The sequence below is a fragment of the Eschrichtius robustus genome, chromosome 15 (assembly GCF_028021215.1).
Source record: "Eschrichtius robustus isolate mEscRob2 chromosome 15, mEscRob2.pri, whole genome shotgun sequence".
NCBI classification, from domain to species: Eukaryota; Metazoa; Chordata; class Mammalia; order Artiodactyla; family Eschrichtiidae; genus Eschrichtius; species Eschrichtius robustus.
This window is the reverse complement of record NC_090838.1, coordinates 86,476,394-86,617,528: the sequence shown is the minus strand read 5'-3', so window position 1 is coordinate 86,617,528 and position 141,135 is coordinate 86,476,394. Positions and strand designations below refer to the sequence as shown.

Here is a 141,135-nt window from a genome sequence, read left to right as displayed (position 1 = left end):
AAGGGTATCCTGGTTGCTGGATCCAAAGGACATGATGCCAGCCTCTCTCCTGATCACTCTCCTTCCCTTAGTTTCCAGGGCATTCCAGGGTCTGGCTCTCCTCAGCAGCCCCTCCTCTCTGCCCTCCACCCCTTCCCTGCTGTGCCCCTCTTTAGGCTCCGCTTCCTAGGACCACTTCAACACAGACGTCCAGATCCTTCCCTCCTGCTTGCGACTTTCACTTGCATTTCACTGCACATCAACTAATCCTAGGAGCCTGCCTCTCGGGCCACTGCACAGCCACAAATTCCAATGTCCAGAACGAACTCGTCTGCCTGCCACCCACCACCGCCCCCAAGCCCTCTCTTCCCTGCGTGTGCTCTGCCTCAGGGAAGGTCAAGGCCACCACCAAGCCCAAATCCACATTCGTCCTCAGCGCCTCTTCTTGCCCCACAGTCCCTGAGCGAACCACAAAATCCTCCTATGCCCACCTTCAAATGCCCTCTTGGGTTACTCCTCTCCAGCCCGCTGTGCACCCCTGTTCAGGCTACCATCACCTCTCACTGGACCCCCCAACCACTGGGACCCCCCAACTGTGGTCTCCACACCAGCCAGTGACCTGTGCAAACCACTCAGATGGTGTTGCACGCTACTCACAGCCACTGCCCTGGTGGTCAAGCCCGGCCTCCCCAGGGCCTCAAGCTGGAAGGTGGCAGGGGCAGGATGGCACCCTCCCTTGCTGACCCCAGGGCCTGCACGGCTGGCCAACAGGCCACGAGAACCCCCCTGCCTCAGAGACTACAGCACTACTCGGAGACAGAGTACTTGCTACTGGGGGGCTCTGCCTGGCCCCCGACCCAGGCTCCTCTCCCCAGTGAAGGGCTGCATGGTTACTCTCTGAGGAAACAGCCGAGAGCTTATCAGAGATTCTCTAGCAGAGCAGCCAGGGCTGCCCATCAGAGTCTCCCACCGAGATCCCCAGATACAGTAATAACAGTTACTGCCTAACTTCAACACCCAAGCATCTCGCAAGGATTATAGGAGATGGTGTACGAGAGCGCCCACTAGTGGCCGCCATACAGCAGTGCTAATGCAGGAGTAACATGGTCACTACCGCAGAGCTTGGCCTCCCTGCCCTGACAGTCAAGGGGCTCACAGGGGCCTGGAGACTTCACAGCTGCCAGGAAGATGAGGGGGAGCTGCTCACTTCTCCACCTCAATTATGCAGTCTTTAGGGTGAAGCTCATCCAGAGTCTTGAGATGTCCCCAAACCCATCCTGCAGTTCAGGTGTGAAAAGCATGGCTAGTGGCCAACACATGGCCAAGCTCTGGGGAGGACACCCAAGCCCAACAACGGAGAGGGAGACGGCAGGGGAATCCAAACCTTCACAATGCGAGGGTCTCAGTTTTTACCAGGGTGAAAGGAGAGGGTGAAAATGTGGAGTTACGAGAGAACTTGAGACCTTACTCAAGGTTTAAAAAAAAGTAACGGGAGACTAATTGGTATCCATCAAGTTGCTTCTGGTGAAATTACAGTGGAAGTTTCTTCCACACCTGTAGAAACACATTTACCAATCATTCCCTTTCCCTTCCTTTTACCAATCAGGAAGGTAGCAGCCCATCAGTGACCTTAACAATGATGCCCTGGAAACATCACAGGACCAGCTAATTTTATATCATATGTGTGCAGACAGCGGCGTCCAGGTATCTGAAGACTATACTCTTCTATGTTCTTTCAGTTTCTATCAAAGAGTTTGGACCTGCTACAAAGCCAAAGCCCACAGAAATGACCTGGTAAAGAGCTGGAGAGCTACAGCCAAGTAGACATACCTCCCCAAACTGGGGGCCTGCCAGGAGAAGGGGATTTCTGCTGTCTATAGCACTGTCAGTTTCGGAGCCACAGCCTTAAAATGATATTTCGAAGGGTCATTCGGAGCTGCAAAGCCACCCTCTTCATTAAAAAGGCCCTTAGAGGCTTCCCTGCCCTCCACGGGGGTGGGACCCTTCCCCAGAAGCTTCCCTAAACCCCCACTCCTTCTCTAGGGCGCTGACATGCGAGTCCCCTCCGCGATTCCCCGGCCGTTACCTCGTTTGAACTCCTCCAGGACGGCGTCTAGCTTGGTGTCGTTGAATACAAAGTGGAGTGGGTGGCTGTAGAAGCGGGTGATTGTGCTGAGCGGCGTGCAGTCTTCGGGGTCCACGAAGGCCAAGTCCTTGAGGTAGAGCATGTCCACGATGTTGGAACGCTCGTCCTCGTACACGGGGATGCGCGTGTGGCCGCTCTGCATGATGCTGGCCAGGACGCCGAAGTCCAGCACGGTGCTGGCGTCCAGCATGAAGCAGTCCTCGAGGGGCGTGAGCACGTCCTCCACGGTCCGGCAGGGCAGCACGCCCTTGCTGAGATCGCTGTAGGGGTCGCCGCCGCCGCGCGCCAGTTCCAGCACGCGCTCGCGCAGCCGCCCTGGCCGCGCCGCCAGCTCCAGCAGCTGACCCACAGGCAGCGCCACGGGCAAGGTGAGCAGCACTGCCAGGCGGCTGAGGATCAGCGCGCGCGGAGCCAGCGCCAACGTCCAGCGCCCGCTCACGGCGGCCGGCACCACCTCGCCCACCAGGAACACGAGCCCCGCGCTGCCGAGTACGGCGGGCACGGCGCGCTGGCCGGCCGCGCGGTACAGCAGCACCGCCAGCGCCGCCTGCGCCAAGCTGGCCAGCAGCAGCAGCGCGCCCAGGGCGCAGCCGGCCCAGCGCCGCGCGGGCTCCAGGCGCCGCGCCGCCGCACGCTCCGCCTCCGAGCCGCTCTCGCGCAGCACCTGCACCTCGGCCGGCGCCAGCGCCAGCGCGCTCAGCTGCAGGCCCCGCGCCAGCGCCGCCAGCGCCAGCAGCCCCGCCGCCCCCAGGCCCAGAGCCCAGGGCGGCGCCGCCTCCTCGGCTGCCCCGCCGCCCGGCTCCACACGCACGGCCAGCAGCGCCGAATGCGGGCGCACAGCCTCGGCGCGCAGGCGCAGGAGCGCGCGCCACTCGCCCGTGGGGGCCGCCGCCTCTTCTGCCGCCGCGCCGCTCGGCTCCCCGCGCACCGCCAGCAGCGCCGAGTGCGGGCGCACAGCCTCAGCGCGCAGGCGCAGGAGCGCGCGCCACTCGCCCGTGGGGGCCGCCGCCTCGTCGGACGCCGCGGCCGGCCCGCCCTCGGGGCAACCCGCCCCCTCAGGGGCCACCCAGGACCAGGAGCTGTTGGCGAAGCCCGAGCCGAAGAGGCGCAGGCGGAAGGTGGCCTCCGGAGCGGCCCGCATCTCCCCTCCGCGCGCCCACCCCGCGCCCGCCGCTCCGTCCTCCTCCAGACAGACACCCAGCACTCGCGGGCCCGACGCCGCCTCCCCGGCAGCGTTGCCCAGGCAGAGCGCGGCGAGCAACCAGCCTAGCCGACCTGCCGCCGCCGCCGCCGCCATCGCCTGCTGCCCCCTCTCGGCCTCCCGCGCAGCCTACCCCTCCGCCTCCCCCGGGCCAATCGTCGCCAGCCCTGGCGCCCTCTTCCGCCAATAGGCGGCGGGCGGGGGCGGGCACCAGGGTCGGACTAGGCTGCGCCGGGGAGTAAACAAGCCGCGGCGCGATCCCGGGGCGGGCCGGGGGCGTGGGGCTTTCGCCCCCGCGGGGCTCGGACACGATTCTCGGGGCTGGCTGGCGTCCGGAGGGCGCGGAGCGGCGAACTGGCCCCCACTCCACGGGCGTCTGGTTCTCACCGGTAGTCCCCCCTCTCCGGGAGGCCGGGCCCGTGCTTTGGGAAGTCCCTGGTTCGGGACTCGGGCCGCAGAGCGGAGCGGCGCTCCTGAAATTGCAGGCAGAGAATTCAGCCAAGGGAGATGGGACGTTTTCTCAGAAAGGGCCCCCCTGAACCACCGACCTAAAGGGCGAGGAGGGCTGAAAGAACCGGTGACTGGGCATCGGAAGCTAAGGTTTATTGAAAGTGTTTCTTGATCGCGCCCGATTCTGCTATAGGTCTGGGACGTGACACACAGCCCCTGCCTTAAAGGAACTTGCATTCCTGCCTGGGAGAACGATGGTAAATACGTACACGCACGAAATCACTACCTCATTGGATCCTCACAGCTACTACATGTTATGAATATATTTTACCGGAGAAAAGTGAAGCACGACTCAGGCACGGATGTTGGGTTTCAACGCGACCAGCCTAATAACCTGTTCGCCATCCCAGCCACATTAGGAGATGGCAGCTCTGTCAGGAATTACTGTACAGTATCTGGTCACTCCACTTCTAGCAGATCATCCTTGGGAAAATAATTCCTAAAGACCAACAAGAACTACTCAAGAGAATCCTCCCAAAGACTGTGTGGTCCTTAACAGTGTGGAATGTTCTTCAACCTATTATATGTGAACTTAACCTGCTAACAAGACCTCTCTATAGGTGTCCAGATGAAATGGGTTTTTTAATATTTTCTTTACATTTTTATGTATTTTCAAATCTCCTAACATACGTAGACTTTCGTAAGGCCGTCCATGTACATGTCATTTAAAATGGTCTTTACAAGGATTCTATAGAAATTCATGTGCTGTGTCATGAAAACACTATAAACAACAGTTAAGACACTGTGGCCTCAATTAAGTAAAATATGTTTGTGTGGAAGGTAATGTGCAAGAATGAATAAACCCGTGGCGAGTGACCGGCAGAAATATTGTGTGAAAAGTTCCAGAATAAGCCGCCAGCAGAAGCAATAATGACTACTGAGCCTTTCCACTGGGCTGGCAGGCCTCTTTTGAAAGAAAAAAATAATAATAGTAGACTCAACCCCTTTGGTTCACACTTCTGTCTCCAAGTCCAGATAAAATGCTGACACTGAGATAGAATGGACAACAGGCTTGAAATGAGTCATGTGCCTGAAAAGTTAACTAGCGAAGACCAGTTCCAGAGGCAAGATGGGGAGAACACTCGGTATATCCAGACAGGGCTCTGACCTTTGACAAGTTACTTTTCCCCTGGTCTCGGGATCCCTTGGAAAACAACCTGTAACTTATTTGGGAGGGGGGAAACCTTTTTGAGTAGAAGAACAGTTGGATCACGCTTGGAAAACACAAATAGTGATTTAAACTGTGAGACCCAAAGACAAAGGATCCGGTACAGAGCAAACAAAGCTGCTCACGAGTGACTTTCTGTGAACAATAGAGGCCCCAACACTACTTTGCCAGCTTCTTTCTTCCTTGGCTCTGCGTCACTCTTTGGCCCATCATCACAGCGTCAGTGGAGACACTTGTCACTGGGCATTCAGTTACCCCATGGGCGATTTTTCCTTTCTGATCATTTGGTTCAAGACATTTCCATGTTTTATCTAGTATTCTTGAGTTTCAAACCCATAACTATTGTGTGTGACCCCTGGCTAATTCCTTCTTCTCTCTCAAGTCTGCAGACGTCACTTCCTCCAGCTGGTTTTCCTCAACCATCTTGACTAGATTGGGTCAAGGTTATGGGAGCATTGTGCTCCCCTGCAATAGCATCCAGTACTCACCTTCTTGTAAGACCCACTCATTCATTCAACAAGTATTTCCCGCATCCAGTGCCTGCAATGTACCAGGTACTGTCCTAGTGCTGGGACTGCAGTGGAAATAAGAAAGACCCTGACCTGCTGGAGGTTAAGTTCTAGTGTGAGGACAACAGAAAATATACAAATCCGTATTTTAATATCTGACAATAAGTGCTATGGAGAAAAACATGGCAATACAAGGAGACGGACAGAGGGACTGGGGCCAAGCTCTTTTGGATGGGGTGATGGGGGAAGGCTTCTTCAAGGAAGTAGCATTTGAACAGAGGCTTAGATGAAGCAAGGGGGTGAGCCTCAACAAAGACCTGGGAGGAAGTTCCAGGCGGAGAAGACAGCCTGAGGGGTTGGTGGCACCTGGCATGTAGCAAGGGCTTAAACGTGTGGAACAGATGGATGAATGAAATTTATTTCTGCCCACCTATGCCCAAGACTTTGTATTTGTTATTCCTTTTATCTGAAATGTCCTCTTTCCTTTCTGCCTACCCAGTGCCTCCCTTTCCTTAAACATTTCCCCCCCAGTTTGCCCTGTCAAGCCAGGCTTGCTTGAGGCCCTGGCCTGGGTGCACTCAACTGCACACACAGGCCGAGGCACCTGTGGGCAGGAGTCTGCCTGGCTGAAGCCTCGGGAGCACATCCAGTGAGGTCCCTCTCAGGCGGGCTCTCCAGCGGTGAGCGCTCCAACTGTGAAACCACAGCCAGCCCCTGAGTATGGACTGAGAGGCTCCTGCTGCTATAAGACAATGCAATCATACTTTTGGATCAAGCTCCTTTCTCCTTCAGCCCCCAGGGGAGAGAGGAGGGGCAATCTGCCCATCCCAGCTGCCCCCAACCCTCTGGTGTCCATTTTACTGGATTCCTAATGGTGGCAGTTGAGCACACTTGCCCTGTCTTATCTAGCAGCAGCTGGCACTCTCTAGCTCCTGTGACAACAGCCTTGATTATATATATTTGTGTAAGTTACATTTCTGCTTCCTTTTTACTGCTGAACAGAACCAGAATGCTTGCCCCGTGCCCTGTCATAGGTGACAGCCAAGCACAGCCACTTCTAGCTCTATGACCGGTACCGAGTATCGACAGAACTCAAACAGGCCAACTGTAAACTCACCAAGATTTATACATATTTCTTTTTTTATTACCAATCAAAAATAAATTCCGTATATCGTTTAGCAAATATTATCATTGTTTTGTGACAAAAGACACAAGAGTCATAACAACAAAACTCCCCGAGAGTCAAACTCATAACAATGCCAAAATAAATCACAAAAATATACAAATTAAAATCTTATGCAAAATAAATATGAGTTATTTGCTACGGCGGCTGTAACTCGCCTACCCAATCCAGAGGCCGTTTGCGAAGGTCTCCCTTCCACGGGAAGACAGGCAGGGCTGGGCCAGGTCAGGGTACTGCTCAGCCCAGGAACCAGAGATTGGAATAGGAGGTGAAAAATTGCACTGGGAGGAGGAAGTCATCGGACCAGTAATATGTGGAAATAATCATGACCCTCTGCAAAAAGTGATTATAAATGGGGACGGGAAGAGGAGGGGAGGCGGGACCATCTCTTGAAAGTAACTGTGCGTGCAAAGAGGTAGCCGTGGAAGTGTGTGCACCTGCTCCTTTGGCTTCACACACACTCGGTTCAGGCCGTGAGTCTGCTCCACCTGGCACTCAGGTCCCAGGAACACAGCTCTGCGAGCCCCTGTGTGGACTCGGAAAGCAAGCTGCTCCTGGAGAAAACTAAGGGGTTTTCAGGCCCCAACGGGGGACAAAGGTCTGGTATCTTTTTTCCTTATGGCTTGAGAACCCATGGCTGTCACCACCTTCTCTGCAGACTTGTAGGAATCAATTCTGTGTCTGGAAGGACTTTAAAATGACCAGGGGCCAGTATACTTGGTGCAAGACATTTCCTGGTCCCCAACAGAGCACTTGGGGTAACAAGACTCACAGGCTGAGGAAAGGAGTGAATAAATAACACTCAGGAAGGCCTGTGGAGTCTCCCTCGCCTGATCTTGGGCCCCCCCCCCCCAGCAACTGTTCCACCCAATCAAAGGGCCACCGTAGACCTTGGTCCTACAGCCTCCCCGATGGCGGGAAGCCTGCAGCACAGGGAAAAGGTGCTGGGGCAGGACTGCACGTGGGGCTGGGGCTCTGAGCGCCCAGGACCACGAGCTTCAGCAAAGGCCAGGACGACATCTCACACTAGGATAACACGCACGTGGGGAAGACGGGGCTGCCAGCTGTATGCCTTTTAGGTGGATCTGTAAGTGCGTGAACAAAGCCAGGGGAGCCTCAGCCACAGAGGAAAGGGCATGAAGAACCTGCTTAGGTTGGCTTCCTACAACGTCCTCTTGTCCTCAATCCCCAAGAGGCACTGGGGTTTTGGATTAGAAACCGGGAGTCCGGAAAGAAGGGCTTGGTGGGTCGGTGACTGAGACCTGACTTTCGCTGTGGGGTGGGAAGGGGAATGGAATGAATTGCTAATGACGTAGATGCCCATGACCAGGTTCCCTCCTGGCCCCGAAAGGAGCATCGCAGACAAGTCCCCTCTAACGCAGTCGCTCCCCCAACCTGGGGAAAACCTTTGGTGAAAGTGAGGTCAGGGCCTGGGGAGCAGGGGTTAGCAATCTTAAAGGTGTGAGACCCTGCCTAACACTTGGACTCAGCCCCATTACAAGGGGAGAGTTGTCCGGAGGAGCAGATATGAGGGACGGGGCGAGAGTCCTCAGCGGAGCCCAACTCACCAGGAGAGCCCGTCAGCAGAGTTCTAGGAGATTCCTGGGTCCAGCGATTACCAGGAGGAGGTGTGCTCCTCTCCGCAGTTGCGAGTGTCACGTCCCTGATCACAGTTCCCAGAATCCCTCGGCCTCGGCGACACCAGGCGAGCCTCAGCGCGTGTCCGGGCAATTGTTCTCAGCGCTATTTGGTTCTTTGCTTCCTGGGAAGAACTGTCTTCCTTCCCAAGAGAAAAACTTCCTCCAGCAGGCCCCTGGGATGCCATCTCTGGAGGAGGCAGAGGAGATGCAGAAAGAGTAGGCTTCCTGAGTCAGGGACATAGCCAAAAAGGTCACGGCTGGGAGCAGGTTATGGCTATTGCTTCCCGGGGTGAGAAACCCTACCCCTTTTAAAGTTTTTGTGGAAAAAAAAAAAAAAAATTGTTTTTAAATAAAGTTCCTTAACCCTGTCTTCCCTTCCCCATATGGTATTAAAAAGAGGTGAGATGAGCCTAGTTTAGAAGCGCTCCTGGTCGCCGGCCCATTGCCCCACAGTCCAGGGTGGGCCGCCGCCAGCTCGCAGCTGTTCAGAGGTCCCTGTCGGAGGCCAGATCCCCCTCGGGTCGGGGGCCATCTGGCTGCTCAGTCAGACAGGCTATCTGTACCCCTTCCGGCCTAACAGGCTCCCTGTCTTCGTGTGGGCCCACTGGGGAGGCCCCCGCGGGGCTGGCGGGGGACCCCGGGCCCTCCCGTCAGATGGCGCCCTCGAGGGAGGCTCTGTGCAGCAAGGAGTTGCGCTCGTTCAGGAGAGTCGTGGTCTCGTCCACCAGGGGCAGCTCGGACTTGTCGGTCAAGTTCTCGGTACAGATGGTGCACCCATCCGGGGGGAACTGGGGGCAGTTCTCCATGCGTGAGGCCAGCAGCCCATTCTGGTACTGTTGCCGGGTGATCTGCAGGGGGAAGCGGGAGGGACTGGTTCACTGACAGCAGGGCTTGGGGGGGGCCAACCCTACAGGAGACCCGGAGAAACGGGCGGCCAGGAGGGAGGCTGCGAGTCCAGGAGAGAGGGCGTGACCCAGGGGGCGGGGCGGGGGGGTGAGGAGCTAGAGTAGGAGGGACACGCATCCCGGGCCGCCCTCCGTGCTGGGTGTGGTGGATCAAAGAAAGAAGCTGCCGGTCAGAGGCAGAGTGATCCAGACGCCCAGGATGAGGAGGATGGTGCTGCCTGGGAAGAGGGCCATGGGGAGCGCTCACCTTAATGTACTGGAGGTCCATGAGCGCCCGGACGCTGAAGTCGGAGGTGTACTGGCCCAGGATGGAGCTGCCGAACTGGTGGCTGCTGCCCGCCAAGGGGGCTGTGCTCGACGCCGTTTCCGAGCGGTCCGGGTAGCTGAGGGAGGCCGAGCGGCTGAGGGGTGCGGGGTGGGACGGGGAGCGGTCTGTGGAGGGAGAGAGGCTGTCAGGCCGGGGGCCAGCCTGGTGTCCCTCACAGCCTCCCGTCCAACCTTGTCCACGGACACCCGGGCAGTGGTGCCCCCACCGGCAGCGGGAAGTAGTTCTCGGGCACAAACGAACGGAAGCTCTGCCTGCAGGTCTGACCTCATCAACGCCAATGAGTTAGTTTGTTTAGGACTGTGGTGCAGTAAGTATTAAAAAGTCTACCCAAACAGATGAACAAAACAGAAAACAAAAACCAGAGACACAGAAAGTTTATGGCTACAAAACCCCTCATTTCCCCAACAGCTGATCAGGCAAGGGTGACACAACGATGACCCGAGCATGGCAGAGGAGCCACTGGACAGCTTCTGTCAAGGGACATAAACTGCATAGTTTTAAATTATATGAAAAGGAAGAACCTACAGTTTGCACTCTCTCACCACACGTCATACACCCCCCAACACGACACACTGTTCACATCTCAAAATGCTCGTAAGAGCTCAAAAGTGTGTTCTGCACGTAACCTGTTGTGTGTGGAACAGTCCTGCCCTGTGTCTGCTGAGCCCAGCCAGTCTGGCAGGGGGATGGGGGTGCAGCAGGTTCCTCTCAGAGGAACCTAGAGGCCCCAGAGCTCCAGGCTTCCCACTCTGGGGTGTCTGGGGGCTGGGTCCCAGTCCGCCTCCCATGAGGCAGAGCCTGGGCTAGCGGTGGCAGTGCCTCTTCCCGCCACTAGGGGAAGCACAGGCCTCCATTCGGTCGACTGTAACCAGGAAAGGGGAATGACTCAACCTCCAACGAGGAAGGAACCAGCTCCCTATTTTGGAAAAGGAAGGGCACACACATTATTGTACATCATTAGCTCGTATTTTTGGGAACACGCAGAAAACAATGAAATGCACCAAGAAGTTAATTGTGGAGGCATACTGGCTTGTTTTAAACAAACAGGAAGTGGACTAAGCTGATTTGCTTAGTTAACTAGTAAGTTACTAACTGCTGAGTTAGCTATTCTAACAGACCAGTGAAAAGAGCAACCATTGAATCTGGGTGGCTGAACCAAGTGCGACTGAACTGAGTAATACTCTACGTTTGCGTTTCATTCATAAAACTAGGAAAATACAGTCTGGATATTCTATGATTAGGTGATATACAACCACTAGAGGACCATGTGCATGTATCACTCATTCTAACTCAGGCAACACCTCTGATTAAGTTCTAGCAAAGAACAGAAACACTAGGGATATTGCTTAATATTTAACATTAATTATTTGGATGATAGAATGATTTTAATTAATGCTTATTAACACTCCAGGAACAGGAACTGAATTTAAACCAACATAAATTAGTCACATGTTGGTAATTGCAATCATTGTTGCTTTTGTTGTGGTCATCCATGTACAATGCTTGGTGTCAGTCTATTTATCTCTTGTAAAAATAAAATACAGTGTGTGTGTGTGTGTGTGTGTGTGAAAAAAAATAATAATAATAAATTAGTCACATGGCCTATTAAAAACAGAGGTCTAGAAATATAACAAAATATGAAGTGTTTGTTTCTGAATAATGAAATTATGATGCTTCTTAATTTTCTTAAGATTTTTTTCCACCTTCCCAATTTTCTAAATAAGCTATGTTACTTTTATGATTAAAACAAAACAAAACAAAAAAACAGGGGGTTTGACTTGGTAAGTCCATTTCTGGAAGAATATTCTAAGGACATAATCTTAAATACAGAAGAAGTTTTTCCGTAAAGAGGTTTACATCATGCTGTTATACTTAGAATATAGACCCCCATGAATATGCATAAGGGGGAAAAAAACAAATGAAGGCACGCCTGCTTGGTGAAACCCTGTGTAGCTCTAACTAGAAAGCTTATGGAAAAGTGTCTCGGTTCCCATATTAGGTAAAGACATCAGGATTCAAACCATGTATGCATCAACTCCCGGCCATCTATGAGACAGAAGCAAGAGCAGAAGAGGAGAGTGACGCTGAGGGGTTGGCCAGTGAGGGCTGACATGGCCCATTCTGTTCTCATCAGACAGCCCCCTGCTCAAAGACCATTAATTGCTTTGTACTTCCCATCACTGCCAAAAGTTGGCTGTGTTTGAACGGGACAAGTGACTTCTAAATCACCTTTTTACTTTTTTTTTTTTTTAAAGAGGATCAATTAAAAAAAGTGTGTGGGGCTTCCCTGGTGGCGCAGTGGTTGAGAATCTGCCTGCCAATGCAGGGGACACGGGTTCGAGCCCTGGTCTGGGAAGATCCCACATGCCGCGGAGCAACTGGGCCCGTGAGCCACAACTACTGAGCCTGAGCGCCTGGAGCCTCTGCTCCTCAACAAGAGAGGCCGCGATAGTGAGAGGCCCGCACACCGCGATGAAGAGTGGCCCCCACTCGCCGCAACTGGAGAAAGCCCTCACACAGAAACGAAGCCCCAACACAGCCAAAAATTAAAATAATAAATAAATAATAAATAAATAATTTTTAAAAAAAAAGTGTGTGTTTGTACATTTAAGATGGAAAAAAACCCAGCTGTACAAACATAATAGGGGAAACAGTTGACTGAAGTGACAGGTTTTTAGCACTGCTGGGGCCCCGGGACCTTCTCTAAGTTACGCACTGAGACCGGAGCTCAAAGGCACTCGTAATGCTCTTCTCCTCCAGCCTCAGCAGCCCGGGCCAGAATCCTGACATCCGGACCTCTGCTGCAGCAGTATACATGGGATAGGAATCCCTCGAACTGAGTGATTCTGGGGCCAACACAGTTCCCACCGACCCTGGGACAAGGCTCGGGAGTGTGACATATCAAAGGCCAGAAATAGCATGTTTCTGTGGCTTTTGGAATTTTCCTAAACACTTTCTGATTGGAATGTCACATTTTGGTTGTAATAGAGAAAAAACAAATAGTAACTGAGCTCTAACTAAACATTTTGTATCAATTCTCTCACTGCTGCCAACAATTCTAAGAAGAGGGCACATGTATTGTTCCCATTTCACAGGAGGAAACTAAGACTTAGAAAAGGTAAGTCAGCTCCCGGAATCATTTAGCTGCTGTCTACGGAGACCCCATTCAACCAGGGCAGTATGACTGCGGCCACACTTCTAACCACCCAGCTGCTGCCTCCCCCTGGCAGGTGGAACCAGCAGCCAAAGAGTGAAAACCAAAGCCTGCGAGGAAAGCTGGAAAGTTTTTTAGAGAAAGCTGATGGGGTGACAAGTCATCCTGCTGAGGCCCGTGAGTGGCCCTGAGCAGCTGGGCTCCCTTGGCCTGGCCGGGAGCCACCCTCCACTCCCAGCCTGTCACCTGCAGGCGTGTGTGTCTCTTCTCAAAGACCGAAGGACCTTTGGGGAAACCCTTCCAGGACCTGGGCAAAGGCACATAGTAATTGGGCCCCAGGCCAAGCAGAGCCAGCACTGGCCAGGCTGGCCCACAAGTGTGAGCAGGTGGGATGGCACAGGTGCTGGGTGGGGGCGGGGCCCCCAGTGCCTGCTGGGAGCGGTTAATGCAGCTGCAGTGTGCGGGCTCGGGCGGCAGGTGGCAGTGCAAATTCTCCAGCCATGCCATGTTACCTGAGAGCCAGGAGAGCAGGGAGTTCCGCTTGCCAGGCGGACACCTGACCAGGGTGGAAGGCACTGGAGCAAAAGAGGAAAAGGTCAGTGATGGGTGGGGTGGACGTGGAGCCGTAGGTACAGGATGGAGAAGCAGACTTGCTGGGGGCCAGGTTCCCTCGAGCAGAGAGGGAGGCACAACAGTAGAGGGGACCCGGCTCTGACGGGGAGGGTGCTCAGAGCTGACCAGAGCCCTGATCAGAGAAGGGCAGAAGCTGGTGGGGTGCGCCCAGAGCCCCCGGAAGTCGTCTCCCCTCCCTTCCAGCCACTGCAAGTGGGAACCAGGGGCCTCCACATCAAAAGACAGAGCCCAGGACCCTAACCAGGCTCTGAGGCGTGGCTGCAGAGAAAGGGTGCTTGGAGGAACGTCCCGTGACTGTGTGCCCTGCTGCACAAGATTTCCCCAAGCTGGACCGCAAGAGGTGCTCTCAGGAGGGGCAGAGAAGTCCTCCCCAGGCCTGGGGCACCTGGGCAGGGGCCACCTGTTCCAAAACCCAGCTCTGCAGCCTTGTTTCCCACTCCCCTCCCCCAGGAGCCTGCTCACGCTGGTGGAGGAGCTGAGCTGAGTCAGTATGCACGAGTGCCCAGCCCCCCGCACGGGGGTCCTCGTTGTCAAAGGACAGTAGCAGGCACAGCACGGAGGCTCCCCAGGAGCTGCAGCAGTCCCCTCACCATGTGCCTGTCCCCGGCACCAAAGCAGACTTTCACCCCCCAGCCCGCAGCAACCTGGGGCCGGAGGGGTCATACAACTGGCAAGGAGCCGAGCCGGGCGAGACTTGGGCCTCGTCTGCAGGGCACCCCCTCCAGCAAGGGGAGCCTGAGCCACCCAGGACTGGAGAAGCAGAGGGCGCCGGGGTGGCCAGAGTGGCCCTTCTCAGAGGCGGTCCAGTCCTTTCTTTGCCCCCAGGTCCCTTTATTCCATCAGAACGGCCCCTTAACCAAAAGGCAGTGGCTCAGCCCCCTGAAAAGCCGAAGGCATCTGCAAACTGCGCGGCCAGAAAACAGGCCCTGGCCTGGCCTCCAAACGTGGGAGCTGTGGGTCCCCTTCCCCCACCCTGACTCCCCTGGCCCAGTCTTCACAAGTGAGGCCCTGCAGCCTCCCTCCACCTGCCTCCCTCTCAACTGGCCTCCCACCGTCACGGCTAAGGAGGGCCACTGTGGCCCGCTTGCCCAGTTGGCCCACTCTGCTGTCATAGGTCCTCCCGCTCAAGGGCCACTAATGGCCTCCTGCTTCATATCGCAAGCAAATACCATCAACTTCCTGCAGCTCCCTGACTCATATCCACCCTTTTCCTCATCTCCTGGTGGGCTGGTCTCCCCACCTCAGAACACGTTTCTCAGCTCCCTCCGGGCTTTCGTCAGAATCCCCTTCTCATCTCTTCTCTCCACCCTCTGAACCCTGTCCCAAGGGGCGAGTCACTGCTCTTCCAGGCCACTTCCCCGAGGCCCTGGCAGCTCTGGCCCTCGCTGGCCTCCTCTCCCCCGAGCCACCTGGGTTATGACCCTTCTAGGCGGCCCTAGGTTCTGGGGAGCCAGTCCGAGTCTCTCCCCCTCCAGGAGTGCTGGAGGGCGGCCCAGACATGGCCCAGAGACTCACCAGAGGGGAACGAGGACAGGGCCATGGTCCCGTAGTAGGAGAAGGCGCCCGTCTCAAACTTCATGTTCTCCTTCCCGGCCTCCACCTCTACCTTCCCCTGAAAGAACGCAGGTCAGGGTTACAAACAGAGTTGAGAAGGAAAAAACACCCGGGAAGAAAAAGCCTGAGGCACGAGGGAGAAGCGAGGAGTGCACAGGGCTGTGTGCCCCATGGAGGAGCTAGTTCCAGAGCCCTGGAGACCCGGGGGCGCAACAGTGGCCTTGCAGGAGGAGGACGGGCAACGGGGAGCAGAGGCTCAAGGGCAGGAAAGCAGGTGAGAGGGCAGCGCGGGCACGGAGGGCGGGGCGGGGCAGGCGCACCTGCAGGATGAGGATAAAGTAGTCAGCCGGCTTGTTGCGGGTGTACAGGTAATGGCGGACGTAGTACTTGTTGTGTTCATCGAACTTGAGCTCCTGAATGACATCCGGGTACTTGAGCAGCCGCAGCAGGATCTTCTCTGATATCAGAGCGGGGCTGAACTGGGGAACCTCTGGAGGAGGAGAGAGGAGGATTTCACATGAGGCCAGGCTGGGCCGGGCAGTGCCTGGAAGATGGTCACTGCTGTGCTGGACGGCTCCTCACTGCCTGGCCCTGCCTCCCCAGAGGACGTGACCTTGGCTCCGGCCTCAGTACACGCAAGTCTGTCACCGGTTGGGCCTGAACAGTGGCTCCTGCACTAATAGAACATGACCTCAGGCAAACTCCTTCACCCGTGCCTCAGTTTTCTCATCTGTAAAATGGGGATTTAAAACTTCATGGGGTCGCTGTTTGGTGAAATGGGATAACCGATGTAGGACACTTAGACACACGCTTGCCACATGCGAAGTGCCTAATAAACGTGACTATCACTACTGTCAGTATCCACATCATCAACAGCCCGGCAGGAAAAGCACAGGAGAGGGAAGGATCACAGCTTTAGCAAGTGAGGGCTGGGAAGGAAGTCAGACCGAGGGGAGAGGACAGAGCAGGCGGGCGTTTTCCTAATCAATCACCCGGGTCTCCAAGGGAGCTTTGAGTCAGGGGTGAGAAGAGAGAAAAGTCACTGACCTAGAAGTCAGGTCCCGAGGGGCCCAGCAGATGCAGGCGGAGGGGAGGCAGAGAGACGAGAAGGGAGCTGGATCCAGACGCTCAGAGAGGATGAGCAGGCAGGGCTGTGGGCTGTACCCAGGGGGAGGGGGCATATGGAAGGGCCTCCTTCTCCCTCCTCAACGGGGAGCCCGGTGCCCACCTCAGGTCCTCCCAGCACATAACAGCCCAAACAAACCCAGACGGTTCCTGGAAGTTTGTAGCAGCAACCCATTAACGGGGAAAACAAACCGCAGGGATCGTCAGTGGGGATGGAAGGAAAACACCTCGCCCCCTTCCAGAGGCAGCGGCGCGTGCCCCAGGCCCTTCATCTGCTGTAGCCCTTGTCCCCTGGGGAGGAGTAACCAGAGGCCCAGTGCGTCTCCCTCCGGGGCTGTATCCCACCGACACCCGAAGGCCCCCCTCTTGCTCTTACCCGTGGACAGGAAGCGGTGAGCAGCCAGAAGCAGCTGAGGTGAAATTTTCACCTTGAGTTCATTGTCAGCATCCTTGAAGGCTGAGAAGTCACGTTTGTTCTTCTCAGATACCCGTTTCCGGCTTCGGTTGTCAGCTGCAAGAGAGGGAATGTGGAACTGAGAACAGAATCCCCCAAGGACTGGGGAACAGACTGGTACCCACCCGCCGGCTCCCAGCTCCGCGGGCCCTTCTTCCACCAGAAGCAGAAGCAGCAGTGTCTGGGCTGAGACACAAATGCTGGGAGGAAGGAAGGTGGCTCCTGTGGATGCTCCGAGCAGCCCTGGCTGGTGCCCAGCCTCCCGTCCCCACAGCGGCCTTCCCCCCTGGGGACAGCAGGTGCCAGTCTGAGCAGAGCAGGGCAGGGAAGGGTGGGAAGGGGACTCACTGTACATATCAGACTCGTCCAGGATCTCGGACTTGATGATCTCCTCGATGACGTCCTCCAGGGTGACCAGGCCCAGCACCTCGTAGAAGGGGTCACCTTCGCCCTCGTTGTTCACCTTCTGCACGATGGCCAGGTGGGACTTCCCTGCGGGGACAATATAATGAGTCAAACAAGAGCAGAGGGACCAGTCATGAGACTCCTCGACCAAAAGTTAACGCATTTGGGGTCATGAGTCACTGGGGTGGGGTCATGAACGGCCTTTTTTCCCCTTTCTGCATTTCCTGAAGCTCCTACTGCAAACAGACATTGCTTTTATGGAAAGGAAAACCAAAAGTATTTTTCAATGTAAAGGCATTTAATTAAGGACCATTTGTTTAAATAGAATGAAAATGGCAAGGCCCTGCCTGGTGCCGCGCATCAGGGGCTCCTGGGACCCCTGGGAAGGGGAGAGACCCACCCTGACAACTCGTGGACAGAGGCAGCATTGGTCAGAGCCCTGCGTGCACCAGCTGGACATGGGGCTCCCCAGGGGGCCCACGCCACCCCCCATGGGCCTCAGAGGCCACTCACGTTCCTTCACCTGGTGCTCCCTGGCAAAACTTGCCTGCGTGTACCCAGGGGCCGTGATCCTGCCCAAGGCAAGGGCTCTCAGTTCCCAAAGCCATTAACAAATTAGCCCAGGCTATAATTAGGCCAGGCAGGTACTATAATTAGAGGAGGGTCACCCTTAGAAGCAAGAAAGAAAGTTAGGAGGCAGAGGGTGGGGAGGAAGGACCCTCCACAGAAGCTCTGCGGGGTGGCAGGGCTTCCCAGGCCCTCCTTTGGGGTCCCACACTGCTCTCGTGCCCCTCGCCCCAGCGCGTGACAATGACACGGTGACAGCCAAGAAGGGCCCGGCCCCCACTCTGGGTTGAACGGGACTGTGTGACCCACACACGAGGACACGGGTCTAGAGCAGCCTAAGGGGAGAAGGCCCGGAGAGCTGTGAAGGTCAAGTCAGGGTCTCCTGCTCAGCTTCCCCTGCATGACCCCGTCTCAGCCCTGACTCTAGCGCACGGTCCGCAGAGGATGTTCTCCAGGTCTCTAAGGCCTCAGGGAATCCCAGCCCCAGGATGCATCTTCATAACTCCTAGGGGCCTCTGAGGGAGAACAGAGACATGCCAGTTCTCGGGACCAGCATTTCTAAAAATAAAGTGAAAAATCGCAGAGTACACCACATGGGGGGAAGTACTGTTTTTCGTTTGTGTGGTTGGTTTTTTTGTGTGTGAAACTTTTCCACAATGTGCCGGTCACTGTGGTATCCTTATTTCCAGTCGTGGTCAAAAAACTTTCAGCACTTTGTCAGGCAGAGCCATGGACTCGATTAAAACTTTCCAGTGTCTTCCAGAGCTGAGCCGGCAAGACCCAGAGCTCGGCCAAGGTCCTGAGCAGGCAGCAGCCAGTCAGGGCCAGAACCCTGGTGTCCGGCCCCCCGGCCTCTTCACCTGCCACTGCTGCCCATCCCGGAGCGCTCTCTGGAGACAGAAACGATGCTCTGAGGGGCCTGGGGCAGCCAGTTAAGCTGTGTCATCAGGCGGGAACCAGACTTAGAGCAAGGTAGCTTTTGCTGCTTCCAGACAGCACACCCTAATGAGCCTGGGAGTGCCCAGTGCTGGGGAGACACGCAGGCCCCCACAGGCACTCTGGTGGGTGGGCAGGTAAACGGGCACTCATTTCAGGAGGCCAAGTTGGAGGCATGTCTCAGAATTCAGGGTCCCTAAGCTTGGACTTGGAAATTCCACAGGTAGGAACTTACTCTACGGATATAATTTTCAAAATGTAGAAAGACAGAAAAAGCAAAGGGGTTCATCAGAACATTCTTTTTAACAACCTCAAACCTCGAGAGCAATGGAGCAGGAGTCCTTAACAGGAGCCACTGCTGTTCTGGGGAGAATGCGGCACAGCCGGATGAACCACATTGTGGAAGGAAGCCCTGGAGAGGCTATAACGGGACAGAATGCGTGCTGCCATCTGCCTGCGAGGGGCGGTGAGCTGTAAACTACCCTGTTAGTGTCTGGAGGAGATAACCATGGCCACCTTCGAGGATATTTGGAGTTTGAGGGAGGGGCCTTGTTATCCCTTACTTTATACCCTTCTATATTGTTCTAGGCATGTTTTACTTCTACAGTTTTTTTTTTTAATTGAGAAAAAATGAAGGGGGAAAAACAAAATTAAAGGGAACAAAGGGAAACTGGTGAGAGGGGGTGAGCAAGGACCCTCCCTGCCTAACCTGCCACAGACTGAGCCCCGGAGAACAGGGTGGGTGAGGCTCAGTCCCCAGGTCCTTGCTCACAGCCCAGAAGTCAGAGCCCCTGCGGAGAAGACACAGCTCCAGTAATCTGAGAAAACCTCCCCCTCCCCACTGAACCCTCTAATTAACCCACAGACTCAGAACAAGTCCTGACCCACAAAACAGTCACGGGTCACACTGGGCCTCACAGGGAAAGGTGGGTGGCTTCTCTGAAGGACCATAATGCCCCTCCTGTGGATGAAACGAGCAGATTCCTTGAGCCCCTCTCAGCCCTCCTCGCTCCTCTCTGGGGCACCTTGGTTTGTGGAATCCACTGGTGGGTGTGGGTGCCCTCTAGTGGCAGCACCTTGCAGACAGGTACCCCGTAGGTAAGGCAACCCGGGGCACTGCCCACGGCCAGCCCTGCTCTGCGGCTAAGAGCTTGGAACACTGCACTGACTGTGGCTGGCCAGTTGGGCCCCATGCAAAGGTGCTGGGCTGGGGGCCAGTCAGTCATCCTCTGCTGGCCCGGGCACAGGACCCTGGGCCGTGTCTGCCTTCTTCTAATTTATCTGCCCAGAGGAGCCATTCTTGGGTCGTAGCAGAACCATCTCCCCACCTGGTCAGAGAACCTCTCTTGCCAAGGTCACCAATGACCTCCAACGGTGGGGTCTCATTCTCAGATGACCTGCCCAGGCCACAGTCTCTGACAAGGGGCCAACTCTCTCCCTCCCCCTGGAAATCCTGCCTCTCCTCGGCTTCCAGGACACGGCTCTCCTGGTGTTCCTCTGACCTCAGGGCTGCTTCTTCTCCTTGAGAAGAGAGGGTCCCAGGGCTCAGTCCTTGCACCTGGTCCCTTGCCTCTGGACTTTAAATACAAACTATACGTCAAGGCGTCTCAAATAACTATGAGCAGCCCAGCCCTCTCCTGTGCCCTCCAGACTCACATATCTAGCTGCTCGCTGACAGCTAGCTCCACGTGGATGTCTAACATCTTGAACTTAACTCGGCCAAAACCTAGCTCCTGCCCTTCCCCCAGACCTCCCCAATCTCCATCCATCCAGTGGATGGGGCCCTGGAGGAATAAACTTTGCCACCTCTATTTCTTTTTTTCTTTGGCCACGCTGTGCGGCATGCGGGATCTTAGTTCCCCAACCAGGGTTCGAACCCGAGCCCCCTGCAGTGGAAGCGCAGAGTCCTAACCACTGGATCGCCAGGGAAGTCCCTGATTCCTCTGTTTCTCTACCCTTCTACATCCAGCCCACTCAGCGGATCCCGTCAGCTCTGCCTGCAATGGACACCCAGAATCCAACCTCTTCTGGGAGCCTCCACTGCTACTGCCGCGTGCTGAGCCACGTGCACCTCCTCTCACCCAGAGGGTGAGAACCCAAGTCTTCATCCTGGACCCGAGTCTACTCTCAACACAGCAGCAAGGGGGACCCTCTTACAGGAGAAGTTATAACGCCACCTCATGCTGTGCCCCACACCCTCCAGGGGCTCTGTCTCACTCCAGGTAGACTGCATACTCCTCGCAGCGGCCTGGGGCCCAAAGCCCTCCTGCTGCCCTGCTCCCTCACACTTGTGCCGCTCGGCCTCCTGGCTCTTCCTCAAACTCCTAAGGCTGCTCCCTCAGCCTGGCCTGTTCCTTGCCCACATACCTGCCCAACTCAGCCTGCTTCGGGTCTTCCTTCACTGCTCAAATGTCACCTTGGCCTACCCAGAGGGCCTCACTGAGTACTGCAACCCTTCCTCCAGCCCCGCAACCCTGGTCTTTAGTTTATCACCTACAATAAACAATAGAGGGCTTCCCTGGTGGCGGAGTGGTTAAGAATCCGGCTGCTGATGCAGGGGACACAGGTTCGAGCCCTGGCCCGGGAAACTCCCACATGCCGCGGAGCAGCTAAGCCCGTGCACCACAACTACTGAGCCTGCGCTGTAGAGCCCGCGAGCCACAACTACTGAGCCCGCGAGCCACAACTACTGAAGCCTGCGCACCTAGAGCCTGTGCTCCGCAACAAGAGAAGCCACCGCAGTGAGAAGCCCACGCACCGCAATGAAGAGTAGCCCCCGCTCACCACAACTAGAGAAAGCCCGCATGCAGCAACGAAGACCCAACGCAGCCAAAAATAAATAAATTAAAAAAAAAAAAAGAACATTCTTGTTCATTGTGTTTATCGTTTTATGGCCCATCTTCTCCCACTAGATTGACAGCTCCATCATATCAGAGGCTGTCGTCTGTGTTCCCGAAACTCAAAACAGCAAGCAGCACACAGTAGGTGTTCAAAGAATATTTGTGGAATGGATAATACAGTTCATGTGGATGTGCCTTAGGAAAAGAAACATAACCAATGGGGGAAGGGGGAGAGGGACGGAGACTAGGCAAAGAATTATTCTGAATTTTAGTAATCAAGAAGTTTCTGTATGGACTTCCCTGGTGGCGCAGTGGTTAAAACTCCATGCTCCCAAAGCAGGGGGCCCAGGTTCGATCCCTGGTCAGGGAACTAGATCCCACATGCATGCCGCAACTAAGAGTCTGTATGCCACAACTAAGGAGCCCATGTGCCACAACTAAGGAGCCGGCAAGCCGCAACTAAGACCCGGTGCAACCAAATAAATAAATAAATATTAAAAAAAAAAAAAAAGCAACAGGGGGTGATGACTTAAAAAAAAAAAAAGCAGCTTCGAACAGTAATTCAGAAATTACTATTAACTGATTTACCATTTAGAATAAGAGGATCAACTTAGGACTTACATTTATGATTCTCATTGTATGGAATTTAAATCTAATATAGAATTTCATTTTAATGAGTTACCTCATTTGATTATTAGTATCCATTCAACTGGATAATTGGATTTTGCGGGGAGAAGTGGGGTGAGAAATGAAACATGAAAATTGACGTAATACATCTACTCCAAAAGCTGAGAATCCCACATTTTCCAAGGCAGTCCTTATTCAAAGAAAAAAAGGCTGAGAAAATGTAGCAAAATGATTATATTTGGCTGACCCATATGAAATTGCTGATATTTGACTATTTTTGACCAAAAAAAAAAAAAAAGACAATTTCAATTCATATGGTTTAACCTAACAGTATGGGGGGTTCAGTATGGTTTCTGTTTTCTTTTTTATACTTTCCTAAATAGAAATTCTAAAATTTCCATAATCGATGGTAGAATTAGAAAGAAACACATAAGAAAGAAAGAAACTCTTAAAAATACTCTCACACTGCTTTGCTAGGGCTTGGGGCTTCCTCAGCCTTCTAAATTCAAGCACTGCTAGGAAGGGGCAACCTGGCTGTGGGGAAGGGAAGGAGGCACCTTGAAATTGCTGTCCTGAGGTCACCTCTGGGCCACATCTGGCTGCAAGCTTGCCCTCTCCGCCCTTGTCAGCCTTTGCCCAGGTCAGAAAGCTGCACGAGGCCTCTAGAAACCCCCGCCGGATCGGCAGATGCAGACAGCAAGCCTGGGCCTCTTTCACTGCCCTCTCCCACCTGGAAGAGGGGGCAAGCAGAGGGAGGACCTGCCTGAGTCCCTCAACAACCCTCCCCCACCTCTTTACCCTTCCACCGGGCCCGTTAGCACTCACTGCCCCTGCGCCACCCCACCCCAGTTCTTCCTTTCCCAGCACTTGGAAGGCTGCGGACTGTGCCATCGGCTGCCTGGCATCCAGCTCCCTACGGACCAGGACCAGGACGCAGCTAGCCTGGCCTGCACCGTGATTCACTTCTCTCCACGAGCCCCCCATCCCTCGCCCGGTGCACAGCAGATGCTCCAAACTCTGCTAGAAACATACAGGGAGGTCTCCAGGGGCCCTGGAAAGCCCAGCCCTCCACCGCCCACAAGGCCCATTTTAGCAAACAGCTGTGGCCTCCTCCGCCCACCCCCCCCACCCCCCCCCACCCCCGGTAAAAAACCTTTATAGTCTCTCAAAGATCATAAGAAAAAAACATTACTAGGTGCTGGGTTTCAAAGTCCACAAGGGCTCGGAGAGGCCCTACTGGCCAGCTCCAGTTGCCTTTTCTCATGGGGAAGATCCAGGGGCCCCAGATCAGACGTGGGATTACTGCCACCCAAGGTGGTGTCCTCGGCATCTCTCGCTGGCCTCCCTCGCTGGCCTCCCGGCAGGTCCCACCTCCTGCCATCCCAGGTTCCAAGACTGGCCCTGAGCGCTCAGGCCCCCCCCATGGGGAGAGGAGCTGGCCAGGCAGCCAGCTGCCAAGTGCAGACCCATGGCCCAAGACATAGCCTTGGGCCATGGGTCTGCACTTGCAGACAACAGGCACCCTGATTTCCTGGGAATCCCCCTCCTCCGCCTCCCTCCACCTGGCCAGGGCAGGATTAGGCTGATGATTAATCGCGCTGACCTCAGCCAGCAGGAGGAGCCGTGGCCCATCCCAGAAAGAAGCCAGAGGCCAGGGTGACAGAGGAACCAGAGGGGCACAGCACAGCCCTCCCAACTCAGCTCCAAGGGGGTGGGAGAGTTACATGCAAAAAGAATACTGCAGAGCATCCAGAGCAGAGGGGGGCCGGCCGGACTGGGGAGGGCCGGGTGGAAGTTGTTTAATCAATAAGCAATTTAAAAGAACAGTGAGAAAAAAATTTTTAATTTTTTTAATTAAAAAAAAAACACTGAGGAGGTCCTTAATTTTAATACAAATTAAAATATAAGACTTTGGTGACTAAAAGAGTGCAGTACTGGAGAGAACAATGACATTTTTCCGTCATGACCTGGCAGTATGCGTCAAGATGTAAAATGTATGACCTTGGACTCTGTTTCTTTCACTTCTAGGAAAGACCTTAACACAAAGGAAGTGCCCAGGCCATGTGCAAGGTGTGCCCAGGAGGGTCCACCCAGTGTGGTTTATGACACAGTATTGCAGCCACTAAAAAGGCTGATGTAGATATAGATTTATTTTAAAAGACAGTGGTTCACTGTTTGTGTAAAGCAGAAAGTTACAAAACAGGACAGTAAGAGCGATACTGGTTTCTTTTGCTTTTGCTTGATGCATTTTAAAGTCAATATGTATTACTTTTTAATTTTTACATTTATAATCAGAAAAGAGAAGAAGGATGTCTCATTTTGAGGGAGAGAAGCAATACAGTTCATTGCTGACTCACTAGAAGAAAACGCAACAAAAACATTTGGGGTGGTAGGATGAGGGTGACTTTGACTTTTATTTCTTAATCATTTTCCACTTTTCTAAAAGTTTCTACAGTAAATATATTACTTTTATTTTTATTTTAATTAAAAATACAAGGTACACTTTTCTGCACCTAGCGTGTTGCCCTCAGAGAGGTCACTGGAGCGCAGAGCTGCTCCCCACTCCGCGGCCCGAGAGCTCTGATTGTGGGCACCAGGATGGATCTGGATCTGACCCTCTCCCTTCTGCTGATGGACACATTATTGTTGCCAGGTTTTTTTCTACTGCAAATAATGCTGTAAAGATAATCCCTGTACGTCCACTATTTTCGACCCACGTGAGATACATCTATAGTTGTGGAGTCACAGGTTAAAGGGCAAATTTGATAGAAAACTCCCAATTGCCCTCCCCAGTGTGGGTCCCTGTTTACACTCTCACCCACAGAAATTATATTGGGCGGTTCTTGACTCACGCCTCCTTGTCCAGATGAGGCTCAATATACAGCAGGTGCCCGACAGGCAAGCTAGCCAATGAATATCACCAATGAAAATACCGCATTATAGCGGGCTATGTTTTTGTTTGGTTTTGATAAATTTATGTATTTTATTTTTATTTATTTTTGGCTGCATTGGGTCCTCGCTGCTGTGCGCCGGCCCTCTCCAGTTGCGGCGAGCGGGGGCTACACCTCGCTGCGGCGAGCGGGGGCTACTCCTCGCTGCGGTGCGCGGGCTTCTCATTGCGGTGGCCTCTCCCGTTGCGGAGCACAGGCTCTAGGCGCACGGGCTCAGTAGTTGTGGCTCGCGGGCTCAGTAGTTGTGGCTCGTGGGCCCTAGAGCGCAGGCTCAGTAGTTGTGGCGCACGGGCTTAGCTGCTCCATGGCATGTGGGATCTTCCCGGACCAGGGCTCGAACCCGTGTTCCCTGCGTTGGCAGGCGGATTCTTAACCACTGCGCCACCAGGGAAGCCCCAACGGGTTATGTTTTTAAAAGGAAAGAATGAAAATGTAAGGCAAGACAAAAGGTAAAACAGAGTAAAGCAGGAAAAAAAAAAAAAAGACAGTGATAGGAGGACAGCTGCATGGAAAGAAATGGAAATGGAGACACTGGGGCCCACTTGACAAAATAGACAGGGGTCTGCAGGTAAAAGGGGTTCTAGAGACTGACCAGGAGATCGACCAGCCGAGCCACCCCGAGCAAGACAACAACGCAGCACGGCCCATCCGGGACCTTTCAGAACAGGGTCTCCCAAGGGGGTACTCATCCCTTACACAGTTTCTGTTTATTTTTAATCCAAGATAAATAAGCAACTTTAGCTTTTGTTTCTACACAGACTGACCACGGGTGGGCCTGGACCAGGCCTGCAAGCCAGCCAGTCACCAGTCACCGCAGGTGACCACGGGGCTCCGGATGTCCTGCGCACACACACTCACTCATACTCCAGCAGACTGGGAGCAAGTGCAGACAGGGATTTACACACGATGTGGAGTACGCGGGACCAAAGCAAAGCTCGCAAAATGGACAGCTGCTTAACAAGACCCGGGCAAGGAAATCCCAGAATGAAGAGCACAGATGCCAACAAAGGCCAGAGCTGCCCCTCTCACCACCCGCCGCCTCAACCAGCATCGGGGGAAAATCAGTAAGGATGGAGTCAGCGCTGAGTGATTGGCCAAAATGATTCAAAACAAAGAAAACTATGTGAAACACAGACGTCCAGCCACTGTCAGTAATGATGAATCCCAGCGCAAGGGCATTTTGTGCCTTGAGAAAGTATATAAAGTATGTGCTAGAGATAATAGGAAGTGATAACTATTAGCAAGACATTTAAAAATAACAGTTATTCCATTTTTACTTCTTTAAAATTGTTTTTCTTTGTTTCATAATATATGTATTAGAAAAACAGTACATGTATATAATTTTCGAATGAATGGAGATACAAATTAAAAAAAATTTTTTTCCTAATAGGGTCCACAATCAAAAAAGTTTAAAGAGCTCTGTTTAGAACAGCCTTGGAAAGGTGGCCACACCTTCGCTGTCCCTTTGCACCGTAGACGCTTGGGTGTCCCCCCTCAGGGTCTACTTCCCCCCAGGCACTGAGCAGGCAGGCCGAGCACTTCTGGGGGAGGAGGGCAGGGTGCTGTCCCGCCCCTCCCCTCCCCCCATCAGAGCATCTCCTACGACCAACCCCGCTCTTCACAGGAGGAAACCCCAGCTCAGAAAGGTCCTGCCCAGAATAGCACTGTGAGGAGGTGAGCAAGCTGGGATTCAGAAATGGGACTTCTCCAAATAGCCTTCTTTTAACCCAAGCGCCCCAGGGGTCAAGCTGTTGATAAATGGATGTCAGGGAACCCTAAGACTGTTCTCTAATTCTCAGGACAGGTCTTCATGGCTTTGATTTTTCAGTTAACTAGTAGTCTCTAATTTTTAACCTTTTATGATGGAAAATAAACGCATATACAAAAGTAGAGGAAATAATATCATTACACCCTTCACCTACCTTAAACAATTAACAACTCTTCTGGCCAGTCCTGTTTCCTCTTTCGCCCCACCCGCTCCACTAGTTTATTATGAAGGAAATCCCAGATCTTATCTGTAAACATCTGTAACTTTTACCCAAGCACTTTGGTGAGTATCTCTAAAAGTTAAGGACCCTTTAAAAAAACAAAACCACAATAGTATCATCACACACATCACACAAACATATAATTCCTTAAGACCATCAACAGTCAGCGCTCTAACTTCCCCAGTTTTCTTGTAATTTTTTTTTACATCTAACTAATTTTTACATGGTTTTTTTTTCTGATTGTGGTAACAAAAGTAGAAAGAAGGAAATTAAGATCACTTTTAATCCTACCTTCCAAAGATAAGTACTGGTAACTGCTTGTTTGCTTTGGTCTTTTAAAATTAACATATATAGATAAAATATTATAATATATATTTTCTCCACAAATTGGATCATAATGTAAATAGTTTTGTACTCCGTTTTTTAAATACTTTGCATTCTTTGTATTTGCCCATGTCATAGAAATATTTGTAAAAATTGAATGGCCTGATAATATTTCATTGCACACATGTGTACATAATCTCAAGCCCCATTAGGCTCTTAAACTGTGTCCTTCCCCTTTTTTTGCCAATATGAAAATCCTCATAATAAATATATTTGGATCTATCTCCATGTCCTTAAGATAGATTTCTAGAAGGGGAATACCTGGGTCAAAGGAGAGGGTTGGTTTTTTTTTTTTAAGTTTCTTAAGTTATCTCAGGAGTGAGTTCAGACCAAGTGCTGGTGTCTTGGTCCTCAGTGATGTGGAAACCTCTCCTGGAGGACACAGCCAGGGATGGTGCAGAGGGTGGGGAGGAACACAGAGAACTAGAGCTACATTACACAGTGGAAAGAAATAAAGTGGAGAGAAGATGCTGGCCCGGCTGACATGCCGGTGAGGGGAGGAAGGCACCACCAGCCTCCTTTTGACTTTGGACCCTTCCAGCAAACTGCTTCTCTCTCTTTCCACCAGTCCTCTGGTCTCAGGAGCCCCCCTGGCCTTTCCCCATGGACTCCCAGCTCCTGGCCATCTGGCCTCCCGCCCCAGCCCCCTGCCCCCAAGGAGAAGCCCCTTCCTCACCACTCCCCGCAGGACCGCTCACAGACTCAGCACACTTACTGCCTTTAGAGGCACCTGCTCTTTTGGATCTGTTTGTGCAACCAGCTAATAATCTACGGGCAAATCAACCTAAAAACCGGACCACTGTTAATGAGCCCATATGTTGCATGTTATTCATGAAGAGATAATAGGAAATTCTCTTAAATGTTAACATCAAGATAACATTAATTCTGGGACTAGTTTTCTCCTGAACTAACCTAGTAATCCTATCCCCCGTCACAAAAAAAAAGGTTTTTTGTTTTGTTTCCATTGGTGAAGCCCAGTTGGTTCCTGGTAATCATACACGTTTCCAAATAATTCGTAAACTATTAAAATCATTCTAGACCTTGATATCAAAATCTGAGGGAGGAAAAAAAAAAAAAAAAACCCTAAAGAAGGAGAAAAACTGCAGCAACATTTCCCGTGATTTAAGAGGCTTATACTGGTTGTCTGAAGGAGAAGCAGGAAACGGGGAGGGAGAGGGTGAGATAATTACTTGCTATGTTCAAATCTGCTCGCCTAAACTGAAATATTAGTTAAAAGAAGGAAAAAGACTCAATTATTAAGCAATTACTTTTCCTGCCACAACAAACAAACAAAAACCTAACGGGGACACCTTGTAATAATATCTTCCTCAATTGCTTCTTTAATGGCAGAACAAATACTTACAGGCCAATCTCTCTTATGAACGTAGATGCCGAAATTCTAAACAAAGATATTGGCAAATCAAATCCAATGACGCGTAAAAAGAATACATCACGACTAAGTCAGGTTTATTCCAGTTATACAACAAATGTTTAAGGATTAACGTTCAAAAATCAATCAGGGGGCTTCCCTGGTGGCGCAGTGGTTGAGAATCTGCCTGCCAATGCAGGGGACACGGGTTCGAGCCCTGGTCTGGGAAGATCCCACATGCCACGGAGCAACTGGGCCCGTGAGCCACAATTACTGAGCCTGCGCGTCTGGAGCCTGTGCTCCGCAACGAGAGAGGCCGCGATAGTGAGAGGCCCGCGCACCGCGATGAAGAGTGGCCCCCGCTTGCCACAGCTGGAGAAAGCCCTGGTACAGAAACGAAGACCCAACACAGCCATAAATAAAATAAATAAATAAAATTAAAAAAAAAATCAATCAGTATAATTCAGAAAAAGGGAGATTAATCATTCAGTCATCTCAGCAGATATTTAAATAAGAATGCCCACTGTCACCAGGTCAACATGATCCTATATGTCCTAGGCAGTGAAATAAGGCAAGAACAAGATATAAAATATATAAAGTTTAGCAGTAAATAAATAAAATTGCCATTATTCATAGGCAACATAATTATACGTGTAAAAAAGCCAAAAGAATCTAAAATAAACTATTTGAATTAAATAGTGAGTTTGGCAAGGTCAATGAATTCAGAGTCACTATACAAAAATTAACTACATTTCTCTATACTTGTGAAGTATAATAAAGCATATATCTGGTCTCTGACCCTAGTTCCTGGCACGGAGCTTCAAAAACCCTTGGATTTCCTGAGTGACAGGAGTGTCTCTGTGATGTTAATAAGATGACTCTAGGGAATTCCCTGGCGGTCCAGTGGTTAGGACTCCGTGCCCTCACTGCTGAGGGCCCGGATTCGCTCCCTGGTCGGAGAACTAAGATCCCACAAGTTTCGGGGAGCAGCCAAAAAATAATAATAATAATTTTGATGACTCTAGGTGGGACCCTAGAGAGAGACTGGAGATGGTCACCAGTTAAACTAAAGAGGGCACAAAAGGCCCTACCTCCAGGGAAGGCCAATGACTTAAGCATGCTAAGGAAGTCCTGATGATAAAAACTCTGGATCCCAAAGCTCAGTGGGGCGTCCAGGTTGGTGAACACACCGATGTACCAGGAGGGTGACACACTCTGGCTCCAGAGGGAGAGGGCATGGAAGCTCCCTGTCCCTCAGACAGACCCCATCCTAGGTACATTCTTTAAAATAAAACTGTAATCGTAAGTGTAGCACTTTCCTGAGTCCTGTGAGCCGTTCTAGCAAATTATCAAACCTGAGGGGGAGTCAGGAAAACCCCTGAGTGTATACCAGTTGGTCAGATGTACACAAGTGGAGGGGTCCCCACTTGAGGCTGGCATCTGAGGTGAGAGCCGTCTCTGGAGGACTGAGCCCTTACACCCATGGGGACTGATGCTAACGCCAGGTGGTTGGCACCAGAACTGAACTGCAATACACCCTGGCTGGAACAATCTGCAACAAACAAATGAAAAATAAAATTTTAAAGACACTGCTTAAAATCACCAAATACCTAGCGATAAATCAAGAAAAGAAGTGTAAGACTTCTACACAGAAAATGACTATATTATTGAAAGAAATTAAGACAGCATGAACTAATGGAGGGGTAACCATGTTTGTAGATTGGAAGATTCATTACTATAAAGATGTCAAGTCTTTAAGTTATCTATGGTCAATACAATTCCATAAAATTCCCAGGCAAAAAAGGTTAAGAATAGTCAAGACAATCCTGAAGAACAAAGAACAAAGTATCGGACATTATCAGGTACCAAAGCTTACTGTAAAAGTACTGCAATTATGTCAATGCAGTATTGGAACAAGGAAAAATAAAGAGACCAATGGAAGAGGGCCCAGACCTACATATATACCACGGTTCAGTGAGGAAAGGACAGTCCTTTCAATGAGTTCTACTGAAGTAGTTGGACATCCATATGGATTTTTTAAAAAAAGAATCTTGACCTGTAACACATCAAAAACAAAAGTAAATTCCCGAAGGATTATAGATCTCTAAGGTAAACAATACAGCTTCCAGAAGATAACACAGGATTCTAGCTTCCTGACTTTCATATAGGCAAAGAATCTTAAATGGGGAATCAAAAGCACTAACCACCACGATGGATGATAAGCATATGAGAATGTGCTCAGCATCATTAGTCACGAGGGAAATCTATATTAAAATCACAATGAGATACCAGCACACACCTACCTGACAGGTTAACTAAAATAAAATAAAGAGCCAACAATACCAGAGTTGTGAGCATAGGAGTGGAAACAGATACAAGCACTTTGGAAAACTGTCTCCTCTATGCCTATACGATGCCCTAGCATTTCTACTCCCAGGCATATTCCCAACAGAACTGGCTACATGTAGTCACCAGAAGACATGCCAAGAGTGTTCTTCGTGGCATTATTTGTAAGACTCTCAAACTGGAAACAATCCAAACATCCACCAACAGTACCGTGGTGGTGTGTTTCTATCATGGAATACTATACAGCAACGAAAAGAGAATGAACTACAGCTACAAGCAACATGCATGAAGTTCATAACCTTAATGTTGGGCAGAAGGACCCGGACATAAGAGTATATACTATACGATTCACTTATAAAAGTTCAGAAACAGAAAAAATTGACCCATGATGATTTGGGGGGCAGGGGCAGTAACTGGGAGGGTGTGCGGGGGGCTTCTAGGATATTGATAATGTTCTATTTCTTGAGCTCAGAGGTATTTACACAAGGGTGTTCCTTTGCGAGAAACTAGCAAGCTGAATACTTATGATTTAAGCACTTTGCTTCAACAGAAAGTTTACTTTAAAACAAATCTAGGAGTTTCCCTGGTGGCGCAGTGGTTAAGAATCCGCCTGCCAATGCAGTGGACACAGGTTCAAGCCCTGGTCTTGGAAGGTCCCACATGCCGCGGAGCAACTAAGCCCATGTGCCACAACTACTGAGCCGGCGCTCTAGAGCCCGCGAGCCACAACTACTGAGCCCGTGTGCCACAACTACTGAAATCCACGCTCCTAGAGCCCGTGCTCTGCAACACGAGAAGCCACCGTAATGAGAAGCCCATGCACCGCAACGAAGAGTAGCCCCCGCTCGCCGCAACTAGAGAAAGTCCACGCACAGCAACGAAGACCCAATGCAGCCAAAAACAAATAAATAAAATTAATAAATTTTAAAAAATAAAAAATAAAATAAATCTAGGTGGTTGCTGAAAGTGAGAGGTTGGGCAGAACAGGTGAAGGTGGTCAAAAGGTACAAATTTCCAGTTATAAGTCCTTAAAATGGGGGATGGGGATGGGGGTGGGGGGGGTGCGGGAGATAAATAAGTCCTGGGGATGTAATGTACAGCATGAGCACTATAGTTAATAGTTAATAAATAATATGTACTGTCTATTTGGAAGTTGCTAAGAGAGTAGACCTTAAAAGTTCTCATCACAAGAAAAAAATTTTTGTAACTATGTGTGGTGACGGATGTTAACTAGACTTACCGCAATGACCGCTTCACAACATATACATACAGCAAATCATTTTGTTTTATACCTGAAACTGATATAATGTAATCTGTCAATTATATCTCAATGTTTTAAAATGTAGAACTGACAGTAAATTTTCTAGCCTGGGGTTACTGGAATAGCCCAATCTTCTGGTCTCTTTCTCAGTACGTACAACCCCCCTGAGAAGTGACACAGAACAGCAGTCAAGGGCTTGGACCGTGGAGGGGAGCAGTCTGGGGAGGCCACTTAGCTGTCATGTGGCTGAGAAAGAAAGATTCTCAGCCTCTCTGAGCCTCAGTTCCCTGTCTACAGCGCTTGGAGGATTAATTCAGTATTCAACAAAGGCTAACCATTCATGAAGGCACTTCTTCCTTCTTTAACGATCCCTGCTCTACCCTCTTCCAGAGCTTGGGTCTGGGGCATTTCTGGGAGACTGGGCCTCTTGGGGAGCCTCAGTCCCTTGGATCCCCCTCTTGTTCCTGCTGCTTTTCTATCACAGCCTCTTGCCTCCTTAACTGGGGCACCAGGGAGGACAGGTGACTGGTGGATCCTGAGATGAAAGAACCCACACAGGGGTGCAGCTGGTAAATGTGGCCACGCTCCTTTCCCAGACATCTCCCCAGAGCAGCGACCCCCAGACTGTGCTTCTGCAGTGAGACCACAAAGGCGCTGGCCATCAGGACGGCTGCCTGAACTTTTCCCAATTTGCGGGAAACAAATAACTGAATGAGGAGCATCTCCTCAGTTTTAAGTTACTCTTCTGGACATTTTTTTTCTTAACTTCTGGCTTCTGTTACCCTTAACATACACGCTAGGGTCCAGATAAGATGCCATCTGAATTAGCGTGCAATTATATACCAGGCTCTTTTGACCTCAATGTATTCATAATTCCAAGAAAGACACCACGCCCAGACAGTGGGGCAGCTGCCACCCAAGCCAGTATGTAAGAACCACCGTGGCCCAAGTGGGTGTCAACACCAACGGGGGTATCTTTTGGATAGTAGTAACAGTAATTTTTAAAACAGCTGACATTTATTGCACGACAACATGGTGCCAGGCGCTGAGCTGAGCCCTGTACGTGCCCTACCTCATTCTGTCCTCCCCACAACCTCCGGGTTGGGTGCTGTCATTCATGTGGATGACCAAATCACCAGCCACCAAAGAGAAATTTCTCTGAGCCCAAAAGTCAGTCACTATTTTAAGCCTTTTACAAAATAAACTCCACTGCACAAGCGTTTGCTCCCTTTTTAAACTTACTCTTGAGAAAGTTTGATGAGAGACGGACGTACATTTAAAGCAGGACTCTAGGTGATGGTGCATATGTGCGTGTGTGTGTGTGTGTGTGTGTGTGTGTGTGTGTGTGAGAGAAAGAGAGAGAGGGAGGGAGGGAGAGGGAGCGCCTGCCTGGAGTGGATAAATGTGTGTGTCTGTCTGCCGGTGGGTGTGGTTAAGAGTGTAAAACGATGCCTGAGTGTGTGTGGGATTGAGCCTGCCTGTGTGTGAGTGGGTAGGTGGGTACGTATGTGTGCATGTATGTGTGTGTGTGTGTGGACGTGGGTGTGTGTGGGTGTGGATGTAGGTGTGGGGTCGTGTGTGTGCGTGTGTGGATGTGGGCGTTTGTGTGTGTGGATGCAGGTGTGGGAGTGAGCCTGCCTGTGTGTGAGTGGGTAGGTGGGTGCGTATGTGTGCATGTATGTGTGTGCGTGTGTGGACGTAGGTGTGTGTGAGTATGGATGTAGCTGTGGGGTCGTGTGTGTGAGTGTGTGGACATGGATGTGTGTGGGTGTAGGTGTGGGGTTGTGTGTGTGAGTGTGTGGACGTGGGTGTGTGTGGGTGTGGATGTAGGTGTGGGGTCGTGTGAGTGTGTGGACATGGGTGTGTGTGGGTGTGGATGTAGGTGTGGGGTCGTGTGTGTGCGTGTGTGGACGTGGGTGTTTGTGGGTGTGGATATGTGTGTGCATGTATGTGTGTGCGTGTGTAGACGTGGATGTGTGTGGGTGTAGATGTAGGTGTGGGGTCGTGTGTGTGTGTGGACGTGGGTGTTTGTGGGTGTGGATGTAGGTGTGGGGTCGTGTGTGTGAGAGTGTGGACGTGGGTGGGTGTGGGTGTGGATGCAGGTGTGGGGTCGTGTGTGTGAATGTGTGGACGTGGGTGTGTGTGGGTGTGGATGCAGGTGTGGGGTCGTGTGTGTGTGTGTGAGTGTGTGGACGTGGGTGTGTGTGGGTGTGGATGTAGGTGTGGGAGTGAGCCTGCCTGGGGCGGGGCAGGGGGTGGGGGTGGAAGGCTTCCTTCCAACCAAGGCTCCTGGCTGCCAGCTGGCCAGAGACCAGGCGTTCCAGAGAGCCCAGCGAAACCAGTCTTTCGAGAACCCTGCCCAGGTCACGGTAAATAGGCCCTGCAGCAGGGAAGAGACTCTGGCTGTAACCTCTGGGGAATGCTCCAGCAATCCTACGTTTAACCCCCAACGAAATAGGCTGGCGGCCGCACACCCCAGCCCTCTGGGCTCATCTTGTCAGCCACAGAACGCAGCCCAGCCCTCAGTCTGTGGAAATCCTCCTAGACGCTCCTCCTAAGAATCCCAGGGGTAAAAAGGGATTTCACTTCTTATCAGAGGAGAAATCTGAAGAACCCATCTAAACTGTGTTCCGAAAAGCAGAGCACAAAATTATACATAGACAGTGACTTCAACGTGAAAACACGTAAGGGCAGCTAATGAGAGAGAGCATGGCTGTAAAAATGAAAATGATTTTGAGCCTGTTGTCTTGCTACAAGATTTTTTAAACTTTAAAAAAAAAAAGATTAAATTTCTAAAAAGTGGACTTCCCTGGTGGCGCAGTGGTTAAGAATCCGCCTGCCAATGCAGGAGAGACGGGTTCGAGCCCTGGTCTGGGAGGATCCCACATGCCGCGGAGCAACTGGGCCCGTGCGCCACAGCTACTGAGCCTGCGCTCTAGAGCCCGCAAGCCACAACTACTGAGCCCACGAGCCACAACTACTGAAGCCCACACGCCTGGAGCCCGTGCTCCGCAACAAAGAAAAGCCCCCGCGATGAGAAACCCACGCACTGCAACGAAGGGCAGCCCCCGCTCGCCGCAACTGGAGAGGGCCTGCATGCAGCAACGAAGACCCAATGCAGCCAAAAATAAAATAAATAAATAAATTTTAAAAAAAAATTTCTAAAAAGTTATCAAAGTAAATTAAAATAGTAAAAGTGCTTCTAAGTCACTGGCTTCTGGATTGTTTGGTTTTGATTTTTGCCTGTTTTCAAAGGCTCTGATAATGATATGTAGGTCTCTTTAATTAACATTAAGGAAAAGAAATTCCATAATGAATGGGACAGGAATAGAGTAAGTAGTCCAGAATCCAGGCTATGAAATGAGCCAGGTGTCCTTTCTGTAGCCACAAAGCCTTTTACAGCTGGATGTCCTGGGACGCTCAGGTGTGATGAGAGGGGTAACCCGAGGTTCAGGACAGGAGAGCAGCCTGTCATAGGGCAGCTGTGCCCAATGGCAGATGGAGGGGCTCGGAGAACAAGGGGAGGGCACTGGATCAGCCAGCAGCAACAGCACCAGGAAGCTCCCCGTCCTCTTAGCTGAGGGCCACCTTGGGCACCTCTAGGAAATTCCATAACCCTCACATCCTCCTGGCAAGTTCTGCTGAGAAGCTCAAAACTCCCTAAGGCCAAAGGAAGGCAGAAAGAGAGAGCCAGCCCTAGGACAGGCAAGGCAAGCTGTCCCTCCCCGCAGGCTGGGCTGAAGGAACCAGGGGGCTCCGCTGAAATCAATCACCAAGTCAGCGACAGAAAGGTCCGGTCCACCCTCCCCCTCTAGGCACACTCCCCTCTTAGAGAGTGTCTGATAAACAGGCTTGCGGCCCCTGCCCTCGAGGAGACAGACTGGCAGGAAAACGTCATGCGAGGCACCATTCCCTTCCCTCAAGGATGTCCTAGCTGTTCAGTGACCTGGCTCATCAGCATGACAGCACTACCTCGGGGGACGGGCACACAGCGGTGGCACCTCCCAGCCCCTCTGGAAAGGGCTGAGAGGCGGTCACAATATGCAGAAGCAGTTTCCCCCATAGTTGGCACCAAGGACTGAGAAGCTCATTTCTCACCCTGTGGTCTCGTCCAAGTGCTCCCAGAACGAGACACAGACATGAAAAGTGCTGTGTCTATTCCCCCTCGAAGATAGAGCTGAAATGTCAGCTTTCTACTGACAAGACAAGCAAGGCTCCGGCTTCCGGAGGGTCCCCTGCCCCTTATCCACTTCTCCTGCAGGACACAGGAGAAGTGTGGTTTTGTGTTTCTGTGCACTGTTTTCGATATTAAACATCTGTCCAATACCTCCTGCCCAGACCAGAGGAGTCCAGGAAAACTCTAGAGCTGGTCTTTTGAATTAGAAATACAAGACTTTTGACAAGTAAAGATCTAAGAAGCTCTTATTAGGGCCTGGCCATAAGGCAGAGCCTTCCAGTACACAAATAAGAGCTTGAGGAAGAGATCTGTAAATAGAAGATGGGTGAGGTGCTCTCAGCTCTGGCTCCCCTACGGAAGCCGGCCCACGGGCTGCACATGCACCGCACTGAAGAGAAAGTGAGCAGCAAGCTGGCCAGTGCTTTGTCAGTTGCCCCGCTGGCATCTCTGCCCCGACAGGCAGCTCCTGTCACTCACTCAGATACACTTGCCCCCGGGGAAGCTTCTTGAGATCAGATCACCAGCTCAGTTCAAGAGTGTTTCCAGGTGGAGCTGTCCGAGATCAGGTGTAGAGCTGCCTTCGCTCTCCACTCTGGAGGCCGCCCTCTCCCAGAACCTCGGGACCACTGTCCCATCCCACAGCTGGGCTCAGCACTCGCCCTATGCGACCTCCCCAGGAGGCTCCCCAAACCAGGCCTGCGTGGCTCTTTCTCATCTCGCCAGGGAGCCGCTTCGGCTGGCCGGGCTTCTCCACGCCTCACACGCTCTGCCTGCTCTCAGTTGGCTCCCGAACCTTTCAGCCGGGTCCCCGCCTCACTCCCGAGCCCCACGTGGCACTTCCCCTGCATACCTGCCTGGATGGACTGCACCCTCGTGCTGCTTGGGGTGGCCCAGGGCCAGCAGCACGGGCATCATCTGAGAGCTTGTCAGAAAGGCAGACCCTTGGGCCGCACCCCAAACCCACTGAGTTCTCATCTGCGTTTGAACAGAATACCTAGGCGGTCGGACATTCGTTGAAGCGCCAGACGCTCCGGTGCACACAATGCTGGGCACAGAAGTCTGATAACGGGTCACACCCGTTATTATTTAGCACCACCCCTCCCTCCGCCCTCACCAAACTGGCTCTGCTCCCTCCTCTGCCCACTCCCGTCAAATGACAACATCATCAACTTGAATCCCAGGCAAAAACCTCAGATGTTCACAACTACTTCCCACCCCGACTCCAACATCTCCGTAGTAATCACTGGGCCCTGTCATTCTGACTGCAGAAGCGTCTGGAGGCCTAGGCCTACCCGGGTCCCACCGTGCCTACCTGTCTCCCTGGCAGACAGCGGCTGCTGTGAACAGGGCTGTGTTAGTCCTCTAACTCCCAATAGCTAGCACACCATCTGACACACAGGCTTCCAAAAGTTAGATGTTTGTTGAACAAATGAAAAGAACAAGCAGGTGGAGGGAAATAAGATACTTAAGGTGCGCCAGATGGTAGGAACCCAAAGCAAATGCAAAAATTATGCAGTGTTCTTTCCAGCCTGTATAAAGTTGTTTCAGGAATAATATTAAGCAGGTGGGGAAAATGTGATGTGACATAGCTGGAAATATGGGAGGAGTTTTCGATGAAATTATTTCTAGCTTTTTCCCTCCAAAGTATAACTCGCTAACTGTCTATGAGGAGCAGTAATAGGTGCAAGGTTACCCCAGGGGTCAGTGACCAATGACTAAAGAAGAGCTGAATGCCTGGGAGGGGCAGGAATGCCCCGGAGGGAGGGGGAGGGAGGGGCACAGCGGAATCTGGAGGGTGGGTTTCAATGAGGGGCGGGGCTTCCAAACTCTCAAGTGGAGAGTTCATTCATTACTGTGCTTCCAGAGTCTGGGGGAGCAACTGTGGTGAAGGAAAAACACAGCAGGGCCAGGAGCAGCCCAGGGAAGCTTCGTTTTAAGATTTTGAGCTGTAGCCAAACTCAACCAAAACGCCCAGTACTGCGAACATTCTAGGCGAGGTTTAAGTGGAAGGACCAAGGGTCAAATTGCAGGAGCCTCTCAGTGGCCTCACAGCTCTCACCAATTAGCGAGTCTTACTCCTGAGGGCCTGCAGCACCAGGCATCCTGTCTGGCACATAGCACGGGGTTCAGTAAACGGTGACAGCTGCCTTGAGTTGGAAGGCAGAAGCGGCTGGGAAGCTGTCACCTCGTTGCTTTGGTCCCTAGGCGAAGCTCAGCGCCCCCAGGCCTGCAATGACTCTGAGCCTGTCTCTAAGTGTGTAGGAGCATATTCATGACTCTCACTAATGAGTGAAGCCATGTCAGCTCTTGATGGTCAAAGACCGCTTATTCACCGAGAAACTGAGGCACAGGGAAGGAGAACCAAGACTCCACACTCTGCTTCTCAGTCCCTGACCTGAACCTCTGATACATGTGTCACTGCAGGAGCACCTCCTGGCTTTCTTGGGGCAGCTGGAAATGTCAAGTCCCTGGATAACAGCACAACACACCCATTTTTCTTTATCCCTTATCAGCTCGTCAAAATTCTAAGACTTCTGGAATGTGGATAATTCTCTCTCAAACCTGACAGGCCATTCGTTCATTCAGTGACTTTTTATTGAGGTCTTACTATGTGCCAAGAACCATGTTACGTGCCAGGGATATATTGGTGAACAGAACTTAGAGCCCTGCCCTTTGGAACTTACATTCTAGTGGGAGGAGACAGACAATAAAAAACAAAGTAAACTCGTAAATTGTACAGTTGTTAGAATGAGCACAGAATGATATGAGAAAAAGAAAAATGAGCACAGGGTAGGTCTGGGTAGATCAGGAAGGTCAGGGTGGGAAGGGGGTTACAGTTTTAACTAGAGTGACAGGAAGGCCTCACTGAGAACGTGAAGTTGAAGCAGACCTGAGGGAGGGGAGAGTAAGCCATGCAAAGTCTGGGAAGAACATTCCAGCCTGAGGGAACAGCCAGGGCAAAGGCTCTAGGGTGGGAGTGTCCTCAAGGCCAGCAAGGCCAGCAGGGCTTGCCAGAGAGAGCCATTCGCTTGTAGCTCATTCATTGTTTAACAAACATTTACTGTTAATTTCTTCCCTAGCAACTGAGTGGAGAAAACACTAATAAGGCATGATCCCAACCCTCAAGGAGCTTATAATGCTGGTGGGTAAGGTGGAGATAAAATGACCTTAAAAGAGGATTACACCCGCAGCGGAAAGACTCTGGCAGAATTCAGGACCCTCACCCAACTTGGAGGTGCCAAAGGGGCCCCTGAAGCACAGAAAAGACCCTTGGCTAGACTAGGCAGGCACCCTGGCCCCGATTTTGGTGCTGCTGACGATGCTGGCTGTGTTAACCTGGCTTGTTGGTTTTTCTTAGCTAAAAAAGAAGCCTTCCAAACACCAGATTTGTAAAGAAAATCCTTTAAGTTGCAGATGTACACTAAGCGTTTGCCGCGTCCTGGAGGGCCTTAGACTAAAAAGGTAGATGCCAGATGGAAAGATCTGGCAGAGGTCACACTGCGGGGAGCCCAGCATGGCAACGAGGTAAGACTGGGAACCAGGAAGTGATGGTGTAACACCCCGGGTACGTTCACTCGGGGTGACCATCCATCACACTCGCATCTCCAGGGCCTCACACTGCGCAGGGCAGACTGAGCCTGTGTTTCCATGGAATTACCAGCACCCCCTCTAGGCCTCAGTCTCAAGCTGCAAGCCTGTTAAGGAGGAGAGTCCAGTGGACTAAAATGTGCATCTGCAAAGCCCCACTCAGCAGCGCTCTGGCCTGAGAGATGCTAGCTCTGTTTCCTCAGCTTCACGAAACGGTACTTTTTTTTTTTTTTTTTTAAGATGAGTCCAAAGGTGGCCCTGCCAAGACCCAGGACGCTCCCACCCTGCTGATCAGGGTGGGAAGAAGCCTGACCAAGCCAATCCATACAGGTTGGACCCAGATGCGGGCTGAATGATGCAAACGCGCTGGTCGGGTGTGTCACCAGCAACAGTCCAAAAGACCATCGAGGTGGTGAGGAGGAAGCTGCCCTGGTGAGTCCTAACCCGGTTCCTGACCAAGCAACATGGGAGAGGTCCTCTGGGCCTAGAGGCTGCAGGGTGGGGTGGGGCACAAATCCTCGGTGCTCTTCCGTTCAGACTCTGAAGCTCCCCCCAGGCTGTGCCGTCACCACCGGTCCCTCTGCAGTGAGACGAACCTTACTGGGCTGTCTCCCACTCAAGTCCTCCTCAGCTCTGACGCTGAGATTCAGTCTGTCAAACTGAAAAAGGGAAGGTACCTGGCCCTGACCCTGACCCCAGCATCCTTGCCAGGCCAGCTCCTCCCAAACCCACTCCATCACCCACTGACCCAAGCCAGTTCAAGCTCTCCTCCACTCTTGGTTCCAGAAATGACTGAAAAGGGTCTGGGCTCTTGCTCCCAGCTAGAAGCTAGAAGGCCTCAGCCAGAGGGAGTTCCACCTACGGGAAACAAAGCAAAGTCCCCAGGTTTAGGATAAGGTCCCTCTCCCTCTTCCCCCATTCATTTATAGAGAGCTTCCCTTTCTGCCTCCTCTCTCCCTTTGGCCGAGGAGGGTTTTACTCCATAATTGGTTTGTTTACTGTCACTCTGAAGGCTTCGGACTGGCAGAGGTAGGAGAAAAGTTTTGTTGGAAGTAAGGAAAGGGGTGTGCGCCCTGAGCTCTGAGGCTGGTGAGTAAACCCGCCGAGTGTCTCTCTAACTACCTGAAAATTGGCCAAGAACCCGTGTGAGAAAAAAACACAAGGCAATGCAAGGCCCGCTGAAGATTCCCAGCACACCACAGGAGGGAAGCTTATGTTTGGCGCCTGGGAAAGACAGAACAATAACCGAAACTTAATCGGCTTGCTTCTGCTGAATAGTCGAAAGGTTACTTGGCATTATTCTGAGCGGGGAGCCAACTAGAGCCCTCCCAATTCGGCTTCTGTGGGCCAGGAGCTCCAGTGACACTGTTCCCCTGCTCCAAAACCTTCCATAGCTCCAAGCTTCCAGCAGGCTGACTGCCCTGACTTTCAGGCTGTTCCTGAGGCCCCAGATGACTCAGTCTCTCCCCCACTGACCAGTGATCAGCAGAGCCTGTACCCATAGGAACAGGACCACCTGCTGGGCCACAAGCACATCCTTTGCTCCCCAACTCAGCTTCTCTGCTCGAGGTGTTCCCTCTGCCTCAAGTACCAAGTCTCCCCACCTTTCAAGGCTCTCCTCAAATGTTCCCTCCCCTGTGAAGGTTTTCCCAGTTCCCCGGCCCCTTCCCCACCCGACCCCTTCCCCACCCGACCCCAGTGCGACGTGCTGGCGCCGGTTCCTTGCCCTCATCTCCATGCCCTGGTGTTGGCCTCTTCTGAGGCATTAGCTTCCCTCTGTCTGGCTCCCATGTGGGTGAGTGTGTCTTGCTCTGCTTTGATTCACTTGAAGCACAAAGCACAGCTCCTGGCAGACAGCAGATGCTTAAGAACTGTTTCTGCTGCCCTGAGTACCGTTCACCTCAGAGGCATAGGAGGCGCTGAGCAAAGGGACACAGAGTCACGCGAATGGAACGCTAAGATCAGCAGACACAAACCAGGCAAGGATACGCACGACACCACAAAGAGTGAAGCGGGAGCTGCATCAGGCCTTACCCTTCTTGAACTCCTCCAGCATGGCATCCAGCTTGGTATCGTGGAAGACGAAGTGCACCGGGTGGTTGTAGAAGCGGGTGATGGTCTTGAGGGGGGTGCAGTCATCGGGGTCCACGAAGGCCAAGTCTTTGACGTAGAGAATATCTACGATGTTGGACTGCTCATCTTCATACACGGGGATGCGCGTGTAGCCGCTTTCCATAATCTCCGACATGGTGTTGAAGTCCAGGATGGCATCGCTACGGATCATGAAGCAGTCCTGGAGCTGGGTCATGATATCCTCCACAGTTTTGGTCCGGAGTTCCAGGGCACCCTGAATCATGTTCAGCTCCTCTTTCACGAGGTCATTATAGGGCTCCGTCACCTTCAACATCTCCATCAGCTTCTCCCGATTGTAAACGGTGCGGATCTCCTGACCCAGGAAAAAGTCCAGGAGCTTGCTGATGGGGAAACTGAGGGGGAAGGTGAGTAGCATAAAGAATTTGGTGAGAATGATGGTGTTGGCGCCCACAGCCAGCCCATGTCGGGAGCACAGGGCCTGAGGCACAATCTCCCCAAAGATGACAATGCCAATGGTGGAGAAGACCACGGCCACCAGCCCAGAGCCGATGAGGTTATCTACAAGGATGGTGAGGGAGGTGTTGACCAGCACGTTTCCCAGGAGCAGGGAGCAGAGCAAGTAGTTGCCCTTGCGTCGGATGGGCTCGATCTTGCGAGCATAGCGCCTCTCCTTCTGAGTGCCACAGTTCTGCACGATGCGCAGCTCCATGGGGTCCAGGGCCATAAGCCCCAGATTGAGGCCAGAAAATATGCCCGACAGCACCATCAGCACCAAAATGAGGAGGATGTGCAGCCAGAGGGGCAGGAACCTCCCAGCCTCCTCCACCATGAAGAGCAGCGAGTCCTTGTCCGTCCACTTCTGCCAGGGTCCGTCCACGCCGGCCCGGGTGCACAGCGCATACAGCTTCATGTTCTCGCTCCTCCGGAGGAACTTAGTGAGCACCACCAGCATCCCGGACGTGTCCCCGCGGCTCACGTTGACCAGCTTCTGGACGACCAGGTCCTTGGTGAGCTCGGGGCAGCTGGTGGAGTTGTGGATGGTCTCGGCGTTGTCCACCTCGGTGAAGGAGATCAGGTTGCTGGAGAAGGAGCCCAGCCTCTGGCCGTACAGCCTCAGGTTCACCGTGCTGCCCTCGGACACGAAGATGATGCCATCCGAGTTTATCCCACACGATTTGTTGCAGCTCGCCAGCCTCATGCCCAGGATCGCGCTCCTCTGGGGGTCGCCCTGGCCGCGGGCCCCCCGCGCCCACAGCAGCACCAGCAGCACCGGCGCCACCAGGAGGAGGCGCCCTCGGGCCGGCCCGCCGCCCGGGCGCCCGCCCCCGCCCACCGGCGCCATGTTGCTCCGGCTCGGCCGCCGCCTCTCCCCGCGCCCCTCCGCGCAACCCCTCTCACGCCGTCGCTCCTGCCGCTCCGCCGCCGCCGAGCCAACTGCCCGGGCCGCCGGCCTGACGTCAGGTCAGCGACCCGCCCGCCCACGACCCGCCCGCCCCTCATTTGCATAGGAGGCCCCGCCCCCTGGCGCGCGGCTCCAGCGCCCTCCCTTAAGGAGGTCCGGCATTTAAGGTGGCGCGGCGAGGGAGCGCGGGAGCCTCGGGCGAGCGCAGGCCCCGCCCTTCTCCTCGCACGCCTTTCCGCTCTCTCGACCGGTCCGTCTTTCCTCCTCCCCGACCTGCTCTCTCGACCACGTAGTTCCTCTTCCGCAGCCCAGCCTGGGCTCGGTTGCTGGGCTCCTTCCTCTTCCCCAGAAATCTGCAGCTCGGGGCGGTGGCCCTTCTCTGCAAGAACCTCTCGGAAGCTGCACCGCGTTGTGCTCGGGCGAGAAAATTGATTTTCTGCTATGAAAAAAGAAAAGGAGAACCTGAGGGCATAGACCTGAGGGAGGTCTTCAAGTTCACCGGCATTGTTCTGGCACTCCCGGGGGTTTTGCCCACCTTGTCCCAAGACCAGAAGTGGGTTCCCCAGGCCCAGGCCCGGGGTCTCCTTCGGGGGCCAGTGGAGGGAATATCTGGGGAACTGGAGCTGTAGGATGTACCCGCGGATAGAAGGGCCAGGGTCTGACCTGGGCTTATCTCCTGTCGTTTCCATTTAGGACACAAATATTGAGCACCTACTACGGTCACTTGTTCCAGGCTCAAACAGTACAGCAGTGAATGAGTCAAAGTTCCTGCCCCCTGGAGTTTGCAGTCTAGGATAGAAAACCGGCAATAAACAAACGCGTACATAATATTTTTTTAATCTTCCCAACAACCCTAAGAGGTAGTGTTATTATTTCCATATTACAGATGAAGAAATTGAGTCTAGGCACAAATCAGAGCCCACCCAGACTGTTATCTTAAGAGCAGGCCTGTGTGACTTTGGGTAAGGCAAGTTGGAATGTCTCTCAGCCCCATTTTCTTCATCTGTAAAATGGGGATAAGAATGATAACACAGCACCATTTCACTAAGCTTGTGGGAACAGCTGGCCTAGGCATTGAACAGGACAGAACAACTCTGTGAATGTTCTTCGACTATGCAGCTGTTGTTGTTATTGTTGTTGCTGTTATTATCTGCCCTGCTGGGACCAAACCCCTAACCCCAAATTGTGGTGACTGACCCTGGCGCAGCTGCATGTAGAAACAAGCTGAGACGCTCAGCGCCAGGCCCAGCCCTGAAATGACTGCTTCCTGGGCGGCCCTACCTCGATGTCAGTCGGCAACTATGAATTGAGCACCAAGCACTCAGGATGTGGGGGGAAAGACCAACCGCAGCTGCCATCCAGTTAGGGAGAAGGAGAGAGACAGACAAACATCCTTATAATTGCAGAGGTGTGCTGACAGGAGGATCAGGTACCAGGTTGACCACTGGGTGTTGGAGCAAGTTTTTTCCCAGCCCTGGAGACACAGAATCCATTTCACTCTCTCCCTGCACAAACACTTGTGTTTATTTTTATTACGGTATACTGTTTGCCAATAAAAGCAACAATCGATACCAGCCGGAAGGAGACTAAACAGAGAGGAACAATAATATAGTGTTTTAGGAGGAGGCGTGGTGGCAGAGGCCTGATGCAACTAAGCCCTGTTAGCAGGGGTAGAGGGTGCTGTGTGCTAGGCCAGCCTGAAGCGACCCCTTGCAGGTGCCTCACTTCATATTCCATAGTGAGTGTCCAGCCTGCCAGTTTTCCAGAAAACAGGAGCCTCAGATGGGCACTGGCCGACACAGAATAAAAGCAGAGGGCTTTCCTGGTGGCGCAGTGTTTAAGAATCTGCTTGCCAATGCAAGGGACACAGGTTCATCCCCTGGCCCGGGAAGACCCCACATGCCGCGGGGCAACTAAGCCCGTGCACCACAACCACTGAGCCCACATGCCACAACTACTGAAGCCTGCGCGCCTAGAGCCCGTGCTCTACAACAAGAGAAGCCACGACAATGAGAAGCCCGTGCACTGCAACGAAGAGTAGCCCCTGCTTGCCACAACTAGAGAAAGCCCGTGCACAGCAACGAAGACCCAACACAGGCAAAAAGAAAGAAAGAAAAGTAGAAAGCAGAACTTTTGACCAGCTGTTCCCTCCCATGTCCACTGACCAGCATGAGCCACCTACATCACCTCGGAGCAAGCCCAGCTCTCAGGGATGCTTCTGCCCTCATCTCTTTCCAGCCAGCTTTAGGACCAGTGCCCTCCCCCACGGTACTTAGAGACTTTCCCATTCTATTATCGACCCACTGGCTATTTTTATTTTGCCCTTTTCAGACTATCTGTACTCAGAAACATTCTATGCATGCACTGAGCCCAATGACAGAAGCCAGCAAAGGGAAGGAAAAAATAAATTTTCAAGATACTTGGGTTAAAAATGCCAGGGGTGGTGAAGATTTGGTAGGAAAAATCAGTCTCTGCTAAAGTTCATTTAATTACACCCATCCTGGGCTTCCCTGGTGGCACAGTGGTTAAGAATCTGCCTGACAATGCAGGGGACACAGGTTCGAGCCCTGGTCTGGGAAGATCCCACATGCCGCGGAGCAACTAAGCCCGTGTGCCACAACTACTGAGCCTGCGCTCTAGAACCCGCAAACTGCAACTACTGACCCCACGTGCCACAACTAGTGAAGCCTGCGTGCCTAGAGCCCGTGGTCCACAACAAGAGAAGCCACCGCAATGAGAAGTTCGTTACCGCAACAAAGAGTAGCCCCTGCTCTCCGCAACTAGAGAAAGCCTGCGTGCAGCAACGAAGACCCAATGCAGTCAAAAATAAATTAATTAATTAATTTTAAAAAATTACACCCATCCATGATTATATTCACACCCGTGATTAGGTAAATAGAGCAGATGCAATGAAGTAAAGAAAAGAAATTCCCCTTTCCATGCTACCCAGGCAGAGGTCCATACGGCCTTGTTCTGGGTGCCCATTATAACTTACAGGGAAGCTTTCACAATGTCCAGAACGCTTGATGCCCTGCCAATGAAGGAGGAGGCGTCATCTGCTATTAAATAGTTTATACAGTTAAGGAAGGAAGGGAGGGAGGGAGGAGGGAAGAGAAAGAAAAAGAAAGAAAGAAAGAATGAAAGGAAGGAAGAAAGAAAAAGAAAGAAAGAAAGGGAGAAAGAAGGAAAAAATGAAATTCTTCTTTGCCCTCCCAGGGCCTTCAATCTGCAGGGGAGACAAGACTCCCTGGGTAATAGTTAAATGATACAACCCAGAAAGTGTCAGAGGAGGTATTTGAGATGCAGACTGGAGTCCACGTTCATTCTCTGCCTGGCATTTGTCCCTGGTTAGGGCATTAAACCTTTCCTCATCTGCAGAGTTGAGACCCACAGCATGGTGGGGACAATGTGGAGATGGAGGTGTATTAATGTGCAAAGCAGGAAGCCTGGACCATGTTTGGCTCCTGTGAACAAGGCTGTGAGAACAGCAGAAAGTGATGTGCATGTGAGAAGCCTCCTTCCTTTAGGGGGCAGACCTGTTCCTCTGCCTGGAGTAGAAGTCTTTACTCACCTGAGTTGCCTCCATTTGAAAGTAAGGAGTTTGGAGAAGGTCCTTCCCCAAGGGGTCCTGATACCTGACACCCAAGCATCCTAAAGCACTCCATTCACGACATTTGGGCCTGATGGGTTCTTTCCGGGACCTATGGCAGCACGTCTACACCTCCCGTGGTTGAGCCCACTCCTTTCTGGTCCTGTGTAGGGAGACAGCCTAAAAGGTTTATTGCCCCTTCTGTACCTGGCATTGAGCTGACACCGAGGATCCAGTGCTGAACAAGGTCCTGAATTAGTAACCTGGGATCTCCTTTCCCACTTCCTAGGCTGGGATCCTCCCAGGCTGGATTCTTAGCCCTTTTCAATCTCTGGGTCTCCACAATGGGGAGCTGTGGGCAGAGAAGCTGCCCATCTACTGGTGGAGCTCAGAGCCTGAGGTCTGCCATGGCCCCAGGCTGGGCAGAGCCCTCGGGGGATGCCGTGGGCCTGGGCTGTGAGAGCCTGGCTGGCAGCAGTGGGACACCTTTTCAGAGTGAGACATGGACCATCCTCAATACCTACCGTGGTCTGTTTCACCACTGTCTACAAGTCTATAGTAACCCTGAGCATTTGCAGGATACCTCTGTGCCATTTAATTGTCTCAGAAGGGGGCTTCCCTGGTAGCGCAGTGGTTAAGAATCCACCTGCCAATGCAGGGGACACAGGTTCGAGCCCTTGTCCGGGAAGATCCCACACACTGCGGAGCAACTAAGCCCGTGCACCATAACTACTGAGCCCGCGTGCCTAGAGCCTGTGCTCCGCAACAAAAGAAGCCACCACAATGAGAAGCCCGTGCACCGCAACAAGGAGTAGTCCCCCTCACCGCAACTAGAGAAAACCCGCACGCAGTAACGAAGACCCAACGCAGCCAAAAGTAAATAAAAATTTAAAAAAATTTTTCTCAGGAGGGAAGGAGCAAGCATGGGGTTAGCTGGATGCTGCCTTTGTTTTTTTTCCTTTGGCTGCACTGCGCAGCATGCAAGATCATCTTAGTTCCCTGAACCCATGCCCCCTGCATTGGACGCGCAGAATCCTAACCACTGAACCACCAGGGAAGTCCTTGGATGCTGCCTTGACTCACATCCCAACTCAGGGCATCCCAGTGAGTGGGGACAGGAGGACCCGGTGTGTGAGACAGATACTTCATTGAGCCAGAGAAGGGGATGAAAACATCAGGTCAGCAGATCCAGGCCAATAAAAGGATGTGCCTCTGAGAAGCGGTCAAATGCCAAAGCGGCAAGGGGAAGGAAGCATTTGTATTCACTGGGTAGGCTTCAAGGCTCCCACGGCCATAGGACAGGTTGCTCTCCTTTGGGACAGACCCACGGGAGGCAGGATGCCCCACCATGAGGGTTCAGGCACAGCTCTGGAGGCACGATGGGGGGGCTGGCTTGGCCACAGATTGCCTGTGTGACCTGAGACTCCGGGACATTCTTGAGTGCGGAGTGAGAGGATGTCTGGCCCATGGTAAGAGCTCAATACCATGAGGATGATGGGAACAATGCAGCCAGGATTTTTAGAGGACACACAGATGTCCTTAGCTCTGCTGTGTCTCTCCATCCAACTTCAGCCAGTCTTCTTGTCCTTTCCCTTCCCTTTCCTGAGGAGGGAGAAATCAATAGAGGATGGTGGGGAAAACCAGAGGCTGAGGGGGAGATCACCGAGGACTGAACAGGACCACATGTGGCCCCCTTGGGCCTCCGTGCGGAGGGAAGAAAGGAGGCTGAGGTTAGGGGAGGTTGAGCTGGTGGGGGGCAGAGGGGCTGGGGGTTACACACAAGCTCTTAGGCTGCTGGGAGGGAGAGAAGCCTCTCACTCGGGATCAGAGAGACCTGACACCCCACAAGCCCAGGCCTAGGGAAGCCTCTGCTGTTCCAGGGCCCCTGTGGGGAGCCCTGGGCAGCACTGGGTGTGAGAGGGGCCTCCCGGACCTAGGACTCTGCCCGCTCTCCTTCCCTCCTGCTTCCCTCCCTGTCGGGTGCACTGGAGCACCCTCTGTCCCCAGGACTGGCTACCTCAGCAAGTTTTTCCTTCTGCCTCCCCCCAAAAAAAGACCCTTTTCTATTTTTTTAAATAAATTTATTAATTTACTTATTTATTTGTTTATTTACTTTTGGCTGCATTGGGTCTTCTTTGCTGTACGTGGGCTCTCTCTAGTTGCGGTGAGGGGGGCACTCTTCCTTGCGGTGCATGGGCTTCTCATTGCGGTGGCTTCTCTTGTTGCAGAGCACAGGCTCTAGGTGTGTGGGCTTCAGTAGTTGTGGTGCACGGGCTCTAGAGCACAGGCTCAGTAGTTGTGGCACACGGGCTTAGCTGCTCCACAGCATGTGGGATCTTGCCTGACCAGGGCTCGAACCCGTGTCCCCTGCATTGGCAGGCAGATTCTTAACCACTGCGCCACTAGGAAAATCTGACCCTTTTCTATTTTAACAGATTAAATGCTCATCGCTAGAAAAAAACTAGGAAGAGCAAGCTAACAAACGCTGAGTATTTATAGAGGCTTAAGAACAAAGTTTTCGGAGTCATTGTCCCTAGTTTCTGACCCTTTTTCTTAGTTGGCAGAAACGTCACGGGCTCTGACCCTTACCATCTGGTGAATTGGGGCAAAGTGCTTGGCCTCTTAGGGCCTCGATTTCTCCACTTTAAAGATGAAGATCAAGAGACCCTTCTCGCTGTATTGAAAGGACCAAATGAGCCCTGGTTTGAAAGCACTGCTCTGTAAACACTGGTTTCTTTCCCTTCCCCCAGATTTGATTTTGATTCCCAAATCTTATTGGCTCCTAGCCCGACCCAGAAAGGGAGACTGCCTTTCAGATCTTCATTCCCAAGTGCCCAAACAACTGCCAAGTCACCAAATACCTGTAGAGCCTTCAGCAACCAGCTCATCTTGCTAGCCTCAGGGCCTTTATCTTTAACCTGAGGGAACTGGATCCGATAATTAGGTTCTATCCTAATTTAAATTCTTTGATCTACGATTCTTCCTGGACAACCAAGGGAGGAAGGTAAAGGCAAGACCAGCAAGATCAGAGGTAGTGGGCATCTGTTGTTCTGGTCTGTTCAGCTTCCTTCCCCTCCTTCTGCAAACGGTACCTCCCTTTCCTCTGCGAACGTGTCCCACATCCATTTTCATGGGTTCTAGTGGGGATGGGCAACTGACCAGGCCTGGACAAAAGTACCCCAGGCCACAGCAATTGACCTAGGGTGGGTAGGACACCAAGAAGGGCCAATCAGGAGCCTGGGTTTTTATATAGGGGGAGGGTCCCTAAATGGAGGTAATAGAAGCCTCAAGCTGTCTGTTACTAGGTCCCCTCCCCCTGCTGAGGGCAGTACTTCTATTCAGCTTCACCACAGCCCTAAAAAAGGGGTACCGTTAGTCACCTCCTTTCACAGATGAGAAAAGGGAGATTTGGAAAGCTGAAGAAACCTGCTCGGGGACTTCCCTGGCAGTCCAGTGGTTAGGACACCGCACTTCCACTGCGGGGAGCACGGGTTTGATCCCTGGTCAGGGAACTAAGATTCCCGCATGCTGCACAGCACAGCACCCCCTAAAAAATAAAGAAACCTGCTCAGGATCACACAAAAATGGATTTCGATACTGTTCCAACCTGTCTGGACTCCAAACCTTCTTAGCCCTCCTGCATGTGCTACCCATCTGAGGACTAGGGTTCCAGGAACAGAACTGTAATTGGTTGACTGAGGAATTTCAATTCAGTGGGGACTTAACATGACATGGTTTTATTTCTTTTCTAATCAAGGCTTTTAACCAATCTCTGTCAAATTTCCCCTTTCCGGCCTTCCTTGAGGTCTCTGGTGGGTCCACCATCTTTAGTGTGACTTTTAGTATCAGGAATCCAGTCAGGTCCATTAACAACTGCCATCTCATTTCTGACTTACATCACCTGTGCCCCCTCCCTGTCATCCTTCTCCAGGCATGGGGTCCAGGTTCTGCTCCAAGGACTTGGAGCGGGGAAGGGCCTTGGTCAGCCTTTCAATCCTCCAATCACTGCAGCCAGTTTGGGGTGAGTGTGTATGTGTGTATCTGGTGTCAAGTGGAGGGGGTTACTTCATTCTTCCTTTTCAGGGTCAAACTTCTCCAGCATTGGGGCCTGGTAGGGCAAGGGGGCAAGGGGAAGGGCAATTTCTCTTTACTTAACCTCCCACAGATTAGACCCCCCCCTCCCCTTTATGGCTGTTGCTGCTTGACTGAGTGTGGCTTGTGTCCAGTTATTGGTTTCTTATGGGGGAGGTTCAGCTCAGCTTCTTGCTGTTGGGGTAACCTTTGCCTGGCAGACAGCCCCTCTTTAGTCCACCCAATGGATGCTGTAGAGACCACTCCACTGATGACCCCTCTCTCTGCCTCAGGTCTTCAGTTCTCTCCTCCCTTTGCTCTAGGAGTCACAGGGCAGAACAGCAAGTCTGGTGCTTATGGTGGTATAAGATGCCAGTCCCTCTTCTTGCAGGAGCCCCCAAGTTTTCTTAGAGCACCCCCTTCACCTGACTTTGAGAAGTATGTTAGTTACCTATTGCTGCATAGCAAATTATCCCCAGAAGTTAGTTGCTTAGAATAGTAAACATTTATTATGCCATAGATTTTTGGGGTCAGGAATTAGGAAGCACTTTATTTTATTTTTTTAAATAAATTTATTTATTTTATTTATTTATTTTTGGCTGCACTGGGTCTTCGTTGCTGCGCGTGGGCTTTCTCTAGTTGCGGCGAGCAGGGGCTACTCTTCGTTGCGATGGGCGGGCTTCTCATTTCTGTGGCTTCTATTGTTGTGGAGCACAGGCTCTAGGCGCATGGGCTACAGTAGCTGCAGCGCACAGGCTTAGTAGTTGTGGCTCGCTGGCTCGAGAGCACAGGCTCAGTAGTTGTGACGCACAGGCTTAGTTGCTCCATGGCATGTGGGATCTTCCCAGACCAGGGGTCAAACCCATGTCCCCTGCATTGGCAGGCAGATTCTCAACCACTGCACCACCAGGGAAGCCCCTAGGAAGCACTTTAGCTGGGTGGGTCTGGCTCAGAGTCTCATGAGTTGAAATCAAGACATTAGCTGGGGCCTCAGTCATCTGAAGGCTTGACTGGGGATGGAAGTTCCAAACTCACTCACATGGCTGTTGGCAGGAGGCTTCAGTTCTTTTTCATGTGCCCTTGTCCACAGCGCTGCTCACAACATGGCAGCTGGCTTTCCCCAGAGTAAGTAATTCAAGAGAGAGCAAGACAATGTAGAAACCATGATGTCTTTTATGATCTAGCCTTAGAAGTAACATACCACCAGTTCTTTCCAATTCTATTGGCTATATGTACCAAAACTGACACACTATGGGAGGGGGTTATCCAAGGCATGAATAGCAGGTGTCACAGACTACTGGGGGCCATTTGGAGGCTGGCTGTCACAGGAGGTGAGGGACAATCCTCTACTGAATACTGATCAACTAACAAACGTCCCCCAACCCTGACCCCCAATAGCTTCTCTTAAAAATTGGGAATACGGTCTTACTGGGTTAATGGTTAGGGCTGGAGGGTCTGTTCTCTGCTTAGAAGTCCAATAGACACATAAAGCCATCATCACCAAAATTAAAATATTGATTTCTCCTCCAAAATATATATCTCCCATAATTTCCCTTCTATCAGTATATGGCAATTTCATCTTTCCAGTTGCTGTGGCCAAAAATCCAGAGTCATCCTACTCATCTTTTTCTCATATGCCTCTGTCTGATCCATCAGCAAATCCTGTTTGCTCTACCTTGAAAATACATCTAGAATCTAGGTACCTCTCCTACTTCAGCTGCCACCACCCAGACTCCAGGCACCTTCCTTTAGCACCGATATAGCCTCCTACCTGGCCTCCTTATTCCTACCCTTTCCCTCCCACATTCTGTTCTCAAGGCAACAGCCAGAGTGATTTTATTTTTCTTTTTTTTTCTGGCCGCACCACGTGGCTTGTGGGATCTCAGTTCCCCTGACCAGGGATTGAACCCCTGCCACAGCAGTGAAAGCCTGGAATCCTAACCACTAGGCCAACGGGGAACTCCCCAGAGTGATCTTTTAAAAACATAAATTATAAACCTCTTCTGATCCAAGCCTTCCAGAAGCTCAGTTTCTTTTAAAGTAAGAGCTAAACTCCTGACATTGGCCTATACACTAAAGAGTTTTGTCTTAATCCTATCAGGGAGGAACAAAGATTCTTATTGGGGAAATGATGTAATGGAAACTAAAATTTGGTCAGTGTGTTGGGGAAATGGGGTAGGAGGGAGTCCAGCAAAGAAGCTGCCATTGTAATTCAGATGTGAAGGGACAGGTAACAATTAATAAAAATTACCTCCCATTTATTCAGTGCTATGTGCCAGACACTGTGCTTTCCACACCTTTCCTCATTTAAATATTTATAGCAATTTTGTGAGGTAGGTGTTATTATTATTCTCCTTTTACAGGTAGAAAAACCAGGTCCCAAAGAGGTTACATAACTTGCCCAAGGTCATACAACTAGGCAAGGTCAACAGAGCCATGTATTGAAACCCAAACCTGTGTACTACCAATGCTTTCCAAGCTGTCATTTTCATTGACAAATGTTGAAACCAAGGGACATCATAAGAGTTTTCATTACAGAAAATAGAAATCTTTATTATAAAACAGCCATGCATGAGTCTAGTTGTTTAAAGAAATTCCAAGTGGAATATGATTTAAAGAAATAAAGCCATGTCTTTATAATTGGGCTTCTTACACATCAATCTTCAGTTTTTGTCTTTTAGTCTGTAGTCTAACCTTGACTTCTTGGCTCTCTCCCAGAGCCAACAACCCTCCATCTGACTTTGGAAATAGCCATCATCAGGCTGGCTTAAGACTTCGGGCCAGGTTAATTTCCGAAGCCACAGGATGGCTTCCCTTGTCTCCATGGCATCCACTCATCCTGAAGAGCCTGCCGTTCTTGGCAGAGATGGGCTCTGAATTCTCTGCACAGAATGAGAATTTCCATCCTCATCCACCCCCTCCCATGGCTTCTGTCATAGCTGTAGCTCAGCTGTATCCATGCACTTCCCTACACATCTAATTCCTGGAGAGCTCAGGGCTCCTCCATCTGTTCATCTTCCACAGGAAGAAGGAGAGTGAGGAAAATTATACCCAACAAAGCCTTTACTTAGCTGTTTGACCTTCAAAGCTATAGCTTGTTGTATTTCTAATTAGAAACCCCAGTGATAAGATTTGCACATTACACACTTCCACTCTGCACCCCAGATCCCTGAACAATATCCTCAAATAAGCCAGTGGTTTCTACTTCATTTATAAACCTACTTCTAACAGAGGGACTTTCTTTCAAAGGGACCAAACCCACTTTCCCAGAACACAGTCCAGAACACAAGTGAGCAAGCCATAGCAAAGCTTTACAAACAATACTAATCTGTATACTTATAGAACTCTTTAGAGTCAGCAAGGTGCATGTGCATCCTTTATACATTCTTTAGTTTAATGCTGTCAACAATCAAGTGTGGTAGGTTTCATCACACCGAATTTACAGGTAGAGAATTTGAGGTTCAGAGAGATTATGTAATTTGCCCAAGGTCATACAGTAGAGCTGGGTTCAAAAGGGCAGATGTTTTCATCCCAACTCAAACATGCCAGAGTTCTCCTCCCCCCCACCCCCATTCTCTAATTCTTGGTGACGCTTATATCCCAACTCTGTGACAAGCAGGCATCTGGATGCCTAGAGGCAGTCCCTAATTCGTAAGAGTTCTCCTACTTCATCGAGCCATCACAGATCTAAGATCTGGTCCTTAGGATATTGGTTTTTATTAATTCACTGATGGATTAACAGATTGGAGAGGGTAAGTCACACTAACTAAGCAAGTAACTGAGTGATAAACCCAAATATGAATTTCTTAACTAATACTGTGGCTTGTTGGGAGGTCAGAATTTGTAAGTTGCCACTGGAAAATAGTTGGCCAGTTAGTGTTGGAGCTACTGTCCCCTTCTATGCTCCAGGGTCTGCTGGGAGAACTGGAAATGCAGGGGGGTGGGACCAGATCAGCTGCAACTTTAGGGCTGAAGATGGGCCCAACCCCAAGGCTCAACCTGGATCTCTGAGGAAGGAGGAATGGTCTTCCTGGTTTTGGGAAGGCTATGTTAGGCCCTGCTTTGTGTCCTAGGTTTGGGTGAGGGTAGATTTAAATGGAATATCAAGGTTTAGAATTGAAGGGTGGTACTAACACAATATTGTAAATCAACTATACTTCAATTAAAAAAAAAAAAGGGGGGAATTGCAGGGTGGAAGGGAGGGAAAGGATGGGGCCAAGATTCTACCTTGGAACCTCTTTCATGAGGTGGGGAGCATCAGGCTTTAAGGTGCTCCTGTTTGACTTTGAAGACAGGAAAGTAGGAATCAACCAGAACTCTAGAGTTCCCAGCTCACTTTGCACATGAATGGCCCCCACCTTGGAGCTATGCAGCCCTAGATTGTGATTCCGTGGAGAAAAAGAGGGATATTAGGCAGCTGAAAGGGTGGTCGGTCCAGACCTGACCCAGCTTTCAGAAGGTGCCTCTATGTGTGTGTAGGGCAGTGCTGGAGGGGGGCAGGGCTCCTTTTTCTCTTTCTTCCACCTCCCCTCAACACCTTGACATGTTGAACTTTATCTGAACCTTGTACTTCTGGAAAGCAGATACAGTCAAGAAATGCTTCCTCTGCTTTGTGTCCCCCCTCACTCCATTTTGAGTTCTGAAAATAGCCAACTTCAAAGGACTATCCTGTTCTAGAATATTCCAAGATAAGACCTCCTTCCACCCTTCCTCACTGACTCAGATAAGACCCTCTCTAGCCTTCCTCATGATGACTCCTTGTTTACCTGCCTCTATAAAACCCCAGTTCCCTCCTTTTCTTTGATGCATTCCTCATTAGTGAGCATTCTCCCTTTTGCAACAGTCTGATTTATTGTCCTGTGCATTTTGTCTTTCACACCCTTCTCTTTTATTCCCTTTTTATTCATTGTAATGAGTTTCATAATGAGACATCTCCTGACATAATCTACCAAAAATCAAGCTCACAGGCTGCACAACAATATGAATGTACTTAATGCCTCTGAACTGTATACTTAAAATGGTAAACTTTATGTTATGTATATTTTACCACAGTAAAAAAATTCCAGCTGATAGAGAAATACAATGAAGATAATTTTATTCAAAACAATGAGAATCCCTACTATGTGCTGGGTGATGGGTTAGGGAGTGGGGAAGTGGGTGGGGCCTGGGATAGGAAATGAGTAAGATCTGCTCCCTGTGGTCCAGGAGCTCTCAGACTTGCTGGGGAAACAAACACATAATCTGCTAATTGAGCACCATAATTCAGAATGACACACATTGTAATAGACATGTGTACAGCCTGATTTGACTCAGGCTGAACAGGGCCTTGAATGTTACACTAAGGAGTTCGGATTTTATCCTTAGTGTAACATTAGTGGGAGGCATGCATGGTTTTAAAGCCAAGGTATGACACGGATAGATGTATTCAATTCCTAATGTCTTATCACCAGTCATCTGCTTTGTGTAGAGTGTGTAAAAGGTCAATAGCTGTGACAGCTTTAATTTTAAAAAGTTGACCCCCCATAAAACAGGCTCATAGTCATATATCTCCTATTAAATATATTTATGCTCAGGAAAGAAGGGTTTAACTTTGGTCAAGTCTATTGGGAAGACAGACACACAGAGCTGGCAAGTACTGTGTAAGAAATGTGCTTGGGAACACTGAGAACTCAGAGTGGGGCACTGCCCGCTGGCTGAGGGAGTCAGGGAAGGCCTCCAGGAGAAAGTGGGCTGGGGCAAAGGAGAGGGAACAGGGGAAACTGGAGCATATAGGCAAGGAAGGGGGCTGTGGGCCAGATGGCAGATGGCTTTGTGTGCTAGGTTGAAGGGCCTGAACCTCTTCCCCACAGGTGATGGTGAACCATGCTGGGCTCTGTTAATAATGATGGTGATGCCGCTGATACTGTCGTGCTTACTACATGGCAGACACTACTCTAAGAGGTAAGAGCTTTACCAATATGCACTCATTTAACCCCGACACTCAGAAAAGTGCATGGGTAGACGGTTTAGATCACTTGGATAGCCATGTTGATAATGGTGGCCAGAACAACATTTGGGACACTTGTTGTGGTTCAGGGGAAAGACAAAGGGAGGGATGGAAAGGATGTGATGGCTTTGAGAAATAATTAGGAATAAAACCATCAAGACATGATTATTTACTGTTTCGGTGGTGGAATTGCTGAGAAAGAGAATGGAAGCCGGGATGAATCTCACTTTTTTGGCTTCGGGGCCCGGATGTATTATTGCACCAACAGTTAAAGGATTGATTACTCTGTTCCATTTCTCAGAGGACTCGCTGAAGTCGCCCAGTGCCTCCTACTCCCTCACGAGTAATTTAGAAGTTAGTTTAATTTCCAAACATTTGGAGATTTCTCAGAAATCTTTCTGTTATTGATTTCTAGTCTAATACTGTAATGATAGGAGAACATCCTTTATGTGCTTTCAATTCTTTTAAATTTGTGCAGGTTTGGGGTTTTTTGGTTCAGATTATCTTGGGAAATGTTTCTTTTGCGCCCGAAGAAAATGTCTCTTCTGCTGTTGTTGGCTGGAATTTCTATAAATGTCACCAGGTCAAGTTGTTTGATAGTGCTCTTCAAGTCTTTTATAAATTTGATAATTTTCCTGATAATTTTCCAACTACTTGAGTTGTGAAGTTGTCTATTTCTCCCTTCAGTTCTATAGATCAGTTGATAGATCCGCACAGTCAGGAGGGTACTATGGCAGAGAGGCTAGATCGTTTGCGTGGAACTGGAAGAAACATTTTATCTCTTTAAATTTACTCTAGAATGCATGGACGAAATGGAAATCACTACGTATCCCAGCAGGCCTAGTGGCACTCAGGACAAATGCAAATAAGGGAATCCAGGCATTCGGCCGCGCCCCTTTCCTGAGTTGGCAAGGCAAACTGGTGCTCAAGCCAGCCAATCGGTGAAATGCTCACCTGCGGGGGCGGGGACTCGACGAGAGCCAATAGGACGTGAAGCAGGTGGTTCCATGGGCCAATGGCTTGGAGGACGGGGCGGGCTTTCGATGAAGGGAAGGCAGTGGGAAAGATGGCGGTGGCCTTGGAACCCTCTGGGTGGTGGCAGCGGTGGCGGCGGCGTTTGTCGGCTCGGGATGGGTCCAGGATGTTGCTCCTTCTCCTTTTGTTGGGGTCTGGGCAGGGGCCACGGCAAGTCAGGGCGGGTCAAACGTTCGAGTACTTGAAACGGGAGCACTCGCTATCGAAGCCCTACCAGGGTGAGGCGCCGGGGGCGAGGTGGTCGTGCATGGGGAGAGCTTCGGGACCTGAGCTTGTCCGTAGAGGCGGGGGCGGTGAAGGGCTTCATGGCCCCCACGATGCTGCCGGCTGTGGGTGGGGGCACCGGGGGCTCTCGCTGTGTTTGGGAGCCACGGGTACGAAGGGCAGGGGCCCGTTTACCCTCCTCCCACCCCGGAGTTAGCCCTGGAAGTTTCCAGCAGGTCGAAGCGGGCTCTCGGATGCCACTAGCGCCGGGCCTGGAGGAAGGGGCGCTTAGAGTTGGACAGGAGGAATGTGGGAAGGGGAGAGAACTGCGACCGATGGGAGTGATTGAGGGCCACTAGCAATGAGCCGGGCTCCGGATGGAGCTGTGGATGTGCTAGAAATAAAGCAGGCGGCAGAGCTAGGGTAGAACTTGGCCGGACTGAGAAGATAAAATTCTGCTGTCAGTTAAGACACGTGTTCTTCTCCAGTCCAGGAGCCCTATTGATGAAAGAGGCTGGTTAGCTTTGCTCTGTGTAGTGTTCGTAGGCCGCTAGGCACAGCTTATCAACCAGAAAATTTACATGGTTAGCTACAAAGAAGACCAAATCAGTGTAGATGGCTTAATTAACACAAGTCTGTTTCCCCACTGGAGGATATGGGGACGGCAAACAAACAAAATCACAAAGTGCAAGAGTATATACACTGCTGCTAAGGGTGATTATTTACTTAGCAGATGCATCCAGTGCCTTCTCGTTGCTAATACTGTGGGTTATACAGACACAAAGTTCTCACTCGCAAGGGGCTGATAGTCTGAGGTAAGGGGAAAAGTAGCTTCACGCTTGGATTGTTCAAAGAAAGAATGTGATTAAGCCACAGAGCCCCAAAGGGTCAAGCTCTTTTGGTGTAACTGGGGAAATTTTTTTATTTCATGGTGCTAAAATTTACTCACATACAAAATGGGGAAGAATGGATCTGAGCTATGGCTACTGTGGCATGGATAAAGTGACAGCTCTGATGTGCTCTGGGGTCTTCACCTGAGAAAGTCTTTGTGAAAGGAAACTGTAAAGATGGTAAGGAGTTGAGATGTAATGAGTGACAGAAGATGGGAGATCGAGTGACATGAAAGGGGAAAAAAAGGTGATGACACCAGCTTTCGGAGGGTCCATGATGGCTTTCCGAACGGGTTGGTGTTGAAGAGAATGAACTGATCTACTTCCTCTCCGTAGGTGTAGGCACAAGCAGTTCCTCCCTGTGGAATCTGATGGGCAATGCCATGGTGATGACCCAGTATATCCGCCTTACCCCAGATATGCAAAGTAAACAGGGTGCCCTGTGGAACCGGGTGGTAAGAATCTTTCTCCCTCCTGTGTTGCTGACCCAGAAAGTACTAAAAAGTTCACCAGTGGCATACTGACTTAATTTCACTGTCTATCCCACTATTCTGTCTTCTGTGGATATCAAGGATTTTCATTTCAGAGATTATCATGACCTTCATAATGAAATCAGATATTTAGGGAGATGCTCTGTTGCCCTAAGTATAGCAAATAATCAATTTTGATTCTATTTTCTGAAAATAGAAAAATAGCAGTCTTTAATTCCTGATTGACCTGATAGTGTTATTTTGGAGGTTAATAAGTTAACTCATGTTTAATTACTTTGCTTTATGAAATAGAAGACTGCTCTTTTAAATTTATCTCAAGCTTCATCCCAGTAACAACCCCCCCCCCTTGTTATTTCCCTTTGAGTCGAATTTTAAGTTTTATTTTCGTGTAAAAGCCACTTTGAGCCCTTGGTCATTTTATTTGTCCTTCTTCTCTGGGCCTTTTCTAGCTACATTGTCGTCCTTGAGGTATGGCGGCAAGAAGTGAATGCAGTATTCCTGGTGTGGCTGCACTGTGATTTTGTACAAGTGTAAGATGATGCTTTCTTTTCGGTTTCCAGGGCTCTTTCTAAATCCTTTATGACCACTTTTAGGAGTGACCTTGGCATCCTTTAACACTTTCTCATGGGTTCGCAGAAGCTAAGAACTTACTTGTACATGGCTTTTATCATTAGTTGTAGACAAGTGAATCTCAGAAAAGGAAACGATTTATTTCCCCTGTTCATTTTGTGTGGCAGAGAATTCTAAAGGAGCAGCGGGATGAGAAGTTTCTACGTGGAGCTGTTTGCACAAGCTGGCCCCTTATCCCAGATTGCAGTGCTGAACTCGGTCTTGGACAGAATGCAGGGCAGTGTGTTCTGGTAGAAGAGGTGAAGGGCTGGCAGTTGAAAGACTTGGGTTCTCAGTCTAGCTGTATCACAGACCCACTGTGAGCCCTGGCAGTTATTTATCCTCTCTCAGTTTGCAGTTTCTCCAGCTGTTAAATGAGCTTCATAATATCTGTTCTACTTGCCCACCAGGGTTATTGTGAGAATAAAATAAGGCAATAGACATGAAAAAGCTTTGGAAAGTTAAAATGGTTACAGAAATGTGCTGTTGTTTGTTACACCTCTGTTACAAGTTTCACTGATACAGGTCTATGGATTATAAATGATTGTGTCCAAGACTTTGCTGCTGTCTTGCTAGCTGTCTCTACGTAACCCTTTTATGTAGCAGTGATTCTAGTGTAGGATCTAGTTATCTTGCCCTTTTTCAGATTCTCTGATACCTGTATTTTTGGTATTTGACTCTCGGAATGAGCTGTGGCATTGTTTCTGAGTTATTTGAGTAGGATGGATTTGTTTGAGCAGTTCTCAAATTTGGCTGTCCACTGGAGTTGGTGGCTGGGTCCCACCCCCAGAGATTCTGAAATAATTGGAATGGGGTGCAGCTTAGACACTGGGATTTTTAAAAGCTCCCTAGGTGAATCTAATACGCAGCAAAGTTTGAGACCCACTGTTAGACATAGCCCTGAGCAAAACTGTATAGCATTGCGCTGCACAAGGCCAAGGATAAGTGGCAGACACCTCTTGGCTCAGTGTGAACTTCTCTGGCCCTACCCTCTTCCCAGGGGCATCATACCTACCCATTGGCTATGGGCAGCTTCCTGCTACTGAATTTCACTCTTGCTGTGAAATCTAAATGAAATAGCAGAAAGAGGAGAACCCCGAATGACAACACAGGGATTGGGCTCATCAGAGGAGGGAAAGCTATTGGAGATTTCAGGGTTGTTTGGTGAACTCAGGAGTATCCACACCCCTTTTATTTTTGACGACGTACTCCTAATACTAACACTTTTGGAAGATTTCCCAGAAATTAAAAATGAAAACTGAAAATAATCTAGCAGTATGTTGCTCAAGAGCCAGAACAATCTTTTTTTTTTTTTTTTTGGCCACGCCGCGAGGCTTGTGGGAACTTGGTTCCCTGACCAGGGATTGAACCCGGGCCCTCGGCAGCAAAAGTGCGGAGCCCTAACCACTGGACCGCCAGGGAATTCCCCAGAACAATCTATTTGGAGGGCCTTTGGCTGAACCCCACTGGTCTATCTGCTCTTCCTTCCCTTCTTTCTTCATGGTGAACTTTAACCAGGAGCCTCTGCAAAACAAATACCCACTCTGGTTTGAAAGTGGGTTGAAAGTGGTTGAAAGTTTTCAGCTATTTAGAACACTTAACCATCCACTTACCTGCTTCTCCATTTTTACAAGGTTTTGATACACAATTCAAAAGAAGAAAAACAAGAGTCTGTTTGGTAACCACCTCCTTAAATGTTTTTCCACCAGAGGCTGTCCCTGTGCTGGGGGTGGTGGTGTTCTCCTTTGGTGCATTTGTGCTCCTTGGCCGTGGGCCTGAGGTTGGTGGGGGCATAGCTTACCCCTTCTCAAGGGAACTCTGGGGTGCCCCTCAGCTTGGCATAGGGCCAAGTCTAGCCAATTAGAGTTGTTTATAGCATCTGCTAATTATTCCTGGAGACCTTTGCGGAATGACTTAGCTTATCTTTTTCTTTTGTAATGAATGGGGCTTTGACCCTTTTTGAAATCCAAGTTGCAGATGAGTGTTAATTAATCAGCCACCTCTGCTCTGTAGGCTGAGATCCTTTGCTGGGTGGATGTAGAATCACAGTGCTCTAACACGAAGTTCTCTTGTCTTTTCCAACTTTGGAGTGCTATCCTGTTTCTGTTGGGAGATGGTGAAGATAATGGGGAGGTTTATTCACTTTTCATATTAAATATCATATACAGTTGAATGGCTCAATCTGTTTAATTTTACCACACAAACACTTAGGAAGTCTTAGATCTCGGTTTTACCCCTTAGCCTCACGTCACCTGCGTTTGTGTTTTCCGAGTCTGTAGACTGTGCATGAGGGCCTGAGGGCTTCGCGTTTCATGTTCCTCATTGATTCTAGGGTCTTATTCACTTTAGCCATGTTTCCTGAGAGACTGGGAGTTGCAGGTGCACTTCAAAATCCACGGACAAGGGAAGAAGAACCTGCACGGGGACGGCTTGGCGATCTGGTACACGAAGGATCGGATGCAGCCAGGTACTGGGACCCTGGGTTGCTCTTGTGGGGTGTGTGACAGACCTGCTTTTTTGTGTGCCCTCTTTTTGAGAAGGGCGCGTCTCCACAGTGCCAGCGGTTTTCCCTCTCCCTTGACGTCTGTAGATAAAGACTGGCCTGTCTAGTCTCTAGAATGGGGTCTGAGTCCTAAAAGCAGCTGAACTTGACTCATCCCGGGGTGATTTCTTGCTAATTGGTAACTTCCGCTTTCCCTTTGAAACCTCCCGGCCCGCTGGCCGGAGGAAAGCACTGCCTGTCCCGAACACTGACATTGGGCACGCTGGTTTCTTCTGGGCATGGATAGTGCCCGATCTCAGAACTCCTGAGTCAGCAGAAAGGAGAAGAGGTATCTATTTTTCCTTGTTGTGCGGGAGCCATTGCTCCAAGTTATGGCAAAACTCAGCCTGATTTGACCTGATCTCTTCTGCAACAAGAAGTGGAAACTTGGGAATTCAGTTCTCTCAGGGGTGTAGTCGTCACCAAGCGTTTGTGAAGCAGAATTCTTTAGGGGCGCCTTAGCAACCAGTTTGGATCAGGGAGCAACTGGGGTGCTAAACAGGGTGGCGCTGGCCTTCTCTCTTTCCCCGCCTTTAATGACAAACAACTGCAGGTGCTTACTGGGTGCTTGTTACAGGCCGTGCCCTTCACTGGGTGCTTTTACAGCTGTTTCCTCATCTTAAGGAGAGGCTGGGGAGCCTTTTGAATTTCACTTTTTCCTCTATCATAGTGATGTATTATTCCTTTATCAACTCTTGGCTTTATTTCACTGTTCATCATCTGTTCTCTCTCTCTAGGGCCTGTGTTTGGAAACATGGACAAATTTGTGGGGCTGGGAGTATTTGTAGACACGTATCCCAATGAGGAGAAGCAGCAAGAGGTAATGGCAAGTGTCAGAGCTTAGGTCAGCTGCCCTGACGTCACAGCCCTTTGCCTTAGGAATGTTGTTGAAGAGGAAACAGAGGGGAAAGAAAGTGAGGGGTTCGGTTCTATTTTCTTCACCTGCTGAACTTCAAGAGTTAATGTCTATGTCAGGGTTTTTTCTAGATAGAGCTGTTTATGGTGCACGGTCTTGGGAATGGCTCTCGCGAATGGGGGCTTTTTCTTTAGTGTTAACAGTGTGCTGTCTTGTGCACGTTGGGAGCCCCTAGGCTTGAGCATGCGTGGCTGGTTGGTGCTGTGGCGCCTAGGCCAGCACAGAGCAAGCTGAATTTAGGTACCTCCACTCCCCTGACGTCCTGTATCACTGCTGAGCTCTCTTCTGCAGCTGCTCCCCCTTGCCAGCATCCTTTTCTTCTTCCTCTTCTCAGAGGACTGCACAGCAAGTCTCCTCTCCTCTAGGAAAGGCTGTAAAAAGAAATTGATGAAATCTCAGCATTTTGTTGAAACCCAGTATCTGGCTGTTGGCAGAAGCTTCTTTTTGTTAGCTGACCCTGAGTGTTCTTAAGTACTGTCTTATACTAGCAACAGGTCTGTGCTCGCTCTGTGCCTAATGGCCCTGAGAGCAGATGGTGGGAAGATGATTAGGACACGTTGTTGCTGGGTATCCTGTTGCTAAATAATACTTAGCAAGAAAGGCAGGATTAGGAATGGAGGCAGAACTTACTTTACTTTTTTCCCCAAAAGTTCCTTATGAAAAATTTCAAACTTATAAATAAATTGGATGAACAGATCATTGTATATACAACACCCAGATTCAACAGTTTTTCACATTCCCCACAGAGTTCTGCTTAGAGGAAGTGGAAAGTGAGACCTGAGTTAGGAGAGGAACCTTTGTTGTGGGTCAGTTATAGACTTGCTTCTCCACGTTGCCTCTGGGCTCTTCTTCCGTCCATCAGACCTCAAGCACTTTCAAAGTGCCAGGCCCTGGGAATTAGCGAGACCAGCACAGTCCTTGCACTTAGTAGCAGGGGTGCTGATGTAGTAGTGAGGGTGCTGATGGGGGTGCTCCAGGGGGGCTATAGGAAGACCCAGCAGGAGCATCTAACCTGGGGTGGGACGATGGTGGTGGGGACAGTGGTTGGAAAAGACTTCTTCCAGGAAGTGACATTGACGTTGAAATCTGCAGAATTAGGAACCAGTGCAGAGGGAAAAGCCATGTGTTAAGGTGATAAAGTTAGAGAAGGGAAAGTGGATGTGAGGGGGAAAAAGGGGGGTCAGGGAGAGATGAGGGTAGAAAGAAAAACAGGGCCCTCGGTCTCGCCATGTTCCAGGGCCGCCATTCACATTGCATTCTTTGCTGCTAACACTCTTCCCTCTGGAGCAAGCTAACTGGCCCGTGAGATTGAGCAGCGTCTCCTTGGGTGGTTGGTGGCTTGGCTCTTTAGACCGGCAGCAGAGCAACCTGAACGTAGGTGACTCGTCCTCACCGTGCACATTGTGGGGCGGGTTCTGAAGGGTGGTGTGTCTGTTGGGGAGTCTGGGTTTCTAAGTATTTTAAGGGGGTAAGTGCATTAAAGGATTTTAATGAGGGGAATGTCATGAGAAGGTTTGCAGTCCCGCTGAAGAGATAGTGGTGGTAGTTAGAAATACATCTGAATAAGAGGTGTGGGCTTCAGGGCTTGACTAGAGTTTTAAACGTGGCTCCCTGTTTCTCCCAGAAATAAATCGTTCAGACTCTTTTAGCTTCCATTTCTCCATCAGATGGGAGTAAGTCTGGTTGAGAGGGCAGATCTGATGGGCCTCATTTTGTAAGAAGAGTGGATGTTAATCAAAAAAATTAGTTTCAGATGGTAAAAACCAGGACTTCTTTTCTGCCTTACTCCCAGCTGCACTTGGAATTACCTGGAGAGCATTTAAAACTATTGATGTCCAGGCCCCAGGCTCAGAGAGCCTGATGCTGTTTGTCTTAGGTGCAATCTGGGCAACCTTACTTTTTCAAAGATCTCCAGGTGAGAGTCCCATACATAACCAGGATGAAGAACCCCTGGATCAACGTCAGGTCATTGTTTCCTTATTATTTATTAAACAAATTTATTTATTAAAACTAAATGTAAAAAGAACGAATAAAAGCAGTTTCTGTTTTTTAGTGGCTGTTATGTGCCAGGTACTTTACAGTTATTATTTTGATCCTCATCAAATCTCCTTATAGTCAATATTATTTTTCCCATTTTACCAATGCATAAATAGAAGACTGGAGAAGTGTCTTGTCTAAGGTGACAGCCAATATAAGGTGGAGCCAGATTTTGAACACTGGTCCATCTGATTCCACAGGCTGCACTTTTAATTATGGTGCTCTGCCACCTCCCATCCGTTTTTTCCTTATGCCAGGATGATTTCCTTGAGAACGGAGATATTCATTCTCGGAGTGATCTCCTCTGCAATTTCAGTTCTCAGAGCTTATGCTCAGTGCAGAGAGTGGAGAAAGTGTACTCCTCTATACATCCCAACGACCTGGTACTGTCTTAGAGGGTGAAGTCAAATGTGTTTTGTTAGCGGCCTGGTTTTCTTTGACATCATACTTGAAGGTGCCAGGCATTGTTCTAAGTGCTTTTACATGTCTTACCTATTTATCCTAACAACCCCTTGGGGTAGATATTATTATTATCCCTACATTATGGGTAAGATACTGAAGTACAGAAAGGTTAAAAAAAAACTCGTCAGTGACACCCAGGTAGTGGGTTTGACTCCAGAGACTGCAATCTCTTTATTTTGCTTTATTATTTTGAGCTCAGAAGGAGAGGGTGACAAATAGAGTACCCTTTGAAAATTTGGAAACGTCGTGTGTTGAAGGTGTGCTGGACGAGGAGGAGAAGGAGCAGGCAGGAAGGGCTGTGGAGCAATTCAGCAGCTCACTCAAGGCAGTGGTAAAATTGTCTCTCTGGTTTCTTGTTTCCTTGTCACCAGAGTGCCCTTGACCTCGTTGCTCAGTTCACTGTCTACCACATTTGTTTATGAGGAAATATTGGGAAAATACTAGCAACATTAATGCATCTGAGAAGGGGGTGAGGGAGTTTACGATTTAAGTTGTGTTTAGGCTTGGCTCCCTGAAATCAGGACACGTTGTTCAAAATCACATAACCTCAGTTCCCCCATGAGCAATATAAGAATTGTTGTTTAGGTAAGTCAAGAGCTTGTATTTGAAGAACAGGGTACCACCTGTGCCACAGTGAGATTGTCAGGCCATAAATGGCTGTTAAAATAATAGTTGAAGAAATAGAAAATCTGGATAGGTTGAATTGGTAATTTAAAAGTGACTCACAAAGAAAAGCTCAGGCCCAGATGGCCTCACTGGTAAATTCTACCAAACATAAGGTAGAATTAATACCAATTCTCAGACCCATATGAAAAATCAAAGGAGCAGATGCTAACCAATTCATTCTTTGAGGCCAGTATTATCCTGATACCAAAGCCGGATAAAGACATCACAAGAAATGGAAAGTACAGACCAATATCTCTTGTGAGTATAGATGTAAAAGTCATCAACAAAATACTAGTAAACCAAATCTAGCAACATATAAAAAGGAGTGTACACCATGTATAAATACACTGTATTTATGCTAGGAATTCACAATTGGTTTAATATCTGAGCATTAATATGATAGACCATATTAATAGAATAAAGGACAAAAACCATATAATCATATAAATAGATGTAGAAAAAGTATTTGACAAAATTAAATACCTTTTTATGATAATAAGAATACTTAACAAATTAGTAATCGAATTCCTGATAAAGGGCATTTATGAAAACCCTACAGCTAACATCATACTTAATTGTGAAAGACTGAATCCTTTCCCCCTAAGATCAGGAATAAGGCAAGACTATCTGCTCTTGCCTCTTCTATTCAACATTGTACTGGAGGTTCTAGTCAGGGCAGCTAGTCCAGATTGGGAAGGAAGAAGTAACGATTTCCCTTTGTAGATGATGTGATCTTATCTATAGAAAATCCTAATGAATTCACAAAAAGCTATTAGAACTAATGAATTCAGCAAGGGTACGGGATATAAGATCAACATACAAAAATCTATTGTGTGTTATATGCTTGCATTGAACAATCAGAAAATGAAAGTAAGAAAACAATTCCATTAACTATCGTCAAAAAGAATAAAATACTTAGAAATAAATTTAACCGAAAAACTTATACTCTGAAAACTATAAAGTATTGTTGAAAGAAACTGAAAAAGAGCTAAGTCAATGGAAAGACATCCCATGTCATGGATTGGAAAATTTTGTATCATTAAGATGGTGATACTCCCCACATTGACCTACAGATTTGAGGGAATCCCTATCTTTCAAAAGCCTAGCTGGCTTCTTTGCAGAAATTGACAAGCTGATTCTACAATCAGTATTGAAATTCAAGAGAACCAGAATAGCCTCCTCTTGATTAAAGAGGAGCAAAGTTGGAAGACTCACACTTCCTGTATTTAAAACTTACTATAAAGCTACAGTAATAAAGACAGTGTGGTACTGGCGTAAGGATAGACATATAGGTCAATGGAATAGAATTGAAGATCCACACATAAATCCTCACAATTATGAACAAGTGATTTTTGATAAAGGTGCCAAGTCCATTCAATAAGGAAAGAATCATCTTTTCACCAGATGGTGCTGAGACAACTGGATATCCATAGGCAGCATAATGAAGTGTTTCCCTACCTCACACCATACACAAATGTTAACCCAAAGTGGATCAAAAACTCAACGTGAATCACCAAAATTAAAAAGTTTTATACTTTGAAGGACACTATCAAGAAAGTGAAAAGACAACCCATGGAATAGGAGAAAATAAATGTGAATTGTATATCTGATAAGGGACTTGTAATAGTTCCTTATATATTCTAGGTACAACTCAGTAATTAAAAAGACGGCCCAAGTGAAAAATGGCCAAAGGATTTGAATAGATACTTCCCAAAGAAGAGATATAAATGGCCAATAAACACATGAAAAGATGCTCAACGTCATTAGCCATTAGGGGCATACAAATCAAAACCACAGTGAGAAAAAAAAGACCACAATGAGATGCCACTTTATATCCACTTGTCTGTCTAAAATAAAAGCAACAGATGATAACAAGTTTGGTAAAGATGTGGAGTAATTGGAACCTTCATACACTGCTGGTGGGGATGGAAAATGGTACAGTTGTTTTGGAAAACTATTCCATAGTTTTTCAAATGGGTAAATGTAGAGTTTATATGATCCAGCAGTTCCACTCCTAGGTATATACACCCAAGAGAAATAAAAACATGTCTACACAAAAAGTTACATGAATGTTCATAGCAGAATTATTCAGAATAGCCAAAAATGGATCCAACTCAAATGTCCATCAGCTGATGAATGGATAAACAAAATATATCTATACAATGGGATATCATTCAACATTAAAAGGAAATGAAGCATTGATACGTGCTTCAATGTGGATGACCTTTGGAAAGATGCTAAGCAAAAGAAGCAAGTCACAAAAGACCACATATTGTATAATCCCATATATAAAGAACGTTCAGAATAGGCAAATCTATAGAGACAAAGTAGATGAGTGGTTGCCAGGTGCTGAGGGTTGGGGGCTGGGGTGGGGAGAGTGCACAGGGTTTCTTTTGGGGGTGATGAAAGTGTTCTACAATTCATTGCAGTTATCATAATCTTACCTGTGAACATACTAAAACCCATTGGATTATAGATTTTTTTTTAATTAATTTATTTATTTTTGGCTGTGTTGGGTCTTCGTTTCTGTGCGAGGGCTTTCTCTAGTTGCGGCAAGCGGGGGCCACTTTTCATCGCGGTGTGCGGGGCTCTCACTATCGTGGCCTCTCTTGTTGCGGAGCACAGGCTCCAGACGCGCAGGCTCGGTAGTTGTGGCTCACGGGCCTAGTTGCTCCGCGGCATGTGGGATCCTCCCAGACCAGGGCTCGAACCCGTGTCCCCTGCATTGGCAGGCAGACTGTCAACCACTGTGCCACCAGGGAAGCCCCCGAATTATAGATTTTAAATAGGTGAATTGTGTGGTATGTGAGTTACATCTTGGCATTGCTAACTTTTTACAATGTTGATTAAAACACAACCTGATCATCTTTTCTTGGCACCAGGGAGTCATCAGCTGATGGTCATCCGTTTCTCAGGAGAACCCAGATGTTGGTGAAAAGTTGCAGAGAACTCAGTAGCAATCTTGGAGTAGGAATGTCTTCTCTCAGTTGAAATCAGAGTATGGTGGCAAGAGACCTTCCTGGAATGAGAGCCCAGAAGTGCAGCCCTTTGCAGCCTTGGCCCTCATTCTTCCCAGTGAGACCTTCGGGCCTCGCCCCTGGAGGCAGAAACAGCTGGTTGGAAAGTGGTGCGAGCAGCTCACTGCTCTTCTCAGATCAGGCCAGCTTGGAAGTCTAGTTTGAGGTGCTTCCCGTATTTTTTTAATGTCGTGATTGTTTTTCCTCTTTTGAAACTGGAAGAAAATTAACAATAATATGCCATTCCAATTGAAAAGCACATTCCCTCAAATCTTTATGTTGATGAAGACACTAATCCCTTTTGGTGTCTTTATTGTTGGTGGACAGAATTTTTACAGTATTAAAGGAACTCCATAACTTCCTAAATTCTCTTATTGTTATACTACTTGGATGTGACTTAGGTTTGTTTGTTTTTTTCTCAGTCCTTGGTGAGGCAGTGTTTTCTAAGAGACACTCCTTTGGAAACTAGGTCCAGCAAGCTCTCAGATGTGATTAGGCAGTGAGGCTGAGCTTCGTTGATGAGAACTAGTTTTCAGGGGAAGTAGAAATGTATGGCTTTCTGGTAGATTTGAATACAATAGGATTTTACATACAGTGTCAGGAGATTCATGGGTTCCCCACAGTAGAACTATAGACAAGATCTCCTATTCCATAGAGTTAACAAGAAGTATTCACATACTACCATAATGGTGGTTAGCAGTGAGATTAAGGTGTTGCGTCTTAGGCTGTGTTCTACATCTTGGCCCTTGTAATCTGGGTAGGTGGGTTATGAACTTCAGTGTTTGGGGCATACCTCGAGTTTAAGGTTTCCTGATTTTACAGTACTCTATTGAAGTCCCCACATTACATGGTTTGGGTTTTTTCTAGTTGGGGGCCACAACTAAGATAAATGGGATTAAAATCATTCTGTGAGTTTAAGAGTTCATGATAATTAATGTTCAAGTATGTGAAGCTCTTCCAGGCAGTCAGCTGGCCTGGAGGCTGCACTATTCCGTATCCTCCAGTTGAGGAGCTTTGAGACTTGGAGACAGAGTCACAGCCAGTCTAGTTTAGTAGAAGTTTGGGGGCTTATGGAGCAGGGGCCTTCTCGTGCTGCTTAATCTCACTGATGTTACCCATTCTAAGTAGGATGGGTATTGCTCAGTTAACCAGTCACCTCTTTCCAGATTCCTGCACAGAGGGTTAGTTGGATGAAGATTACTGTAGGACCAGCGACTTAGAAAGTTTTGAAAGTCTGGAAAGTGTCTGTCTGGGAAGTGGCAGTGAGTGTGTTCTGTTGGTGAGCCAAGGGGAAGGTCACAGGGAGGTGTGAAGGGAGGTGCTGTAGAAGAGGCATTTGTTTTGTTAATTCTTATTTTTATGTAAAAGCTCATTACAGAAAGATCAGAAAAGACAAACAAAAACAGAACTATACACACCTTTTTAAAAATGAAAACATTGCATCATATTTAACGTACTGTTTTTTTTAAACCTTTTTTTAATTTTGGAATTTTTTAGACATAGAAAAATTGAAAGTGTGGTAAATACTAGATTCAGATTAATCATTAAAATTTTTTAAATTTTGATATAATTTCAGACTTACAGATAACTTACAGGAATGCAAAGAATTCCAGAATGCTCTTCACCCAGATTTCCCAGAATGTTAATGTTTTAGTACATTGGCTTTGTCCTTTTCTTTTACGTGTATATGTGTATGTTTGTGCCTGTGCTCATGCACGCGCGTGTGTGTGTGTGTGTGTGTGTGTGTGTGTCTGACCTTATGCATATGTGTATATTTTTTTCTGAACTACTTAAGAGTAAATTGCCTTCATCATGTTTACTTAATCCTAAATTCTTCACTTGTTTTCCCTAAACACAGTGATAAAAATCAGGAACTTAACATTGATAACAATATTATTATCTAATCTATTGACCTTATTTGATTTCACCAGTTGTCCCCACTGTGTCTTTTATAGCAAAAGAAAACCCCAGATCCTATGTTGCATTCAGTTGTCATATCTCTCCTTTCCTTTAATTTGGAGCCATTTTCCAGTATTTCTTTGTGTCTCAGGGCATATTAGAGACTTAGGTTTTTTGTTTGTTGGTTTGCTGGTTTTGGTTGTAGCTAAGTATATAGCAACCATTGTTCCATACTGATTGATCTTGAGAGCAGTGTGGCATAGTGATTGAGCCAGGGCTCTGAGGCCAGACTACCTGGTTTCAAACCCTGCTTTCACTACTTAATACCTGCGTTATCTTAAACAAGTTTTCTTAACTGTGAAATGCAGATACCAGTACTACCTCTTAGGGTTGTGGGAATTAAATGAACGCATATGTGTACATTACTGAGTACAGTGGCTGGCACAGAGTAAGCTCTCAAAAAACGCTAGCTATCCATATTCACACCAATAAGTGACATTCCCAGGGACGTTTTATCGACATCTTGGCAGTAGCTGCTGTGGCTCTGTGCTCTCCCTCTCCCCTCCCACCCTCCTTTTTTTCACATCTAGGTTCCAGGGAGCAAACTTGGCCAGCTTCCTCAACCGCACTGGGGTTTAGGTTGGTAAACCTGCTTTAAGAGAGTGGCTCCTAGATGCTGGTTCATAGACTCATATTGGTTGGTTACAGAGTTTCACTGGTTTAAGAATAGGAATGGTGAAGTGACTTTTTATAAATGCGAAATGTTTTGTTAATTAGTTATTTATTATAAAATTATATAGTTCTTTCTTTTTTTGGTTTAAAATGTTCTTTTTAAAAATGATGTTTATTATAGATGGTTGTCCTGTCATTCATTATTATATTTTAATATATTTAGTAGGCAAAAAAAAAAAAAAAAAAAAGCAAGAAAAGGCAAACCTATTAATCCCAAAAATATGTTTAGAGATTTTAGTGGTCCATGACAGCCAGTGGTCTGGGAATTACTGCTCTAAAAGACATATGTTTGGCTTTGTGTCTATATATGAACACCTGTGAACAATATATCTAAAAATTCATTAATTTGGTCATTGGTTGAATGAACATTTATTGACTCCCTTCTGAATACCAGACACTGTACTAAATGCTTTACATATTTCATTTCATCTTCATAATTAACCCTGTGAGCTGTGTATTATTCTCCCTGCTTACAGTGAGGAAATAGAATCTCAGAGAGATTACACAGGTGTTAGTGGTGTAACTGCATTTAGAACCCAGGTCTCCCTGATTACAGAGCGCCGTGTGTGCTCTTTTTTACACCTAGTGGTTTGCAGCCTGTGTGCTTTGCGCCTGTGGAATTTTAGCATAGGATCCACACAACCACAAGTTCATGAGTCTCTTTTCAATCAAGTTATGCTGAAGATGCGATACCGTGTGGAGGGCCTTGTAGTACAAAAAGTTGAAGACATCTCCCCACCTTTCCGACATCAACCATTTGGACAATAGGTGGGAGTTCCTAATTTTTGATGACTCTTAAATTAGGAATGAAACTACCACCTTTGCCGGAGTCAGGGTGATTCTTCTGCCTTTGGTTTTGGCTATATATAGGCTGCTTTCCAAGGAAAGAAAATTAGCTGCTGTGTCAAATGAGTGGGTACCCAAGGAACCCTTCAAGAACTCCTGACTGGGCATAGAAGTTAAGATGACATTTAAAGACATCGTTAATGTGAGGTGTAAAGTGGAAGGCCAAGTCAGGAGTTGCTGAAGTAGACAGATTCCAGCTCCAAAGCTGTGGGACTCTGTCTAGGGCAGTATTTCTTAACTTTGGCTGCACATCCCAGTCGTCTGTGGTGCCTCTTAAAAAATACATAGTCCCGTGCCCCATTCTAGACCTACTGAGCGAGGCTCTTTGACTGCGGGACCCACGTGTACGTGCAGTTGAAAAGCTCCCCCAGGTCATCCTGAGGCCCAGCTTGCCTCTGGCTGATACTGGATGATTGGCTGCTTCACCAGCCTTGGGAAGAGTAAGGCCCCCTTAGGTTAAGGATCGCTGTCCTAGGCACTCCCTTGAAAGTTACAACGTCAACGTCTGATCACAGGTGCTGGGGTTGATGAATGAAGCAAGCCTTGGGATCACCAGAGCTCACGAGGGCATTTTCAATCCCTTCTTTCCCTAATTGTTCACTGAAGTTACGGGCTTTCTTGTCAGAAGCCCATCTCTGTAAACTGCTGATAACATACTCACGATTCCCTTGTCCTGAATGATAGTTGTAGAAGAGTAGTTTTCCAGCAGTTTAATCATCCTCTGATTCATTTCATACCTTTCTGTAGTCCTGTACATATGCCACCAGTGGCACAAGAGAAGAGCAGCTGCTCTGAGGCTCACCCCAGACCCTTGCTGTGGCCTGTAGGGGGCTGGTGTGAGCTGGCTGCCTCCTCAGCTCACACCAGCCCCTTCTTCACTGGCTGGGTTGAAGACACCCCTGTCATCTTCCAGTCCTTGAATATGCTAACCTCATGCTTCTTGTGCCCTCAGATTTTTTGGTGGATTCCCTCTAACTACTTGGGTCTCAGCTCAAATGTTGTCTCCTCAGAGAGATGTTTCCTCATCAGTCTCTATTGTGTTACCTATTTTATTTTTATCATAGCATTTATCAGTCTCAGATGGTTTTATTTACTTACTTATTGTTTGTCCCCTCCACTTTAATGTCAGCTCCATGAGAGCAGAGAGCAGTCTGCCTATCTTGTTTGCCATTGAGCTCCTAGCATCTGGGACTGTGCCTGGCTCGTAATAGGTGCCCACTAAGTATTAGCGGGCAGGAACGCTTTGGGTTCTACACCTTTGCCCACACTTCCTGTAGGGCAGGGCCGAGCTGAGCTTGTACAGGTATCTCTTGTTGCTAGTAGCTTAGAACTGTAGCAGTTTTCTGGAGCGAAGCTAAACATGCTTGAACCTTGTGATTTTTCTAAGTCTGTCCTGCTGCAACGTTCCCACAGAGCTTTTTCTTGCCCACATGTTGTCGGTTAGAATAACTGGAAATATATGTCCATAAGGCTCAATTACAGAGTAAATGATCCCTTTGGATTAGAGTTAATTTGATAGCCTCTCAAGTGGTGGGATTTTTGTCTTCTGGGCAAGAGCTATATCCTGAGATCCTGGGCACTAAAGGACATCTTGAATTTGGAAGAATTTAGCCCTATTTATCACTCCTGTCTCTCCCCTTGCTAAAGAAATACTGTAGTCTGGGTACAGACCAACTCATGGCCTGACTTTTGGACTGTCAGAGACATAAGTGAGGCCTGCTTGGAGAGTGTGATACTGTGTGTTTTATAAAGTTTCAGAGAGTTTCAGGACCCCATGTGGGTTAGAGGGGTCTTCCTAGTGGACCCCTTTGAGAATCTCATGATAGCAGCAGACCCTCTCCTTAGAAAGTGTACAAACACCTGTGCATATAGTTTTGCCTGTAATCTTGAGGGGTATGAGGACTTGCGAAATGCCTTCCACAGACCCTAAAATTCTGTTTGGGGATTTAGATTGGTTTGCTCATCCACCACAGCTGGGTCATAGCTCTTCCATGGCTGTTTCTTTCTGACTTGGTCTCCTGTCTTCTGTGCCCTCTCTTGTTTTTATAATAACCTGCTGGACCCCCTCAGGCCCAGAAGAGGCGATATTCTCCCGGAGTCCAGGTACTCAGTTCTTGACCCACCATGGCCATCCCGTACTCCCTATGTGTCCATCCAACATTTGCTACTGTTTAGAATCCGTGTGGCTGTTGTCTCAGGAGTCACCAGTCTCTGATTTCGACTGCATCTTCACCTTGCATGTTGATTGTTTAGGACAATGAGGGATTCACCAAAGAAGTGGCATGTCTCATGTTTCCTGTCCTTTCATCCCCCTGCCTCTCTGCACTGCCTTAGCACTGGGCTTGTTCTGGAATGGTTAGCTCAGCATTTCTAGGGAAGAATTTGCTCCACGAGCCTATTGGAGAGAGAGGGCCTCTGAAGTAGGTGGGAAAATGGGTGGCATATGGGGAAACTTTCAGTGGGAGAACCTTGCCCTGAGTATTAGTGGGAGAAGTTATGTGTGGTGAAGCTTAAATGGGCTGGATGGTCTTTTGACTAAGAATAGTCATCTGTGGCTGGACAACACCACCTTGCAGCCTGGTTCTGGCACTGCCCTTTCTGAGTCCTAATCCATTTAGCATCATATGCTTATAGAATTTTAGGATTTGAAAGGTGCTATCCTGAATGGAAAGATTTCCCTGATTGAACAGGTATTTTCGGAATACCTCTGTGTGCAAAATACTTGCCCTGGGGGGGAAGGGATGGAGCTAAGGTGGACACATGCAGAGAGGCATAATAAATGATTTTTCTCTTCAAGAAGTTGACATGGCAATTACACACACACACACACACACACGAAGAAAAACAACAGTCTTGGGTAGACTGTAACTGCCAAATGGCGATCTTTGGGAGGACTCCAGTCAGACTCCAGAGTGTCAGAGGGGCCATTTCAGACCCACCCAGATGGGTGCAAGGAGGATTCCTGAAGGCAGGTAGAGAGGTCAGTCACTTCTGGGCCATGTCCCTCGAGTGACCATCTCAGTGTGGGTTCTCGGGGGCTGCTAGTGATGAGACAGAGTGGTTGTCTGGTCTGCTGTGAGGAGCTCAGCTTTATGTGCAGAATTCCTGATGCTGTTTGCACAGGTGTTCCTGAGAGTACTTCCTCACCGTTCTCTGCTTTTCCTTCCCTGCTTTCCCAGCGGGTTTTCCCCTACATCTCAGCCATGGTGAACAATGGCTCCCTCAGCTATGATCACGAGCGGGACGGGCGGCCTACAGAGCTGGGGGGCTGTACGGCCATTGTCCGCAATCTCCATTATGACACCTTCCTTGTGATTCGCTATGTCAAGAGGCATTTGACGGTGAGTCCCTGTTCTGGACCTGTTGGCGATATGGGCTGTCTCGCTCCCGCTTCCGTGGCCTGGCCCTGATTTATCTCTTCTTTTTATTCTAGATAATGATGGACATCGATGGCAAGCATGAGTGGAGGGACTGCATAGAGGTGCCCGGTGTCCGCCTGCCCCGGGGCTACTACTTCGGCACCTCCTCCATCACTGGGGATCTCTCAGGTACTCACACGTGTGCTCCTTACTTGCCCTGACTGAGGTCACATCTCAATAGGCAGCCTGGGTGAGGCTCCTCAGAGGGGAGAGCCAGCCAGGCAGAGCTCTGGCAAACAAGTGCCCTGCGAGCGCTTATCTTCCTGCATTCTCGTGTCCAGATCCCCTAAAAGCCCAGGCTGGGGGTTATCTAGCACGGTTGTCTTCGGGAGATGTTTGGTGCTAATGGAAGGCAGTGTTTGCCTCTACATCAAGCCAGCTCTTCCAGCCTGTGTTTTGAGTTCTGTGCTTTCCTATTTCTTGTGCCTCTTTTTATAGTCAGGTTCCTGTCCTTTCACCTAATGTGCTTAGTTCCCTTTCTCTTAACAAAGCTTTTCCTTGACTCTGCCCTCCCTCTTCGGACCCCCAGACTCTCCTTTGTGCTCAGACTTTTGGATGTGTTGTGTGTGCAGATGCTTGTGTTTCCAAGACATCCACCTCTGTAAATTTACCACCATGGTAAATGCTGCACTCAGGCCTGTGTCCCTGCCGTGCTATTAGCAGAAGTATTTTTGTAAAAGCTCCTTCTGCTTCTTTGCTGTTCTGTGTGCTTGCTGTTTGTCCTCTCTTCAGCTTGTTTGACCAATTAGTCTGAAACCCCTGCCTTCCTTGACTTATGTGGCGTTAGCAGTACCGGGCTCTTCTACTGTTCTCTCTCCTCTGGATTTTCTTCCTACTTGTTTCCGATGAGAAGCTTCTTTTATGTGCTTATTCTCTCCCTTGGCTTTAGCATCAATCATAACGTCTTTTCAGAAGAGGTAAAGAATTAAACTTTTGGTTCTTTTGATATAATGTATTATGAATGAAGCTAGGAAGAAGTAGAACTTTCTTCTGGCAAGAAAGAAAGGCAAATACCCATCTGAAATGGGCAGCATCCGCTCAGTTTCAGCCATTGTTGCCGATAGAAAATGTGGGCTCAATGAGGCCATGTCTTCTAGTTTTTCAAGAGAAGCTGGAAATCTGGATTTTTTTAATGAAATCCGATTTTGTACATCCTAGCAACTAATTTTTAAAAAAAAATCAACCTTATTGAGATATGCTTTCCACATAACAGAAGTATATAGTGTGAAGAGTTTTGACAAATATTTACATATATGTAACCACCATCCCAGTCAAGATACAGAATGTTTCCATCAGGGAAAAGTTCTCTTGTGCCCCTTTGCAGCCTTCCTCCCTTACCTTGCCTCCAGACAATCATTGATCTGCTTTCTGTCACTTATAAGAGATTAGTTTTGGCAGCTAGTTCTAAATACTGTGCAGGTAGGCCAGAGCTGTGGGACATCTTACCTTGGCACAGGTAAGGGGAGGCACAGGCTGGAGATCTTTGCTATGGAATCTTGTTATGCGACTCAAGTTGAAAGCGGTATCCCTGTCCACAAGTTTCCTTTGAGCTTGCAGGCTTCTGGGACCTGCTCAGTTAACCTCCTGTTGTACTTGTCAGTGGGAAGTTGTTCCCAACTGTTGGAAATGGCCAAAGAGAATAATTTTTTGTTTATCCTAAGGAGTCCTTTGTTCTAAGTTCTTGGTGATAATGCCTAGGTTAGTACATCCATGTTCTCCACCTGTAGGATACCCCTAAATACAAATTGCGTCTTTCTATTAAGGCCTTTCTTGTTAACATCTTAACTTGTTTTGCTGTGGATTATTGGAAATGCTGAGAAAGGACACATCACAGCGTCCCAGCCTTCGATGCCCCTCCATTGTGAGGAGGATCACTGTGGCTCTTTATCCTGTCCCATGGTTTAATCTCAGTCCTGGCAGAGAAAACATTTTGTCTAATTGAAGGTAAATCCAGTTTTTTTACCTGGGGGTCTGCTAAAGATTCTAAGAGTCCAAGCAGCTGTAAATGCCATCCTGATAATAGAGATGGCAAGAAATCCAGTCTGCAATAACCAACCTAGTAGCAATGAGCACCCCTAGCACTCATATTTGTGGTCTCTTTATACGAATACCAATGCCAAGAGGAACAAGAGCTTCTTGGGGATTTGGCTAATGCCAGGTCTAAGGTAGGAAATACAGGCTGAAAACTTCCTAGAAAAGCAAGGAAGATATCAAAAACTTCTGGGTTCGTGTAAAAGGACTTGGGAGCCAACTTCAGTAGGCTCCCACTGGATAACATTGGGTTGGGTTGAGCATCAGTAAGAGATACAACTTCAGTGTATTGAGACACGTCAAGCATGTTTGACTGTCTGAATTTATAATGTTACTTTAAAAAAGGAGAGAAAAAATTGAGTCCCTAACTTCTTCATCCTTCTCTGGTAATTAATAGTGAGATTCAGGGTCACAGTTACTGCAAGGAATTAGGCACAGTCCAGAAGGGAAGTGTGTTCCAGGCCAATAGCTGTGCCCTGCTCATGGCCCATGAAACAGCTGCTGGGAGGCCCTCTCCTGTCTTGCTTGTGTGTGTTGTCCGTGTTAAAGGGAAGCTGTGGGGCTGCTGTGTCTCCTTTCACTAGAAGGTTTTACGTGTGATGGGGGGTTAGTTCTTGTATCATCTCTAAATTTTATTTTATTTTTATTTATTTATTTTTTATAACATTGACTTTCCTTTTATATATATATATTTATTTATTTATGGCTGTGTCGGGTCTTAGTTGTGGCTCGTGGGATCTTCATTGCGGCATGCGGGATCTTTCGTTGTGGCGCGCGGGCTTCTCTCTCTCTAGTTGTGGCGTGCGGGTTTTCTCTCTAGTTGTGCACGGGCTCCAGGATGTGTGAGCCCTGCAGTTGTGGCCCCGCAGCTCCAGAGCACGTGGGCTCTGTAGTTTGCAGCACGCCGGCTCTCTACTTGAGGCGTGTGGGCTTAGTTGCCCCGAGGCACGTGGGATCGTAGTTCCCCGACCAGGGATCGAACTCGCATCCCCTGCATTGGAAGGCGGATTCTTTACCACTGGACCACCAGGGAAGTCCCTCTCTAAATTTTAAAATTATATAGGTAATGCATGCTTGTTGATAAAAACTATAAATACAGGATAATGTAGAATATTCCCTGTTCTTTGTCCTTATTTTTAGATGAGAAACAGAAGTTTCAGTTATTTTTTTTCAGGTCACTGTTTGTTAGCTGTGGATTAGAAGCTTGAACCAAGACACTCTTTTCAGGGTGGCTTGAGTAATCCTTGTTCTCTTTTTCTTTAGACAACCATGACGTCATTTCCCTGAAGTTGTTTGAGCTGACGGTGGAGAGAACCCCAGAAGAGGAGAAGCTGCATCGAGATGTGTTCCTGCCCTCGGTGGACAACATGAAACTGCCCGAGAGTGAGCACGGGGGATCCTGGGGAAAGGCCCCATGGCCAGTGAGGAGGTTGAGGGCTGTGGGGGTCTGGGGTGACATGCAGTACAGCTGGCGGGGCTGCCTCTTTTCGGGGTTCTTCTCCGAAGCACTTGGAGCACTTGCCCCTGCTTTCTCACTTGTCTCCGTGTTACAGATGATGAGCAGACTGTGGGCTGTTTAGGTTTTAAATTGCGGCATCCGGAAAGGGAGAGTCTGAGCTCTAGCTCCCAGAAATGGGGACTTGATAGCTTGTTGGTTGGTCCTTCCCACTGGGCGGGCTCCCTCATTCTGACTTGCTTCTCTCTTGCTTCCTTAGTGACAGCCCCGCTGCCGCCCCTGAGTGGCCTGGCCCTCTTTCTCATCGTCTTTTTCTCTTTGGTGTTTTCCGTATTTGCCATTGTCATTGGGCTCATACTCTACAACAAATGGCAGGATCAGAGCCGAAAGCGCTTCTACTGAGCCCTCCTGCGACCACGACCTCTGTGACTGTCACCCAGGAGTATGGGAGGAGCAGGCACCAGCCTGAGCACATAGCCAGGCGGGTCTTCTCTCGTCTCCAGCAGCTGGTCAGGGACTCGGTTCTGTCACTGGAGCTTTGAGTGCAGGGACGCTGCGTTCCCATGGCCACCCATGAGGATGTCTAACTCTGGATCAGGAAGCCCACCCCCCCGGGCAACGCTGCTGTGATGTGCCTTTCCCCACAGTCCTGCCACTTGGGAGCGAAGAGGGATGGAGAGAACATAGGCTGTCATGATGCCAAAACCACTGGAAAGAGTTTCATAGCCCAGGCTGCCTTGTTGTTGGGCTCAGAGGACCCTCGTACTTCATTCTTAAATCTGCAAAGACTAGAAAACTGATAACTCCTCATACCTTCCAGCCATCCATCCACTGGTTTTTGCTTTTTGTCTAAGCCTCTCTCCACCTGAGGAGCTTTCCTTGGAAATCTGGATGGAAACTTCTTCCCTGCCTCGCCTTCCTCTCCCTCCATTCATTGTCCTCTGCAGATGCAACCTGAGCTGGAAAAGACACCTGGCTGCCTCTCTATTGGGGCCTGGGGCTGCAGAACAAACTTGAGTTTCACTGACCCTCATTAGGTGGCCGTAGGGAGGGGGCATTCTGCTGGGGCTCACTGCTCTAGCCTTTGTTCCTGCGGGTGGATCTTGGTTCTGTTGGTGTGTTCATGACCCTCGCAATTAGGTCCCTTTAGGCCCTCAGCCAGTTTTGGCTGAAAGCTGGTGTGCAGGTCAAGAGAAGCTTGGGAGACGTCACGGATGCAGTGGGACTAACTGTGAAACTGACTGCTCCACGTTTTGACACCGAAAGCAACATCTGTCACATGATCTGACCACGTGGAGATGTTTCTGGACTCTGGAGCCTGCTTAGCTGCATGTTTTGTGTTCATCATAATTTTTGGAATCCTACTTAGAGTGTTCAAAATGTAAGGAAACTTTCTTCTTATAGCCTGAGCTTGGATACTCCCCATAGAGGAAACCTGGCTTCTCCTTCTTAACGGACAAGGAATGGTTGTTGTAAATCTGGAAGCAGTGACCCCCGTCATCTGTGCCTGGAAGAGTTCACTGTCATTTGAGCAGCCAAGCCTGAGTGTCCTCCTCTGTGGGTCAGCCCTGATTCCACTGCCTTACCTGATGCGGGGTCACGTGCTGCTCACCTGTCTGCCCTGTGATTCCATTGCTAACAGGCCGGAGGCTCCCTGGAGGGCTTGGACTCTGAGCTCTCCTAGCCCTGTGCTCTGTAGCCTGAGGGAAAGTCTCAACATGGCTGAAACCAAACATGAACTCCTGAGTGGCCTTCCTTTTACGGGTGGGTTTGGCTGAGCCTTAAGCCATCCACCCTTGCCCCGCCTTCTGGGTTGGGAAAGCCCGCTGCTCAGCCCTGAAGGAAAGGAGGGTTACCTTGTCTGGCTGTGGGTTTCTGTTGTCTCCAGCTTTCTTGTATCCTTCCCACAGGCGGTAGTGCTCTCGTGCAGGTGGGATGACAGTGGGACCCTCCTGACCTCCCCCCACGGCAGAGCGGCTCCAGAGTGCCAGAGGGTCAGCTGGGGCCCCGGGCTTGGCTTTCGGACCAGTTGGAACTGAGAAAGCAAGTGGCTGTTCTGTGTTTTTGAGTTCCGGGGGAGATTGGCTAGACCCCTGTAGTGGGAGGACGCCGGTGGGCTCGTGAGCTGGCCCGGGCAGGGGTGCAGGAGGGGCAGCTCAGCGTGGAGATCGTCACACTTGTGGCTTTTGTGTGATTCTAGCTCATGAGGTCCTTGAGGCTCTGTGAAGAGGGCGGGGAAGACGTGAAATGCAGTCCCCCCGACCCGGGCCGGCCTCAGAGCAGTGTGTGGTGCAAGGGAACAATCTGACTAGCGTGGTAGGTTCTGCCCTGGCTCTTCCCTTTTGTTCTAGAAACACATGCTTCCCATCGTGAGTGGGGCCGAAGGTCGATCTGGGCGCTGGAGTCCCAGCCGTGTCCCAGAGGAGGGGGCCAGCTGGTCACGTGAGGGGTGAGAGCGGCGGCCTCGGCCGGCTGCTTACCCCGCATGAACCACCTTTCCTCACAGATGCCCTTCCTTGCCTTCTTTTTTCCTGTGACGTCAGGGCCTCTTAGAGTGGAAGAGTCCCTGGAGACTCGAGGAGGTGCGTAAGGGTGACATCATTCCCCATCCTTGTGAGTCTTGTCTGAGAGCCTGGCGTTTTCAGCCTTTCGTGGTGTTGTCAACCCCTTCAAATTACAGGGTGGCTCCGTTACAAAAGTTGTTTATTTCAGTGGAAAATTACAGCTCTGCCCTTCTTGTTGGAAGTGGCCTGAACAGAATGGTCAGAATATCCCTAGTCCCCGGAAACAAGGAACTGGTAGGAAGCCCAAGGGTAGTGCTGTGGATGGGCAGGAGAAAAGCCTGGCAGACACGGGGGAATTAGTCTGGTGGGGCTGGAAGTTCTGGGAAAATAGCTCGCAGGTGATTTATGTGTCCCTGGAGGAGTTTCAGCTTATGGCCTGTTGTAGATTTCAGGTTCTGATGGGGAGTGGTGAGGTTGGAAGAGTTGGCGTTGCTGGTGTTTAGTGAATTGATGATATTGGTGTATATTTGAATGGGAGCATTCAGCCGAAGTTCAGGCTTGACCCAGCTCATGGCCAAATAGTTCTAGAGAGAATAGGCAACAGTTAGCCTGAAGTAGCAACCTGAGGGCTCTCTCTTGGGTCATCCCGAGAGCAGCTGTGCCTTTTCCCCTGTCTCCAAGGTTGTCACTCACCGGAGCTGAATAGATAAAGTTGAACAGCAGAAGCCCTATAAGCAGTATGATTGAGATGGCTATGATTTTGAAGCGGTAGCGTTTCCAGAAAACATGGATGAACCTTGCAATGGGTGACCGAAACCACATGAGCAAGGTATGGGTGCGTCTGTCCAGGAGCAGAGATGGCGGAGAATGGAGGACAGAGGGAAATTTCAGGTCAAGTAAACCAGAGCAAAGGCCTTTCATTTTAAAAAAGCAACTTCTGCTTCTGCCCTCCCCCCTCCCCAGCTTTTCTCCCCGATTGTAACTGAGCATTGAGCCAGAGTGGGGAGGTGGGGGTGATAATTATCCCTCTTTACTTGTCAGCCTCCTTCCCCGGTCACCACCCCATACAGACTGCTAGGCCCAGCAGCTCGGCTTTGTGAACGAGGAAGAGACTTGGTGCCTTTGCCCTGCAGGACCCTTACAAGGGAGGATGGAGTGTAGGGTACTGGTTGGGTTCTGACTGGCCTCTTCCTGCTGCCTTGATTAAGGCTTCCTTCTCTGTCAGAATCTCCAGGGTCATCTTCACTTTACCCTAGAAACACCATGGGTGGTGGGAGCTGAGCTCAGATGGCAGGAGCAAGGATAGTTTTAAAGCCTCTTCCCAGGGTCCAGAAAGGGAAAGGGATTTAGCTCAGGCCCCCAGAAGTCTGTCAGAGCCAAGTGATGCGGCACAGCAGTCAGCCCTGTTCCTAGGCAATAGGCACCTTCCCCAGCTCCTACCGACAAGCGCCATTTGCTGCCATCGAGGACCTGGCAAGGCCACCAGCCGCTTACATTCTTCATCTTAAAGAGGGAGCAGTGCTTGTACTGGAGGAAGTGAGGCCACTTGGGGTCAGCATCCATCATCCTGATGGAGCATAGCTTGGCGTGCCGGGCCGGCAGGGGCATGTCAGACAAATCCAGCTCCAGGACCCCTGAGCCCAGAGAAATGCCGTCAGCAAAAAGGAGCTCCCTGTCCTGTGGTCACGGGCCCTGTGCCAGGATCTCACCTAGGAAGTCATCCGCGGAGATGATGTTATTGTCCCAGATCTGGATGATGAGCCGGGCTGGGAACTTCATCAGCGTGGGGTCCAGGCTCCATATGTAGTCCTGGAGCATGGCAGGAGAGCGTATCTCCGGTGTGTCTCCTCTGAGAGTTCCTTTGGCCACTTAGCAGCCCATCACCCAGCAGTGATGGACCGTTGAGGAGGAGGAGAAAGTCGGGGAGGGGGAGGGGGGAGCGGGGAGTGGTTCCACCCAAGGCCACATTCCAAGTGTCTTGGTGCAGCTTGAAGGCTCTGAGGGGAGGGGGAGGAGTGCACCCCGCTCCTGGGCCTGTTACCTTCTGACTCAAGACGCACGCTTGCTCTGCTGCCAGGTAGTCCAAGGTGAAGATGAACCGCCAATTGAAGATGCCCTCCCCCGTGAGGGAGTGGTAGTGGACATCTGTCTTCTGCATGTCCTTCTCCAGCCCGAATAACCACCTGGGGCCAAAGTCCACTCATCTGGGGTTCACTTGGATTGTCCCCACCCCTGAGCTGGAGCCCTGGGGGGAGGGCTGCCCAGTAGATGCCAGGCATGGGTGGAAATGGAGAGACGTCACCCCAAGATTAGGAGGACCCCCAGGAATGACAGAACTGGGCAAGTCTGAGGGCACTCTGATGGAGCCCCGCTCCTCTCCCTCACCCTTTGACGTAGATGTCGCTCATCTTCTCGGTACTTAAACTGTTCTCCTTCAGGTCCACGTGGGCAGTTTTCCAGATAATGCAGCGCAGCTCATACCTGTAGCCACTGTTCTCTGAGGCTTTGCTGAGGAATAGCTCCCCAGCTGCAACCTCGGTGACGGAAGAGAGGCCTGGGAGGCTGCCCTCCGTGCCCACCCAAGTCATGCTGCATTTGGGGGGCCACAGGGAAAGGAGGCTCCCCGGATTCCCAACAGAGGAAAAGAATCACCGTGACTCAGTGTTGGAGCCCACTGGTGCTCCGCACGCTGGGAAGGCCACACTGAGTGGTGCAGTTGCTTGGGAGATGGGTGTCACTCACCTTCTAGGCTTTCTGGGCCTAATGTTGAATGGGGGGCCAGGAGGCCCAAGCTTCTTGGGGAAGATGTCCACCCACATTTGCACCTTTCCCTAGAGTGGAGATGGATTAGCTGGCTGGGGTTGGCCAGCCCCCGTTCTCGGCATCCTGGCCTGGGGGGAGCCCTGTCTCAGCTTCTAGGTCTGCTGAGGCTGTGTTTCCAACACCGAGCGGTGGGGTATCGAGGCATCTGGGAGGTGGGATGGACTTCAGACCGGAAGTCAGCACACCGCCCATCAGCTTCCACTTGTTTCTTTTTTTGGCTGGGAGAATAGTGCAGTAAGGCTGGGAGCATACGACGGCTACGAGGCTGATGGGTGTGGCGCACGGATGTCACGTGTAACTGGGGTCTGGAGGGTTGATGCCATTTAACAGGGCCTGCTGGACAGCCTCTCTGGATGGGGCTCCAGAATGGGATTGGGGCTGCAATTATTAACCACCTTAGTGGCCCTGAGTAAGAGTAAACTAGGTGATCTCCAGGTCATTTTATGTTCTGGAACCACATCCTAAGGATGTCAAGCTATCCACAAAGCACAGAGGTCTAGGAAAGAAGGGATGAAGCTGGTAAGAAAAGGGGAGACAAAAGAGTTAAGAGGGTAGAACTACCAACAGTGGAAGATAGATCCCTTCAAACCATGTGACCTAGTTTTATTCTTTTGAAATTGGCCCCGTTTAATGAGAAAACAGGTTTAATGAGGATGGTTTTTAAAAGTGCTCAGTAGAGAACTTTGTATCTAGAATGTGCTATCAGTTTGAGAGATTTGGAGAATGAGGTGAGCCATTCTGGTGGCCGCAGGGTAGGGGATAATTAGGGTGCCTGTGGGGATTTTTATTCCTCCTGTTTGGGGTTCCTTGCCGTGGAGAAAACACAGCCTGCACTTAACAGCCAAGCCGGGGCTGTGATGGCTGCACTCTGACCCCGGGTGTTGCCTCCCCACCCTCCCTCGGGAGAGACTAAGGCAGTGCTGGCACCGGCGGGGAAGGCCCCGAAACACTTCCACAGCTGACATGGGGCCTCGGTTTCTCGTCGGTGACTTCCAGCTCTGAACTTCTCCATTCTAAGAGACACCACTGCGACTTCTTGCTTATTGACATGTGCAGAACATGCTTGTCTGCTTTTCATGTACATCTGTGGGTGCCCAGCCTCTCTTCCCCTCTTGTCCTGGATGGGTGGGCTTCCCCACCTCCTGATCCAGCCCCTCCAGTCGCATACCTGGTCGATGCCCGGCTGGCTGTCGCTGTACAGTGTGCGGGTCTCCACGTGCTCAGGTACCAGTCCCTGGGTGTGCAGGAGGTACAGCGCAAGGCGTTCTTTCTTAGGTCCCAAGAAGCGAGCAGTAGGGGGCTTGAGCTCTAGATTGGAGGGGGATGGAAGGAGGGGATCACGAGGTCATTAGCCTTCCCGTCTCCCACGTAGGCCCCTTCTCCACCCTCAGCCTGGGCAGTAGACTTGGTTGTCCATTACAGGAGAGAAGTGGGGGCGGGGTGCCCTCTGGCAGCTCCTGCATCCTGTAGCCCCACTTGTCGCAAAGGCCCGGCTCTGTGCTTTCTGGCGGTGTGCTGTGCTTCTCACCAAAGCTTTGCAGTCTGAATTTTTTCCCATTGTAAAACACAGAGTCATCCTCAGGGCTGAACAGAGGCGGAGGCAGTCCTTTATGTTTGGCATGGTGTTCCAAGAGCAGGCTTGGGGGCATCTGATCCCGCCACCTAAAGGGCCCTAACCTGTGGGGAAAAGGTGGGGAGGTCTGAGTCCTGGAGAAGCCTCTGCTTCGAGCTGCAGGCTGACCAGTGCTGGGAGCAGGGGTGCAGACAGGTACGGGCCCTGGTTCCCCAGCCTGGGATGCAGGCGTCTTCGAGGGGAGCCATGGGCTTACTCTTCCAGCCCCCCGTGCTCCCTTGCCCTGGTTCAGGGCCACGCTTACTGGCAGTAGGATTTGGAGAGCCCACAACGAGCTCCAAAGCCAGACAGGAGTCGGTTTTCAAGGTCGATGACTGTGGTTCCAATCTTATCATCGGGTGAAAATAGGTCAAAGTCATACAGCTGGATCTCTAGGTCCTTCTCCAGGGGGATGGTGCAGCTCATTTCAAACATCCTTGGGTGAGGGTGTTGGAGACACAGATACCGAGGACCATGTTATCTACACAGCTCCCTCTCCAGCATCCCAACCACACGTGCCCGTGCTATACCCCCTGCTGTTTGGCCCTGGTGAATTTGGAGAGCAGAGCCTGGGGTGGCTCTTGTCCGCCAACAGCCATCCCTCAGTCGTGGCTGGGAGTAACTTTTGACAGGCCTGGGGTGTGGGACTCTGAGCTCCCTTCCCAGGCAAAGTGCTTGAGGGGGGAGGGGAGAGCTGGGCTGCCCATCGATGCATCTTCCATCTGTTGGACACTGTGCTAGGAACGTGGAGGCTAGAAAGGAACGTGAGAGTTCTCTGCCTTCTGGAACTGCTCCCGGCACAGTGAGCAGGGATGTGGGATTGGGTGCGTTGGGGCAGCTCACACGCCAAAGATGGGGTCCAGAGTGTTGGGCTGGTACTTGTCCCGGTTGCCAAGCTTTGTCTCTCCCAGTTTCAGGATCACATAAGGGTCACACTGGGGTCCAGATAGATGTGAGAGAAGGACGGGAAATGGAGAGTCAGCCCAGGTTGGTCAGGGAGGGCGGGAGTGGGGCAGAAAGGAGCCCCTTGTACCAGATGGGGCCTGTGGGAAGTTGGCAGTCTGGGTGTCAGCCTGAGGGAGCTCCGGGATGTTGGGGTGTAGGGTGAGGTGAGGGGGGTGCCCGGGCTGGGGGGCTGGGGAAGATGAGCGCTGCGGTTCAGGGCTGCTCGTTACCAGGCCATTGGTGTCTTGGGGCTGCAGGTTGACTGCTCGCACCACGTACACCCGCACCAAGCACTGCTGAGGGAAGTCCTCTTTCTTAGGCCAAGGCAGGAACTGGCGAGGGGGCTTGGGGGCTTCTGGATTCTCAGGAAAGGGGTAGACACGGAATTGGCCCTGTGTGTGTGTTGGGGAGGAAAGGTATTGGTCTCCGGCCTGGCTCTGTAGAGCCCTCCAGGAGGTGCCCCTGGTCGAAGGTCAGGAGAGTGGGTTGTGTTGAGGGTGGCAGGGATGAAGCCCGTGAGGACGGGTAGGGGCACGTGCCACAGAGATGCTCTACGGGGACCACGGTGTTGTTTTCCGCTGAAGGGAGGTCTCGTTCCACCCCCACTCACCCCTTGGGGTCCGCACTTGTTTTTGAAGGCTCTCGGGCCTCCGAGAGCAGCACAGGCCCGAGCTGGGACTGAGAAGCCCTCGCCCTTCCTGCGCTGGGGGAGGCCACCCTGAGTCCCTGCAGAGGTCAGTCTCTGCCCCCCTCTCCCAAGACTGTCAAGCCCTCCGTGCCCCATCCTCATGTCGAGCATATAGAACCAGCGCTCCTATCAGAGTCTTCCCTGCACAGAAGGGGCACAAGGTGACAGGTGCAGCTAGGCAGGGCTGGGACACGCACCTTGAACTCCCCTACCACAGGGCTGTCCAGCTTGGGCCGTTCTTGGTAGAGTTTGAAGGTCTGGCAGAAGTCCTGCAGGCCTTGGAAGGCTGGCACGGCCTCCAGCTCGCAGTCGTATACCTGTGGGAGGGCGTGTGGGACCCCGCTGGCGGGGGGAGCTGGCCAGGGCTTGAGGGGACCATTCCTAGGATCAGGGGGTTGGGGGGCCACCCAGGTCTCGCCCCAGAGCGTCTGCCCCGGGGTCAGCAGAGCTGCTGCTGGGGGGCAGTGGCCTGCGGCGGCGTGGCCAGGAGTCTTGTGAAAAGACGAGGAAGCCGCCCCCCGACTTGGTGGTTCCCCAGGGACTCGGGGCTGGGTTTGTTGGCCTCTCCCCGCAGATTTCCTCCATCCCTCAGCAGTCTCCCCTCGTAGGGGCCTGCGAACCTTCAGGGCGTGATACTCTTTGTACTTGTACTTCAGGGACTGGGGAGCATCTCCTGTGGCCCAGAGCAGCTTGCTCCACCAGTCTACTTCCTGCTCGTGTTCATCCTGGCAGGGAGGAGGAGGGGCATTTTGGCCCTCGGGGAGAAGGCACAGTGGCCTTCCTCTGCCCAGAGCCATGCTGCCCCACCTCCCTGAGCTGCCTGGAGTTGTTCCTTATTCCCCGGGGCTGAGCCTACATCACCTCAGCTTGGCTGGACTTGAACCAGAACTTTTCGTAAAGGTAACCTAGGAGCTGAAAAATGATTGCGGGTGAGCACGGCAAGGCCTGGCCGCCCAGGCCGCCCACCGCCTCTGACTTCCGAGATCAGAAGGGGCTCGAGGCCACGGCTTCCTTCCCTGGCTCCCTTGCCCCTCACAGAGGCTTTTTAATTCAGGGATCCTCAGACATGGGACTGGGGCGGAGAAGGAGGGTCAGGTTAGTTCTTGGTTCTCATTGCCCACAGCTCCACACTTAACTCTGGAAGGGCTCAGAAGTTCAGAGCCTCAATTCCCACCCTAGGCCTCCTGAAGCTGAATCTGCTTTTGCTCAAGATGCCAAAGGATTCCTGTGCATTCAAGGTTGACAGGTGCTGTTCTAGAGCAGTTCTGAACTTTGGAAACACTGGAATCACCTGGGGCGGGGGTGGGGCGTAGGTGGTTTGGGCTTGAATAAAATAATTGCTGCTCCTGGTTCCTACCCCCAGCACCTGGTCAGAAGCCATTTTGGGGGGGGCGGGCTGTGCAGCACGTGGGGTCTTAGCTCCCCGGCCAGGGATCGAACCCATCCCCCCTGCAGTGGAAGCGCGGAGTCCTAACTACTGGACCGCCAGGGAAGTCCCTCAGGATTTTTTAAACTCTCGGGCAATTCTAACGTGCAGTCCAGGTTGAGATCACTGCTTTCGAGTTCTCGTGAACAAGTAGGCCTCACGCTGGGGGCGCGGATATCGGAACTCTGTTTAATCTGTACCCTCCTCAGGCACAAGGGCTGTTTCCTCTAAATGGCACGGGGCCTCCAGTGCTCTACTCACCTCCTGGTACTTCTTCACAGACAGCACTGCGTGGAGAGAGCGCAGTCATGAGTCTCAGGAGAAGGGAGAAGTGGGGGGGGAGGGCCACCAACCCGGCAGGACAGCCAGGGCCTTGGCCACTCCCAGTGCCAGCTTGTTGGTGAGGTCTGGGGAGGGGCAAGGAGAAAGGGCCGTACTTGGAGGCCGTGGGGGCATGTAGTCCTCAGCCCAGGGGTCACAGAAGTAGGGCTGTAGGGAGTCAACGTTGGCCTGACCCACCACGGTCTCCTGGCCGAAGTCCTGGTGGTCCACCACCTTCAGCACCAGGGGCAGCGCGAAGGCCTCGTCCGTAGGCATGTACTGCAGCCCCAAGGAGAGGCCAGAGCGTGAGGCTTCCCACGAGCCGGGGCTGCCCCAGCCCTGGCCCAAGGCCTTCTCACCAGCGTGAGGAAGAGGGCTGACTGGGTGAAGTTGGGATTGGTCTGGAAGTCCCTGATGGGCTCTGTCTGCACGGACTCTTCCCAGCATTCCACCAGGAGCCGGGGCGAACGCACCTGCTTCATGTTCCGAAGGCCCCAGACCAGCATCTGCCAGAACAGAGAGGGAGGGTGGGGAAAGGGGCAGGCGGCCCCTCTGATGGGGTCCTGGCCTGGGAGCAGTGGGGCCTCAGGGGGCCTGCAGGGCCAGGGCACGAGGCTGGGTGAAGGCAGAGTCTGAAGGCTCACCCAGGCCTCCTGTCCTGCGAGGGATGAGTCCTCCAGGCCTGGTCGCTGTCGTCGCTCCTCCACGAGGGAGGTGCCCGTTAGGTATTGCCCTTCCTCCCCTGCTGCCCGTCTGGCCTCTAATCATCTCTCTCAGGGGTGACTTCCCACTGCCGGCTGCCTCCCAGGCCCGCAGCAGCTGGAGTGCCCCGGGGTTCTTGGGCACCTCTGTGCCGTCCAGCTCGTGGCCGACCTGGATCCCACAGGACTCCATGGCCAGTCAGCGAGCCAGCACCCTGGGACCTCACTCTCAATGGACAAACACTGGGTACTCCGGGAGCTGTCCACACCCTACTCATAGGGCCGCCTCAGGGCCAGAGTGGAAACCAGCCAGGTGGTCTGATCTTGGCTCCAGTGCCAGGAGGACCTGACCACCTTCCGCTCTTTGCCAGGTTTGTGGCAGGGCACGTAGGTTCTGACCTGGGGGCCTCCATGCTACTTTCAGAAGAGGTGAGAAACATCCTGGCATGTGGAGTCAGACAGGGCCGGGCCTAAACTCTGGCGCTGCCACTGAGCCCCTGTGTCACTGTGCGTGGATGTGTTGTTTCTCAGAGCCTGAATTTCCGTCTCTGGAAGGTCGTCCCTACTTTTTGCACAGGGGCCTCATGAGGCTTACATTCGGTAGGTAATGAATGCTAAAGCCCTTTGTCTATGACCCACTGGAGAGGTTTGCATTAAAATACTTTGAAATGTTCTATCAGAACTTCATTTCTCTCCTGTCTCCCTCCATCTCTCACATGGTATCTCCTCGGGGTCCAAGCTTTGGAGCAGGTAGGCACAAGGCCCAAGAGGGTCAGCAGAGAGCGCGCCGTGGGACTCGACTGCTCTGGGGGTGGCTTGCGCCCTGCCCACCCGCCCTGCTCCACGTTTCATCACCTCAATAGCCATTTTCCTTAGCGTGGGCTGGATGCTCTTGGGGAGGATGTAGATCCCATTCTTCCAGGGAACACTTAAGATTGGCAGCTGCTGTCTGAGACTCTGAAGGGATGAGGTGGGAGAGCAGGGAGCCTGAGGCCCTGTTGGGCTGGTCCTACCGTCCCCCACCCCCCCACGCAAGCAGGACCCTAAGAGGCTCAACTGCGGCGGCCCCGGAGCCCTATGGGCAGAAGCTGGCAGGGGAGTTAGGGAGAGGTTGGGCAGGCCGGCACCTCCCAGCCCAGTGTTCTGGTTCCTGGGCCCCAGGACTTTGCTGAGGGGCTGCGGTTGGGGGCCGCTGGCAGGGGAGTGGGGCAGCGTGAGGGCGCTGAGTACCATGCTCCCGGCCGGGCCCTCTCTCCCAGCACCTCAGTCTCGAGGATCAGCTCACAGGACGCCAAGATCTCGCCCTCTTCCTCCTCCAACCCTTTTACAAGGGGGTGCCACCTCATGGGGGGCAGGATCCGGTTTTGGACATCCAGCCAGACCACCGGTGACCACATGCTCCGTCCCCACAAGCTCTCATTGCCCTGGAGGGAAGGGGAAGTTCACAAAACATGGAGGCCAGGCTGGCAGGGGTCTGGCTCCTCCTGGGATTCTGACCGCTCTAGGATCAATGCGACGTGCTCTGCGAATCAGGTCCCGCTGGAGCACTTTCTGAATATTCTCCTCTAAAATAAAAGCTCCTCACGGAATTCCCTGGCCATCCAGTGGTTAGGACTCCATGCTTCCACTGCAGGGGGCACAGGTTTGATCCCGGTCTGGGAACTAAGATCCGGCATGCCGCATGGCACGGCCAAAAAAATACATTAAAAACTTCTCAGAGCTCTGCCCAGCCCAGCCCACCTTACCTGGGGGTCCCGCTGCCACAGTTCCAACACCACAAATGGCGGGCTCTCTTTGGTGTCCTGGGGGTTCTCGTACAGAAGAAGGTGCTGGAAGATGAGCGTCTGGGCCCACGTAGGGGCTGCAGAGCTCTTCAGGGTTTGGGTACACTGGCTGTGGTTCAAGAAGACCAACCTAATGAAGGGCGCTGCGGGTGGAAGGAGAGCTGTGCCTTTGAGCTGCCGAGTGAGGCTCTCCTCTCTTCTGGCTGCTGCCGCCACTGGACTGGGTACCCGGGGAAGCTCAGGCCAGACAGCCACAGCCACTCCAGCTCCCCAGAAGGCCACCTCAGAGTAAGCCACAGAGTGCATGGGCTTATAGCTAGAGCCCCCTTATACCATCATGGCTGGGGCCTAGCCGTCACAGACGCAGAGGGCCCGGCGGCTCCTCTGGAGGGGTTCTGGGGACCAGGCTACACGTAGCTGCCCTTCTACAGCATCAGCAAGTGGCCTTGGCATCAAGGAACATCACATGGCCCTCTCGATGAGGGTGCTGATGCCCAGTGGACACAGCTCCCAGCAGACACCCACTGCCCTGGCTCAGACCCTCGTCCAACAGTCTGGCTCCCAACAAACAGGGCCACTGCCAGCCCAGGGCAGGAGCACGTGACTCACCTGAAACCTCCCATGGGGCCTCCACACAGGGCTAGAAATTGCCACACCTCCTCCCCACCCCTCATCTTCTGTCCAGCACAAGGGACAAGTGGTTCCCAAGCGTGTCATCCTCTCTCTTGCCTTTGTGTCTCATCCTCCCTCTTCCTTGCCAAGGCCCAGCAAACTTCTCCTCCCTCTTCAAGGCTCAGCTAAGTGGCCTCCAGTGGGATGAAGCCTCCCCATCTTGATTCCACAGGGTTGGGGAAACACCGCAAAAGCGGTCCTGCCTTGTATTCCTTGTTCTTGTGTCTTTTCCCCAAACCAGGGCCATGAGCTGCTGGGGGCAGGGGTCTGCATGTGTGTCACCCTCTCCTCGCCACATCCTTTGTACTGCTGGGTGGCTACATGGAGGGGCTGGGGGAGAAGAGGTGCCCACGCCTACCCTGGAATGCCTGGATGTGGTTGGACATCAGGTTCCGGGCCTGGTAGATGTAGCAGAAGAGCTGGTAGTAGTGGGGCTCTGGGTAAGAGAGGAGCCATGTCCGCCACCCACCCCCAGGATCCCCACCCCATGCCCCCTGCTCCCTGCCCTCAGGTGCTGGGTGTCTTTGGGGCCACCCAAGCCGACTCTCAATTGAATGCTCACTGTTGAAGACGCAGTAGATGAAGGGCAGGTTGGGTGGCTGGGTGATCTCTGGGGGAGCCCTCCAGGAGCTCCTGATTCTGTCCAGTCTCCGTGTCGACGACACCATGTCCGCTTCCCTCTTAGCTTGCTGTTTCATATCTAGACTCTGTGCCCAGGACAGACTCCCTGAGGCTCATAGGTGCCTTTCCTGTTTCCCCCAGCCCAGGCCCAGGTCACCCTTCTCCCCATTCAAAGCCTGAGGATGTGGCTCTGGGGCCCAGGTCCCCCCACCTGCAGTGGTCAGTGCATCTGGCCACACGGGGCGTCTCCGTCTGCCTGGCGCACCGGGGGGCCCTGGCTCCGGAGGTAGGGTTGCAGGGAGGAGACACCTAGCCCACTGGGGCTTTACCAAGGATCCCTCCAGGAGGAATATGGGTGCAGTGCCCTTGACCTTGTTGGGGGCCAGCCTGCGGTGCCAGCGGCGGCGGCGGAACCGGCTCTGGGGCTGAGGGTGCAGGTGGAACTTGGAGCCGATGACGCCGTACTCCCAGCCCTCCTCGTCCTCAGCCAGGCTGGGGTGGTGCTGCGGGGAGAGCAGAGTCGCCCTCTCACCCGGCCCAGGGTGGGTCCCATGGGTCCCACCCATGGTCCCGCCAGGTCCCTGACCAGGCGGCCCCTCACCAGCTGCAGGAAGGACAGGGTATCCTGCTCGTGGCTCAGCCTCCCGTGGTCCCGGTAGCGCACGCGCGCCCAGCGCCGGCGGCGGCAGGAGTAGTAGGTCTTCTCCACCGAGTTCCAGACCTGGGGCAGCCCCGAGGGCGGGATGCCCACTCCGTACTCCCAGCCTGAGGGGCCAGGACACAGCCCGTGGGTGCCCAGGGGCCCACAGGCTCGGGGGCTCGGACAGGCCCGAGAGATAAGCCCCGGAAGGGCAGGCCAAGGGGGCAGTGCTGTCCCTCACGTCCAGGTCTCTCCGGCCACAAAGGAAGGTGTGGTCACACTGCGTCACCGGGGTGGCCTGGCTCCACTGCCCATCTTACAGACAAGGAAGGTGAGGCTCACAGGCGTCCTGGGACCCGCACAAGGTCACACAGCCCGTGAGTAGCAGAGACTGCATCTTGAGCCCAGGTCTTCCGACTCCCAGCCCACCGCCCCTTCCCTGGAGCCACCTGGGGTGAACCAAGCTCTGGACGCGACCCCAGTTCACGTGCTCGGGAGGCGCTTAGCACCTGCCCTGTCTCAAAGCTGGGGCCCACGTCTGTGGCAAGGGTGGAGGCCCCGCTCTCTGGAGACTGAGGACCCCCAGGAGCGCAGGCCTACCCCACCCGACAGCTTGGCCACTTGCATTTCCAGGCCCTGCCGCCCTTAGCCGCTGCCCAGAGGACTGACCCTCGTTGTCCACTGCGTGGTTCAGCTCCACAGCCCAGTTCTTCTTCACGTGCCAGCCTTGGGGGCACTTCACATTCTCCCGGGCCTCCACGGGTTCTCCGTTCTGTGGGTGGACGGAGAGGGCGGGCCAAGGGCCGTCTTGCTCGCTTACTACGGCTATCGTGGCCTCCAGCCCCCAGGAGCAGACCGCGCTTGTTACGTCTGATGCCACCCACATGTTCACTTAATACGCTTTTACTGGCTTGCCTTTCCGAACCGTACGTGTCTTTTTTAAAGGAAACTTTATATAAACACTGTCAGTGGAACCACTCACCATAAATAGGAAACAACCGTACGAATGACTGTGAAAGCAAAATAGTGTGACTGAATCTCAGCTGGACGCTGCTGCCTGCCCAAGGCGGCTCTCGGGAAGGGGAGACCAGTGTGCATGACAGATGGGCTAAACCTCAATGTCCAATCAGTGGCCACCAGCCTCCTGGGGCTCCTTAAATTTAAGTTCGTTAAAAATGAAACAAAATTCGGGAACTCCCCTGTGGTCCAGTGGTTAGGGCTCCGCGCTTCCACGGCTGGAGGCCCAGGTTCGATCCCTGGTCAGGGAACTAAGATCCCACATGCCGTGTGGTGCGGCCAGAAAAAAAGAAACAAAGTTCAGTTCCTTACTGAACTTTGAATTCTGGGTAAAAGCGCCACCTTCGAAAGGGGGAAGGAAAGGTGCCTACTCTGTCGTTCTTCCGGTCCCATTTAGGGGACTTCTCCCCACCACCTTGGGATACAAACCCCATCGGCGCTCACCCAAGGTCACACCAGGGAGCAGGGCTCAGATGGTAACGCCTGACCCAGTGCTCTTTCCACTCAGACACCCCAGCTTCCAAGATGCCCCCCTGGTTGAATCGCGTGGCCCCCCACGCCCCCTGCTCACCGCGTCTGTGTTGGGGATGGCGGCAGGCACCCAGGCCCCCGTGGCGTCCCGGTGCTGGTTCTCGTACACCTCCTCCAGCACCTGGCTCTTGTTGATGTCTGTGTCCAGGAGGAGCCTGGGGGCAGTGAGACCCCAAGTTCCCAGCATATCTCCCTCAGCTTACAGGCCCCTGGTGTCCTCCTCTGTTGGCTGAGCGCTCCCGTACCTGGCAGCCCCACCTGCTCTGGGCAAGGCTGGGCAGCGGGGCCTGGCATGCAGGGTAGGGTGGCGGGCAGGGCCCCCTGTCCTATGCACCCCAGCCCCCGGGACCAGGCTGCAGTGGCTGTGTGCCCGCCCCTCTGGGCTGCTGCCTACTGGCCCTCCTGGGTAAGAAGAAGTGCCAGCTCCGGTGCTGCCTGTCCGGGGGCACACAGGCTCCGGGTCACGCATCCCAGCCTTACCTCCGCTGAGGCTCCGCTGTCCACGGCCCCTGCCAGTGCCATCCATGGGGCTCCTTGAAATCTTCCCTGGGGAGGGCCTTGTGCCCCATGACGTCCGAGAAGCTGGGGCAGTGCTGCAGCCACTGCTGTCCCCACTGGTCCTTATACTTGGCCTGGTTCTCGTACTAGGGGAGGGGAGTCCATCAGTGCCTGCTGCCCCCCCTCCCCAGCATACCCAGCACCGGCCTCCTCCCGGGGGCAGGAGCTGCGTTGTCACTTGTAATGGGACAGCACTGCCCCCGCTGTCAATCAGCACAGGCAGCTGCCACTCATCAAGTGCTCACTGTGGCTGGGCCCAAGCCAAGGGCATTACATGAACTATCCCCTTTCAGCCACACACTCCCATTTCACAGGTGAGGAGACTGAGGCTCAAAGGTCACCTCTACCCCAGGCAGCTCAGCTCTCGAGGAGTGGAGTGGGGTAGATGCCCGCGTTAGAGCCTGGTGGCGCCTGCGATGTGACCTGTCTGCCCTGTGTCACTGCTGACCCTGGGGAACCTGGTCCTGCTCCACCACTGCCACGTCTTTGCTGCCTCTGGACCTTTCTTCCACATTCCCCTTCTGGGCACACAGCCCCTGCTCCCTACACTCATCCTAAATCCCTCTCTGTCTCAGCACCTCCAAGTTCTACAATCTATCCACAACATGCAACTTAGGAACCATGAAAACGTTTTGACAAAGTAAGTTAAAAAGCCCGAAACTCAAAACTTATTTCTCTTCTGTTCTCAGGACCTTCTCCTGAGCCATGTTCTCCCCCTCCTCTGATCATAGAGCAGCCTCTGGCCGGCTGCTCACCCACCTCCTGGGTTTACGGTTCTAAGGGAAGATGCCTCATTTCCGGCTCCTCTGACTGTCCCAGGCCTCCCCCTCCCCGGGACCACCAGGCTGGCCTGCAGGACCCAGCTGGGGTCAGCAGGGGTCCCGGGCTGTCACGCTGATGATGGACGAGACCCCCTGCAAGCAGTTGGAGCCTTGCTCACCTCACATACCCTGAACTAATTGGGAGAAACTCCCAATAAACCTCCATCTGGGTGAGAGTGACCAGCCCCAGGGGACCATTCAGCTGCCCTCCTGTCACCACAGCCTATGGCTTGTCAACAGGGGACCTCTTTAGTTTCCGCCACCTCTCTCAAGCCCCTTTCACGGTTCTCAGAATCTGCCAGTGATGTTCTTCTCCACCTTCGGAGCTGGGCTGTTGCCGGGTCACCCTCCCGCTGGCCCCACCTGGGTCCCCGCTCACCGTCTCCGCAGACACGACCACATCGCCCTGGCGGAGCAGCTGCAGATCCTTGCTGTCTGTCACGTTGCCGAGCCACATGCAGACCCGGAGCTGGGCTGGGAGCGTGTCCTTCTTTCCTTCACCCTCTGGGTACTGAGCCAGAGGCAGGTCAACAACCATGGGGGTGCGGGTCCCCCAGGGGCAGGGGTGCGGGTGAGGGAGGGGCACACACACCTGCCCCTTCACCCGAGCCCTGGGAGCAGGGACCTCACCCTGAGCTGGGTGATGGGCATAACAGAGGCTGGTACGGGTTGCGGGGGGAGAGGGTCAGTGCCGCTGGGGAACCTGGGAATGCTCCAGGGAGGAGTGGTGCTGATGGTGCCATTGACAATGATGCTTGCTATGCGCCAGGCAACGTGCTAAGTGCTCTGATCCTCACACACCAACGCAGGGCGGGCATCATTATCGCCAGGCCCATTTCACAGAGGAGCAGGCTGAGGCCAGACACGGTCAGGAGTTGGCTCCGGCTCACACAAGCCAGTGAGTGGTAGAGCCAGGATTCAAGTCTCAGTGATCCTTGCAGGACGAGAAGGACTCAGGTGGGCCCTTCCACCGTGGCGGAAAGGGCAGTGGGGAGCCAGGGACGTCTCCGAGACAGAGGCAGTGTCCCCCACCTGCCTCCCAGGGGGAGGGCTGGAAACACAGGGCCGTCTTCAGGGCAGGGGACGTGTGGTCAGTCAGCCTTATTTATGGATTGTGTCTGATATGAGGGGCTGGCGCCCAAACCTTATAGATATTAAATATGCAGATAGCAGCCAATCGTGGTCCAGGGGAGAGAGGACAGGGACAGGACCAAGTGAGGCATCACTTGGATGACGGAGGGGACAAATTTGAGGAATATTTATGGGGGGCATGGACTTGGTGTCGGCCACATGCTGATGGTCCCAGGCCCCCGCCTTCCTCTGGAGAACTGTTTAAACCCCATTTCACCTGGTAAAGGGCCTGGCAGAGAGGAAGTGGGCATGCCCTTGGGAGGCTCATGGGGGCTGCCCGGGGTTGGGGGGGGTGGTCAGGGCTTCTCCCTTGGGATGTCCTGGGCCCTCTCCTCCCCTGAGGACCCCTGGCCTCCCCACCTGCAGGAAGAGGGTCTGTGTCTTCCCACAGAACCTGCCGGAGTGCCGGGTCCCGGTCGGGGAGAACAGGATGGTGTGGGCGGGCACCTGTGCATAGGCCACTCGTTGCTCCCGGGACATCAGCCAGATCATCACATCCGGGAGGCTCATCTGGGGCTGCCGGGCGGGAGGGCGTCAGGCCCACGTGGCCGGCTCCAAGGCCCGCTCCCGGCCGGAGTGTCCAGCACCCACCTCGGGGAGCACGGCATTGAGGCGGTACAGCCAGCCCTCCGCGGTGGCCACCATGTCCCTGGGCTGGGCTTCCTTGGCCTTCTGGACCAGCTGCTGCAGAAGGAGGCTGCGGAGCTGCCACCTCTTCATGTCCAGGTCGGTTGCTTTGGGCTGATCAGCCATGCAGGGCAGTGGGCGCCTGTGGCCAGGACCGGGAGGGCGGGGCTGAGTCTCTGTCCACGTCACTTGCTCACCATCCCGCCCGGCCTCAGGGCCCTTCCTAGACCCAAGATCCTGCCCCACGCCTGCTGGCCTGGCCCAGAGAGCCCTGCCCACCCTCCTTAGGATGCCCACTCACTGCGGTCCTGGCCCCGGGTCCTCATCCTTCCCCTTCGCATCCTCCCAGCCCCTGCAGTGTGCCAGGCCCGTGCTCAGCACCTCCTCGTGGACAGAGGTGTGAGCTGTGAGACAGGGGCCAACCAAACCCGGGCGGGAGGGGGGAGGATCCAAGTGGGCTGCCGGGCCATGAGGAGCCTTACAATGGCCCTTCCAGAACAGGCAGAACCCTGAAGAGGGCCTTGTGGATAGATGGAGCGGCAGGGGAAAAGGTACGGGCTGGGACCGTGCAGGGCTTGTCTGGACAACGGGGAGGCTGGTTTGGTGGGAGCACCAGGCATGGGTGTGGGGGGAACAGTGATGGGTGGGGAGGTCAGGGCCATTTTGGGGGTCCCTGAATGGGAGAGAGGCAGCTCTGTGGTTTGGGGAGAGATCTGCGCAGAGCTCATATTTCCTGCGGAGGCAGGGGTGCGGAAGGGTGGCGGTGAGGGCTGTTCTGTAGGGTCCTGTCTGCACCCCAGAGCCTGTGTGAGCCTGATCTGGCTCAGCCCCAGCCCCGGGTGAGGTGCCCACCGCCCCTACTTGCAGTCCTCCATCAGCTCCCTCAGCAGTTTCTCCCACTGGGGGAGCAGAGCCGGGTCCCTTGGATTCCTCATGGATTTCAGGGTGTCCAGATTGGCTTTCTGCCCAGCAGGAGAGAAGCGGCAAGTGAGCATGGGGCTCCCTCAGGACAGGCTGCAGGGCTGATTGGCCCAAGATGGTTTCAGCCAGGACCTGGGGACCTTTGAGGGGTAACCTGGGAGTGTCAGTCCAAAGCTGTCACAGGCCCTTGCAAGGCTAGGATTCCCACCCACCCTCCCAATGGGTGGCGGGAAGGAGCCAGGACAGGGTGGGACCGTGAAGAGGTTACAGGGCCCTGACGCTGGGCTCCCCTTCTATCCGTGCGAGAAAGTCATATTTGAGGCAGAGGCACCGGGTGGCTCTCCTGCCTAAAACTGCTTTGCGGCTTCCTTCCTTAACAGCCACGAAGACCTTTTGTGATCTGAACCTTCCCAGCTTCCCTGGCCTTATTTCCACCTCACCTCCAGGCCCCCACCACCCCCGAACTTCCTATCACCATGGCTCTGCCCGTCGTTCCCTTCTCTGCACCCCACCACTGCCCCCAGCAAGACTCTGCTCCAATGTCATCTCCTTTTTGAGCACCTCCTCTGACTCTTCTCTCTTCATGTCCCCCACCCCAATCTCTCTGCCCCTATGGTTCTCCTGCATCTCCACCGCAGCCCTACTGCACTGCGTACCGCCTATTTGCATATCCGACTTCCCTGCTGGCGAACACTGTGTCTACCCATCGTTGTGTCTTCAGTGCCTGTGCCTGGCACGTCCGTCTCAATTGGCGTGGAATGCATGAGAGAGCTGAGTGACCGGGTTCCTAAGACTGCGACTCATTTTCCCAAGCCTCCCATCAATGACCTGGGTCCTTCCCTGTACCACCACCCCATCCCCCATCCCCACACCACTCACCAGGCGGTCCCGAGCGAACTGGAGGAGGTTGAGGCAGTTCATGCGGAAGCTGACGTCCTCCCAGTAGGAGGTCACGGCCACGACGGGCTTGGTGTTGTACCAGGGCACATAATGGTAGATGTTCCCTGAGACACAGAGACACGAGCAGGGGGTGGGGGCTGGAGGTCTGAGGGACAGTGTTCCCTCACTGTGTCCCCTCAGAGGACCTTTCTTGGGCTACTTCATTCCTCTAGGGTCTGCTACGCATCCTCACTGGACCCCTCCTACTGGAAGGTGGGCTGCAGGCCAGTCCAGGACGGACGCGCTTCGATGAGCACAGCCGGCTGGCCGGAGCATTCACTGTGCTCAGTGTCACACAGCCTTACAGAGTCCCCAGTTTACAGGTGGGAAAACCCAGGCTAGTGATGGGAAGCAGTTTCCCTGTGGTGGCACAACCAGGTGGTATAACGCAGGCATTCAGTTCCAGAGCCCGTGCCCCTAACTCAGGCAAGATGTCAAGGCCAGGGCCCTGCCCTGAGGTAGGGTCTTTCTTCTGGGTGGTGGGTAGGCACAGGAAGAGAGGGTCCTGGGTTCAGGAGGCCCAGGGTTTGGTTGGCGTGGGCAGACATCTGACATGAAGGGCCTGCCCGTGCCAGAGGAGTGGCATAGAGGAGCAAACATGGACAAAAGCCAGTGATGGGCTTGGCAGTCTGGGTCTCCTGGCCATGATCCTTATTGAAAAGAGCGGGGGGCTTCCCTGGTGGGGCAGTGGTTAAGAATCCGCCTGCCAATGCAGGGGACACGGGTTCGAGCCCTGGTCTGGGAAGATCCCACGTGCCGCGGAGCAGCTAAGCCTGTGCACCACAACTACTGAGGATGCGCTCTAGAGCCCGTGCTCTGCAACAAGAGAAGCCACTGCAATGAGAAGCCTGCGCACCGCAACGAAGAGTAGCACCCCCGCTCGCTGCAGCTAGAGAAAGCCTGCATGCAGCAACGAAGACCCAATGCAGCCAAAACATAAAATAATAAGTAAATTTATTAAAGAAAAGAAAAGAGCGGGGAAAAGCTAGATGAAGCATAAAGGAATCTTTTTTTTCTTTGGCCGCACTGTGTGGCTTGCGGGATTTTAGTTCCCCGACCAGGGATCGAACCCAAGGCCATGAGAGTGAAAGCGTGGAGTCCTAACCACTGGACCACCAGGGAATTCCCAAGGGATTCTTTTTATGAGATGTATTGCTGGGTTGACATAAAAGCAAGAAATCCACAGAAACCAAAAATAAAGTAAAAGCAGAAAGTCTGTGAGGCAAGTGGAAGCAAAGCAGACTTTTGTCCTCTGAGTTTCTGGCAAATCTTGGAGAACCGGTTCTTCTCTTTGACGACTGCCAGGGCCCAGGAGAGAGAGCCGAGCACTGCCTGGGGTGGGCAGTCTAACAGGACACCCCATGTGACATGGGTGGAATTGCAGCCCCTATAAAACTATGTTGAAGTCCCAATCCCTGCTACCTTTGCATGTGACCTTATTTGGAAATAGGGTCATTGCAGCTGTAATTAGGTAAGACGAGATCGTACTGGAGTAGGTTGGACCCTTAACCCATAATGACTGGTGTCCTTATAAGCAGAGGAGAGGGACAGAGAGATGACAGGCCTGTAGAGACACAGAGACAGAGGCAGAACGCCGTGCGGAGATGGAGGCAGAGATGCAGTGATACATCTACAAGCCAAGGAGCACCGAAGATGGCAGGCAGCCTGCAGGAGCTGGGAGAGAGACGTGGAAGAGATTCTCCCCCGGGTCCATCAGAAGGAATCAACCCACCAACACCTTGATTTCAGACTTCTAGCCTCCAGAACTGTGAGAGAACTCATTCGTGTTGTTATAAGCCGCCCAATTTGTGCTACATTCTGATGGCAGCCCGAGCAAACTAATCTGCTACGCAGAGCTGGCACTGCCAACCCTAAACCCTCAATCAGTGAAAAAGAATCCACCACACGGAAGAAGACAGTAAGGAAACTCGCCCATCTCCAGCGTGGCTCCGGGTGGAGGGGCAGGAATTTTCCCGAAAATTTGTAACCACAGGTGAGGCCTCATGCAGGTTGCATTCTGCACTCATGCCACCTGCACGGTCTGGAGGAAACTTGACGCGGTCTCTGGTTGGCAGTGCCCCAGGTAACTAGAGGAGGCAAAGACAAATCCTCACCGGAGCATGAAATTTGGGTCAAGTCCCAAAGGATTCCCACAGATAAAGTTCCAAGAAAACGAGCAGCTAAGAAGCAATATACATACCCTCTACCCCAGCAATTCTGCTCCTAGGTATACAACCAACAGAAAGGCATAGAACAGCATTATCAAAAGAAAAATGTTCACAGCAGCACTACTCATAACAGTCCAAAATTAGCAACCACCAAAATCTCCTTCAGCAGTAGAAGGCATAAATAAATTACGGTATTTGCACAATGGAATACTATACAGCAATGAGAATAAATGAGCCACAACCACACCCAACAGCATTTAGGTTTGTGAATGCACTTCACAAATAAAATGATGAGCAAAAGAAGCCAGGCACAAAACAATACATACTATATGATTTCTTTTATATAAAGTTAAAAACCAGACAAAACCAACTGGCAGTTAGGAGAGGGGTAGCAGCCCTTGGTAGAGGGGGGCTGAGGGGCTCAAGGGGCCTCTGGGATGTTGGGACTTTGTTTCGTGGTCTGAATGTTGTTATGTGGGTATGTTTGCCTTGCGATAATTCATTGAGCTGGACGCTTTGGTTTGTGTACTTTTCCATAGATGTGTTATACTTGAACCAAAAGTTTACTCAAGAATTTAAGAAAATAGTGGGAGCAAAAAAGGCAACATACATAAAATACAGTGGGTCAAATGGTGGAAAATGCTATGGAGAAGGATGAAGTGAGGGAGAGGGATAGGGATCTGCCAGAAGTTTTTAATAGAGTGGTTGATTACCTAAGGCCTCTCCTGAAAAATCTAGAAGAAATTATGCAGAATGCAGCCCAGAGAGATGAAAAACGTGGAAGAAAGATTTTCTTTTTTAATGGTCCATATTAAATGGACCAGATTTGATAGCTTGCTTGCTTGCTTGTTTGCTTTCTTTCTTTCTTTCTCTCTTGGCTGCGTTGGGTCTTTGTTGCTGCCCGTGGGCTTTCTCTAGCTGCGGTGAGCAGGGGCTACTCTTCGTTGTGGTGCGTGGGCTTCTCATTGCGGTGGCTTCTCTTGTTGCGGAGCATGGGCTCTTAGGCGCACAGATTTCAGTAGTTGTGGCACTCAGGCTCAGTAGTTGTGGCTCACGGGCTCTAGAGCACAGGCTCAGTAGTTGTGGTGCACGGGCTTTGTTGCCCCGCGGCATGTGGGATCTTCCTGGACCAGGGCTCGAACCCGTGTCCCCTGCGTTAGCAGGCGGATTCTTAAACACTCTGCCACCAGGGAAGTCCCGAAAGCTTTTTAAATGTGCAGAACAGAATGAGAAGTTCCACAGAGGATAGAGTGAATTCGAGACAGAGCTAGGAAAGAAAAGGGGAAGAGGTAATTTTCAAAGAGAAAATATTTTATAATTTTCCAGAATTGTTGGAAAGATGCCTGTTTCAGACCCTGGCACTGAGTGAATCACTGGAATGATAAATAAGCAGAGATCCATGACTGGGGCTCTCAGATATGAGCGTGCCAATACAAGATAGCAATTTTCTTCTTCTACTCTTGGAGAGCATACAAAAGCAACAAGGAGAAGGAAAATAACTCAATTTTCAGCAAAACAAGGAGACAGATATAATCTCCAGGTTCAAAATACACATAAGGGCTGCCAAAAGCAACTGTGAGTGCCCTAGAAGCTGCAAGTGTTGAAGGGTGGCAGAAGTCACCTGGGGGGAATGAATAGCAAGACAGACAGCGAGAGTCACGGCTTGATGGGAGCCGAGGGCAGAAAGTGCCAGCAAAAATACACCCCCAGAACGAACTCAGGAGTCAGACAAGGACATGTGAGCCGGCAAAACTCAGAAAACGAATAGAAAAAAAACAAAAACATCACAGGAAGGAAGACCACATGAAAGGAAGCCCAAGGGACATTAGACTCTGCAGACAATCCAGTGAGAGGCACAGAAATAAGAAAAGCGACCAAAATAAGATGGAAATAAAGAGCCAAGAAGGATCAGGGAGAAAATGACAGATATAGAAGAAAACCAGGGAGAAATGTTAAGCCCATAAATGGAGACCCCAAAGTAGAAAACCTGAACAATGGAACAGAATATTTAAAAATATAATTTAAAAAAACTCACATGGGAAAAGGATAGTCCTTTTATCAAATGGTGCTTGAAAAATTGGATACCCATATGCCAATTAATTCAAAATGAATCATAGAGCTAAATGTAAGAATTAAAACTAAAACATTTTAGAAGAAAAAATTGGAGAAAATCTTCATGATCCTGGGTTGGGCAAAGAGTTCTTAGATATGACGCGATAAAAGAAAAAAAAAATTGAACTTCAGCCAATTGAAAATGTTTGCACTTCAGAAGACACCATTAAGAAAAGGAAAAGACAAGCCACAGACTATTTGCAAATCATATATCTGATAAAAGACTTGTATTTAGAGTATATAAAGGACTCTTACAACTCAATAATAAGACAAACAATCCAACTAAAAAATGAGCAGAAGATTTGAATAGACATATAAGCAAAGAAGATGCATGAATGGCTAAGAGCACATGAAAAGATGCTCAGTATCATTAGATATTAGGGAAATGCAAATTACAGCCACAATGAGATACATATCCACAGTAATAAATACATAAAAAGAGGAAATAACGAACATTGTCGAGGATGTGAAGAAACTGCAGCATCACACGTTGCTGAGGGAATGTAAAATGGTGCAGTCACCTTAGAAAAGTCTGGCAGTGCCTTAAAAAGCTATTCCACTTCTAGCTATATGTCCACACAGAGACTTGTACATAAACGTTCATAGCAGCTTTATTCATAATAGACAAGAAGTAGAGGTAACACAGTGACCATGAACTAATGAGTGGATTAACAAATGATGAATGATACATGTGTATGACGGAATACTATTAGGCGATAAAAGGGAATGAAGGACTGATGTATGCTACACCGTGGATAAGCCTCTACAACATTATGCCAAGGGAAGGCCAGATGCAAAAGGCCACATATTGTACGATGCCTTTAATATGAAAAGTCCAGAAAAAGTAAATACACAGAGACAGAAGGAGATTGGTAGTTGCGTGGGCCCTGGGATGGGAATGCGAGAATGACTCCAAACAAACATGAGGGATTTCTTGGGGAGATATGTTCTAAGATGGGGCACGGTGATGGCTGTCCAACTCTGTAAATTTACTACAATTTATTGAATGGTAAAAAACAAGTGGATTTTATGGTATGTAAATTACACCACTAAATAAATTACTAACAAAAGAAAAGAAGACTTGAATCTACATATTGAAAGGTACACCATATGCCAGGGAAAACTGACCCCAGAGGATGAACATGTGGCCACATCCTACTGAAGTTATTGGACTTTCAAGATAAAGAAAGAACCTTTGGGCAGCTGGACAAAAAAACGAAGAAATTTATAGGGGAAAAAAAAAATCAGAAGGAGAAAAGGTATTAGTTACGAAACTTTAAGAAACCACAAACTTCTAGAAAGAAGCATGAGAGAATTCCTTAATAAATTTGGAGTGGAAAAGATCTAATTATGACTCAGAAGCCAGAAGCCATAAAACAAATAGTTTGCATACATTAAAAAAAAAGTTTTCATGGGGGAAAAAAAAACCCAGAACACCATAAGCAAAGCTATGAGACAAATAGAAGATACATATTTAGAGCTCATATCACAAAGGCCTAATTTCCCTAATATTTGAAAGGATACTAGAAATCAATAAGAAAATGGCTAACATCCCAATAGAATAAAAGAGAAAATTATATAAACAGTCAACTAACACCAAGGGAAATACAAATGACTTTTAAACATATGAAAATATGTCTAACCTCATTTATAATGCGAGAAATGCAAATGACAACTATACCAAAATACCATTTTTCACTTATCGGACTGATAAAAATCCAAAAGTTTATGCCAGATTTTGATAAGGCTCTCACATTTCAGGAGTGTACAATGGTACAACATTTATGGAGGATAATCAGTCAGGGTCCAGCCAGGAAAAGAAAACATCATACCAGATATTTGAAACAGAGGGGATTTGATAGAGAAAATACGTTTATGAAAGGGCCAAGAGATCAAAAAGGGGAAACTGAAGTTACTGAGACATTAGTAACTGCAGGAAGAAGCTACTACTTCCATGGCTGGGGGGAAGGGACGCAGTGGTATGACCAGAGACAAACGCAGAGCCATGGCTGCATCACTGAGTTTGCTGCACGGAGTACTGGAACCACTCAGAACATGATGCCCAGCCAGTAGTGAAACTGAAGAGGAGGGGCTGCCTGGCCAAGGCTGGAACCATGGAGAGATGGGAGTCAAGCTGGGATCTCTGAAGGGATGTAGCTACTTCCAGAGACGTCTCCTGAATCAGAGAGAGAGAGGAAGAGGAAGGGGAAGAAGGAGGAGGAGGGGGAAAGAGATGAGAGGAGGGGAGGAGAGGAGAAGAGAAGGGAAGAGAACAAGAGAATATCTCCCCTTCTATCATCTGACAAGGGAATTTGGGAAATGGAGTTTGCAGGTGTTCAGCCCCTGAGCTATGGAGTGAGGAAGGGCAAGAATGAAGCTTGATAGAGAACAAAGCATGCAAAGGTCCCCTCTTGCTGGAGGAGCTGAGAGCAAACGAGAAAATGACCAGCACCGAGGGCAGTTTTGAAATATCTGCCAAGATGCAAACACACTTTGACCAGTTCCATTTTGGGAAATGAATCCTACTGATGTACTGATTCATGTGAAATAATTTACGAATAAGACTGTGTCTTAGCAGCATTATTTGCAATAGTAAAAGATTGGAAAGTTACACACACACAACCCCACAGAGAATAAAATAAGGGGAGATATTTTTCGATATTGCACAGATTAAACAGATAACAATAAGAAACTATGGTGGAAAATAGTTTGATGGTTCCTCAAAAAGTTAAACATGGAATTACCGCTCCTAGGTATAAAACCCCAAATAATTAAAAACAGGGACTCAAACAGGTATGTGTACACCAATGTTCATAGCAGCACTATTCACAATAGCCAAAAAGGTGGAAGCAACGAAAGTGTCCATCAACAGATGAAGAGTTAAACAAAATGTGATATGTACATACAATTAGATATTATTCAGCCATAAAAAGGAATGCAGTTCTCACACATGCTACAATATGGATAAAAACATTATGCTAACTGAAATAAACCAGACATAAAGGACAAATATTATATGATTCCACGTACACGAAGTATCTAGAATAGGCAAATCCAGAAAGACAAAAAGTAGAATAGAGGTTACCAGGAGCTCGGTGGAGGAGGAAAAGGGGATTTATTGTTTAATGGGTAGAGTTTCTGTTTAGGATGATGAAAGAATTCTCGAAATAGTGGTGATGGTTAAACATTGTGAATGTACTTAATTCCACATTTAAAAATGGTTAAAATGGTAAAATTTTATGTTATATATATTTTGCCACAATAAAAAAAGTAAAGATATTATGAACAATTTTATGCTGAAATATTTGAAAACTTAGATGAAATTTATAAATTCCTAGACAAATTAAACTTACCAAAATTGACTTTAAAAGACAGAAAAGCTGAATGGTCGTAAAGTAAAATAAATCTGTATTTAAATCATTGCAGAAAAAACCCACCAGCTTCATATTTAGAGGTGAGTTCTGCCAAACTTTCAAGGAATACATGATTCCAGTCTTACCCAAATGCTCCTAGAGAGTAAAAAGAAGAAATGCTACTCAATCAATTTCATGAGGTAGTATAACTTGATATTAAAACCAAACAAGGACATTACAAGAAAAATATTGCAGTCAATCTCATTCATAAATACAGATGCAAAAATCCTAATCAAAGTACTAGCAAACCTTGTGTCCACCTAGAGGCGTGGGATAGGGAGGGTGGGAGGGAGACGCAAGAGGGAGGAGATATGGGGATGTATGTATATGTATAGCTGATTCACTTTGTTATACAGCAGAAACTAACACACCATTGTAAAGCAATTATACGCCAATAAAGATGTTTAAAAAAAAAAATCAGGCAAAAAAAAAAATACTAGCAAACCAATTTGAGAGTGTATAACAAAGGTGAAATACAATTATGCTATTATAATTGTATTACATATTATATGTAATAAATATAACAATTATTATATGTAAAGTAGCATAATATTAACTCAAGGTAGACTCTGATAGGTTAAGGGTCACTATTGTAATCCCCAAGCAACCACTAAAAATAATCAAAGATGTATAGCTAGTAAGTCAATAGCGAAGATAGAATGCAAAACTAAAACCAAACCAAAACAAAACAAATAAAAACATTTGATTAAAACAAAAGACAGGAAAATTCCAGCAGGCTTTTTTTGGTAGAAATTGTCAAGCTGATGCTAATATTTGTATGAAAATGGAAAGGAACCAGAATAGCCAGAAATTGTATTATTTTGTAAAAGAACAACAAAGTTGGAAGACTTACACTACCTGATTTCAAGACTTGCTTTAGAGCTACCGTAATCAAGACAGTGTGATATTGGCATAAAGATAGACAAACAGATCAATGGAACAGAATAGGGATTCTAGAAGAGACCCACAATATATGGTTGATCAATTTTCACCAAAGGTGTCAAAGTTATTCAATGTGGAAATGAATAGTCTTTTCAACAAATGGTGCTGAATTGGATATCTGTATAGACCAAAAGAATTCTGAGCCCTCCCTCATATTAGATACAAAAATTAAGTCAAGTTAGGCCATAATCCTAAACAAAGAAGCTAAACTTATAAAGCTTATAGAATGAAACACAGGAGAATATCTTCACGATCTTGGTTTGGGGTAGACAATTAGTTCTTAGACCACATAATGCACTACTCTAAAAGATAAGCTAATCAACAAATTAAACATCAGAATTTGAAACTTTTGATCTTCCTAAGACACTGCTTGGAAATTGAAAAATCAAACCACAGAGTGGAAGAAAATATTAGCAGAACATATCTGACAAAGGACTTGTATCCAAAATATAAAAGAACTCCTGCGATGTCAAATAAAAAGACAATGAAAGATAGGCAAAAACGTGAACAGTCCTTTCACTAAAGAAAGATATGTGAGCATGAAAAGATGCTCGGTATCATTAGTGATTAAAGAAATGGAAATTAAAATTACAGTTAGGGGGATTTCCCTGGTGGTGTAGTGGTTAAGAATCCGCCTGCCAATGCAGGGGACACGGGTTCGATCCCTGGTCTGGGAAGATCCCACATGCCGTGGAGTAACTAAGCCCATGCGCCACAACTACTGAGCCTGCGCTCTAGAGCCCACAGGCCACAACTACTGAGCCTGCGTGCCACAACTACTGAAGCCCGTGTGCCTAGAGCCCTTGCTCTGCAACAAGAGAAGCCACCACAATGAGAAGACTGCGCACCACAGCGAAGAGTAGCCCCCGCTCACTGCAACTAGAGAAAGCCTGTGTGCAGCAAAGAAGACCCAACGCAGCCAAAAATAAATAAATAAATAAATAAATTTATAAAAAAAATAAATTAAAAAAAAATTACAATTAGGTACAACCTCATACCCACCAGAATGGCTCAAACGAAAAAGGCTAACAATATCAAAAGCTGACAAGGATGAGGAGCAGTGGAACACTCACACGTTGCTGCGGGCGTGTAAAATGGTACAACCACTTTGGAAAAATGTTAGGTATTTTCTTTAAAATCCAAATTCCGTTTATAGGTATTTACCCAAGAGAAACGCAAGAACATTTCCACAAAAAAATTTGTACAAGACTGTTCATAGTAGCTTTACTCATAATACACCAAAACTTGAATCAACCCAAATGTCCATGAACAGGGGAATGGATAAATAAACTGTCATATTCATATAATGGAATACTATCATATAATGTCATATTCATATAATGGAATACTGAAATATGCAACAACATGGACGAATATCTAAAACACTAGGCTGAGCTAAAGAAGCCATAGGAAAAGAAAGGGTACCATATGCATGATTTCATTTACGTGAAGTTGTAGAACAAGCAAAACAAATCTATAGTGATAGAAAGCACAACGATTGCCCGCAGGGTTTGCAGAGATTGCCTGAAAAGGGGTACATGGCAGCTTTGTTGGGTGACGGAAATTTCTACTCATGATGGCTACATGGATGTATGTATGTGCCCAAATTCATCCAACTGTACACTTAAAGTCTATGCATTTTATTGTTTGTAAATAATACCGCAATAAAAAAAAGAAAAAGCCACAATTAAGAGAATGAAAGCTCCAAAGTTGGAGAAGATATTTACAACACACACATATCTGACAGAAGATTATTCCCAGAAAAAAATAACATACAAATCAATAAGAAAAATACAGCCAGGGACTTCCCTGGTGGTGCAGTGGTTAAGAATCCTCCTGCCAACGCAGGGGACACGGGTTTGAGCCCTGGTCCGAGAAGATCCCACATGCCAAGGAGCAAATAAGCCAGTACGCTGCAACTACGCTCTAGGGCCCATGCTCTGCAACAAGAGAAGCCACTGCAATGAGAAACCTGCGCACCACAACAAAGAGTAGCTCCTGCTCGCCGCAATTAGAGAAAAGCCCGCACACAGCAACAAAGACTCAACACAGCCAAAAAAACAAAGAAAAAAAGTAAAATACAGCCAAATAGAATAATAGAGGGACTTCCCTGGCGGTCCAGTGGTTAAGATTCCACGCTCCCAATGCAGGGGGTGCGGCTTCAATACCTGGTGGGGGAACTAAGATCCCACAAGCCATGCTCGGCTCGGCCAAAAAAAAAAATCTATAAACGATAAATGCTGGAGAGGGTGTGGAGAAAAGGGAACCCTCTTACACTGTTGGGAATGTAAATTGGTACAACCATCATGGAGAACATTATGGAGGTTCCTTAGAAAACTAAATATAGAGCTACCATATGATCCAGCAATCCCACTCCTGGGCATATATCTGGACAAAACCATAATTTGAAAAGATACATGCACCCCAATGTTCATTGCAGCACTATTTACAACAGCCAAGACATGGAAGCAACCTAAATGTCCATCGACAGAGGAGTGGATAAAGAAGATGTGGTACATATATACAATGGAATATTACTTAGCCATAAAAAGAATGAAATAATGCCATTTGCAGCAACATGGATGGACCTAGAGATTGCCATACTGAGTGAAGTCAGTCAGATAGACATAGACAAATATCATGTGATATTGCTTATATGTGGAATCTAAAAAAAAAATGGTACAGGGAGTTCTCTGGTGGCCTAGTGGTTAGGATTCTGGGCTTTCACTGCTGTGGCCTGGGTTCAATCCTTGGTCGGGGAATTGAGATCCCACAAGCCATGCGGCGTGGCCAAAAAAAAAATTGGTACAAATGAACTTATTTACAAAACAGAAATAGAGTCACAGATGTAGAAAACTAACTTATGGTTACCAGGGGAGAAAGAAGGGAAAGGGATAAATTGGGAGATTGGGATTGACATATACCCACCACTATATATAAAATAGATAACTAATAAGGACCTACTGTATAGCACAGGGAACTCTACTCAATAGTCTGCAATGGCCTATATAGGAAAAGAATCTAAAAAAGAGTGGATATATGTATATGTACAACTGATTCACTTTGCTGTACACCTGCAACTAACACAACATTGTAAATCAACTATACGCCAATAAAAATTGAAAAAGAAAGATGAGGAAAGACAAATGCTTGGAAACATATGAAAAGGTGCTCAACCTCCATTTATAACCAGGAAATTGCAAATCAAGATCTTGTAATATACCCACCAGACTGGCAGGAATGAAAAGGCTGGGCAAGGTCAAGTACTGGTGAGAACGCAGAGTAATAGCAACTCTCATACCATGCTGATGAGAGTGTAATTTGGTATAATTACTTTTGCTTTGAATTTCTCTTCCACTCCTGGGTATATAATTTAGAGGAAGTCTTACACTTGTGACCAAGAGACATGTACGAGAATGTTCACAACATTATTACGGTAGATGAAAACGGTACAATCTAAATGTCTACATAAACCACATAATTTGTGGTATAATCATGCAGTGGAATACACACAGAAATGAAAATGAACTTCAGCTTACATACTGATATAAAAATTTAATATTGAGCAAAAGATGTGAAACAGATGAATACAGACTGAAAGTTTCCATATATATAAAATGCAAAAATAGTATGCTGTTTAGGATAGCATACAAAGGTGGTAAAAATTAAAAAAGAAAAGCAAGGATGTGATTATCGCAAGACTCAGCATCGTGCTATTTCTTGGGTAAGTGGATGTGGGTAGAGCACACATGGAACTTCTAAGATGCTTCGGCAATTTTCATCCTCTCTAAGATAATTTTTTACTTTTTAAGCTGGGTGGTGAGTTCATGGGTACACGTTTTATTATTCTTCTTTAAACTATACATATACATTTCATATACTTTTTGTATATATTTCATAATTTAAAAACAAGTAGACCATTATGCTAAGTGAAAGAAGCAGTCACCGAGGACCATACATTGTTTGATTCTATTTATATGAAATGTCCAGGATAGGAAACTCTATAAGACAGCAAGTAGATCAGTGGTTGCCTAAGGTTGGAGAGGTAGAGGAGAAATAGCTACTGGGTACAGGGTTTCCTTTTGGAGTGATGAAAACGTCATAAAATTGACCACAGTGATAGCAGCACAATTCTGTGAATATACTAAAAACTACTGAATTGTGTACTTTACATGGATGAATTGCATGGTGTGTGAATTATATTTCAAAAAAAGCTGTTATTAAAAAAACAGGCAGACAAGGGGGATGCATGGAAAGCCCTCCATGGGTGATAAGAGGGTGAAGCTGACAAAGATGAAAATGAGAGAATGTTCCTCTAGAGCAGTGGTTCTCAAACTTTAGCATGCATCCCAGTCACCTGGAGGGCTGGTTGAAACACAGATTGCTGTTCTGTTTTCTGATTCTGTAGGTCTGGGCTGAAGCCAAGAATATGCATTTCTATCAGTTCCCAGGTGATGCTGATGGGGCTGGCCTAGGGAATGCACTTCGAGAAACTTATAGTGCCCCATGGAAGTGTCCAATGAGTATACATTGGATGAAAGGATGAATGGGTGGATGGGTGGTTGGTTGGATGTTTGGGATAGTGGATGGGTGGTAGTTGAATGGATGAATGCGTGGATAAGTGGATTCATGGATGGATGGAAGGTGGGCAGGTGAGTAGTGGATGGTAGCCACGTGGCTGGATGGGGGTGGTTCAGAGTAGTAGGAAAGAAGATGAGGTTGGGAAGCTGTGGTGTGGAATGTAGTGTAGAGAAGGACTTGCAGTCAAAACCTAGTTTCAGTTCTTGTCGTGGGTTCACCACCTACTAGCTAGCTGTGCAATGTTTGGCAGGTAACTTCACCTCCCTGAAGCTCACTTTCCTCACGTCTAATGTGGGTTAACAATGCCTATGAATGTACCATGAGCTAATACCATTAAAAGGACCAGCACAGAGCCCAGCATGCACTGGCTGCTCTCTACCCTTTGGTTGGATCTGACTCTTACCATCATATATCACTTGGCTGTACTGTGTGGTGGAGACGAGAGGCTTGTAACTCAGGTCCATCTTGTTTCCATAGTGACCAATGCTGACCTCGAATTGGATCAGGTCCTTAAAGTTGGGCATCATGGTACAGGAAAGGAAGATGACGCACAGCCCATACTTTTGGCGGTTCTGGTGCTTCTAAAACAATAGCCCACCAATCCCCAGTATGTAAGCCAGGGGATGAACAAGGCTATAGAGACAGGCAGGGAGGCAAGCATGAGGTGCCCAGTTTCTTTCAAAAGCCACCTTTGCTTCTATTCAGGGTGACCTAGACCATCACTGAACCCCTGCCCCCTCTCAAAATCCTGCCTTGACTCCCACTCACTGGCTGATCAAGGGAAGTTCCTCCCAGGACTTCCATCACCTGGCCCCCTCCACCCAGCCAGTCCTGGTTCCTTCTCTTCCTGAAATCAGGCAGGAGGGTCTTCTCCCTGGTCAGGTTAAACTCTGAGTTGGGCCACCCCACCCCTCTCCTTTTTGCCTAAATGCCCCCCATCGGATGAGACCGAGGGTGGGCAAGGGTGCGTGGCGGAGGATGCATACACACTCACACCTGCTCTTAGCTTTTCTCAAACCCCGTCCTCCCACCGCGGGTCCGTCTGCTCAGGTCCTCCATCCATCATGTGAGCCCCTCTCTCATTTCCGCTGTCCACCTCTGCCCTACTTATGCATTCTCCCAGTCTGTTCACTAGCTCGTCTCCCCCTCTTAAAAAAATAACCCTCCTGGGGGCTTCCCTGGTGGCGCAGTGGTTAAGAATCTGCCTGCCAATGCAGGGGACACGGGTTCGAGCCCTGGTCCCACATGCCGCGGAGCGACTAAGCCCGTGAGCCACAACTACTGAGCCTGCGCGTCTGGAGCCTGTGCTCCGCAACGGGAGAGGCCGCGATAGTGAGAGGCCCGCGCACCGCGATGAAGAGTGGCCCCCGCTCTCCCCAACTGGAGAAAGCCCTCGCACAGAAACGAAGACCCAACACAGCCAAAAATTTTAAAATATATAAATAAATTAATTAAAACAAAAAAACAAACAAACAAAAAAACCCTCCTTCTACCGTCTGAGCCACTATTTAGCTGTGACCTGATCTTATCTCCTTCAACTTTGCAGCCAAGTTTCTATGCACTTGCCTCTATGCACCGTCTGTAACTTCTCCCTCCCACCCATGGCAGCCTGGCTTCTCTCCTGACCCAAGGCTACCGGTGTCTTCCTAATAACCAGCGCACACTTTTGGGTCCTCAGCCTTTCTCTCCGCCACATTCAGATCGCTGATCGCTCCTTTCTGCAACTCTCCCCTCCGGAGGCTGCCTCAGTTCTCCGCTTTGCAGACTCCCCCTCCGTCTCTCTGCAGTCACCCTCCTCCTCCTCCAGTCTCATAGGCTGTGCTTCCCGATGGGCTCCAGCCTCAGCTCCCTTCTCCCTTCACTCCACCTACTCCCCAGGGCAATTCCTCCAGAACCTTGGATAGATCCTTGGATGTGTGTTCATGACACATCCCGCTGTCTAGCAGCCTTGGGGACTGGTCTTCGCAGGTGTCTCACAAGCACACGTCAAAGGTGGGATTCATCATCTCCCCCAGACCTGTTCCTCCTTTGGGGAGCCCATGTTGATGTACGCCCCCCACTTTCCCACCTCGCCACCTGAGGCAGAAAATGGGAGTCAGCCTCACTTCTTAGTGTCCTGTTGGTCTGTGGCTCTGATCGTTGTTTCCAAAGGGTCTCTGGCACCTGCTCCCTCCTCTCCAGTTCTCCTCCCCTGTAACTGTGTCCCCATTTCTCTTAACTGGGTGGCCCAATTTACTCCCTTCCAATCTATTCCTGACTCTCTTCCTCCTGCCCCTTCCTGCCTCAGTGACCCTCCTTGGCCTTCAGGAAGAAATCCAGGCTCCTTGAAACATCATTTCTCCTTAACTGGATTACACATCTCCTAAACTGAAGCCTTGTCTTTACTGGGTCCCCTGACCTCCTGGGATTGGCACAGCAGGAAGCCCCCATAGGGGCTTAGCAAAGACTCAGGTGGATCGACCAAACATTCTCACACATCCAAAAAGCGCATTCCCCTCCTGGCCAGGGCCTCTTGCAATGTCAGAAACGGGACCCACAGCAGACTAGGGGCAGGCAGAGGAGCTCTTTCTTCCTGGGTTACCTCTACGCTGATCACATCTCGGGAGAGATCCTTCATCTTAGCATCTTGATGGGACTTGATGTGGGTGATTAACTCCAGGAAGACTCGGCCTCGATAAGCTAAACCATCCTTAACAATGTTGGGAATAGTCTAGTGTGACAGGAAGGGAAACGGCGAGAAAAGTGATGATAGAAAAAAAAAAACAACCAGGAAAGTCTCCCCTGAAACCTCTGTAGGAAGGACAGGGTTGTCCTGTAACTTCCTACCTAGGGCTGACCACAATCCCAGGGAGGAATTCCAGAAACTCCAGTCACGGCCATGCCTGGAAACCTCTGGGCCCTGAGCCGTCTTCTATACCCTTAGGTCCACTCTTCCCCTTCATTCAGTTCTACCTGCTGGCCCACCTGAAGGACCCTGTTCCTGGTAAACCCCTCATGCTTGGAGGGGACTGTGGTACCTACTGAATTATCCCAGCCTGGTCAATCAGGACAGGCCCCGCCTCCTCAGCAACAGTGATTGGTCCAAGGGGAGCACACATGACCTAGGAAGGCCAATTAGAATGCTTCCCTGGCCTTCCCTAGTAGAGGCTTCTATGGTCCTCTTCCCAGCAGGGAGGCCAGACTGCAGTAGGAATGAATGAGGCCCAGGAAAGAGCAGCAGAGATGAGAGATGGAGAGTCTCCTATAATGGCATTGAGGTCCTGGTTTCTGCGGCTCTTCCTCACTCAGAGTCCTTCCCAGCCCCATTCCCTTCTTTTGCCAATTGGCTTTCTGGCATTTACCACCAGTCTTGAATAACCCAGTGCTTTTCCACATTTACCTGTGCTGTTTCTTTTGTTGCCCATGACTTTCCACCTGCCGAAACTCTTACCTGAGGTCTCATCTCAATGTCCCTTCCTCAGTGACTGCCCAGAGCACTCCATCTGTTCCTTTCTTGTGCCGCAGCACAGGCCCCGTATTTATATGGCCATTTATGTACAGCCTTCAAGTCCTCTACTGGAGTGTGGTGGGCAGAAACCAGGGCCTGGCCCTCCCCAGGCATTTTCCAGGCCCCGGCGCCTTACACATGGTTGGTTTTACCTCCTCTGTTCCCTAGGGCTGACATGAGAAGCTTACAGCGTCTTCTTCCTTGATCCTGAAAGGGGCCTTTTTACCCCCACGGAGAGTCAGGAAGCTGGGGCCAAAGCAGGGGAGGAAGCCAGAGTACATGCCTGCAAGGGGAGAGGGTGAGAAGGGTCCCCAGGTCCAGTGGGAGAGGTGCAGGAGGCGGGGCCGGGGGCTTGCTTGCCTTCTATTTCTGCTCCAGTGGACGAGATCTGGTTGAGGGACAGGCTGACCGTCCCAATCTCATCATGGCACTTGTTCCCGGGGCTGGAGAGAAACACACCCTGCAGGCTGACCCCCTGGCCCAGCTCTGATTTCTTCCTCCCTGGCGTGTTTTCCAGTCTCCACCCAGTTGCTCACCAGTCCAAGACTCTGAACTTGATGTAGCTGGAGAGGCAGGGCAGCTGCAAGGGGCAAGCGAGAGGGGCAGTGGGTGCCTGCTCCGATGGCCTGGGCCTTGCTGAGACTGGGAGCAGGTGGAAAGTCCTAAGTCTGGGTCAAGGCCTGGCTCGGTTACCAGTGAGCCCAGTGGGACAGACCATGGGAGCTTATGGACCTTTGGCTGTGGGCCCCCCACTGCATCGGCCCTTTGCAAGGGCCTGGGAAAGGCCTTGGACTGTGTCCCATGATCATTTTGTATTGTTATTCTTAAAATGGACCCTCATTACATAAGCTCCCTAGTGGACCTGGCTTCCTTGGTGGCGCAGTGGTTAAGAATCTGCCTGCCAATGCAGGGGACATGGGTTCGAGCCCTGGTCCGGGAAGATCCCACATGCCGCAGAGTGACTAAACCTGCGAGTCACAACTACTGAGCCCGCGTGCCACAACTACTGAAGCCCGCGCACCTAGAGCCCGTGCTCTGCAACAAGGGAAGCCATGAAAATGAGAAGCCCGCGCACCACAACGAAGACCCAACACAGCCAAAAATAAAAACAAATAAATAAATAAATGTATAACATTTATTTTATAAATTTTATAAAATAAATCGGGTCCTAGTGGACCCGAGTCCACCCTACTTTGGGCTTCATGATCGCAGTCTTCACACGGCCCTTCAGTCTGGAGGCATGTTTACCAAGACTCATGGGGAGGTTGTAGGCCTCGAATGTCTTCCTCACATTTAGCAGTTAACCTTTATTTATTTATTTATTTTAATTTAATTTAATTTAATTTTTTTTTGGCCGTGACCTGCAGCTTGTGGGATCTTAGTTCCCCAACCAGGGATTGAACCTGGGACCTCAGCACTGAGAGCGTGGAGTCCTAACCACTGGACCGCCAGGGAATTCCCTAGCACTTAACCTTTAAACAGCGGGACATCTATCTCCTCAAAGAGTAAATCATCATAGCTGCCACTCTGGGGAGGGTTTCTGTTGTCCCCAGCATGTCCTGAATGGTCTACGTGGATCACCTGAGAGACCCACCCCACCTACAACCCCAGAAGCCAGGAGCTATGATTATTCCCATTTTCAGACAGGAACACTGTGGCACAGAGAGGCTGAATTCCTGAAGTTCTCATGCAACATGCAGAGCCCCTACCCGCTCTGCCAGAACCCAGCAAGGCCTGATTGTCCCTATTTACCGAGCGGGACTGAGGCCCAGAGAGGGACTTGCTTGAGATCGCACGGTAAGGGGTAGAATCAGGATTGGAACCCAAGCTTCTGAGTCTTATCTCTGCTCTGCCCTCAGTTATAAAAACAAAAAATCCACGTATAAAACAGAGCTGTTGGGGGTGAGGCCTGAGTGGGCCCCAAATCCTCTCAGCTGGGGCCTCTTCTCTGCTCACAGCAGTTCCTGGGGTGTGGCCTGTGGTCCTCAGTAGGGGGACCTACTCAACGAAGAGTAGCCCCTGCTCGCCACAACTAGAGAAAGCCCGCACGCAGCAACGAAGACCCAACGCAGCCAAAAATAAAAAAAATAATAAAAAAAAAAGAAGATGACTCACGAGGAGGCAGAAGATTCTACGAGAAGCAGGGAGGAAGGTCCACAGAAGGGTAGCTAATTTCACGTCACACAAATGTAAGGTAGGTATAAGGAAAGCAAAACACTCCCTGGGTAGCCAAACAGATGCCACACAAAGTTCTGTACACTCTCACTTATGGGAGCGCCCAAGTTCTCTCTCAGACTGCATACTCTTATTTTACACACAGCTCTTAGAAGCCTGGTGTGGAGTCAAAAGGCAATCAAGGCTCTCCCAGGGCTTGGAGAAAACTGGGATCCACACCGCTGACAAGTGACTGAGAAGGACTGAAAGGCTTTAGAAATCAGACTACAGAACCCCACAAAGAAAAGCATGTTGGGGACATTTGATGTAGGAACAAACAGCCCCACACTACATGTAGCCCAGCATGTAACTGTGTTCCTGTAGTGCCTCTAAGCCATCAACAAAGAGCTATAATTATGTTCAGGGCACTTTGCCTAGAAGATAAGAAAATGCATAATACAATTTAGAATGAGTCTTGAAAGTGATTGCTTTTTTTTTTTTTAATGTAGGTGAAAGGGCACGTTTAAGTTCTCTGGAAAGTTCAGTCTTAGGGTCCATTCATTTCTTTTTTTTTTTTAACCTGGCCTCCTTGATCATTAGCTGAAATCATCTGGGTCATTTATTGGTTTCCTTTCTTTCTTTTTTTTTTTTTTGGCCTCGCAGCACTGGCTGTGGGATCTTAGTTCCCCCACCAGGGATCGAACCCAGGCCCTCAGCAGTGAGGGCGTAGAGTCTTAACCACTGGACCGCCAGGAAATTCCCCCCATTTATTTCAAGTGAGGTTCTCTGTAATGTGTCTTGGGCTTCCTCACGCTCCCTATCAGGCAGAGTCCCCGCCCCCTCCTGCCGTGCTTCGTGGCCCCTACCGTCCACCCACACCCCCCCAACAAACACCCAAACCCCCTTCTGTTTGTGGTGCAGGAGGAAGAGGGCGGGCGTGATGGCACAGCAATACCTGAATCCGGAAGGTCAGGATCTGGTTCCATATCGGGCTCTCGGTTTGCATCTGCACGTGTGTCTTGAGCTGGGAACATCCCAAAGCAGTGTCAGTGACAGTCTGTCTCCTCCTCCCTCCACTGGCCTCACCTCCCAGCCCTTCCGGTCCAGCCCACAGGTGAACCTGTCTGCAGCACAGGGCTGGTCATGGGAATCCCTGGTCCAAAGACACTTTGACAACTTCTCATCCGCTACAACCTTGGTCCTTTGAGTAGCTACCTAGATCCAGACTCCTTCATATTTTCCCTTAAATCAGCTTTCAATTAACTTTTAAATAGATACAGGGTTACTAACTTTATTACATCAGTGCAAACACGTAGATTTTGTTAGATAAACACTAAGATCCCGACAAAAAGTCAGCAGCAACAATGCTGATGGTATGCCCCTTTCCAAAGCATCACTTGACTTCCTTTTTCAACCTAGCCTTATTCTAAGCAATCATGTCAGTGAAACCAAGGGTTAGTTGAACTGCTTAAACTTTTCCATACACTCTAAGAAAAAAAAAGAAATATTAAAATTTTTGAAAAAATGTATGCCTCTACCACCCAACGGTATCTCACCTACTTCCAGGGTACCTAAACCACTCATTGGGAAATAAATATTCAGTGTGGTGGCTTCAAAATATGTCCACACCTCCCTTTGGTACTCTCCCCTTCAAAAGGGGGACACTAACCTCCCTCCCCTCATGTATGGGCTGGATTTAATGACTTCTTCTAATAGGTAGAATATGGTGGAAATGATGGTTGATGAATTCTGAAACAAATCTAACTTTAACCCAGCATTCCCCAAATTTGAACATGTGATCTTTTTTTTGCACATAACTTCCATCAACACCCTTTGGAAAATGCTACCGTGTGTTCATAGAGGTCCGTGGAATGTCAGCAACCCTCTTGCCCAGAACCTTCCATTTCTAGATGAAGAAACTGAGGTCCAAAGAGGACGGTGACAGTTTCAATGTTGTGCATTTGCGGGCACGTTGTTTCATCCACTTGTCCACTCATCCGTGCATTTGGATGTTTGGTTTTCGGTGGGCATCTTCTCTATGCAGGGCACTGGGCACAGCTCTGGGATACAGGCTGACTAAGCCATGGCCTCCACCTTCACAGAGGCCCGGGTCCAGTGGGATCATATCACCCATAAATGGAAGAACTGGGATACGATTCCTGGGGTCCTGGCCACTTTTCCTCCACACTATTTTTTTCTAGGTGCCAATTTCTCTAAGTCTCAGACCATTTTTATGCTTACCTTTTCCCCAATTAGTTCCACCTCCAACATAGGACTCACTGAGTGATGTTTCTCTAAGAGCAAAGAAGTTAAAAGATTTCTGAGATGGCAGCATTTTTCTTTTTTTCAGGAGAAGGAAATGGAGAGGTGACAGAACAACTTAAAACCCTCCCCCATAATTTGGTTTGGTGCCCCCTGGGCAGACACCTCCCATTTCCACTCTGTCTCCATGTGCCGTTGTGTGTCCTGGCACACAACAGCAGCGGGGGTGGGGCCTGGCATAGGGAACCTTGAGTCTGCATCTGGGCATCAAAGACAGGGCACGGCACATGGCCCATTTTAAAGGGACCTTCATAAAACCATGCTTGGCAGATTTCAGTCTCCCTCTCTCCCCCACCCCAAATCGTAGTGTCAAAACGGAACTGGGGAGCCCCAGGAGAAACCAGAGTGCCAGCGGGTAGGGAAACTCAGGGTCACCCCCTCCCCCGCCCTGACTGACTGAGGTGGAGATCCTCGGCGCAGTAGATGAAGAACTGTACGTAGGCCATGTTGATGGGCACCACCGATGACTTGAAGATCTGAATGTCAGTGTCATCAGCCCTATAGGTCAGCTTTTGATCTACCTGGAGAGACCAGAGAGCTGATAGGGTCAGAGTCTTAGGGAGGTCACGGCCACCAGACTTGGCTTCCCCAACCTTCTGCTTGGTTGGGGTGGGGATGGACAACCCTGAAGGGACACAGTGGACAAATGAAAGCATGTGAAGAGCAATGGCCTCTTGGGGGGCCCACGGGGGGCCCCACGGAAGCAGCTAGGGTAGGAAATGCTCCTGGGGTATTGGGGGGACAGCCTCACCGGTGCCTGGTCTCCCACACCGAGGGCAGAGATGGTGACTTTCAGGTAGCCTCTCACACCACTGCTGGGTTCATTTGGCTGGCAGAGGCCAAGCCATTTCCTCAGGAGTGTGTGACCTGGAGAGGAAGAGGGCCCATGGGAGACCAGCCTCCAGTCTCTATCCTTCTTCCCTGAAACCAGCCTTTGCTTCTGTAGGAGACGGGTGTGGAAACGTGTCTCATATATTCTGGTTCCCAGCCAGGGGCAGGGGGAAATGGGAGTCACTCCTACCTTTAAGCAAAAGCTGCCAGCTATTGCCTTTAGGAAACAGGGACCCCCCTTTCCCATCCAGGGAACTTATAGTTGCTACTGTCCTGGTCTGAGAGAGGCAAATATTTCCCGCAACCCTAAGTCCCAACCTCAACCTGGTATGTATGTTATGGTCAGGTTTACTCAAAATTCAAACACTGGCCACACATTGTAAATCAACCATACTTCAATTAAAAGAAATGAAATCAACAACAACAACAACAAAATTCAAACACTGGCATAGAAAAATAGAAATTCAACCCAAGGCTGCAATAAAAAATTAGCATTTGACCCAAAGAGATGCTTTGGTTTTTGCAGAAAAAGACGTTATTATAAAACAAGATAAAATACCATGAAGTACAGTAAAATGTTAAGTACAGAAAATAATTCACACCTTCTAATACTCTCCCCCCATGTGTTGAACATACAGGGATTTTTGAGATGATTTCAACACCTGACCTGGTTTTTCTCAGAAGACACACATATTTCCAACAACTGCTGCCTACCTGGAGAGTTGTAGATGAACCCAATATCTGTCTGAAAAGAAAGAATAGAGTAAGGATTAGTTAGGGCCTCCAGCCAACCAACTTGTTGACAATACGAGTACTTGTTCCACCCTAATTCCTTTAATCTTTACAACGACCTGGAAGTTGGGCCATTATCACCTCCACTCTACAGAGGAGGATACTGAGTTTGGGAGAAGAGCCCAAAGTTTTACAACTAGTAAGTGAGGTGGCCTGGATTGAAAGGATTCTTGATCACCACCAGCACTGCTGGCCAACACGACGTTGTTCTTCCCTACCCCTGGGGGGTGGGGAAAGGTGTCTCCCGTTCTGGGGAAGAGGATGGTCAAGGGAGGATTTGGCAAAGAGACTACGGGTTTTCCCTTTCCCCTGGGAGACAGTTTTTGACTCCCTGAGGCCTGAGGGATGCAGTACAGGATTGAAGGTGGTGTGGGGCAAGGCACCGCAGAACATTCAGGCCACCCTTGGAAGGGTCCATAGAGCAAGCCCTAAATTTTGCATGTAGGCCTGCTTTAAAGCTCAGTCAGCCCCTTGGGTTAGGTAGGCAAAGACTTCTTAGATCCAACAACAAAAACACAATCCATAAAAGAAAATTTTGATAAATTGGACTTCATCGAAATGTAAAACTTCTACTCTTTGAAAGACACTGTTAAGAAAATGAAAAGAGGGCTTCCCTGGTGGCGCAGTGGTTAAGAATCCTCCTGCCAATGCCGGGGACACGGGTTCGAGCCCTGGTCCGGGAAGATCCTACATGCCGTGGAGCAACTAAACCTGTGCACCACAACTACTGAGCCTGTGCTCTAGAGCCTGTGTGCCGCAACTACTAAGCCTGCGTGCCACAACTACTGAAACCTGTGTGCCTAGAGCCCGTGCTCTGCAACAAGAGAAGCCACCACAGTGAGAAACCCACACACCACAACGAAAAGTAGCCCCCGCTCACCACACCTAGAGAAAGCCCGCGTGCAGCAACAAAGACCCAACACAGCCAAAAATAAATAAATAAATAAATTTATTATTTTTTTTTTAAAAAAGAACCCTTAAAAAAAAAAAAGAAGGAAAAGAAAATGAAAGGAGACATCATATACTGGGAGAACATATTTCCAAATCATTTATCTGATAAAGGACTTGTATCCAGAATATTTAAGAAAATCTCAAAACTCCATAGTAAGAAAACTAACAACCCAATGAAAACAAGCAAAAGATTTGAACAGACACTTCATCAAAGAAGTTAGATAGCAAATACTTGAAAAGATGCTCAACATCATCAGGGAAGAGTAAATTATAATCACAACAAGATACCACCACACATACTTAGAAGAGCCAAAATTTAAAAGATGAACAGTATCAAGTTTGGATAAGAATGTGGAGCAACTGGAGCTCTAATATATACTGCTGGTGGGAATATAAAATGGTAGACCCTATTTGGAATTTTTGCGAAAAAACTGCTAGGAATTTTCTTTAAAAGTTAAACACACACCTACCTTATGAGGTAGTCATTTCACTTCTACATATTTACTCAAGAGACATCAAAGCATAGGTCCATACTAAGACTTATACATCAGTGTTACAGCAGCTTTGTTTTAATAGCGCCAAGCTGGAAACAATCTAAATGCCCATCAGCAGCTGAATGGATCAACAACCTGTGGTATATCCATAAATGGAATACTATTCAGCAATAAGAAGGAATGAACTATTGATCCATGAAACAACGTGGATGAATCTCAAAATAATTATGCTGATTGAAAGAAGCCAAACAACAATAAAGTACACGCTGTATGATTCCATTTATATACAATTCTAGAAAATGCAAAGCAATGTGTAGTTACAGAAAGCAGACCAGTGGTTGTCTGGGGATGGGAGCAGGCAGGACTCGGGGAAGAGGGAAGAATTACAAAGAGGCACAAGGAAAGTTTGGAGGGTGATAGATATGTTCATTACCTTGATTGTCGGTCATGGTTTCATGGTTGTATACATATTTTAAAACATGAAATTATACATTTAAAATATGTATAGGGAATTCCCGGGCAGTCCAGTGGTTAGGACTCAGCATTTTCACTGCCTTGGCCCGGGTTCAATCCCTGGTCGGGGGACTAAGATCCTGATAAAATAAAATAGTATAATTCATGGTATGTCAATTGTACCTCAATAAAGCTAGAAGAAAACAAACCAAAATGAAACTCAGTCACCCCTAATAAAGCCATAGATCTAGGCAGTGATCATCAATAGCTGTTAACAACATAAAAAAAGACCAACAGTCGTTCTGTGTCTCCTGGTGACATCACCTTGCCAAATAATTGACCCAAGTCTGATCTAGCCTCTAGATAGGAAATACCTGGGCAGAGAGATGTGAGAAGGGATCCCCTGGAGGTACAACCAGCAAAATCCAGACTGAGGGAAAACTGCAGGACAAGCTATCCAGTTGCTTCAACAAATAAACGGCAAGGTAAACTAGGGGGCAGGACCAACTGAATAAAATACACCTAAAAATAACATTTTAACCAACTGCAATGTGTGCACTTGGTTTGGATCCTGATTTGAACAAACTGTAAATGGAATTCACAAGACAATTAGGGAAATGTGAACACTGACTAGATATTTAGTGCTATCCAGGAATTATAAAGATGTTTAGATGTAGTCATTGTCTTTGGTTATGCTTAATAAAATCTGTATGTTTTAGAAATAGGTAATGAAATATTTAAAAATAAAATGATGTCTGAGATTTGATTCAAAATTTGTAGGGGAGAGGAAGGGGGCCAGGTGTAGATAAAACATGATTACATGATTGACAATGAATTGGTGAAGGTGAGTGATGGGGATGGGGGAATTCATGACACCATTCTCTCTACTTTTGTGTATGTTTGAAATTTTCCAAAAAAGGAATATATATACCTTTAAAAGCTCAGGTTTTTCCCTGAGCTCTAAAACTTATTCAGCAATCGTTGGTCATCGTCTGGAAGTCACACAGTGGCCTTTGTCAGAAGCACATTTTGACCTCCTGCTACCTAGCCTCTCTATAATCTCTTAATTTCTAAACCTGTGCTGCTTCCTTGATGGTTAGGTGGGGGAGGGGCAGGTCATGACCCTTCGTGTGCTTATTACAAGTACTGTAGTGAGAAAGAAACCTTACTCTGATTTGCCCTAAATTTGCCTTTCCCAAGGGCTGGGCCCTTTTCCTTGAGTTGCCAGATTTAGCAAATGAAAATACAGATGGCAGCTTAAATTAGAATTACAGATAAACAGTGTGGTGCTCCAGGGACAATGGTGCTTCAAGGACAAAGGACGACCCTGCCTGAAAAAGTTTCAGCGTTACACCCCCCCTTACCAGACTCTTAATCACCCTCCCTACCATGTTACCATGGTTACGAAATTTCTGAGCCCACCTGGGCGACACCCGCCTGGGCAACGGGACCTGTCCCAAATAAGGAAAGGCATCTGCCCTGTCCCACTCCCATCCTATAGAAGGAAGGTATATGTGCCTCGACCAATCGGTAAAGGAAAATTTCACCTCGGACCATTCCTTTGTTTTCTGGCTATAAAAACTGATCAATAGCACACGTTTGGGCTTGACTCTCCCAGACTACTAGGAAGTTGGCCCTCTGTTCTGGTAGCAACCCTTCCCTCTAATAAATTCTATCTTCTTTACATTCTGCCTTATGTCTGGAAATTCTTTTCCAACCCGCGTTCGGACCACGACAAACAACGACAACTTTTTTAGTATACATAGGTCCCCAGCAATATTTCATGAGGAGCCATGAAATACTGGGGACATACTTATATTTAAAAAGTACCTGTTGTTTAAGATTCAAAATTTCCAGGGCATCCTGTATTTAATCTGGCAACCCTGCCTTTTCCTGATCTTCCTGGATTTGGAGAATGTTAGTTTAGCCCTTCATGACCTTGTGAACTTTCCTCACTTCTCAACCTGTGTCTTTCCCAAAGCAAATCTTTTTACTCTGTCTTCACAGGCAGCAATCTTTCTCTAGGTTTCTCCAGCAATTTGGTTGGCCTTTTGAGTCCTCTGCTTCCACAGTGTTATAAGTGTGGGGGGATTCAACGTGGCACCCAGCGCTTTCATAAATGTTACATACTTTAATCCTCACAATGACCCTGTGGGTTGGGTATATTATTATCCCCATTTTACAGATGAGGAAGTAGAGGCTCCGAATAACTTGTCTAAATCACCCAGTTGGTAGGTGGATCCAAATCTGGATCTTTTAGCATCAAAATCCTTTCCCCTAGACTTGGACACAGAGCCCAGGGTGGGTCTCTGTAACTGTTTCACCAAACCGCCTCCTCCATCCAGAGCTCACTTGGAATCTCCCGATCTCTGCGTTGAATCTCATCACTGAGGAATTCATCACCTGCAGGGGAGTTTCCAGAAAGATCTCAGTTATTCACAAGCCCAATTTCCCCCAGCCCCATGGGAGGAATCATAAGGGCACATCTGGATTCTCCAGGATTTACTCAATGCTTCCTAATGGCTGACACTTCCATGTAGCTTTTCTCATTTAATTTGCGGAGGAGCCCTGTGAAGTCCATATATTTCAGCTCCATTTTACAGATGAGGAAATTGATCAGAGAGGACAATTCACTTGATCTCCACAAAGCAAATTGTTGCACTCAACTTTCTCCACTGCATGCTGTCCTGGCTATTTCTTAAGAACATGTAAACTCTTCAAGGGAGAAGCCTTGCTCTCCTTAGCCCTGTGCTGGGCACATAGGAAGCAGTTGATAAATACGTGCTCACCATTGTTACCGGGCTCCCTCTCATTGGAGAAAGGGATGTCCCATGTTGAGGGGACATTTGAGGGGTGGCATGAGAATCCTGGCACATGGGAAAGGGCTGCTTTGTTCACCTCGGAGCTGAGCTCAGGGCCTATCAGTTGGCCTTCCACAACATTTGTTGAATGGATGAATGAATGAATGGGGTGTCTGGTTGCCGGGATAAAGAAGGCGGCAGAGATGCTGCCTTGGGGTCAGAAAGTCCATCTGATGTGTCTCTAGCTCTACAGGTAAGGATGCGGGGCTGACGCACTTTCCAGAATTGAGGTGGGACAAGAAAGTGGACCCACATTGTCCAGCTAACTCCTCACCTGGATTAAGATGGTCTCATCGAAGAATTTTGCAGGAACCTCATAAAAATTCTGAAAGAAGATCTGAAGCAGAGAGAGTCGGGGTGTGGGTAGGAGATATTCCTTCCACCACTTCCCCCAGGGACTCAGCAAGCCTGAAGCCTCAGACTAGCAGGTTTCTGCCCCACTGTTTGCCCATTTCAATGGCTTTCAGCTCGCTACCACCCGATCGCTCCTCCCACAGAAGCAGAGGCCTGCCAGGTCCCGGAGGGGTTTTCTCTCCAGAAAAGGGTGGGGTAAGGGATCCCTGGAGGACTTGTCAGGAGCAGCTCAAGGCCCAGCTAACTGCCCTGGGATGGAGATTCAAGCCTCTACTTCTTTCTAGATCGCCCTGGGAATTCCTTGGCGGTCCAGTGGTTAGGAGTCTGAGCTTTCACTGCCGAGGGCCTGGGTTCAATCCCTGGTCGGGGAACTAAGATCCCACAAGCTGAGCAACGCGGCCAAAAAAAAAAACAATCGCCCTGTCTGTCCACTGCACCCCACTCCCTGCTGCAGCCAGAACCTCCTTCCCCAGATGCAGACCGGGCCCTGTCACTCTCCTGCTTGAATCCCTCCATGGCTCCCAAGTCCCATCCATGACGGGGCCCCAGGGCACTTTGAAGGCTCACCTCCGGCCACTCCCCTCCAACTACACCCGTGTCTACAGTTCTGCCAACCAGTGTACTGCTTCTCCTTTCCAGGCCTCTGAGAACACTATTCCTTTTTCCTGAATTATCTTTCCCCATCCTGCCTTTTCGGAGTCCTCTCCAACCCCTGCTCCCTGCTCCCACCGTGCTTTTATCTTTTCTTTGGTGGTCTAGTCATCAATTAATTCAGCGCATGTGGATGGAGTTCCTACTGTGTCAGACACGATGCTATGAGGTGGGGTTTCCGCAGTGGCCAGGGCTACAGAGGGCCTGCGTTTCGCGGCTGCAATCCCTGTGCACTGCAGTCTTGCCCCGTTGTCATCCTTTACGTGTTCACATATGCGGGAGGCCCCCCACAGACCACCAGCTCCCCCCCTGCAGGGCTCAGAATTACTCGCTCTCTATTCCCTGTGCTAAGCCCAGTGTTTGGCCCTCCATGCCCAGTAAGAGTTTGTGGAACAAACAAATGAAAGCGCCCGCGTAAGGGAGCAAGCTTGCTGGCTGCCGGCAGGAAATGCCCAGCCCTTGGCTGGCCTTCTTGGCCCAAGTGCCCCATTCGGCTCTGAAGGGCATGTGCTGCCCACCTCATTGAAGAAAGGGTTATTTCCCATCTTGATCCGCGTGTGGTGCTGGTAGCCTCCGATGACCACCTTCACCACCGGCTTGATGTCATTGCCCATGAGCTGCCGAGCTTCAAACACCTTCACTCGGACCTGCAGAGGAGGAAACAGGGGAACTTGACGTTGGGCTCCCCTTCCCCAGTGGGGACTCTTCTCTAGAAGAACAATATGTTCTGATGAGAAACATCTACTGCGGATAGAAAGTGACCCCACGGGCCCTGGGAAGGCCATGGTTCCTTCTCTTTCCTTTTCTGGGAACTGTCACCTCCACTTTGCCCTTTTCATCTTGGGTGTTTCTTGAGTGGTAGGGACTTGTTACAGAATAAAGTCTAACATTTCTCAGTTTGCTGTCTTTTTATGTTTGTCTGCGATCTTTTTAGGGAATCGAACATTTTAAAGTTCTATGCAGTTGAATCTATGATCTGTGATTTGATCTCTGATTTGTGATTTCTTCTTCTTCTGCTTTTACATACTTTCCTGAGACTCAGTAAAGGGACTATGAAGTCTGAGCCTAGAATTAGAAGGTGGGAGGGAGAAGAGCCCGTAAGATCCAGGCTGGCTAAAGCCCCAGGGGAGGGAACTGGAGATGGCGGCGGCTGGCAGGGCACAGTCGTGGGAGCCTGTCGTGACTAGAGGTAGTAAGAGCACACAGCTCTCCCAGCCCAGCCCGTGGATCCTGCCATTCTCCATGAGGCCTCCTGTGTCTCCATCAAGTCCAGGAGCCCTTCAAGGATTAATACACACGCAGCTACCTGACCATCAGAGACAAGAGTGGTCAAACCAGGCAAACAGCCCTCATGTCAGAACTTTGCCCTAAGCACTAGTACATAGGAAGGGTAGTGATTTGGGCACGCTGACCTTCTATCCTGTGGCTAGCCAGCCTCGTGAAGGGGGACAGGGCCAATGGGGAGAGGGAATGTTCTCCAAAGGAGGCGACAGCACGTGCAAAGGCCTGGTGGCTACGGAAAGGGTCTTGAGAGTGGGGACTGTAAGTTGTGTAGGATGTTACAGCAGGGCGGGGCGGGGCAGGGACAGGGGACAGAGTGGCTTGCGGGCCAGGTTTGGGTTATCAAGGGCCTGGGAGCCATCGTAAGGAGTTTGGGTTATGTCCTGAGAACACTGGGAGTCTTCATTTTTAAGAACATTTTTAGGCACACGCATGGCATGATAAGAAGGACATTATTTTTTTTTGGCCGCGTCATGCGGCATGCGGGATCTTAGTTCACCGACCAGGGATCGAATCCATGCCCCCTGCTTTGGGAGCATGGGGTCTTAACCACTGGACCACCAGGGAAGTCCCAAGAATGACATCTTTGAAAGACCACTGGGACTGAAAAATGGACAGGAGAGAGCTGGGGGCTGGGAGTTTGGGAGGAGCCTATTCAAGGTGGTCCAGAGAAGGGATGATGTTGTCTGGGACCAGCGGATGGAAGAGGCAATGGAGAAGTGGGTGCGGTCAGGTGATATTAAGAGCTAGGACTCGGCCATTGACTGGATGCTGGGGGTGGGGTGAGGAGGAGGGGCAGCCAAGGATAACTCCCAGTCTCCTGAGCACGTGGCTGGCTGGGGAGCAGGTCCAACCATGGCAGAAATGTTAGATCACAGGCTAGAGGTCAGAAGTAAGTTGGTAAGCCATGGTATGGGGGTTCCAGAATCCACAGTGGAACCCGTGGAGCTTCCCAGGGATCCCCTCGAACTCTCCTCAGCCTCTGCTGTGCAGCTCATTTCTCCTTGCCCAAGGCTAGCCTTGTATTGCCACCTCCTGAAGGGCAGGGTCCAGGCCTCAGCCCTGCCTCCCCGGCATGGCCAGGGCCTGGTGTGCACTGCCCACAGTGCTTCCTGTCACCCCCCTGGAGCTGGCTCCAGCCTCAGCCACACGCAGAAGTTTCCCAGAACGGCCCCCGGAGGAGCAGAGGGTGTGGTGAAGGTCTGAGGACCTGGAGCCCAATCTGAAGCCCTGACCTTCCTCCATGACCTTGTGGAGAGGCAGGGATGGCCTGGGAACACGGTGAGGGTGTCGGCCAAATCACGTGGGCTTTCACCCTGGCCGGCCTCACCTGGAAGTGCTGAGGCTTTGGGGACAGAGCCTTGTGTACGGCGGAGCTGGGAAACGTCCGTTTCTGCCTAGCCACCTCTTGTGCCATGATGGCCAGGTGGTCTTCATAGCCTGGGGAAACATAGTCCAGGGTGGGCTCTCAGAGGCTGGGGCCCAGGAGACTTGGAGGCATTTCCCCCATTTCACTGTTGCATCCCCAGTGACCAGCTCCTGAGTAAAATCATGGCCAAGAGGCCCTGACAAGGGCACATGTCCTCCCCAGACATTCCCATGGTCTCCACCCACCATGGGCAACCCCGGGCCTCACACTCTACATATGGGGGCCCTTGGAAATGGCCATCCTTGCCTCCCTCTGCAGCCCATTGGAGGCTGGGTCTTCTGTCTACAGACAAGTGGACACATTGGGAGGACAGGTGACCTCAGGCAGGTGCCCGGAGATCTGGCCTACAGACCCTAACTTGGTCACTATCCTTCTGTAGGGCTCAAGGGTTGGGTCTCCAAGATCCCCAAGAGCCCATCCAGCTATGCTTGGTGAAATGCAGGGCTTAGCCCCATGGAAGTACATACCTATCTTCTCTATATCCTTGTAGGTCATAAGGGCCACCTGTAGGGTGAGAGTGCACTGCAAGGCAAAGGTAGGGGAGCTGTAAGATCCTGCGATCCTTGGCCAAATCATAGCACTGGAACCTGGTCCAGCCTGGCAGGGGCCACACCCAGTCTTCCCGGGCGGAGTGACGCTGGCCATGGCACAGGACCACACCATGGGGGCCTGTGCGGTCTGGGATGGAAGGAGGTTATAAACTGGTGGGGAGAGAGCAATGGGTTACCATGGATGGGGTTTGAAGAATAGAGGAGGCACACATTAGTGGTGGTGACAGAAAAGGATGCAGCAGGGTGGGGAGGAGAGAGAGAGGTGACTTGAGACCAGTCTAGAACCACTGATGCTAAACTCCGAGCCCAACATCTTATGACCTCATGTGGGAACTCCAGCAAACACCTAACTGACCTCCTGCCTGCAAGCACTCTCACTGCCCGTCCATCCTCCAGACCATCGTCAGAATCGACCCCTAAACACTCCCTAAGTGCTCTAAACTATCAGAGTAAAGTCACAACTCATCAGCATAGACCACAGGCCCTTTACGTCTGGCCCCTGGCCGCCTACCCAGTCTCAGGTCTCCCTGACCTTCACACCCCTTCCGCCCCCTCCCCCGGTGCCAGCAGTGCAGGCAGCCCACCCTCCTGAACCTGCAGTGCTGCCTCTTTTCCCTCCAGCCTTCACACAGGTACCTTATACCCCTGCCTTGGATTGTCTTCCTTTCCTGTCCATTGGGCAAACTCATGCCCCTCCTTAAAAACCATCCATAAAAATGGAACTCTGACAGGCAATCTGTAGCAATCAGCTCAGGAAACTAACACGATATCTATAGTAACCAGCCCAGGAAGTCAGTCTGCAGTGAGTCAGACTCATAGGAAGTCCAACCACCAACTCTGGCAACAGACAGTCGGGATTTGATTAATAACGGATAGATCCCTTAATTTTGTCCCCACTTCTAGCTCAGGACCAATGGGATAAAGACAAATATGCACCCCTAAGCGATCACATAGGATGCCCGGCTTCTAGTTGGGCCACTTACAGCTTCCCACACCAACAGCCTCCAATCCGGGCACACCTGAAGCCTTCCCTTTTTTCTACCATAAAGCTTTCCCACTCCTCTGCCTGCCTTTGAGTCTCTGTCCAAACCAAGTGATGGTGGCTGACTCCCTTGTTATATAGCAAGCTCTGAATAAATCGCCTTTGCTTGTTCTCATCTGGTTGGTCTTCATGTGTTTCCACACATCTTAATCACCTCCCCTGTAAAGCCTTCCATTTCCTCCCAAGTGGAATCGTTCATTATCTCCTGACCTCAGTGAAATAGCTCACTGACCTCAATATACATGTGCTGGAGCACTTGTCACCGAGAGTGACAACAGATGTGGGCTTCATTCAATTTTGTATCCCAGGCCTTGCACAGTTGCTGACACCAGTGGACGATCAACTGAATACTCAATCTCAATGGGTGGACGAAGGGTGGAGATGTGGGTAGGTGGATGGAGGGCAGCATGGGGAAGTTGGGGAGATGATGGGAAGTGTGATGGGTCCTCCGCAGGGCAGAAAGTGCTCTCTGGGTTGGGGGCACACTGGGACTCTGCTGGAGTGGATGCCTCAGCTTCACCAGCTGCCCCCCCTCCTCCACCCACCCTTCCTAGGGCCCGACTCACATCTGTGGGCATCATGGAATGGTTGAGCAGGGTCAGGTCCTTCATGAAAAGGATCTTACTTGGTTTATTCACCAAGGGTTTGAGCAGTATTGTGGCCAGGCCAATGAACCTGGAGAGACAAAGAGCAGGTGTGAGTTCCTGAGCCAGAGGAAAAGGTGTCCTTCTCCGTCCCAGGCATGACTTTATCCAGAGATGTCTTTCTCTCCTGGAAGCTGTGCTGTCCACCGAGGCTTAGGGAAGGATGCAGTTGCTGGGAGCATCCACCAGAGGGCTCTCAACTCTCTGGGAATTGGCTTTGGGGCTTCCTGGACAGTGGGCATCCCAGTTACTGGCTCTGCCCTGCCCAGCCTTTTCCCAGAAGCTCTGCACCCACACTCCTCCGGAATGGGACCTGTGCCAAGTAACAGCTGATTGGACCAGGAGGTGGGCACCTGACCAAAGCTGGGCCAGTCAGATTCTCTGTCCTGGGAATTTTGACCTGAGATGCCATAGCCTCGGTCTCAGTGAGGCACTAGAATGGGGCTGTGATGAGAAGCCAGGGTGGGGCAGAGAGAAAGAGATTTGAGATTCTGTGCCTTCAGAAGAGACAGAACTGCCCCTGGGTCCCCAGTTTCCAAGGTCTAGTTGATCTGTCCATCTATATACCTAGCCTTCATATACACCACCCCCCTTTTTTTCTTTTTTTGCATTAGCTGTCTGGAGTGGATTCTGGTCCTTGCATCTGAGTGAGTTACAGATTAGAGACAGGAGATGCAGCATCTGCCATAGCTTTAGTCAGGAATCAGGCTCCTCCTGCCTCTCTCTCTGCCTTACCTTTCCTTCTTTATTGAGCCCATGTCCCGAAGGGTGATTTGCAGGAAAGAGTCCTTTTGCAGGGGGCGGTTCCAGAGGTGCCAGATGAGGGTCTGTGGGAGGCACAGAGAGGTCAGCGTCCTCCCTCTCCCCTCCCTTTTCCATCCTCCTAGGAAATTAGAAAAGATGCAGGGAACGGCTGGCACTGTGTTTCTCTCAAACTGAGGAATATCCCTCAAGTCTAATTTCCTAAGAGGATGGCATTTGCTACCTTCACCAAGGGACCAGGCATCCTACCTGGGCTCCCACAGCTTAACTGCAGTACTGTGGGCTTGTTAGTAGCTAAGGGGTTTGGGGACTGGCTGGGGGGACATGGATGGATGGAAGATGAGAGGGGATCCTACACGGGGAGCCCTGTCTCTATTTCAGGTTTCTGGGAACATCAGGGCGGCTGGGTTGGACAAGATGGGTCCACCCCCAGAGTGGGTGAGATGGGCCAAGAGCTGTGGGCAGATGTGGCTGCTATGGCCTTGAGACCTGCACAGCCTTCTCAGCTCAGAGGCTACTCGCAGGGCATGATGTTCCAGCCTTGGGAAAGGCTGATGAGGCTCCCTGTTCCCTCCCTAGACTTCTGGGCACGGTCTGGACCCAGCCTCACTGTTGGGCTTGTCATTGCCTCATCTGGGCTTGTCTGATGTGTTTTACCTCGTTCCATATGGGGTGATTGCCTTCCACCTCATGAGTTGTCCTCTTGACATCTGCAAAGACACCAAGGGGCTGGCATTGGTGGTAGGAAATATTTCAAAGTCTAGGTTCAAGTGAGCAAAGAGGGGTAGGACTTATCTTGATGTAGAAAACATCCAGTCTACATTGGCAGATGTGACACAGCACTGACTCTTTCTTACTCTGGAGATTTCAAAATTTCTCACTTTTTATAAGAGTGACATCACCCCACGTGACAGATAATGTTATGTGTTCATTTCATTTTCTTCCTGGGTACATGGTTCCCAGCCATCCTGCAGCCGGGTGCAGCCGTGTGACTCGTTCTGGCCAACGGAGTATGGGATCCATGCTCACCACAGCCTGGACTGGCTCCCAAAATCTCCCATGAGAGTCTCCGTTCTCCTCCCCACTCTCCACATGCGCTCTCACCGTCTGCTGGCAGGGTGGTACCTGGTGACTTTGCAGCCACTAGCAAAGAGCAGCTGGTCCCTAAACTACTGTTTGGAGGAGTCATTCAGGATTGTTGCCTGATCTGCACAGTCGATGCAGCACTTGGTGTGGGCAAGAGGTAAACTTTTGTTGTGTTAAGGCACTGGGATTTAAGGGTTCCGTTGTGACCGGAGCAAAGCTAGTGTACCCTAATACATCCCAAAACATCTCTAATGGGTTGACAGCTCTTTATCCACTAAAATATGCCTTCCCCAGAAATATCTTTAACAAAGAACAGTCTATAGCCCTGCAAAGAACCTCTAAATTGCTAAATTTGAGATTCTTCCCAAGGAAAGAATGTGTGTGAGAGAGAAGAGAGAGGAGACAGACGGGGGTGGGGATGGGGTGTGGGGAGAAGCAGGGGATTCTCTGTGCCTGTCCAGTAGTGGGGAAGTGGGGCTGGAAACGACAGGTGAAAAAGGAATAAAAGATATCAAACAAACATTCAGTGATAAAAATGTGTAGGCAAATCTGGGGGCAAACCCAGGATTCTGGGTTGTAGGCATCTTTGTAAGAGAGATTTCTAGGAGGAGAAAGACAGTGCCTGGGAGGTGATGGGGAAGATGGCTCGGAATCAGACTGTTCCCCGGCTCACCGCAAAATTAGTTTCAGGGCAAAGACATGCTGAACCTCCACTACATCTCTTTCAACCCGCAAACTGGGGACATAAACCTACATCACCCTATGCACCTGGAGTCCTGAGTGTTCCACCTCTGAGTGACAGCACACTCAGCAAGCAGAGTTTCACAGGCCAGAAAAAAATTTAAGGAATTTCAGTCTCCGCTCATTTCTTTTGGAAACGACTGTGTCCTATTTTCTCTTGGCCCCAATTTTCTCACTCCCCACACTTCCTGGAAAACCTCATTTGCCTGTGTCCACACCCCCCTTTCTCTCCTCCAACAGACTGTTCATCTTTCTTTCCCTTTTCCCCTTTTTGTCCCCAGCTCTCTGTTATATGGATACACTTAACCTTTTTCATTTTCTCTCATAAATCCTTTACACCACCCCTCCCACCTCTCTTGGATTTTTTCCTTATCTATGAAAAATTGAGACAATAAAACTTGCCTCATAGAATTGTTGTGAGGAGCAAAAATCATTATATTTATAAGACTTTGTTGATTATAAAAGTAATTCATACAATTGAGCAGTTATTACCAGAAGTTGTACAAAGACCTGTATGTATAGTATCTTTTCAAATCCCCACAGCCATCCTATGAAGCAGGTACTTGTTTTTTTTTTAACCTGTTTGTGGCACAGCCCTAGTTCCTAGAAGAAACTCGAGAAGTATTCATCTTCTTTTTCTCCCGTAGCCATTCACTGGAAAAAAAATGGGAGGCAGAGGAGTCATACTAAGAGAAATAATAGCAACAAGGATGATAAATTTGAAAGAGCCAGATGGTGTCTACCTCACCTTTCTGTGACACAGGGCATCTTTTACCTAGTAGGGCACCGATAAATCTAGTTTTTCATTGAACATATGTTGCCTCTTGGGGCTCCTGGCTCTCACCTCTGAAGTACACGGACACGCAGGGTCTGGGTGGGGGGCTCAGGGGTGGGCTAATCTTGGCCGACCACACGACAAGCCGCAGCATCTCTTCCATCTGCTTCCCTCCGTCCTTCTCTGGCAAAGCTTCCTTCTTGGAGCACCTTGGTCCAAGGCTTCTCCCAGGGCTCAGGGGGTGAGGAAGGTCCCGAGTCTGTTGCTTAGCAAGAGAGGTGATGTCACAAAGGTCGGTGGTTCTTGGGTGGTGGTTCTTGGTTCTGGAGAGGAATGAGGAGAATGGGAGGAAGAAGGAATCACAGGGTACAAAGCCAGTGGCTTGAGGTGACCAGGGCTGTAGAAACAAAACAATTTGGCCGAGCTTCATTTCCTCTTTCCGTTCTCTTTTCTCTCTCATTCTTACTGTCCTTCTGTTTTCAAGATCAGGTAGAAGGATAATATCTGCTCTTTATACAAGCAAGTTATCTGGAGTGAATCATTGCCAAAGTCACACAGTTTAGGTGAGAAAATAGAGAAGGGAGGTGAGCTGAGAAAAGAAATAAGGAAATCAAAGACGATTTCAGTGGTGTTTCAGAAGTCCTTTCTAATGTGGAAGCAAACATTTAGGCCTCCTTTTTTCTAAAGGAAACGTGAGTCTAGATATGAGTCTCTCTTTAACCAACAGAAACTAGCTTTCTCATCAATGAGCTCTTACGCCAGCTGGGTTTGTAAGGTTAAAGAAAAATCTCACTGACATATTATCTTGCTGTGGCATCTTTTTTTTTTTTAAGTATTTTTTTTTTTTTTTTTAAACAACAGCTCCTGTTTATTCTTTTATTCTTTTTATTTATTTATTTATTTATGGCTGTGTTGGGTCTTCGTTTCTGTGCGAGGGCTTTCTCCAGTTGCGGCGAGCGGGGGCCACTCTTCATCGCGGTGCGCGGGCCACTCACCATCGCGGCCTCTCTTGTTGCGGAGCACGGGCTCCAGACGCGCATGCTCAGTAGTTGTGGCTCACGGGCCAAGTCCGCTCCGCGGCATGTGGGATCTTCTCAGACCAGGGCTCGAACTCGTGCCCCCTGCATTGGCAGGCGGATTCTCAACCACTGCGCCACCAGGGAAGCCCTTGCTGTGGCATCTTAATTGCCCTCAAGGCCTCTCAGCATGAGGATGGAGCGGGGTCATCGCTTTTGTCCCTAAGCTTTTTCTGCTTTAGGGTTGAACATTATATAAATTATACCTTATCCAATAGTTAGCGTGAAAATTAATAGATGTTTTAAAAAAGTACATTAGTTGATGAAACAATTTAGCAATAAGCTTACTACCCGTTCTAAAACATGCATGGGTATGTTTTAGAGCAAAAAAAAACCAAAAAAACTGAATGTGTGATCTTGGTGTTAGGCCTGCTTTCAGCAGATTTAAAAAGTACTTCCTGACAGTTTTTCTTGAAATGTAAACACAACACAGTGCTTGTTGCTTTGTTAATAATTTTCCAAACTAAGCATGACACAAAAGGCAAACCCAGGAAAAAGAAGAGACCGATAGATTTGACCGCATAAAATTCAAGATCCTTGTACAGAAAAATATACCTTAAAAGGTATATCAAAGTAGGGAATATTTGCAACAGCTCTTACAATTCAATAAGAAAAAGATGAATACTCCAAAGGAAAATGGGGCAAAGCGTAGATTAGATGATTGTCCAAATGGACAAAAAAAAAAAAAAAAAAAAAAGATGTAAAAAAAATTCAGCCTGTTTAATAATCAAAGAAACACAATGAGAACTTCCCTGGTGGCGCAGTGGTTAAGAATCCGCCTGCCAATGCAGGGGACACGGGTTCAAGTACTGGTCCGGGAAGATCCCACATGCTGCAGAGCAACTAAGCCCCGGCACCACAACTACTGAGCCTGCACTCTAGAGCCAGTAAGCCATATCTACTGAAGCCCGTGTGCCTAGAGCCCATGCTCCACAACAAGAGAAGCCACCGCAGTGAGAAGCCCACGCACCACAACAAGAGTAGCCCCCGCTCACCGCAACTAGAGAAGAGCCCACGCACAGAAACGAAGACCCAATGCAGCCAAAAATAAATAAATAAATAAATAAATTTATTTTAAAAAAAAAGAGAAAGAAACGCAATGAGATACTGTTTATCACTTTGCCAAATTGGACTCAGAAGCCCAAAAAACAAAAAAGATGTTAAAAAAAATTCAACGTCCTTAATAAGCAAAGAAATACAAGATACCATTTATCACCTCCCAAATTGGCAAAGAATGAAAAAAATAATAAGCCTGGTGTGCTGAGGAAGGAAGAGGGGCAGAGAAAAGATACAAATCCATACACAGCACTGATCAGAGTATAAAGAGAAAAACAGCAGAACGAAGGCCCAAGATAAGTGCCAGGGAAAGAGAATTAAGCGTGGGGAGAGATGGACCAAAGGCTGCTCTTTTCCTGTCATCCTAATAGTAGTATTAACCTCTATATCTCTAAATAGCATATTTAAATAGCATCCCTTGAATTTTTCACTTTGAGACACTGTCTATCAAGTCATCTCTTTTATATCATCTCTCACTCCTTTCCCACCTCCTAGCTTCTCTCTCCCAAACTTCCCCCAGCT

General features: G+C 49.9%; 4 protein-coding genes across 8 annotated transcripts in view; 1 reads left to right on the top strand and 3 right to left on the bottom strand.

Annotated features, from left to right (window-relative positions):
* The window catches only part of CNNM3 (cyclin and CBS domain divalent metal cation transport mediator 3), a 26,117-nt gene extending 22,661 nt beyond the window's left edge, over positions 1-3,456 (bottom strand). For all 4 annotated transcript variants that reach the window (XM_068565155.1, XM_068565156.1, XM_068565153.1 and 1 more), the window contains exon 1: positions 2,066-3,456. In XM_068565155.1, the coding sequence (XP_068421256.1) occupies positions 2,066-3,422 (1,357 nt within the window). In that variant the 5' untranslated portion in view covers positions 3,423-3,456. The remainder of the gene's footprint in view (positions 1-2,065) is intronic.
* Positions 3,457-8,660: 5,204 nt separating this feature from the next.
* CNNM4 (cyclin and CBS domain divalent metal cation transport mediator 4) lies at positions 8,661-43,433 on the bottom strand. Of its 2 annotated transcripts, XM_068565151.1 has the most exons (8): positions 41,963-43,433; positions 16,838-16,981; positions 16,412-16,546; positions 15,231-15,400; positions 14,872-14,968; positions 13,236-13,298; positions 9,489-9,673; positions 8,661-9,184 (listed from the first exon to the last, which is right to left on the bottom strand). In XM_068565151.1, the coding sequence occupies exons 1-8, from the start codon at positions 43,362-43,364 to the stop codon at positions 8,987-8,989; spliced, it is 2,394 nt and encodes a 797-aa protein (XP_068421252.1). In that variant the 5' UTR covers positions 43,365-43,433; the 3' UTR covers positions 8,661-8,986. The 2 variants fall into 2 exon arrangements, with proteins under 2 accessions (XP_068421252.1, XP_068421253.1); XM_068565152.1 differs by lacking the exon at positions 13,236-13,298.
* A 14,692-nt stretch (positions 43,434-58,125) lies between these two features.
* Positions 58,126-82,061, top strand: LMAN2L (lectin, mannose binding 2 like). Its single transcript, XM_068564497.1, has 8 exons — positions 58,126-58,323; positions 59,536-59,654; positions 62,649-62,766; positions 63,579-63,661; positions 76,596-76,757; positions 76,850-76,964; positions 80,130-80,249; positions 80,582-82,061. The coding sequence occupies exons 1-8, from the start codon at positions 58,137-58,139 to the stop codon at positions 80,722-80,724; spliced, it is 1,047 nt and encodes a 348-aa protein (XP_068420598.1). The 5' UTR covers positions 58,126-58,136; the 3' UTR covers positions 80,725-82,061.
* Positions 82,062-83,182: 1,121 nt separating this feature from the next.
* FER1L5 (fer-1 like family member 5) lies at positions 83,183-138,635 on the bottom strand. The gene is made up of 53 exons (XM_068564350.1): positions 138,551-138,635; positions 136,537-136,589; positions 135,853-135,944; positions 135,040-135,148; positions 133,348-133,402; positions 132,782-132,891; positions 130,689-130,817; positions 129,440-129,502; positions 128,657-128,707; positions 124,329-124,359; positions 123,535-123,650; positions 123,181-123,304; positions 122,703-122,755; positions 121,417-121,485; positions 118,844-118,887; positions 118,668-118,750; positions 118,496-118,590; positions 117,402-117,530; positions 115,224-115,401; positions 101,545-101,669; positions 100,606-100,706; positions 99,709-99,886; positions 99,478-99,633; positions 98,366-98,497; positions 97,088-97,251; positions 96,648-96,762; positions 95,729-95,831; positions 95,006-95,184; positions 94,749-94,901; positions 94,361-94,505; positions 94,157-94,234; positions 93,088-93,269; positions 92,590-92,766; positions 92,198-92,287; positions 91,001-91,147; positions 90,758-90,920; positions 90,582-90,607; positions 89,756-89,806; positions 89,515-89,619; positions 89,092-89,211; positions 88,437-88,598; positions 88,105-88,196; positions 87,527-87,697; positions 87,178-87,326; positions 86,818-86,957; positions 85,569-85,657; positions 85,212-85,307; positions 84,868-85,009; positions 84,536-84,635; positions 84,267-84,460; positions 83,969-84,078; positions 83,520-83,667; positions 83,183-83,410 (listed from the first exon to the last, which is right to left on the bottom strand). Exons 1-53 carry the CDS (start codon positions 138,633-138,635, stop codon positions 83,183-83,185), a joined length of 6,180 nt encoding a protein of 2,059 aa, XP_068420451.1.
* Between the last annotated feature and the right edge of the window lie 2,500 nt (positions 138,636-141,135).

Coding starts and splice junctions, on each gene's coding strand:
- CNNM4 (XM_068565151.1), bottom strand. CDS start 43,364: ATGGCGCCGGTGGGCGGGGGCGGGCGCCCGGGCGGCGGGCCGGCCCGA. Junction 16,547..16,837: donor GGACGAGTCTGATATGTACA/GTGAGTCCCCTT, acceptor CCTCTCTTGCAG/CTGACAACCGAAGCCGGAAA. Junction 14,969..15,230: donor ACTTTATCCTCATCCTGCAG/GTGCGCCTGCCC, acceptor GCGTTCTTTCAG/GGGAAGGTAGAGGTGGAGGC.
- LMAN2L (XM_068564497.1), top strand. CDS start 58,137: ATGGCGGTGGCCTTGGAACCCTCTGGGTGGTGGCAGCGGTGGCGGCGG. Junction 58,324..59,535: donor GCTATCGAAGCCCTACCAGG/GTGAGGCGCCGG, acceptor TCCTCTCCGTAG/GTGTAGGCACAAGCAGTTCC. Junction 62,767..63,578: donor GAAGGATCGGATGCAGCCAG/GTACTGGGACCC, acceptor CTCTCTCTCTAG/GGCCTGTGTTTGGAAACATG.
- FER1L5 (XM_068564350.1), bottom strand. CDS start 138,635: ATGCTGCGGCTTGTCGTGTGGTCGGCCAAGATTAGCCCACCCCTGAGC. Junction 94,235..94,360: donor CATCTACTGCGTCTTCAACA/GTGAGCATTCAA, acceptor TCTCTTACCCAG/AGCCCCACTACTACCAGCTC. Junction 84,079..84,266: donor GCAGCAAATGGCGCTTGTCG/GTAGGAGCTGGG, acceptor TGGTGTTTCTAG/GGTAAAGTGAAGATGACCCT.